Genomic DNA, 121,985 nt, shown 5'->3' with positions numbered 1-121,985 from the left:
TTTGCTAAATGTATTCTTGTTGGACACTAGGTGGTGCTATAATCAGTACATTTGCATTTTAGTTCAGTATCAAAATTCTATTGTTCCTCTGAATCCTTGAGCCCTACAATATATATATATATATATATATATATATGTATATATATGTTGGAATTCGCAATATTCCAACTTAAAGGGGTCATCGGAGGCCCATTTTTCACAAGTTGATATGATTCTTTAGGCTCTTAATGAAAAAACAAACTTTGGTTAAAATTTCTCAATGGTAGTGTAAAAAACACCTTCTTTACCCTGTCAAAATCAGCTTTGTTTTCAGCACGCTGATCTAATCCATGTTGCTTTAAATGCTAATGAGCTCTGCTGACCCCGCCCCTTTCTTCCGTGGAGTGACGAGCAGACCATAGATATGTGTAGATTCCCTATTCGACCGCTCCAGATACGTTGATGCATCAGCCATCTCGCATTCACCATAATGATCAATGAATATTCAAAGATATACACGCGTATAACTTGCTGTTGTAGATGCACACAGTCAGTGCGCTCAAAGATTTGCAGACCGTTCCAAAATGGCGGATGGCTTACGTATCGTGGCCTATAGAAACAGTCCATAATGAGGCATCTAGGTAGATATATCTATGGAGCATACTAAACTTCAGCCATGAAACTGGCTAACTAGCACATTATTAGGAAAGGCCATTTTCAAAGATTCATAAAAACCCTTATACTCACTTCTTCTGTAGATAAAGCTGGCTCACGAATGATTCGGGCGAACATAGATGCATTTATGTAGATCGAGGATCGGCGCATTCAGAGCCGATCCTCCCTATACGCAGAATACGCAAGCTGCGTAGGGCCCCCAAAACACTAGGGGGCCCCCTTGCTCTCAAAGATGTTTTAATTTTAGTTTCGTTTTTGAGTTTGACCAGCGGTTATGAAAACATGAATGATTTCCTCTACATTAAAATCAGTCAAATCATGAAACGTGAATGTTGTAGCTCTCAGCTCACTCAAGGTAAGATGGTCTTGTCAATCAACTATCGTGGGAGCAGTCTGTACAGAACTACGTAATTCTGACAGGAATCTCAGAACAGCCTGATTTGAGAAAGAGGATTTTAAAATAGGGATTTTTTTCAAAACCACTGGGTGGATTTGTATCATTATAGGATGGATGTGTACACACTCTTCCAATACACATTAATGTTCAAACTACTTGTAAAGTGAATTTTGCATCTGATGACCCCTTTAACAAAACTTGATACATGTAAACAACAGGATATTCTGAGATCAAACACCAAGTTATGTCAAATTTTAACCACAGGGGCCGCTACAACTGAAAACCTTTGCAACTCTGCAGCTGTATCAGCAATTAAGTTAAAAAATGTATATATATTTGTCTTCTTTGGGTCAAATGCTAACATTTTCTTTGACTACTGACAAACATGGCCTGACATTATAAAATATATATATATTGCTGACATTATAAAATATATATATATAATTTTAAAAAGCATGCATATACCTAACAATGTGATATGCAACTGGTTTACATACACATTTGAACTGGTTTCATATGGCATTCAAAGCAGGTGCGCTAACAAGGGCGCTAAAAACTGCACCCGCTAATATTAGCTGTTAGTGCATGTTTTGAGGTCAGGGAAGTGAGGTTTAGCTCTTACTAGCTAATCCCCATTACACATACTCCCATCCGGGTCACGGCACCAATTATATCTGGTCCTGCTTGCACCAAGTGGTATTTAAAGCAGTGTCAACTGACTTGGGAGACAGGCACAATAACAAAGACACTAAAGACCACAACCTGTATTGTCAAAGTCATTTTTCAGGTAATCCCTAAAGATTTTGAATTAAAGAATGGAGGACTTTGAGCACCAGAGTTCCCCGCTGCTATATCTGCCTATTGAAATGTATGTCGTATCTCTACACACTGCATTTAAGCCTCAAGATAACAAAAGCAAACACCCTTCTTTCTGCTGAAAATGCATGCTTCTGTGAACACGGTGAGCACAATTCTGAATTCTGTTTTCCTAAAATAATATTTTGCTCCCATGATAGCCAAGACACCACGGCTATGCGGCCATCTGGTGCCTCACAGCATGATGTCAACTGTGCTTTAACAAAGCAAATTTTCATGTGATAAATCATTCCATCTTACTTAACCTGCACATGACAGGCCGGCTCCCAAAACACATGCATAGGCACATATATAGATTGTAAAACCACTAGCGTTTGGTCTGACAGCTCTTGACATCATGAAATCTCCCAGAAAACGTCCCAGATATGGATAAGTTTGCTTTCAATAAGGCAGGGCAGACCACATCGAATGCATTGCCTTTGAAGTGACCCCATGTATTTTTATCAGCAGCATGTTAAATTAGCAGTCCGATGAGAGAGAGGGTGGGACAGGCAGGATCAAGTTTATATCTCCAGCTTCCCTCCTAGGCTATGACGTCACTGTCCCCTCCATCAGCGAGGCTCCATCTGTCCCTTATATCTCCGCCAGCTCTCCAGTGACTCAATCAGAGTGGATGCTGAGAGGAGACCCCTGACAAACAACAGATGCACACTACCTGTTTACCCCACGTCAATGAGTCACATAGTGCCATTCACTCTGTAACGCATTTATATGTACCTTTTTAGAGCACTGATGTTTCCCGTTAAGTGTGTGTGCTGAAGGTAGAAAAATAATTTAACTTCCTCTAGAATTTCCAGCGTGACTAATGGACTGGAAACAATATCCACATTTGACTCATTGTGTGACTGGACAAACATGCAGTGTAATAAGATAGCATACGAGTGTCTTATATTTGTATAATGTATACTGTTCTTGTTTCACAGGAACTGTACTTTCACACAAAACAATAGTAAACAGGACACATTAGTGCTTCTCAACCAGAGGGCCTCAGCAAATTGATCTAAAACGAATTATGACCTTAAAGCAACTGCATGTGTATTTTTGCAACTTTGGAGCCCCATGCATTTCAAGTGTGTGGAATTCAGTCGTAAATATATCACTGTCGTAATTACAGTAAATGCATCACTGTTGTAATTACAGTAAATGTATCACTGTTGTAATTACAGTAAATGTATCACTGTTGTAAGGTTAGCAAAAGAAACTCAACGCTGAAGTACAGAGGGAAGCAAACAAGAGGCCTTTTTAATGGATGTCAGTTGAGGACAGCCCTGCTGAAATAAAAAAACAATAGAAACCATCACAGAATTTGTAATGGTGTTACTGGTTTTAACGGGAATTGCATTGGTTTTTAATGGTCCCTGTTGGTCTCTACTGGTAATTTGTAGCCTTTTCTTGGTGGCACACTACAGGAAACAATTTTTAATGGTTAAAAGTTGGTTTGTAATGTTTGTAATAGGTTTTGTAGCGGTAAACAATTAGAATTTTTTTTTCAGCAGGGAGGCTTCAGTAGGATGAATAAACTGCTTTAGTGGGAAAACAGTTCATCATTTAATCCGGGAAATCTTCAACATGTTTTCATTATTTTGCACGGATCTTTTTTTAGAGTTTACGCCGAACACATACTGTTTTATAAGAAAAGTCACAGACAATTTTATGAAGGTGACATCAGTTCACTGCACTTCTCATTTATCTATCTAGTATCCTCAAACAACGACTAACTGTCGCAAGTCTGACAGAAATTCAATGATGTCAAGGCTGTAAGATATAATTGTTTATCAAGGATCACATGATCCTATAGTTGGCTGTTAAGCTTTCTCCAATGGTAAAGTCATGAAGTTTGGCATCTCTCAATAATACATCTCTGGCTGTACATGTGCAGTTGTCATAAAAAGCAATAAGCCGTTTTTGAAGAATTTCATGCCCGTTCCCCAGACTTACAAACTCCCAGAACAGACGCTTGGAGGGAGACGGGGAAAAGAAACATAAGATATTCTCCATATTAGAAGTCAGAGTACCATCAAAATGATTTTGATTATGGATATTTCAAGGTAAATATCGAGGGGTGAGAACCAGAAGGGCATAAGTGACATTTTTGGTGAAATGATGACATATACATCAAATGAAAGCTCTTAATGAGTACAGTTTCAAGTACTGTCATCCATGAGTGTACAAATTTGTTTTATAAACAATTGAAATCAGTACACAAAGTCAGATCAAGCTATGGTAAAAAAATTGGTTTTGGCTCTCCTGTAAAGTTGGTGAAATGTCACTTACGCCCTTCTGGTTCTCACCCCTCGATATGTGACCCTGGACCACAAAACCAGTCATAAGGGTCAATTTTTCAAAATTGAGATTTATACATCATAAAAGCTGAATACATAATCTTTCCATTGATGTATGGTTTGTTAGGACAATATTTGGCTGAGATACAACTATTTGAAAATCTGGAATCTGAGGGTGCAAAACAATCTAAAATATATTCATGGAACATGATCTTTATTTAATATCCTAATGATTTTTGGCATAAAAGAAAAGTCAATAATTTTGACCCATACAATGTATTTTTGGCTATTGCTACAAATATACCCCAGCGACTTTAGACTGGTTTTGTGCTCCAGGGTCACACATATGAAAACTTATATACTGTTGCTTTAATTCAAATGCTAAAGAAAAGAAACACGTACAACATTACACTGAGATCTTTTTAAATGCATTTATTATCATTACAACTGAAGTATCAGAGATACACATCAGCTTAGCTAAAACGGCCTTTGAATATTGTCTTGGACAAAGGGGGGCCTTGAAGTCAAAAAAGTGACAGTAGTTCACACATGAAGAAACAGCCAGGTTTCTGGAGTAATTGCTGGACAGAGATCAGTGACACTGTGACATGTTATTTATGGGACCTATCTCACTACAACTCAGCTCAACACACAAGGAGTGCAACTTTCTAATCAAGTACAAAAATATACTTCTATATAAAGGTTACACAGAAAAGAATTGTAATGTGACATCGTTGTCTATAAAGACCAATATTTTATGTTAAACTGTCTTACAAAGTTAAAGTCTGAGACAATCACAGCTGCTCAAGTGAAGCTTTTATCAACGCACAGTACATTCAGACATGTAGACATTTTATACTACAATATTTTAAATAACACAGTAGTTTCATTCAAGTTCAGTAAATCCAACACGTCAAATTTGGTTCTTTGGCTGCCTCTATAGAAGAAGTTGTCTCAGGTGAACTGATGACAGTGAACAGACATCTCATCAAACCCACATTATGACACCCTTTTAGTAAATGATACCCACATCTTAGTGAATACGACTGTGCATACAAAACACAAATGTTCTCTATTTACCATTGCATTTACAAATATAAAATGATGGCGAAACCATTTGCAACATTAAAAGCAAGTGCAGATAAGGCATACTGAACCACACATTCACACAACACCTTTTAGGTCATTTGATTGATGTCTGCATCAAAGCAATGCGAAAGCAATCAATAGTGTACTACAGAAAATGATTAGTTCGTATGGAAGTGTTGTGACAATACACCTGGAAGATCACATCAATATATGTCAGCATATTAGAAATAATGTAGAGAACTTAAACCCAAACATGATGCATTAATATTTTAAGAATTAACTAGTTTAACACATGTTCTGCTATCCTAAACGAATCACTGTTAGGGTTCCTGAACATGAATAACCAGGACCAGAATGGCACACCAATGGAATATTTGTACAGTGGTTAGTTTGATGGCAAAAATTAGTATTGACGAGCTGTGGAAATACTTTCTTTTTTATTACCTGTTACCATTTTAAGGAAAATATTTGTAGAATGCAAGCATACCACAGTGTTTGCAGACAACAATGCAATGTGTATGCTACATTTGGATAATTATAGGCCTATATATACTCTTTTGATGATGATGTTTTATTGTATTTGGAAAACACATTATTATTTGATTATCTGTGTTGGAATCCAATACTGGAATACTGTCTAAATGCAAATAGAAACATCCATTTATATCAATGCCACCAAACATCACTACAGAAATTGCATTTCAGTGATTGTGTTACCGTGTGCTCACATTCTGAGTATAATGTACCACATGTACTTAATGTGTAATTATTTGGTAGAGCTGCTTGTAATTACTCAGACTTTTAGAAGTGAACTGAAGTGCAATGGTGTTTTTCTGTATTCGAGTATTTTGTTGGATTATTAACCAGCAGCAGATTGTAGTTATACACCATGAAACTATGCTTACTGTGGTTCATTGTACAGTACTGTAAGTATCTTGTATATCTGGCATACAAACAACAATCATCATTTATTATACATTCATCCTTCCATTTTCTGTATTTGCTTTATTCTATGTAGAGTTACAAGGGAGTGCTGGAACATACACCAGTGTCTCAACTCAATGACTTCGAAACACCCTTGACAAACACTAATTATTTGCCCAGTACAGTCATTGAATAGTATGTCTTAAACCATTATAGACAGTTTTTTGTTTTACACTAGATTTGTACTGTGATGTGAAGCAACTTGCAGGATTTTGTTGCCAGTCAGTACGGAGCCTCTAAGGGGACATGGTGATGGAAGAAAATATGAGATGGGAGCGAAAATTTCATTTTACGCGTTTGTGTTCTCTCACAAAATCATTGTGTTCCCCTGAGAAACGCTATGTTCTCTTGCAAAACATTTCCATTCTCTCGCAAAAAATATTACATTTCCACGAGAAACTTTTCATTCACTCACAAGAGCGCTGAAATGCAATTTTTATTTTCTCCAAAATCATCTTATTTCTATCACAAAAGTTTTACAAGCGAATGCAAAAGTCTTAAGAGTGAGCGAAAAATGTTTGCGAGAGAATGCTAAATTTTTCGTGAATATGCAAAACTTTTGCAAGCAAATGCAAAAGTTCTGGGGGGAACACGAAAGCTTTGCGAGAGAATGCAAAAACATTGAAATGCAGTTTTTCCTCCCACCTCATATAACGCAAAGTTTCCTGGGGGAATGTAAAAATCTTGTGAGTGAAGGCAAAACTTTTGCGAGCAAAATGCGAATAGCTTTGCAAGAGTACGCAAAAACATTTGCGAGCGAATGCAACGTTTTATCGGAGGAATGCAAAAACATTGAAATATAGTTTTTCTTTCCACCTCATAATATTGGGAGCATACAAAGTTTCTCGGGGGAAAGTAAAAGTCTTGCAAGAGAAAGTCAAACTTTGCAAGTGCATGCTAAATTTAGTGGGAATATGCTAAACATTTGCGAGCAAATGCAAAGTTTCTGGGGGGAAAGCTTTGCGAGAGAACGCCAAAACATTGAAATACAGTTTGTCCTCCCACTTCATTTAATGCAAAGTTTCTCAGGGGAACGTAAAAGTCTTGCAAGTGAATGCAAAATTTCTCAGGGCTATGCAAAACTTTTGTGAGCAAATGCAAAATTTTCTAGTGGAATGCAAAAGTTGCGCGAGCAAACGCAAAATATCTCGAGGAATTGTGAAAGTCTTGCCAGAGAACATAAAAACATTGAAATATAGTATTTCTTCCTAGCCCATATTATTTATGTCATAAAAGTTTTGAAAGCATACAAAGTTTCTCGGAGGAGCGCATAAAGTTTTGAAAGTGAACACAAAATTTTTCTGCGATATTTGAAACTTTTGCAAGCAAATACAACATTTCATGGGGGAACACAAAAGCTTTGTGAGAGAATGCAAAAACATTAAAATACAGTTTTTCCTCCAACCTCATATTATTTCCGATATGAAAGTTTTGCAATCAAACCAAGTTGAGCAACACAAAAGCACCGAAATTCTCCCTCCCAATCTAATTTTTTACCATAACCATATCCCTTACCGTAAGGAAGTTAATCTTGATGTTATATACAATTATTTTACTTACCAATTAATCATAGTAGCATGGACACAATGACATGAAGAGCTACCAAATCGGCCAAATAAAATAAATATTCACCCACTCCACTGCATTACAATATGTGGATTATATGCGCCATGTGCTTTACAGACAGGCCACCACCAACACTGTGCTTTAATCTGAAGACGCTATACATCGCTGGGTGTCCTGGGTCGCATGGTGAAACTGTAAGGCATGCACCAGCAACAAGCAATCCTCAAAGAATGGAGAATTTCAGGGTTCCTGAACGCATATATCATGGGGTTGATGATGGAGTGGCAGATGGCCGGAAGAGCCGTAGCGTAGGTGTAGATCACAGGTGATCGGGTGTCTGCCACCAGCGAGTACATGGCGAGAGGGATCCAACAGAACGCAAAAGTGCCCAGGATGGTGGTGAGAGTGGAGACCCCTTTCGTGGTGGAAGACGAGTGCGAGGCAGTCATGAACTGACGCTGAACAGCGATTTGCTGAGCGTGCCGGAAAGCGATCTTGCAGATCTGAAGGTACAGCTGCAGAATGAGAGCGAAGATCAGGAGGAAGGACACGGCGAGAGCCGCAGCGTTGTTCTTGTTCACCGGTCGACAGATGCTACAAGTGCTCTCGTCCTCCAAGCAGTTCCATCCCAGGACGGGAAGCGAACCAAGCACGATGCTGATGACCCACATCAGTATGAGTGTGATGTAAGTGAACACAGTGCCCCCGTTGTGGTACGTTAAAGCATTGTACAGCGACAGGTAACGGTCCACGGTTATCGCAAGGATGTTGAGCACAGACGCTGAGAAGGCTGTGATGAGGAGCCCTGCCGACAGTAGCGTGACAAATCCCGAATCGATTATGTAAGTTACGATGAAATTGAGGATCAGGCCCAGGCCGGCCAGGAGGTCAGCAAACGCTAGACTCCCGATGAGGACGAACATAGGCGCTCTTAAGGTGGGAGTGTAGACGATCAGAGCGATCACCACTGCGTTCTCGCAGGACATGAGTGTTCCCGTCACGCACAGCAGAACGTCCCACGGGTTAACGATCACCGGCACCGGCTCCAGCTCCCAGGACGGGGCAGATGACGTGTTTCTTCCTTCTAATACATCCCAGTTCAGAAGAGAAGTGTTTTGGAGCAGGTTACTCATCGCTACAGCAGGAGGGTGAATCACTGGAAATGAGACAAACAGGAGAGTCAGAGATAGATAGATAGATAGATAGATAGATAGATAGATAGATAGATAGATAGATAGATAGATAGATAGATAGATAGATAGATCACATTGCTCAGCTGGGGTTTAAAAGACACATAGTAATTGTATCGATTTAACCGCACTGTCATGTCAGATGTGAACAAAAGTTGCGCTTTAATTAAAATTGCGCTTAATAATGATACTAAATGTTATTGAACTGAATCAAATCAACATTGAACTGACTTGAATAATGACACTAAAGCTGAATATTGGCACTATTGTCCTCTATAGAGCTGTTTTATAGATTAAATTGATTTGGTTCCATAATTAATTAATTTTATAACATTAACACTCTTATTTATCTGTTTATTAATGTTAAAAAAATGTATATTGTATAAAGTGTTACACAAATAAATGTGACTTAAAAATCACCAAAAATATAGCAGGCTACGCAACAAAAGCAACCCGTATTTCAGCATCCATCACAGATCTGTTAACAGAGTTCATAGCATATTGAAAAGAAGAGTGAGCTATTTTTAGACAAATTCCATTTTTAGCCTCTGCATGGAAAATGAGGAGCTATACTTCATTCAGACATTTCTACCAATACTGAGGTGATAATCGAGACAATTAACTAAAGTGACAATCTCGTTTGCTATAAATCATTGTGAAATATTTCACATACAAAGAGCGGTACCAACCACAGAACGAGCTTGTTTCTCCATCCCTCTTCCATCAAGAGAAGATGAAGAATAGATGAGGCTCAGGAAAGCATCCCATGCCTTTTGGGATAAAAATGAAGACGTAGGTGAAAAGGAAAATATCGGCTTGCGTCTGTTGTTTTTCTTTTTATTTGTTTGCCTTTTTAATTATTATTTTTTTCTTTCTCTCTGTTCATTGGCATCAAGGTTTCGTACCTGGGCAGCGTTCAGCCTTGGCTTGTCATTCCGCTCAGAACGCGTTGGCAGTTCACAGACAGCGGCGCCTGCTTGTTCGCATCTGATTGGTCGCTGAGAGACTCGCGCAGCTGACGTCAAGAGCTCTGTCTGTGCTATGATTCAGAGAAATACAGCAGAGCCCTTGCTTTCACAATCACAACAACACACATCGAACGCGACGCGACGCGACGCGACCAGAACCTTCCACTGGAGAGAGTTCTGGCGTCAACACGTGAGAGGCTTGACTCGACGCGGCAACACTAGCATTATATATAGCTAAAAACAGAATTGTGCTTAATATGTGAGAGAAAGTAGAATTGAAATGGAATTAAATGTGGCTTTAAATGTGACCCTGGACCACAAAACTAGCCATTACGAAAAATAACCATGGTTTTACTACAAATAAAACCATTGCTACTACAGTTAAACGATGGCAACCACAAATTAACAATGGTTTTGCAGTAAAAATGTGGTTATACAAATGATACAACCTTTAAAACCTTGAATAAATAAGCTTTCCATTGATGCATTGTTTGTTAGGATAATTGTCTGAGATACAGCTATTTGAAAATCTGGAATCTGAGGGTGCAAAAAAATCAAAATATTGAGAAAATCTCCTTTAAAGTTGTTCAAATGAAGTTCTTAGCAATGCATATTACTAAACAAGTTTTGATATATTTACGGTAAGAAATTTAGAAAATATCTTCATGGAACATGATCTTTACTTAATATCCTAATGATTTTTGGCATAAAAGAAAAATCTATACTTTTGACCCATGCAATGTATTTTTGGCTATTGCTACAAATATAGGCTGCCCGTGCTACTTATGACTGATTTTGTCGTCCAGGGTCACATATAGGGTACATTTCATTTTTCAGTATGAAACATAAGATGATAGGAATAATCAATCTGCATCTGTAGCCTATTTCAATGGTTTAACTGTAATCACTAGAGGAATAAAGAGTTATATCTATTGGTTTTACACTGAAGAAGTTTGTATCTCAACCAAAACTCAGTGGACTAGTATCCGAAAGGACTAACTAGTCTTCTTGGCTAACTATCTTGTCACATGTGTCATATCAGTAAGATCAATCCCCCACTATCTTATTGCACCTTTTGACAACATTACCCAATTTACTCAAACAAACAAACCTCAAACAAATTCAGTAAAACAAACCTGTTTTAAAAGCAGACATCCATATTACAGATACAAAGTGTGCCCAAGTAAAACATGCAATGAAGAGCTTTTTCTCATCAGCATTTCCTCAAATATCCCCATATGGCCAAATATAGATTAAAATATATTTTAAAAATATATATTAAAATTGGCCAAAAAATAAAACTGACCAAAATGCTTCAAAATATATTTATATGAATATATTTTCTACCACTTTTTTTTGTCTATTTTTTATATATAATATATTTGGAAAATATAAATATATTTTTAAAAAGCATTTAAAAATGTCTCTCAGTCTAAGAAAATATATCCACATTTACAACAGCTTCACTGTTTAAAGCATATATTTAAATATATATTTTGTCTAGATCTGTTTTGTTTCAAGAACATTAATATTGAAAAAAGAATGATCTAGTAAGGAACTACTACTGAATCTTTCCATAGACATGGAACATTAGCAAACTTTAATTTTAATTTTTTTGTTAAATAATTAATTAGGCAAGACTCTGAAAGCTGCTCCGCATAAGACAGGCCATAAAGTAATATTTATTTATATTGAAATTATATTTAAAACAATAGATGTTTCATCAAAAGTGTGCAGGTGCTGGCCATGGTGCTGATTGTCATTGATGGAGTTGACACCAGATGGCAGCAAAGTCACATTCAACTATAACCAGGGCTGTCTTATGATGCAAATGTGATCCTGAGGCTCATTTTTATTTGTCAGTAACATTTAGGATGAATTCATCTTCAGTAATATTTTATATATTCCTAAACGTCATGAGCAGTCAATTACAATAGCAAAGCATTCCTGTAGCCCAAACAGTAGAAAATGGCACAATCAACAGACTTTTTCAAGAAGATATAACTTTGATTACCAGAGAAGGCATGAAAATGTAGGCCTTGAAGGCAAAGATGCTTTACACGGAACATTAGAAAAAAGTCCAAGGCACGTCTCCTGGTACAAAGGGTTAGAAAGCCTTTATTATCTTCAGTAATATTTTATATATTCCTGGCCGGCAGGGATTGTAGGTGGGGGGAGTGAATGTACAGCGCTCTCTCCACCCTCAATACCACGACTGAGGTGCCCTTGAGCAAGGCACCGAACCCCCAATTGCTCCCCGGGCGCCGCAGCATGGCTGCCCACTGCTCCGGGTGTGTGTTCACGGTGTGTGTGTGTGCATTTGTTCACTACTCACTGCTGTGTGTGTGTGTGTGGATTTGTTCACTACTCACTGCTGTGTGTGTGCACTTGGATGGGTTAAACGCAGAGCACCAATTTCGAGTATGGGTCACCATACTTGACAATATGTCACGACTTTATTTATTTATTTATTTTTTTTCGACTTTTTTATTTATTATTATTATGTCTGGTTACATTATAAGTCATTAAATTGTTTTAAATGAAAACTACACTCTGATACATTTCGGCCTGAAAAATTTGAGTCCAAAACAGCTGATAAACATAAAATCTGTCATAAAAATGTTGTAACTTCATAGTGTTACTTTCGATCCAAAATGTCCATAATAAATAAAATAATCGATAATAATGCTTTCTCCAGTGAAAAAAAATCATCTCATCTGAATAAGGAGAAAAATATGCAAGCACCATTTACAAGTGAAAACAGTCCTAGAACAAATATGTGGGTGGATTTTGATGTGAGAAGACAACTGTTTAAAGTTAAAATGTCTTTATGATAGATTTGATTCTTACAAACACGCAGCTTTTGTCTTCTCCAGATGTTAACTGATGGACTGGAGTGGTGTGGATTATTGTGATGTTTTTATCAGCTGTTATTCTGACGGCACCCATTCACTGCAGAGGATTCATTGCTGAGCAAGTGATGCAATGCTACATTTCTCCAAATCGGTTCCAAAGAAGAAATTAATCTACATTTTGGATGGCCTGAGGGTCCAAACATTTAAATTTTTGGGTGAAAATCTGACACCTGGCATCTCTCTGGCTCTTCCGTGAACGGCTATCTGTTCCAGTTTTATCACAAAACAAACAGATACCAAATGTGTCCCAGTTACTGATTCAGTAACTAATCTAGCAGTATTTTAATACATATGTGAGTACACTTAATATTAATCCAAATAGTTTTAAAACAGACTTGTTTTTGCACCTTGTCTCATTAAGTGTTTGAGCAAACTGAGAACAACTACAAACACATGCAACCAAAACCATCATCATTAGTCTTCAAGCGTCTTCAAGTCTTGGAGGCTGACATTTGACTTTGACTAGTAAGCAAACACTCCAATCATCAAAAACACTTCTAACACCCTAACTACCACAATAATAACACTGGTATCATGGCAAAAAAATAAAAAACAAAAACACCCAGTCAAGCATCAGACTACAGAAGCCCCACGAGACCAAGCCTTTTATTTTGTTTATCACTGTAGTTTTCTTGTGATCCTGACACTGTAGAAAAACATTAAACATTTAGATTTTTTTATTTTAGAATTTTAAAATTTTGTAATTAGCAAAGATCATCTGAAAATCAATCAGGTTTTATTCCTTTAGTGTAAGCTAAACAAACTAATTCTGAATAATGAAGCTGCTGTTCTTGGGTGTAGTCCTTATATTTTGTGGTTTCAGATCCTCCCCAGGTACTTTGTTGATTTTGGTCATTAGTTCACCCCATTTGATGCAATCTAGAAACTGAGCTTTGTGTTTCCTGTCACTGTGCGCTTGAGCAAATCTGCTTCCTCTATTTGAAGGGAGTGTCTCTTGTTTTGTTTGTGGCTTTGGTGACAGTTTTTAGAAGAATGATGTCAACTAAGGGACAGCACCCATGACTGAGGACATGCACTGAAACTGAACTAGCCCAGCCCAAATGAGAAAAAGTAATGCAAAAGTAACATAATGCATTACTTTCCATAAAAGTACTAAGTAACAAAATTAGTTTTTTAGGGAGTAACGCAATATTGTAATGCATTACTATCCATAAAAAGTAATTAACACAATTAATTACTTTTTTATGGAATAACGTAATATTGTAATGTATTACTTTCCATAAAAAGTAATTAAGTAGCACAGTTACTTTTTTAGGGAGTAACTCAATATTGTAATGCATTACTAATCATAAAGAATAATTAACACAATTTGTTACTTTTTATGGAATAACACAATATTGTAATGCATTACTTTCCATAAAAAGTAACTAAGTAACGCAATTAGTTACTTTTTATGGAATAACGCAATATTGTAATGCATTACTTTCCATAAAGTACTACGTAACACAATTTGTTACTTTTTTAGGGAGTAACGCAATATTGTAATGCATTACTATCCATAAAAAGCAGCTAAGTAACGAAATTACTTACTTTTTTATGGAATAACGCAATATTGTAATGCATTACTAATCATAAAAAGTAACTAAGTAACGCAATTAGTTACTTTTTTATGGAATAACGCAATATTGTAATGCATTACTTTCCATAAAAAGTAACTAAGTAATGCAATTAGTTACTTTTTTAGGGAGTAACGCAATATTGTAATGCATTACTATCCATAAAAAGCAGCTAAGTAAAGCAATTAGTTACTTTTTTATGGAATAACGCAATATTGTAATGCATTACTTTCCATAAAAAGTAACTAAGTAACGAAATTACTTACTTTTTTATGGAATAACGCAATATTGTAATGCATTACTAATCATAAAAAGTAACTAAGTAACGCAATTAGTTACTTTTTTATGGAATAACGCAATATTGTAATGCATTACTTTCCATAAAAAGTAACTAAGTAATGCAATTAGTTACTTTTTTAGGGAGTAACGCAATATTGTAATGCATTACTATCCATAAAAAGCAGCTAAGTAAAGCAATTAGTTACTTTTTTATGGAATAACGCAATATTGTAATGCATTACTTTCCATAAAAAGCAGCTAAGTAAAGCAATTAGTTACTTTTTTATGGAATAACGCAATATTGTAATGCATTACTTTCCATAAAAAGTAACTAAGTAACGCAATTAGTTACTTTTTATGGAATAACGCAATATTGTAATGCATTACTTTCCATAAAGTACTACGTAACACAATTTGTTACTTTTTTAGGGAGTAACGCAATATTGTAATGCATTACTATCCATAAAAAGCAGCTAAGTAACGAAATTACTTACTTTTTTATGGAATAACGCAATATTGTAATGCATTACTAATCATAAAAAGCAGCTAAGTAAAGCAATTAGTTACTTTTTTATGGAATAACGCAATATTGTAATGCATTACTTTCCATAAAAAGTAACTAAGTAACGAAATTACTTACTTTTTTATGGAATAACGCAATATTGTAATGCATTACTAATCATAAAAAGTAACTAAGTAACGCAATTAGTTACTTTTTTATGGAATAACGCAATATTGTAATGCATTACTTTCCATAAAAAGTAACTAAGTAATGCAATTAGTTACTTTTTTAGGGAGTAACGCAATATTGTAATGCATTACTATCCATAAAAAGCAGCTAAGTAAAGCAATTAGTTACTTTTTTATGGAATAACGCAATATTGTAATGCATTACTTTCCATAAAAAGTAACTAAGTAACGAAATTACTTACTTTTTTATGGAATAACGCAATATTGTAATGCATTACTAATCATAAAAAGTAACTAAGTAACGCAATTAGTTACTTTTTTATGGAATAACGCAATATTGTAATGCATTACTAATCATAAAAAGTAACTAAGTAATGCAATTAGTTACTTTTTTAGGGAGTAACGCAATATTGTAATGCATTACTATCCATAAAAAGCAGCTAAGTAAAGCAATTAGTTACTTTTTTATGGAATAACGCAATATTGTAATGCATTACTAATCATAAAAAGCAGCTAAGTAAAGCAATTAGTTACTTTTTTATGGAATAACGCAATATTGTAATGCATTACTTTCCATAAAAAGTAACTAAGTAACGAAATTACTTACTTTTTTATGGAATAACGCAATATTGTAATGCATTACTAATCATAAAAAGTAACTAAGTAACGCAATTAGTTACTTTTTTATGGAATAACGCAATATTGTAATGCATTACTTTCCATAAAAAGTAACTAAGTAATGCAATTAGTTACTTTTTTAGGGAGTAACGCAATATTGTAATGCATTACTATCCATAAAAAGCAGCTAAGTAAAGCAATTAGTTACTTTTTTATGGAATAACGCAATATTGTAATGCATTACTTTCCATAAAAAGCAGCTAAGTAAAGCAATTAGTTACTTTTTTATGGAATAACACAATATTGTAATGCATTACTTTCCATAAAAAGTAACTAAGTAACGAAATTACTTACTTTTTATGGAATAACGCAATATTGTAATGCATTACTTTCCATAAAAAGTAACTAAGTAACACAATTACTTACTTTTTATGGAATAACGCAATATTGTAATGCATTACTTTCCATAAAAAGCAGCTAAGTAAAGCAATTAGTTACTTTTTTATGGAATAACACAATATTGTAATGCATTACTTTCCATAAAAAGTAACTAAGTAACGAAATTACTTACTTTTTATGGAATAACACAATATTGTAATGCATTACTTTCCATAAAAAGTAACTAAGTAACGAAATTACTTACTTTTTAGTGAGTAACGCAATATTTTAATGCATTACTTTTAAAAGTAACCTTCCCCAACACTTCCCTTTGCTATGCTTTACTGGCCGAAGACTTCAAACTGCAGCCTGTGCTGAGCATCTAATGAGGTGGTTGAACAATCAATGTTTGCGCCTTTCACAACGGACTTCACTAGGATGAACTGCTGAGGCTTCCAGCCAGACACCTAGAGAGACGCCTACATCTCAGCTTTATGATGGACTTCTCCATCAGGCACAAACTGACCATCTCAGTCTTAGGATGGGCTGCACAGAAAATAAACAGTTATTGGCCACAACATTGAAACTAAAGACACTGCATTTACGTGTACCTCACCAGTCAACAATTAAGAACTAACCTTGTAGTTCAATCAGCTGTATGTGAATTCTTTTCTTGGATCTCCTTGCATGATTGTATAAATCTAATTGGACGAGGCATCTATGATTATACATCACCCCGTTTGACCCTCCGTACTAATTGTAAAACATCCTCAAGCACTCCTGGACTAAGCACGCTCATGCTGTTAAGTGCAAGGCTACACTGAGTATTACCACATGAAGTTTTACGATCAAACGGGCTTGTTATGCAACTGAGTTGTGTAATACGGAATGATTATATATTTCACACCTCTTCAAACATGTACTCACACCACCTCTGTTGTTGAAATGTGGAAAATGCAGAACAATGGTAAATGCCTGTTTTTGCAGTGTTCCTGAAAATGGGTGGATCTGACTTCAAATCTCACTCGCTCAGTTGTGATAACGACACCTGCAGTGATATGCATGAGATGCATCACTGTGTCTGCAATCGTTTTGAGTTGTTTTCATACCATACTGCAATGCTGCACAAAGTGAGGACAATCTGTTTTACCAAAACAATTGGTGCATTGGTCCTATTCATTTGCTTAGACTAAATGTTACATAACATTATTCCTAATATCAACTATGAGATCACTGTGTCTACGTTAATGCACCCCATATGATAATCAGAGTAATTGCTAATCCATACAAGTGTAGTATGATCGATAATATAATATAGGTTACAGTGGACTTTATTGAAATTTCATTTCATCATGGATTCTGACTTATGGCTGGGTATGTAGCTGTTTTTGACAAGCAGCACAGTGAATTTTCCAGTGTCTCTGAGGATTTGGTGTTTATATAATGTCTCTCTCTCTCTCTCTCTCTCTCTCTCCTCACTCAGCATTCAACGAACTTGAACTCGGAGAGGAAGCAAGCAGCCCACATCCTATCGTCATGGTAACAGCATGTGAATGCGTTGAGCCAGAGCAGAGAGCTAGAGAGAGACAGCGATAGAGTGGGAACAGCATCACACGGCACGTCTCGGTCTCCAGAGCGATTGAAAGGTAAGACGAAGGGGATGATTTTGAGGATAATTGGGTTTGGCCATCCTCAGAGATCTGGGAAATGTGCTTTACTGCATTTACAGGTTTGCTGATTCCATGCCTTTGTCTGTGACGTTTGTCCTCTGCAGCAATATTGTGTATTTTGGCAAAGTGACCTCTGACTTTGGTCATGCAACTTCGTAGTTTCTTAAACGGGTTCATGTAGCCTTGTATTTTGCATAGTTATTTCAACCTGTCATGGGTGTCATGCACATCAGTATGGTTATAAAACATACATATTTCTGGCCGTAAGCAGCAACGTCACAATGCACACGCAGGAGCATGTGAGGAGCAAGATGTGTGCCTTTTTCCAGTGTTTTGCTGATCTGAATTCCTGAAGATTCCTTTGGTAACAGCGCTCGTGACAACTTTCATGTCGACCACTGGTCAGTGATACCACTGATTATAAACACAGAGCGACAGGTTGTCGAGGTTTGAGCAATAGGTAAGCAGATGTAAACATTTGGTATCATTTTCAGAGCGAGCATCAGGTTGATGGCGTCCTTCTCAGCAAGAAGCTTGGGACACTCTACAGGTCTCGTTTAATTGCAAAACCATGTAGGGTGGAATAGCTTCAATTTTAGATTCGGTCTTTGTATTTTCTATTCCTTCTTTTCTATTTGTTCTCTTAGACATACTGCATCTGCAACATTTTAAAGATGTCCTTGCATTTTTAAATATAGTTAGTAATGGCCTAACTCTGTTTTAAGCGAATACAATGGATGCATTCACATAGATGATGGTGCGTTTTGCTGGCTGAGACACTTTTTAAATAGATAAATGGACTTCAGTTTGAATAATCTTGTTATTTTCTTTTGAAAGGTATGAGAAGAGAGCGAATATTCTGTGCGATCATTCTGGTTTTGCTATTTTTCAAAGAGATGTAATTTGACATCATCACTTAATTAATATTATATTAATAATGCGTATATTGCATATATAAGGCCCCTTAGGCTGCACGAGATTGAGGGGGAGATATATAACAAATGGAATTGACAAAATCACAACTTCAAACGCCCATTTTTATTTCCAAGACTGGCAAAGCATAGATTTTCTTTTCTTTTATTTACAACAGAAAAAATAATCGTCAAGGCCAGCCTGGGTAACACTTAAGTATAGGGACCAATTCTCACTATGAACTAGTTGCTTATTAGCATGCCTATTATTAACACATTGGTTGTTTATTAGCATTTATAAAGCACATATTCTGCATGACCATATTCTATATCCCTAATCCTACCTCATACCTAAACTTAACAACTACTTACTAACTATTAATAAGCAGCAAATTAGGAGTTTATTAAGGCAAAAGTCATAGTTAATGGTTTGTTAATAGCGAGAATTGAACCTTAAAATAAAGTGTGACCCCGGCCTGTTTTGACCTTGTAACCCTGATCTGAGCATTAATTGTCCCTTCTCTTCAATAAAATAACATGGTGGCTCCCTACAGTACGGAAAAGTTAGCTATTGTCCGTCGCCAATCGCGATAAAAGCATGTGGAAATACAGTTGAGATTTCTCTTAAGTCTGCTTTCTGTCTTTACATGGATTAACAGGTAACTGTTGCCATGGCAAACACCCACTCATGTACCAAACAAAGACCAAGATGGGCAGATTTTCTCTTCCACACTTTTTAGTCCACTGTGTTTAAAGCATTTGGACAGTCACCCATGAGTGGAAAAGAGATTCAGTATTTACCTTTATTTTATAGCATCATAGCCCTGCAATGAATTATTCTTTCTGTCGCCGCAGGTTGTGTATTTTCAAGCTTGAAGAGCTAATGGAATATCTCTGCAACTGATTCATGGGAAAGTGCTGAACTAAAATTGAAGATGGAAAACACAACCTTGGTTTGTTCTGCCCAAGGCTGGTGCGGCCCGAACGTTTCCACCTTCTCATCCGAGTGGGATGATAGCATGAACTCCTTCCTGATGGCACCTGACGTGATCAAACCCCCTCCACAGTTCCAGGATCCAGAGGAGCTGAGCCAGGCATCACCCACTAACTCCGCTGTCGTGATAAGACGAGACAAAGATTGCGTGAAGAAAGAGCGTAGGAGTCGACCAGCAAGTAACATAGAGCTCCACAGACGCTCCTTGTCACTTTCCACAACTGTCAACACCAACCCTAGTGTGGTCCGACGCCGGTGCGAAAGCTATGCACTTTCATATCCCAGCAGCAGCTCAGAGGACAGCGGCAGCGACAGCACCTCTGCCAGGAGGGGAGATCGACTCCCAGATGCCGTGCCGCGATCTAGATCCCGGAGCATTGTCCTCAAGAAGGCCAAAAGGAAACCGGCTCCACCTGTGCGAACAGTGTCGCTGCAAAGGCTCGCGGCGGAGAAGTATTCAGAGCACAAATTACAGGGGCTTCCTCTGAAAAAAGATGCCCAAAACATCATGATACTGCCAGATCTCATTCCAACCTCAAAGCAAGAAGTTGGTAAGAGCAAGAAACCAACAGCTGAAGCACCTACCACGGCACTGAAGGCCCCTGTCTCTAGTCACCGAGCACTAAATGAGCTTCGATCCAGCGAACCATGCAAGTCGGGCTTGGGCCCGTCCGTGGCAACTCCAATAAACCAAGGTACCCCTGGTAATTATGAAATAAACACATCCCCGTCTTCTTCCCACTCCTCACCCTCCCAGCCTTCCATCTCCTCTCCTTCCAAACGCTTCGGATCGAACTCTCCATCGAGTGGCTATGCAAGCCAATGCGAAACACCCACTCAATCAGTCCTGTCCTCAGGACCTTCTCAGCTGGGCGGCAGAATGCGCCATAAGGCTTCCAGTGTTATTCCTGGCCAAAGGGCGAGAAATCGCAACGCAAGGCTATCTCTTCAGCTCCCTGAACTTCCCCAGCACACTCCTGATCCAGAGCCTTCCGTAGTTCAGCCAAAAGTAAACCGCCGCTACTCGGACAGCACCGAAGCCACCAGACCCAAGCAAAGGATGAGTAACAGTTTGTTGATTATGCCCGTGGTTACTCAGGAGGATCTGAACAACGTGCATTTACGCTCGGTAAGCAGCTCCGATCTTGAGAATGCGCAGGAGACTACAGCGGACATTATCGAGGAGGAGGTCTCTTTAAGCCCTACAAACCACCAAAAAGCCAAACCTCCAGTGGCTCCCAAGCCCCAGAGAAATAAGTGGCCACCCAATGCCATGGTTCAGCCACGTGTTGGAACGGCTTCTGATCCAGAACCGGCGACAGTCAAACCCAGTGAGAGACTGGAAGATATTTACGCAATGATTAACAAAGTAAAACCCACAGTGACTGTACCATCTCAAAGTACTGAACAAGCACATCATCTGAAGCAGCAGAAGGACTGCTACTTTTTGGAAGGACATTCTCCACAGCCAATGAGAGAGTCCCATCAGCCACAAAATCCAAATGCGCTCCCCTTCAGCACAACCACCTGCTCTAACCAATATGAACTTCATAAGAAGCGAAGAGCCCCACCACCGCCTCTGACGAAGACACCAGCTGTGGACAATTCATTTTATTATAACTCAGCTGATCAGAAAAGCCCAGACGATTCCTTGTCTCCAAGTAAACTCAAGTCTCCGAAGTCTCCAAACTCTGCAAGTCAGTATCATGTTACCCTATATGGTGTCATTCCGTCTTACCCTATGGTCATTGAGCAACAGCACTCAAATGCACCAGGTAAGAGAACTGTAAAGGACTGAATTTTATTTTTCAGTTTGTGAAACTGCTATATACCAATGCATCATTTGCAGTTCTTAATGTCAACAGATCAGCCAACTTACGATGTAGAGAAGAGGGACCGAATGCCCGACCTGGGACCTCTACAACTGGTAGGAGAGGAAGACGATGTGTTTCTTTACAAGTCCAAATCCCAAACAACGGAGGACCTGTTCACCATAATTCACAGGTTACTTAGCACTGCTACAAAATGCACCCTTAAAAATAAAGGTGCTTAAAAGCTTCTTCACAGCGATGCCATAGAAGAACCATTCAGTCAAATCTCTATAATCTGAAGAACCTTCTTTCGCCACAAAGAACCTTTTGTGAAACAGAAAGGTTCTTAAAGTTCTTTATGGAACCATTTAGACAAAAAAGGTTCTTCTATGGCATCGTGAAGCACTTTTATTTTTAAGAGTGTACTGTTGTTTCCAGTACAGCTCTTGTCTTTTTTTGAAGTTGGCTTATAAATTCTGTACTCATATCGTTTTGTCTTTTTGCAGGTCTAAAAGAAAGCTCCTGGGTCGTAAAGACTCCTTCGAAAACAAGCAGGGTGACCCGGGCACTCAGATGCTCGGCAGCGGAGCGTCCAAAATCACTTCTCAAAATGATAACTTCATGGCTTTTCTGAGAAGGACAAGAAGTGCCAAGGCTGGTTGCAGTGAACGAATCTCAGCCACAGAGCTCCTCAGAAGCTCCAAGCCCACGGCTACCATCGCAGAAAACATGACCCACTGCAAAAATAGCTATGCACAGTCACATGGTCCATAAAGCACCTTTTTCTCCAGTCGTGTTTTATATATAAATTAGTTTGTGACAAAAGTGCCATGTTAAAGTTTCTGAAATAATATATTAAAAGTATCAAGAAACCAGCTTGTATATTTGCTTTTGTTTTGAATAAGATCTAAAGTAGAAGTTAAAATGTATATCTTCCTGAAACACGTATGTTATTGTGAATGATAACAGAATGGTTCACAATTGTAAATTCAAATATAGCTTTATGTGTTAATGTACATATAAATGTTTTAAGAGTTGAGACGCTATCCTGAGAAAATATTACAGTTCTCGTCACTATGTTACTGAATATTAAAACGTAAATAATTTGTTGTGTTTGGACTTCCTGCCTTCTATAAGGAAGACTAATGTATATCAATGACTGTTTTAAAGATGTTCTGTAGATTTGCACATGTTCAGTATATTAAATTACTTTTCAGAAGTAACATTCTACGGTATTTTCACCCTTTGCATGCATTTCAATTTTCATGTTTACAGAAATGCATAGTATTTAGTATTGCATATAGTTTAAGCTGATCTCAAAATGTATCTCGTCATATCAAAGTACCATTAAATATCGGATGTGTGAGCAAGAGCTGCCAGACATAACAAGGAATAATTCCTTATGAATTAATATACTGTAATGGCATCACACACCTATTGCAGCCTGACTGAAGGGTTTATTACACGTGTCAGCCTGTGAGAGACAAAGACTCTCATTTGTGAAAAAAACCTGAACTTCCTCTTGTAGCCGAGTTTTTATTATTATTATCATGAATAGGATAGTGCATGAAAATTGGCTTTTGCTGCATTATGGGGAGGGAATGCATTTTAAACATTTCTCCTATAACACTCACATTTGACATGGTAACTTTACTATAATATATACAGTAGCATGCATGCATTTAATATTGCATTAGGATGCCGAAAAGGTTCTTCTCAAGCAATCAATTCAGTTTTAATTCATAATGATGTTGAGCTTGTGTCTTGGTGCTTCTGTTAAACAACCCAAGCTGAACAAAATAAGATGTTTGCATAAAGATGTCACAAAATGCTGTGCTCTTAACCTCAGTGTAAATAACTATACAGCTGAATGTACAACTATGTGAGACTATACACATATATAGGCCTATGATTTAAGTGTTGAAGTGCTAAATACATTTGAATATATAATAGCTAAATATTTCAATAAAATGCTAAAATTCTTCAAGGTCTTTTATCAACAGATTAATATTTTGTCAAATTTGGATGGCCAAAATCACTATCAATGCATGTAATCTGGATTACGTAATCAGATTCCAAATATTAAGTACTTGTGATTATATTATGTTACATTTTAAAATGCTCATAATCAGATTACAGTCACTTTTTCATGGATTACATGATTACTTATTATTCACTGGCAGTAAATGGCAGTAAATTATTTTATTGATTCTCCTTAATTCTTCTTTTTTTCTCTTTTAATATTTCCTTTCTAATAATCTTATTGTGTCATACCATTTAGCTTGAACTATATTCACAATTGTCATGTAAATAAATATGCAAACCATGTTGCTGAATTTAAGGGGAAAAGCACACCTCAAGCAGTTAAACCATGTATGAAACAAATAATTACGCAGGTTACTAAACACTGGTGATTTATAGCTGTGAAAAATGTGACCCTGGACCACAAAACCAGTCATAAGGGTCAATTTTTCGAAATTGAGATTTATACATCATCTGGAAGCTGAATAAAAAATATTTCCATTGATGTATGGTTTGTTATGATCGGACAATATTTGTCTAAGATGCAACTATTTGAAAATCTGGAATCTGAGGCTGCAAAAAAATCTAAATTTTGAGAAAATCACCTTTAAAGTTGTTCAAATGAAGTTCTTAGCAATGCATATTACTAATCAAAAATGAAGTTTTAATATATTTACAGCAGGAAATGTACAAAATATCTTCATGGAACATGATCTTTATTTAATATCCTAATGATTTTTGGCATAAAATAAAAATCAATAATTTTGACCCATACAGTGTATTGTTGGCTATTGCTGCAAATATACCCCAGCGACTTCAGACTGCTTTTGTGCTCCAGGGTCACATATAATGACCTTCAGTAACTGTTGATTCTGGAAGTCTGGACAAAAATATTTCTAACCTGGAAGACTTTGGACATGTAATGTTTACTAATGTTTATTCATATACAGTAATGTACTGTAATATAATGTTTAATGCATTTTATGGCATTGATATAAAAAATGGAATATATTTTCATTCTCTTTGTTTTTCATATCAATATGGTACATTTAAAACAAGTTAGATTAAAAAAAAAGTAATCTAAAAGGACAGATTACATTAGCTAAAATGAGTAATAGATTACGTTACTAATTACAGTATCAGTAATCTGTAATCAGTAATGGACTGCAGTTTGTAAGTAATCTACTCACCTCTAATCACTATTATTATACACTATTATTTATTGTAGTTAATATTTTAATAGTGGAATAAAAAGAAAAAAATATTTCTAAACTGTCCTGAAAAGTCCTGAACTTCAAAGTAAAAAGGGTTTTAGAGTCTATATTCAGTAAAGATCTGCTAATAGTAATAGTGTTAGAGGGCACATTGTGTTTCAGGATGAAAGAATATGAAGTTTTGTTGGTCACTGTAGTTGGTTATTTTCTTTTCTGCAATAAAAAGTCAATGTAAAAATCCTGTTGGGTTTTTGTCAAGGGAACCAGGGAGATACTAACTAATAAACTGGCCTAAAAAAAGCCTCTTCCCTGTTAGCATGCGGTAATTGCGTAATTTCCGCCACAACTTCATAACTAGTCTAAAGAAAGCCGACTTCTTTTGACCACGTTCATGTGCATACTAGAAATCGCACAGCTTTGTTCGGTAATTTAGCGATAATGATAAACGTTCAACCCGACAAACTGCCAAAAATTGCCATGATACACAATACTTTTTTAACTGATTCACATAGACAAGTACAGTATGCTGCAAAAAACAAAGCAAAACAAACACCCAGAGCACCTGAGCAACTGCTTTTTATAATTTCTTTAATAAAATATACCAAAAATATTGCACATCATGTTTGTGTCTCTTTCTTGCAAACTGTTATGAAAATACCAATATTAAAAAAGTGACACTAATGTCAATAGTCAAATCACCACCACCTTCTCACACAGGTGTCTCCTCTTTTTGGCATTATCTACACGTCCATCATATTTATGGCAAACGCTCTGCAGAATGTTTGAGACTCTGCAGCCCGGCTCGCCACACTGGAAATATGATATTCCCCGGATTCGGTCAGAGGATCCGCACTAATGATTCTGGAGCTACCTTGATAGATGTTATTGTTCTGGATACAGACAGTCACTCCAGGGATCTGTATCCTACTTATACTGTGGATTTACAGACTAACATGGTCTGATAATGAGGCAGGCCGATCCATTTTCCAGGGGGAACTCAACCTAAAGCTGATTTTCATCAGGTAGAGCTCTCTCTCTCTCTCTCTATATATATATATATACATATGTCTATCTGTCTATCTCTCTGTCTATGTCCTGAGTCATGTTTCTGTCTTCTGCGCTCTTTTGTTTTTGTTTTTCTCAGGGTGGATTCTCTGTTATTGCTTTATGTTTCCATATCAGCCGTCCTAGCAACAGTTCTCATGACCTGTTTTGGTGCATATGAATTTCTCAAATTATGTCATTGCATGAAGCGCACAAGCTATAATTCCCATATTACAACACGTGAATCAACCAGCATTTTAAAAAATATCAGCTTGATGTTATTGACGGTGCTTTCAGTAGTGTTTGTTTATGTTGCACTTTCTGATATGGCAATAATCTTAGACTTATACTGACACCTAGCGGTAAGAATGCAGCATGATAAAATTAACTCATGCTTCAGTACCTAGTTATAGAATATGTGCCTGTCTTCCAACAATTAAAATTAAATGAAATATCCTGACAGACATTGCTGCAAAGAGCAGCCAGATAAACAACCCGTCTTTGATGAAATATTTGAACAGGTGGACATTCATTTTATTACTCTTTTGCCCGGTTTCACAGACAAGGCTTAAGCTTAGTCCTAGACTAAAATGCATGTTTGAGGTGTCTTAACTGAAAGCAGCTTGCACTGGCATACAAGTCAATGTAGCAGGCCAAGAATCAGGCCATTACCTTTTTCTTCTAAGGCACATTTAAAAAATAAAAAACAAACTTAAGTTTAAATAATGTATTTAGTCCTGGCTTAATCTAAACCCTGTCTGTGAAACCAGGCCTTTTTTCAGTCATGTGTTTTAATTGGCAGTAGATATTTTTATAGTATATACTGCCATGTACTAAATATTACATGGAATAGCACTAATAACAATACAGCCATATGTTATTTATGTGTAGGCCTACATATGATTAATTTCTAGTCTAGTTCTAAATCTTTCAGTATTAACATTTTCTTTTATATATTTCAGATATTTATATATTTAAATCTAAATTCTTTAAAAAAATTCATTATTTTAAAAGGCACCTCTTATGCAAAATTCACTTGAACATGTTGATTCAACATAAATGTGTTGGCAACCACCCTATAATGATAAAAATCCACCCGCTCCTTTTGTTAATCTCCATAAATTATAAGAAGTGTCTCAGAACAAGCCAATCACAGAATCCATAAAATATGACGTCACATTTTACAAGCCCCACCCAAAACTAATGATGGACACTCCCTTATTAGCAGAGACCCCGCCCTGAATGAGCTGCACACTATCCACCAAGTTCATCTTCACGCTAGAGCATTTAAAAGCAGCACTCAAGTAAGAAATATCTTCTTATTGAAGCTATATACATTATTCAGCCCAGAGCAGTGAGTGATTTCCTGCTTTTATTTTATTTTTCATATGTTAATATGGGTCATATTAACATCATAGACAGCAGTATAGGTACTGTATATTACGCTGATGTCACTTAATACACAAATCTAATACAAACATGCTATTTCTTTCCTGGCTGTTTAACTTCACACACATAAACGACTGTGTTTCTGTAACTTATGCATGTTTTTAACATAAACTTGTTTGTGAAAGAGAACTTTTAGTTTAGTACTCACATGCCGTGTGAGATCCGCTTTCTGTGTGTGCGCTCAGAAAACTGTAGGCTATATCAGACGTTTACATGATATGGCTTTAAAACGCATGATTTTAGCGTGACAGACATAGTAATCAAAACTAAACAGATGTTTTTTAGCAGAGTATCTGAGATAAGAGCTGTAATGGCACAACAAAGGAGGTGGGGAGCAGAAGCTCATTTGCATTTAAAGAGACATGCACAAAAACAGCCTGTTTCTTCTTCCACTCAAAATAGGCTCTTTTTATATATATATATATATATATATATATATATATAATAAATGATCTGTGGGGTATTTTGAGCTGAAACTTCACAGACACATTTTGGAGACGTATATTACATCTTGTAAAAAGCGGCATAATAGGTGCCCTTTAATATATGTAATTATAGGACTACATAACTAATTCATTGCAGATCCAATAAAACCTAAATCTAAATTATAAATATACATTACCATTGAAACATTTGAAGTCAGTAAGATTTTTAATGTTTTTGAAAGAAGTATCTTATGCTCACCAAGGATGCATTTATTTGATCAAAAATACAGTAGAAACAGTGACATATTATGTTTTCTATGGTTATGTTAAAATGTCATGTATTCCTGTGATGCACAGCTGTATTTTCAGCATGATTACTATAGTCTTCAGTGTCACATGATCTTCAGAAATCATTCTAATATACTAATTTACTGCTCAACAAACATTTCTGATTATTATCAATGTTGAAAACCGTTTTTGTGGAAACCATGGAAATGGTTGTTTCAGGATTTTTTCATGTATTTATTTGAAATAGAAATCATTTGAAATTTATAGAAATTTAGCTGTCACTTTGAAACAATTGAATGCATCCTTGCTGAATAAAAGTACTCTTTTTTTATTTTATTTTACTGGCCCCAAAAGTGTGAATGGTATTGTAGAGTTGAATATTTTGCTAACATGCAAATTGCAAAGCCCGTTTGTGGTGGCAAAAACATTGATGCATGAAGTGGAACCAGTGAGTTGAACCTACCTGAAAATACATTTATAATGTTAACACATTCTCAAATTTTATCCAGCAGATACAGATAGCTCTTACACAACCTTATAGCTTCATAAACAATTAAACCCAAACCATTGATACTGAACTACAACCACAACCAGGGAACTGGAAAATATTGCATATTCATTGTTTGGAGACATCGCCAGCACAGCGTCCAGAATGCAGTCCACAGGATTGCGAAAGTCTGATTGCAGCCACTTTGCTAACTTTTAAGTTGCTAAATTAGACCGCTTCATTCAGAATCACACCTTCTCTCTAAAAACACACTCTTCTACGACACGGCTGACGTCAACAAACCTGAAAAAATAAAAGCACAGAGCATTTTCTTATTGGCTAGTTTTCCAGTTGATTTCACAAGAAACCCCACAAAGTGAAATCTGTTGGGAGGTCATGACATTTTATGTGCTTTTCCAAAGGAATTACACACAAATAACAGCATGGAGGACTCACTGAGAAAAACAAGCATTTCATTCTGTGCCATTCTTAACAATACTGATGCTGTGTGATATGACATATATATATATACATACATAACATATTTAACAATTATCTACAACTGCAAATGTGTTTGATTTACTGACCCCAAACTTTTGAACGGTGTGTAGAAGATTTGTTTTTTGATTAAATGCTGTTCTTTTGAACTTTTTATTCATTCAAGAGTACTGAAAAAATATATTAAGATAAAGCACTAAAAATATTAAATATTTCATTTATTTATGCTGGTTATGCCCTCTTAATTTGCAGTGTAATATAGCCTGTCTGTATGTGCAATTCCACAAAACTGGTCAACTTTAAAAACAAATATATGTAAGAAATAGGAAAGGAAAAGCAACATTTAAAAGTAAAAAAAAAAGAATTAGGGAGAATCAAATCAAATAATTTTTGTGGATAATTTACTGACATTTTCTGAATATTAGGTAATCAGTAAAAAAGCAACTGTAGTCTGAGTATTTAAGTAATATAATCTTGATTATGTAATCAGATTCCAAAACTTAAAAACTTGCAATATAATTATATGTAAAATAGCTAGATCTAAATTTGGAGGATCACTTGTATTATTATTAGATTTAGTGTATGCTCGATGTAGATGTTGCTTTTTTCAGTCATAAGGGGACATTTTTAGAAAATTAGATTTATACATCATCTGAAAGCTGAATAAATAAGCTTTCATTGATGTATGGTTTGTTAGGCAGTATATTAGACTGAGATGCAACTATTTGAAAATCTGGAATCTGAGGGTGCAAAAAAATCTAAATATTGAGAAAATCACCTTTAAAGTTGTTCAAATGAAGTCCTTAGCAATGCATATTACTAATGAAAAATTATGTTTTGATATATTTACGGTAGGAAATTTACAAAATATCTTCATGGAACATGATCTTTAATATCCTAATGATTTTTGGCATAAAAGAAAAATCAATAATTTTGACCCATACAGTGTATTTTTGGCTATTGCTATAAATATACCCCAGCGACTTCAGACTGGTTTTGTGCTCCAGGGACACATATTTAAAAGCCTGATGTTTGTACAAATATTCAAATATTATATCCTGATAAAATATGCAAACTCAAGGACTTCATATATCCTTTTAGTACTGCATTAAACTGATAGCTGAATTGTTGATTGTTTGTTGAATACTGTTCATGTTATTTGGAAGTTATATCAATAAACATGATTTGAGATCATGCACTTCAGGTAAAGTGGGTCATCTGATTTATGAAACATGATCCTGTATCTTAATTAGAAATTATAAAAACACATTCATTTATTTGTTTGTTTATTTGTTTTTGTTTATGTTTATTAACACATATATCAAACAAACATATTCAGGAACATAATTAACAAACAGAGCTAAGGCTATATGAGAAAAATTCACAAGTTAACTCAATACATTTGTACAATTCAAAACAACTGATAGAACATGTTGTGTTGATATTAAATTTGAAAATGAACTCAAAATATTTAGAATGTGACACAAGCAACAACAACAGGCTAAGAGTCGGAGGAACTTTTCAAATGTAATATTGTAATCACTTTAAATGGACTTTAACTGTGATCATATTTGAAGCTTTATACTCTGATCTATATTTTGCTCCTCTCATCCTTTTTTCATTTCAGATTCACTTCATGTACTCTTTCCTTTCTTCCATCTCTGACTTGGATCTCCGGACTGCACACATTTCTATTTTCTAAATGTCACTTATAAAATAATCAGAAAATGTCAGTTTATGTAATGAATGTGAGAATTAGTGAGGATTCAAGGTGCACCTGCACAACATTATGCTGTGATAGCATAAAACCATGTTTTATATTAATGTTTTTGTTCAACACGAACCGTTTCTGTGCTTCTCTGCTACTTTGTTGTAATGGCTTTGCTATTATTCTAAAATGATCAGAATTGTAATAATATAAATTATAAAGAATGAGTAGGAGTGTCCAAAGTTTTGACTGATAGATAAAAGATATAACACTATATGAAGAGTTAATTTGCAAAAACAGATAACTCTTTTTTTAATGTTTATTATTATTATTATTATTATTGTGCGCATTCCAATTAATCTCAATCAAACTGCAGTTAAAACAAAACTGCAGTTGAATATAAAAACACGATAACATAATAAAAAATATATATTTTTGAACATTTTAAAAAACGGAGTTATCTGTTTTTCCAAATAAACTCTTCATATATTTTTGTAAAATCCTTATTCTCGTCACAAAGATATTATTCTGGCACCAGAGTCTACACAGAGGCAGACGCGGTTGCTGGATTGACGGCTCTGATTGGTTTAGAGGACTGTCCATCACAAGCTTTTTTCGCGAGCGGACCAATCAGAGGCGTCTGCTGACCCCGTTCACCCCGCGCAGTGCGCTGACGTGCTCGTCACGTGATGTTTTCGCTGGGCTGTAGTGATGTGTAGCCACCATGAGTGAAGCGGGCAAATAAAGATTTATAATGGCAGCGAGCGATGATGGAGGCTCTGCGAAGATGCACCGTTTCGTCGCGCTGAATAATCACCAGGGGGATACGTCGGAAAGCAGCACGGATCACTCGAACGCGTAATTGTATCTGAGCTACGAACCCGCAGCCGACAAAATGGGCCGTGCATCAGTGTAAAGCGGAGGTAAAGTGACCTTTCATCGCATTGTCCCATGGAAGATCGGCCGCGTTTACCGAATCACGGCGTCATGTTGACACTGGAGGCACAACCGCGGCGCGCTGTCACAAAAACGCCCGCGACTAACGGCCACATCTCTTGTGCTGCCGGGGAGCCTCCATCCTCCTCCTCCTCCACCTCAATCAATAACGGCGGCTCCCGTTTGCCCATGCACTTAACGGCCTCCTCTCATTCTCAGCCACAGAGGAGGTACCATCCGCCTTACCACTTTAAAGTGCATCATCTGTTCCCGGATGAGAACCCTCAGGATGCTGTATTGAGGAAGAACTTGCCACCGCTCCAGTATAAAGTGCACGACTCTGCCTTCTGCCGCGTGCTGAGCGCCGACACCACTGCTGCTGCCCTGGCCGCCGCCGCCGTCTGCTCTGGCGGTGTGGACAGGGACATATGGAAATGTGGCTATCTCAGAAAACAGAAGCACGGCCACAAGAGGTTCTTCGTACTGCGGGGCCCCAGCAACCTCGGGCCCAGTCGGTTGGAGTATTACGACAGCGAGAAGAAATTTCGAAACGCCCTCAAAGCTGCTGCCTCCGGTGTTGCTTGCCCTGCCAAGAGGGTGATTTATCTGTCCCAGTGTTTCACGGTGAACAAGAGGGCTGATGCTAAGAACAAATACCTCATTGCCCTTTACACTAAAGATGAGTATTTCGCCGTGGTGGCGGAGAGCGAGCAGGAGCAAGAAGAGTGGTACTTGGCCCTCACCGAACTTATGACGGAGGGGAAAAAGGGGCAGCTAGACAACGACGAACTCGACGACGGCTACGGGACAATTTCACCGGGGACTATTTTCAAGGAGGTGTGGCAGGTCAACGTCAAACCTAAAGGCTTGGGTCAGACCAGGAATCTAATGGGCGTGTACCGTCTGTGCCTTTCCGCCAAGACCATTCACCTGGTGAAGCTGAACTCGGAGACGCCTGCCGTCAACCTGCCACTAATGAGCATTCGCCGCTGCGGCCACTCTGAGAGCTTCTTCTTCGTCGAGGTGGGCCGCTCTTCTTCCATTGGCCCTGGCGAAATCTGGGTGCAAGTCGAGGACTCGGTGGTGGCGCAGAACATGCACGAGACCATCCTCGACACCATGAAGGCTCTCAAGGCCTTTCCTGACTTCAGGCCGCGGAGCAAAAGCCAGTCCTCCGGCACGATCCCCATGTCGTTCATCACTACTCGTCGACATTTCGTCAACCTTCCCCCGAGCCAAACCGGGCTGCAGCGCTCCTCCAGGACAGATTCGGTGACGGGCACGCCGCCTACAGGGAAAAACAGAGGGCGAGGCCAACGCTACCGGACCTCCAGCGAGGGCGAAGGCACTCAGGACCGCCCCCTCAGCTCTGGAACAGGCAGCCTGGTGCATCTAAACACCCCCGTTCTCAGCGTGGGCCGAGAGGAGAGCGGCAGCTGCTGCGCCCACGCCTCACCCGGTTCGAGCCACCACACCCGGTCAGCTTCCCTCCCTGTGTCTCAATTCCTATCTGCCACTAGCCCCATTAGCGTGTCCAGCAGCAGCGGGCACGGCTCAGCCTCCGACACGCACACTCGCCCCTCAAGCTCCTCCATTTGTGGCTCCCCTAGTGACGGAGGCTTCAACTCATCCGACGAGTTCTGCCCCAGCCCGTGTGACTTCAGGTACTTTCACGCAAGTTGCACCACGCCCGAATCCCATGGCAGCACTCCGCCCGTTCGGGAGGACTATCGGCTGACTGAGTACATGACCATGGATTGGCACAGAGATGGGGCGAGGACTTTCGAGGAGGAGAGCAGTTACATGGAGAGGACTTTCCTCAAGCTTGCACATTCGTCCAAGCCGAAGCTTGGCGGCGGTGGTTTGAGTATCACGCAGCAGAAAGCTACGCAAACCTCATCCTCTTTAGACGAGTCAAGCCCGGTGGAGTCAAAACGACACCAGGTTTGCTCATGCCTGCTGAAGTCAGCCTATAAATCTTACTCTGAATTACATCACCCAAACAAGGCTCCCTTGCTCAGCTATGAGTGTCAAAAGAAACTGCCAAAAGACGACAGCTACATGCCCATGATCTACAGCATTGCTCCTTCTCCAAATGCAGATTACATCCCTATGCAACCCCGAGCAAACCACCCCGCCACCCTGGACATTCACCCCTGTTCCTCACAGCAAGCGGACCGATACGGCTACATGATGATGCTCCCGGGCGACAGCCCCTCCAGTAGGGAGCAAGCAGATTATGACGACTACATGGACATGTCCCAACTTACCGTGGCCGAAGGCTTTTCACAGGCCTCGCCCGAAGGTCCAAAGACCTCATACTTCTCGCTCCCACGCTCCTACAAAGCCCCGTCACGAGAAAAGCGCAAAAAAATGGAATACATTCCCATGTCCCCGGCCGAGCCCCCAAGCCCACCTAGTCCCGGAGAGTACATTCACATGGACTTTGGGTCCCGATCCTCTCACGCCGCTGCTTCTCCACCCTCCGTAAATTCGCCCTCCACTCCGCCGCCTTCTCAGCCCTGTTATCGGCACTGTTGCTCCTCACCGGACCATGACTACTTGGGCATGAACATGGACAGCCTCCTAAAGGATCTCCCTCCTCGGCACTCGCTCGTAGCGCCGTGGAACCCGCCCAACTACGCCCGTCCCTTAGGGTGCACTTATGGGCAGGTGTCGACTAAGTTAGATCCTGAAAAGACGCACGACGAGTGCGGAGATGGTCCGTTGAGACCAATGCAGCACCTTTGCATCTCTGAGCGTCTGCCGTTCGGTCATACGGAGCCCAAGGTCATCAGGGCGGACTCGCAGGGAAGGAGACGACACAGTTCAGAGACGTTCATCCCCTCGCCTGCTTCTTTTGCTAGCGGTTGCGGAATCAGGCCCTCAGCCAATCAGAATCTCCCCGAAGCTAGCAGATGGCAAAACTCCAGCTTCTTCGATAGCATGTGGTCACACTCGGGCGCCTCCCCCGACTCGGCAGCCCTAGCGACGAGCTCCGCTAGCGGAGGGATGCCTCAGAACACCTCATCCAGCTACCTCAACTACATCGCTCTAGACCTGAGAGAAGTGCCCAGGGTCACACGCGACACTCCCCCTCCACACCCAGCTCACAGTAACCTCCAAGAGAGCGATGCTTACGCTGGTATAGACTTCTCCGTTTCGGGAGGACATGCCACTGCCTCAAAAGGTTGGTTGCATCTCTGTCTCCCCTTATGCTACAAATGAAGTGACGGCTAGTAGTCTTCAAAAAGCTGCATGCTGCTTCAACATTCATTTCTCTGTTTGTCCTGTACAAAGGCAAACAGCTGAGACAGTTATTGAACAGAGTGCATTATGTGATGTAAAGTAACCTAAAACAGTCTATTTGTTAAGATGCGGTTGTGAATTGCATCAGTTTTTTCTTTTAATCAAATAAGTCTTTTCTACAGTCCTGAGGAGAGACGATGGAGCAGAATTGTTCTGTCAACTTTACACTGGCATGTTGTTGTTATAGTGAGAAGAGAAACTATGAAAAATGTTACTGTTGCTTTCAAAGAAGTTATTTTTTTCTTACTGATTGAACATGATTTGAAATTTGTTTTTGCACTTTGAATAGCACTGGGAAAAGAGCACTTCATGTGCACAGAGTGACTGCAAACACAGAGTTGTGATGTGCAAATATGATATTAAAGGAATCCACTTGCATGCTGCCTAAAAAAACTTGCTTTCACAGTTTTAACAGTCAAGTAAAACCTTTCACTAAGATGACTTAAAATGCTGTTGTTTATTTCTTTGAATGCTGATTTCTGGTCTATTACAGATGCATTCTTGCTTCCGATGTCCTGCAAAAGTTTTTTTCTTGCTCAGCTATATAGATTTCAAAAATAACTTTGCGGGTAACGTTGCACTCACATTGTCATACAAGAAAGCTTAAGTCATTTTTCTTACAGTATTTATAAAAGCTATAAAGAGACTTGCACTAACAAAATTTAAAAATTCTTTTCAGAAAAGTCATTTTACTTCTCAAGTAAATATATCTTGATTTTTTTTTTTTTTTTTTTTTTTTTTTTTTTTTTTAGAATGTTTAGATATCTGTTATGGAAAACAAGTCAAAAACACTAAGAAAATAATTTTTTGCAGTGAATATAAGTAAAGGTTATTTTTTCTCTCAAGCTCATCATTAAGAGATGATAGATCATAAGAGATGAGAAGTATATATTTGCTGGAATCAAATAACCTATAAAAACAGAAAACTGAAGGTTTTTGCATTTAAGAATGTAGGAACACTAAAACAAAATGATCCTGCATTTTTTTGTGAAGTAAAAAACCATATTACTATTTTCATGAAGAGTACTCATTTTTGGAGGAAAAAAAAAATCATTATCCTGATTTCTATGATCTGCTGCTATCATCTGCTGTAACAAAACCCATAATGGGTTAAAATATATCCACCATAAAGTGTTTATCAGTCTGTTCTTTTAGAAGCATTTAATACTACTATAGTAAACTCCAAAAAAGAAATACTGATGTGTGGTTTCAATATATAAATGGGCTCTACTTCATAAAGATAATGAAGCTGACTGATGTCCAAAGTGACTTTTATTGTACATTTGAGCATGCATTGGCTGGAAACCAAACCCACGACCTCTACTGTCCGAGCTCCAGGAATGCAAACATCGAACACATTAAAGCATTTGATAACGTGTGCTCTGTCTCCTCACCCTTGCAGATTGAGTGAGTCAAACGCTGGTGCCCGAAGGGGAATCAGGACACGGAGAATCCACTGAACTCTGGAACGCCGAAGAGCAAGCCTCCTCCTCCTCAGACCTCCAACAACAAAGACTGAGAAACTGCACAACCTCTAATGCTCTGTATTTCCCACATAACTGCCTCAACAACCGGTTTCATTTGTCTGTCTTTGTCCGAATGATAATATTTGGGGTTTTTTTCCTTTATTGTCTTCGGCCTTGTTTACTAGAGCGAGTTCGTTAAATTAGAACTGTGAGCTTCAGATATCTAGCACTTCTATTTTTGTGTGTGCGATATGAAACGCATCATAGCTCTTAGGTTACAGGTTTATGTTTCTCGGATGTAAATAGGAGAAGCTTGTATATCGAGTATCATTTTGTATCATCTCGCCGTACCCGTTTTTATTTGTATAAAGTAATTGAGTATTTTTTCAGGGGTTAACAGTGAGCACGCTGTTCGAACTTGTCCCACAGGCCACTTCTGTGAAGACCGCGTTGTTTTGGGGTTTTTTTTCGTTGTGTACAGTCGTTAAATCATCTCGCTCTGTGTTTTGGGTGCATGAAAACGTCCCCCCACGAGAGAGCGTCTGAGAAATGAGGCAACATCGGGCGAATTCAAAAGCACGACACGCTTCGAAACGAGTACGAAAGCACTTTTTAGCCTTTGAGACAGTGTTTCCGAGATGCTACCTCCCGTTCACGCCGTTGGGAAAACGTTCACGAAATCCTTTCAGCCTCGCCTGTATTAGTGCGATATCAAGTATCGCCGACTCTGAGATGCAAAACGCCACTATTTCCACAACCGCGGCTTTTCTGTCCTCGTTTGAAATAGCCTTGTTTACATAAATTGGGAGTGTTTTTGAGCCTCGATGTAGCCACCGGACACAAAACGACGATGTTTACTAATTCTTGTGGTTACGTATTTGCATTTCACTACTAGTCTTACGAACTGCCACAGTACTGAAGGATAACGTCGTGCTACTTTGCATTCCCCACGTGGTACATCCTGTTTTTGTTAATTTATTGATCGTCTGTGTTTATTTATTGAATCCAGTGTAGTGGCGTTCACCGTTTGCCGGCGGGCGCATTCGTACGAATATAGTACTGCTTGCTGAGAGGGGGAGTTCAATGTATATACAACTTCACAACCTGTTTTCCCCTCATCTCTCTGGAGCCAAGAGTTACTAGGCTCTGTTTTGTTTTCTTTTTTTCGCTTGTACCTGGAAGCTTTATATGAAGAGATTTTGGGTTGAGGTTGTGGTTGAAAGCTGTGTAGTAAGATGTGTAAGCGTTACAGTAGTAGTCCAGATTATGTTGGGACAAAACCATACATCGGTGACTTTTTCCCCATCTTTCTTTGACTAGCTTTTGTCATGCTATTGTGTCATGATATTGCTTTGCTTTAATGTAAAATGTGAAATGAAAAAAACAGTAGTATACCGTTTCTTGGGGATTTTTCTACACAACTACCGTGACAGCCTGGAAAAATAATCAAACTTGTTTTGTTTTTTTTATACTAGGGGCTCTACTGAGGTTATATTTTGGGGATACTGATATTGTTTGGAATTGTGTTGTTTGCCTTTTACAGTGACTGAAAGGAAGAGCTGGGAAGAAAAAAAAGAGATGGGCAAAGTCTATGTCAACAATTTGCTGTTCATTTGGTCAGTACTCACTTATGCTGAAAGCTTGTGATTGGGTTGAAAAATGTTGATAATAATGACTGAAGCAGACCATTATCAGCGCCGTCTTCCTTTTGTAAATATTGTAATTTTTGATATCCCTTCTCTCGTCAACACGCTACACAGCACCTCACTTGGTTTCAAGGTTGAGGGTGTTTGAGATTTTCTTTTTTTTTTTCTTTTTATTTGGTCACTTATACATTTTTATATATTTTTTTTTCGTGTATATTTATTAGATTGGGTTTGCTTGTAATAGAGCTATTGCAATAAAAAAGTGCCAAGGTATCCCTGACTGAGTCATGTGCTTTTGATTTCTCATGTCTAGTATGATGCAACATTGCTGTGGACATGTTAAGACCCCAGTTTTTCCTCTTGTCCTGTATCTTAGTTGATAGCCGCTGCACTCTGCTGGCCAGAAAGAGAATATTTACAGCTAAGCAACAGTTAGGAAATATATCAATATATAATCCATTAGTAAATCGAGTTTCATTTCCTAAATTATTATAAAAAAATTTTTTAAAGCTAATTAACTAAACTTACAGTAAGTTTTCAGTAAGTTTTTTTAATGTTTCTTATTCTCAGCAAAGCTTTATTCAATCAAAAGTACAGTAGTAATGTTGTGAAATATTATTGCAATTTAAAATAACTGTTTCTATGTGAATATATTTTAAAATATAATTTATTCCTTTGATCAAAGCTGTATTTTCAGCATCATTACTCCAGTCTTCAGAGTCACATGATCTTCAGAAATCATTCTAATATGCTGTTTTGTTGCTCAAGAAACTATTTGAAAGCCAAATATTTTTGTGGTTTCATTTTTTCAGGATCATTATTTTCAAGATACATTTTTACATTATAAATGTTTTTTATTGTCAATTTAAGGCATCCATGCTGAATAAAACATTTAAAAATCAAAACCTTACTCAAAAAGGTATGAACGGTAGTGTATATGTATATATATATATATATTTCTTTAATTACTTCCCTAGTGAAAAATAAATATACTAAAATGTATTTCAAATGCATTTATTTCATGCTAAGTATACTACAAATACATTTACATATTTATGTACTTATAAAAAATACCTTGTATAGTATACTAGACTGGTATACTTACCAGTTTGCTAAATTGGAACAACTCATTTTGTACTTGATGCACTTTAGTTGTGCGGAAGTAGTGCTGAAGTCCAACTAAAGATACACTAAAGTACATTTGATTGTGCTAAAGTGGAACTATTGCAGGTGTATACTTTAAATATCTTGCATTTAAAGACTGATGTTATTCAAAGATCATATGTGACCCTGGACCACAAAACCAGTCATAGGGGTCAAATAAATAATCTTTCCATTGATGTATGGTTTGTTAGGGCAATATTTAGCCGAGATGCAACTATTTGAAAATCTGGAATCTGAGGGTGCAAAAAAATCTAAATATTGAGAAAATCGCCTTTAAAGTTGTTCAAATTAAGTTCTTAGCAATGCATATTACTAATCAAAAATGAAGTTTTGATATATTTATGGTAGGAAATTTACAAAATATCTTCATGGAACATGATCTTTACTTAATATCCTGATGATTTTTGGCATAAAAGAAAAAGGAGTAATTTTGACCCATACAATGTATTTTTGGTTATTGCTATAAATATACCCCAGCGACTTATGACTGCTTTTGTGCTCCAGGGACACATACTGTATAATCCTCACCAATAGTGATTCTTAATATTAAGAAACATGCATTGTGCACAAGCAGTACTTCAAATAAAGTTGAATTATAATTTTTATATCAGCAAGTCTCAAGTGATATGTCAGTAAATATGTTAATAGATTTGAACTATACTTAGTATGAAATAAATGCATTTTAAATATATTCCTTTTTTACTAGGGTTAGTCATTTTTTTAGTAATTTATGCAATAAATATTTTCTTTGAATAAGTTACATATTAATATTATATAACATTATTTTAGACAAATTAAAAAAAAGAGTCCTGTTCAGATTTGTCATCTTTTATAAACACACAGTGTGGACATGAAAGGGACAATATTCACCAATAAATGATAGGATCTCATTATTTTGTAGCTTTACAGTTTATTTCTTTTAAAAAAGTAATAGGACCGATCGAAAATGCGCTAAACATTTTTAAATATCTTCATTTGAAGCCATATTTACAGATGTGCAGGGGTGTGTGAAATAATTAACCCACTGTAGTAAGGAAAGGAAACATCACCAGTCAGAATCATAAATATGTCATCAAGAGAGGCACTTGTTTAACCAATAAGGTTGTCATTTGTTTCCTTGAATAACACTGAATTAAAGATGTCTGCATATGATCCATCTCCTGCAGTCAGGAGGTAGAGTGTGTTGAGGTTGTAAAGAAATCATCCTCATCAAAGCCTTCACCTCACCATGATACAGTACGGAAACGTTCATGCAAACAGTTCTCGGTTTGTTTCCATAGTTAAAAACACAAGTCTCAAGTTGCTACAGGGTCCATTGCTTCTTATTTTCCTCACTGATAGGCTTTTGTGCTCTGCTGTTGTTTTTTTTGCGTACGGTAAGCATGAGCTCGGTGTTGATCGGAGGCACTTGTGCAGTGTGGAGCAGAAGAAGGCTACTGACATCTCTTTATCCGTGGACTGATCACACGTTTAGGATCTCAAACTCCTCTTCTGACTCAAAAAGCTTGTCTGGGGACTCGATGAACTCTAGAAGAGTGAGCACAGACGGTAAGAATGATGAAACAAAACCAGTTCACCATGGTTATGCTGCATAGTCTTCTTTCAATCACTTTCTATGAAGCCTGAATATGTTATGTATTCTTTATGCATTATAATGCACATATGATGCCTTTGAAAAACCCTTATAATAAGTCATATCATCTCATGAATAATTTTAACAGTTATAATACATTACAGTGCTGTCTATTTGTGACCTTTAAGAATATGATGATGCATAACACACAATAAACAGCATATTATATCCACACAAGTTATAATGGATTATATTTGTTGTGTTTATAATTAGTGCTGCTCCACGATTAATCGCATCCAAAATAAAAGTTTTTGTTTACATAATATATGTGTGTGTACTGTGTATATTTATTATGTATATATATATATATATAATAAAATATGTAATGTTTATATATACATTAAATATATTTATATATAATATAAATTATATGAATATAAATATATGCATGTTAAAACATGTAAATATTTTCAATATATATATATATACTGTATGTATGTGTCTTTATATATACATAATAAATATACACAGTACACACACATATACACATATACACATACATATATAATGAAAAATGCTCAGATCAAGCACTGTTTTCAAGCCCAAACAGTCCAAAACAGCTCTAAACAAATATTTGGATGGATTTTGATGTGAAAGACAACAGGAGATGGACTTTTTCACTGAAGAAAGTGTTATTATGGATTATAAAAAATGCCTTGATGGATTTGTTTCTTATAAACACAGCTTTTGGCTTCTCCAGATGTTAACTGATGGACTGGAGTGGTGTGGATTATTGTGATGTTTTTATCAGCTGTTTGGACTCTCATTCTGACGGCACCCATTCACTGCAGAGCATCCATTGCTGAGACACTGATGCAATGCTACATTTCTCCAAATCTAAGGAAGAAACAAAGTCATCTACATCTTGGGCAGCCTGAGAGTGAGGACCTTTTTTTTGGGGTGAACTATTCCTTTAAAGTAAAATGATATGACACTTGAAGATATGAGACTTGTATACATTATAACTATGGGAACTATAATCCATTGTAACTTGGATATAATGTGTACATTTCTTCACTTAATAAGGTATTATGCATGCATTAAGAATATCCTGATATTAATGCATTACAAATACAGGCTTCATAGAACATTTTAGCACACAATGCTACTGTGCTTATCCCTCAGTACCTGCTCCTGTGGTCTGCACCTCTGGTTTGGTGGGAGGAACGAACGGAGGCCAATGAGATGGGTGTTTCTCTACCAGCTCGAACATCCGCAAATTTCTTTTCTTGAGGAGCTCCTTAAAATCAGAGGGAAATAATGAAAGCAAGTCAAAGCTGTAAAGAAAGCAAGCTGGCAAATCATGTTCTTGATCTAACCTGCTGAACCAGATCACACCAGCTGTCAAAGTCCTCCTCGCTCTTGCAGAAAAAACCCTAGGGACAAACATTCACATTTACTGATCCATGAAATGAAACCCTGAATGCCTTCTAACATCTGTAGCTGAAGACGTTTGGCTCATTCTCGCATTTGTTCGTCGAGAAGTGAAATGGTCTCAAGTGATATGAAAAAACAGAAAGCTGAGCTTCATTTTCAATGGATGAACATTTTGTATTTAATCATTTGTCATTCTGGAATATGAACACGGGAATGTCTTCAGACAAAGCGTCAGTTAGGGGCCGTTCACACAGAGTACGTCTTTGTGTCTAAAAACGTGAGACGCAGCGCTCAGGAATGGTTTTTAAACACGCGCAGCACAGAATGCTTTCTCCGCCTTGTTGCCGTCAAATAAAACAGTTGCCCCGCCTCTGAGCTCTTCTGATTGGTCCACTGATGAGCAGCGCTGTGTGTAAAAGTTGAAATTCTTTTAACTTGATACAGCGTTTTAAAAACAAGGCACTCATGTGCGAGACGCTGCAAATATGTGAGACCGTCATACACATCTGTCTAGCGCATTAACATAGAAAAACTACGGAAAAGTAGTGCACTGGAATGGAAAAATGCATTCTGTGTGAACGCCCCTTAGAGTTAAAATAATTATTTTCAAAATACAACAAACCATAGAGCTGTCAAATTGGCTGAAAACGTAAATTTGAATTTTGTACTAAAATATCGAATTATATTCTAATTTAAAAAGGCATAATTTCAGTTCGGGGGGGGAAACGCTTTTGGCTTCTCTCGAGGGCCTCAAGAGGGCGCATCGAGCAAAATATTACTAATGCATGTTTCTCCAAAGCAATAAAATAACACGACTATCTTTGAAAAAAGTGCATAATGTTTCAAATAATATTTAGAAACCATATATAATTAATTACGTTGCTTAAACAATTAGAAGCATCATGTAAGTGTATAGTTTATTACCGAAAGCCAATCACAAAGAGTAGCCTACTGTTTTCATTTAGAAACATGAGATGCAGTGGGATGGAAAAAAACACCATAAAGTCTCGAGACATGTTTCTTAAAAGTTGAACTTTCTCTTTTTCCACTATATTTTGAATGAGCAGCACCGCATCCAGTGGGTTCAACTAAAAAAAAAAGCATTAAAATGTAACGACACCTACATCATCATCACATCGTGTGTGCCACATATGACACGCATTTAAAATTATTTGCATTCGAATGTGGATTTTTATTTTAAATAATTCGACGAATATTCAAAATTAGATTCTTTTTTTTTTTTTGACAGCCCTAACAGGTCACAAACACATTTATAACTAATAATGATTCAATACTAAAATCTTAAGCAAAAGTGCTTGCATATTTAAATCCAGATGGTGACTTTATTAATTATTTTTTGTCCATTTCTTATAAAATCACACATTTTTCACTAATTAATCATGATTAATTGCATTAAAATATTTGTATTGTAATAATTTCACATTGAATCTCCAAATGAACGTAGAAACAGCATAAAGATGGTATAATTTAAAAATGTGTATATTAAAAAAAGGCCAGTATCATTGACACCAATCCTGCTACTAGGCTGCATTTACACATCTTTTGACCATATCCGAGTTTTTTGGCCTGTTTACATTCACTTTAGACACGACTGGCATCCGATATCTGTGTAATTCGCACCCAGAATGATTGTCAGTGATCGCTTTACTATGCACATAGTTGACCCTGAATAATTTTTTTAAAATATAACATTTAGTTTAAGTGAATCTTCACATAAACTACATGCATAATCTATAAATTGAAAATAAATTAATTTTATTCAAGCTACAAAAGTTAATCAGTGTTGAGCAGTGAGTGATTTCAATCAATGACAGACTGCAGCAGGTTTCACTTTAAAAGCAGCGCTGTCTCTTTAAAACCTGACACACATGATGCGGATCTGTCACATTTGATTTTCTCCGAACTCTTTACAGTCATTTAAAATTGTGTTTAGGTAGGATGGTAGTAGGATGCTCGGGTGAGCGCTGGCCCACTCTCGGCGGTCGCTTGGCGGGGCCTGGCCCTACTGGCCTTGCTGGGCCCCGGTTGGGGGGTGGGGGGCCCTTGGATCTCCGGGCCCAGGGCTCGGTCTGCCCTGGTATGGTCGGCTGCCGGCGGAGCCTGCGGGCTTGCCGCCACGGCACCCTGGGGTGTCTACACTGTGGCTGTCGGATGTCCCACCTTCGGGCTCTCCTCTGCCCTTTTCTGGGTGGGGGCCGCAGTTGTCCCTGCGGTGGTTCCCCTGGGGGTCCCGTGCCCTGGGGGCCCTCCGGATGTTTGGGGCCTGGGTCTCTTCCATGCCTGCTTCATGCCTTGCGGGATGGGGCTGTTGTTCCCCACACACACACTATTAAACATTTACATGGAGGAACCTTATGAACACAAGCGCGCTCACACACACAGGTGTACACTCAAGCATTCACATTGGTGTAAAAACGGGTGCTCACAGACACACATTGTTCTGATCTGCTGTTGCTTCAAAACTTATTTTGTAATATTAGTTATGCGTGTTGCTCAATAACATTTAACATTTAGAATTTATTGTGATTCATACAGATGTTGGTTGTTGCTGCAGTTTCTCTGATGTTGTGTCTTCTGTTGTTTTCTCTTTTTGTCAGCAGGTATCGAAGCAAATTGTCTGTTTTTTTTTTCTTGTTTTTTCCTCTCTCTCTCTCCCCCTTCTCTGTTGACTTTATCCACAATTTTTTTTTTTATTTTTTTATTTTTTTTTTTTTTATTATTATTATTATTTTTATTATTATCATTATAATTATAATTATTATTATTTTTTTTATTATTATTATTATTATTATAATTTTTTTTTTTTTTTATTTATTTTTTTTCTCTCTCTTGTTTCCTCTGTCCCCTGGTCTTGTCGGTCATAGTATGGTTAAATAAAAGGGTATATAAAATTTAATTAATTAATAAAAAATAAATAATATAAAAAAAAAAAAAAAAAAAGGCTGTGAATGATGATAGCATAACTACACATACGTACTGTCATGTGTTATCTGTGTTACTGACAGGCCAAAAAAAAAAAAAAAAAATAAAAAAAAAAAAAAAAAAAAAAAAAAAAAATAAAATTGTGTTTACGAGATCACTGGCCAAAAACGGGCTTTTAGATAACTTTGTGTGTTTTTGTGCATTGAAGCGCTACTGTCGCGCTGCCATCTTTCTGTGCGCATGCACATGTCGGTTCACAGAGAGCTGCGTCTCAGACGAATTCACTTCTCTTTTGGCAGTGACGCGGTTTGAGCTCTCACCAGCGCGACAGACGGGTCCAGGCTAGTGATTTTCATGCGGTGTGGGGTCCTCTGACAGTGATAGCTCTGGTCGTCCACAGCACTGCCTGATTCAGTGTCCACGGCCTGCTGCGTAGTGTGAGGGTCCAGATAGATCAACTCATCATCTGAAAAAGAAAAAATGAGAATGCCTCAAAAACACATTTTCCAGGATAAAGCATTGCGCCGATTCCTTCGATCGAGTCATTTTCAATGGGAAACACGTTGGATCATGCGTATGTATTAAGTATGTCCTTTTATTACCCAAACTCTGTAAGCGCCAACAAATTAGACTGAGAAAACTCACCGATAAATCCAATAAAATAATAGGCGAGGTTGGGCTTTCCTCCCAAAACACCACACGACTGAGGCATCTTAAAACACTCCTAGGAAAAGAAGAAGAAATGTGCGTGTCTCTATGATACATGAAAAACTTACTAAGAAAGATTATATAATCAGAGCTGCGTAGATATCTTACAAATTGTACTCTGTTACTGATTCCAGATTACATGACAAAAATAGTAGTTAGTAACGTAATCTATTACATTGCACATTTTAGGTAATATACTCAGACCACTTTTTATATAAACAGATCATTTGTTTACTTTTCATAATAATATAATCGGATAACTGTTTAGTACATTGATTTAAACAGGATAATCTTGTACCATACTGATATAAAAATACAAAGAAAAATATTTTCCATTCGTTGTTATTAACAGTGCATTAAATATTACATCAAGGTTTTCCAAACTGGGGTTTGTGAGTTTAATGAAAAGCTAATACTAAATTCAATCATAAAACGCAAAATTAAAATCATTTTAAAATAAAACACTAAAAGATGTCATTTTATTTGTTTACCTGCATGTGACCATTAATAAATGTCAGAGAACCGTGAACATGCAAATGTGATAATTCTTAAAATATTTATTTTAAAATCTTAAGGATACTCAAGTAAATATATTAGGTGACAAAACAGTTTTAGGGAGAATCAATATTGCTATTGAGTGAATAATATGTATTGAGTGAGTAATATTTAATAAGAATACTTAATTTTTCTAATCCAGATTACATGTAATCAGTTACTACCCAGCTCTGAATACAATAAACTCTTCAGACAAAGAAAAGTGTGGTACTTTGAAGGCCTGAATGTAGACGGGGTTGATGCTGTTAATGCCCATTCGAAGAGGAATGACCAGCAGCAGGGGCCTCCAGTCCAGGGGCCTTTGGGACTGAAGGTTAAGTGTCTTTCCCTGAGCCTCTGAACAGCTCTGGCCTGACGCTGGCACTTCTCCTCGGCCACAGGGACCAGCCCTGGACCTGCTTTCCCGGCCTGGCTGCTTACACTGTTTCTCTGATCCAGAAGAAAGAGGTGAGAACATCAAGAAGGTTGGAAGAGAGAAATAAGAAGATTATTCATCCTATTTAAACTTCCTTTGGCTCTAATGAAGTCAGGGCAGAGGAGAACTTGGGGAACTTTCTCCTGAGGTTCTCTCTCCATTTCTGGATTCCTTCCTACTGTTGCATTTGGCTTGCTTAGTTGGGGTTTAAAAGACACTTAATGTTCAGTAATATTACTGGTTTAGTTGCACTGACACTATCGGACGTGAACAAAAGCTGGACTGAATTGTGCTGAATGTGACACTATTTGAACTCTTTTCATAATTGATACATTTTGCAACCGTTATTGAACTGAAGTGAATCTATCGTAGAGCTGCTTTATACAGTTTAATTCACTCTTATACAAATTAAGGCTTAAAAGGGTCTTAAATCAGAGCAGAATGTCTCACATTCATAGTCATGGCATTAAACGTTGCATGCACTTAAAACAAATATCTGTCAGTGCAAAATGAAAACTTGTTTTCCCTTTGAATTAAGTTTATATTTCCGAGACAATTTGTTTTTGCTTGAATCATTAAAAAAAAATGATAAATTTCTCAGAAAACAAGACTATATCTTATGTCATTCTGCTTCTCAAGTAAATGTATCTTGATTTAAGGATCTTTAGACATTTGCACTGAAAACAAGACAAAAACAAGGAAGCAAATAAATGTTTTGCAGTGTGATCAGAGGTTCGGTAAAAGTTACTTCAATATTCTAGTAATTTAAGGTAGAGCTATTCAAGCCATAAGCTTTTTTCTTTTTTAAATCTGTCGGAAGGTATATTTTCAAACTTTGAAGCGTTGTTAATGCAAGACATTTACATTTAGAGACCATTTTGACGTATTGTGTTCCACTCATTTTATTTCTTTAAGATTACTTGATCTTAAAAATGTCTTACATGTACCATCATAAAAGCTGCAGAAACTATTTATAGCTCAACTGAAGTTGTTTCACATCTGATGAATATCAACAGTTATTTTCCTGTTTATTACTGTGAAGCTGCTTTGAAAGAATCAGTGTTTTATAAAGCGCTATATAAATAAATGTGACGAGACATGACTAATCAGAAAAAGACACTCACTGATGTCTTCGATAACAACGGTGTTGTCCATTGACACATACACAGCCAGTGTATTCCAGTCATCAAACAGGGCAAGTTTCCTGCAAGCAGACGGCCATTTGCTGTTAGTTCACTCAAAATGTTGTTCAAACCACGAGATTTAAATGGTGCTTTCATTTACAGCAGTGTGGCATTCTTTAAAACACCTTGTAAAGCGCACATATTATATATAATTATACTATTTCATGATGCAGTACTTCATTACTACTTCACCCAAAAATGAAAGTTTGCTTAAAACAATGTCTTCACCCTCAAGTCATCCTAGATGTATATGAGTTTTCTTTCTTCATGGGAACAGTTTTGGTGAAATGCAGCATTGCATCACTTGCTCACCAATGGATCCTCTGCAAGAAATGGGTGCCGTCAAAATCCAACAGTTTGAAGTTAAAAACATCTTAATGACACAGTTTTTGGCTTCACAAGATGTTAACTGATGGACTGGAGTGGTGTGGATTATTGATGTTTTTATCAGCTGTTTGGACTCTCATTCTGACGGCACCCATTCACTGCAGAGCATCCATTGCTGAGACACTGATGCAATGCTACATTTCTCCAAATCTGATGAAGAAACAAACTCATCTACATCTTGGAATGGTGAGCAGATTTTCAGCAAATTTCTAAAAGCCAATGTGCCAACAACAAAATATTATTTTCAAGATACCAGTCTTTGGAAAAGAAAAATGACACTTGCTTGAGTACTTGAGCCACTGTGTTCGGTCCATACCATTCTCCAACAGACTTGCCCTCTCCAACGCCCATCTGAGCTACACAAACAGGACACACAATACTCATGACTTCAGTACCACTGCAATGAACAGTACTCACACACAGAGACTTTCAGATAGACAAAGCAATGATGCTCTGAACTAATGGTTTTAAACAAAACGTACAATGTGTCATTGAGAGGGCCGGGCCAATAATAATGGTCTTGAATGGCATGGCTGTAGGCAGCAACACCATCACACACACATGTTTTATGCCTTACCCATCTGGTGGATAGAGTAGCAGCTATCCTTCTTGTCTAAAAAGCAGTGCAAGATGCGATGATACTCTTTGGGCTGAAGTTTCTCTGGATCCCATCTCCAATCTAGAACATACAGTGAAGCAGAGGACTTCAGAGGTGCAGTATCGACACTCACACAGGTTGCCAGATTGAGGACGTGAAACAGGAACCAGCACAATAAACAATGGAAGGCAACGAACACTGTAAGTTAATGAGTTGACTTATTCATGTTTTAATAAGCCTCTGGTCATAGAGCTTTTTAGAAGGATGCCGAGGCTCTTTAGGCCGGGTAGAATCTGTGATCTCTGAGCGTCAGTTCATTTGTTGGATTCTGTGGCTGCAATACACTGTTTTCCGCCAACTGGCAACCCATGGTGTTGAAATCCTATTGGGTAAATTGGCAGTGGGCGGAGTCACACAGACCAAAACAAAACCAGAGATTCCGACACGGAACGCACAGTTCAAAGCAGAATAACGGCTGTAGCATTGTTTTTCAGAGAAACACGTATGTGAACTTAGCATTAGGGCTGCACGATTCTTGCTAAAATGTGAATCACGATTTTTCTCCATGGGAATTGAGATCACGATTCTCATTTTTTCAACCAAGATGTATTGCACTCAAGTACAACCCCCCCAAAAAAACCCCACAGGACATTCAGTATAATAAAGTGCTGGAGTAACACTCTTTTCTTTATTTTAGACCCCTTAAAGAGAATATTTTAAAGCTTTAAGTTGTTGAACATAAGAGAACTTAGGAATGCGGAAGTAAAGCGTGTCATGGAGCAGCCAATAGCTCCAAACAGCCAATAGTTTCAGCATTGAAGCCCATTCATTTAAGTGCTTCTCAAACACAGTCGCCAGAAATTTGTGGAAATTACAGCATTTTTTGCCATTTTAACGCATTAGTTTATCTCTCGGAAATCTGACCAGAAGTTGTATTTTATGAAACGCGTTATAGTTAATGTTTATTTTTAGATAATAGGCAGTATATGCTATATTTGCACTTAGATAACGTGAGAAACACCTTAATAGCGATCATAACCAGATGCTAGTTGATGCTAGTTGTTTTACATCTTTCTGTAATCTTTCTCTCCCTGAAGGAAGTTGAATTAACCCCATTTATTTCAGTATCTTTGGAGCATTTTCACTGGTAAGTTGATGAAATAACTGCTTTTTAAAATATTGCAGGGAAATACACGGAAGTGGAATGCAGGGAAATACACGGAAGTGGAATGCAGGGAAATACACGGAAGTGGAATGCAGGGAAATACACGGAAGTGGAATGCAGGGAAATACACGGAAGTGGAATGCAGGGAAATACACGGAAGTGAATTGACGTCATTTAGAAACGAGATCGCATTTATGTATGAATCCATATCGTGATTTTTTTTTTCCGATTAATCGTGCAGCCCTACTTAGCATGTTTCCTAAATATCTGCAAACATTTTATAGTGTTTTTAATGCTTAAAGGTGCTGTATGTAGGATTGACACCTAGCGGTCAAACTAAGTATTGCAGTACAAATTCAAAATATTGGAGAGGGTTTTTTTCACCTGGCCCCTCCTCCTCAGACTTGACGCACATGCAGGTTGCCAGATTAACGACACCAACAGGAAAGAGCACGCATGATAATGAATGACATGAAATACGCTGTGTTTTCCACCAACTGGCAACCCCGGGGTAAACTGGCAGTGGGCGGGTTTCACAAACCAAAACAGAGACCGACATTCCGGCCCGGAACGCACATTTTCAAAGGAGAATTACTGACTGTAGCATTGTTTTTAGATAAACAAGTATGTTACTTAGCATGTTTCTTAAATATCTGCAAACATATGCTATTTTTATGCTTGTAAAATATGTTTTTTTGTATTTTTGTAGGTCATCTCAACGATGTACAGGACAAACTCTAAAATAGTTAGGAATATACTAAAGCATGTTCAGTTTTTTTATTTATTAGACAATATGTTGATTCAAAAAATTGATAGGAATATTCTTTCACTGGCCTCTAGATTTCACTCTACTCCTTGGTTTGGATTTCATTTCTATATCAACGATCACACTGGTATATTTTGCCAAATGTAGAAGGTCACCCTTCATACAGAAATACTGTGAATACAGTGTAGTATAGTGGGAGTAGTACAGTCGCAGCTATTCCACACACCCGTTAATGGTAAGGAGCTTCCACGTTTGCTTACCTCGACCAAGGTGCCTGCAGACCAAAGCCTGCGCGAGGATCATCTGTCCACAGCGGAGCATGCAGCCCCATCCCGCGTCTGATGAAGGGCCTGTTCCTCCTGCAAACCACAGACAAACACCCTTCTCAGCACACTAAGCATCCTCCAATCAGGACTGAAGTCAGCTCCATTTAGCTAGTTTACTTGCCACTTACCTATGGGAGAAAACTTTTTCCTGTATGTGAACCACAGTCGTGACCGCACATCCGCGAGCAGCTCTGATTTCTCTGGAAAATGATCGTTGATAATAATCAGAAATGTTTCTTGAGCAGCAAATCATCATATTAGAATGATTTCATGCGACTGGATTAATGATGCTGAAAATTCAGCTTTGATCACAGAAATAAATTATATTTTAAAATATATTGACATAGAACATGATTGTTTTAAATTGTAAAAATATTTCTGTATTTTTATCAAATAAAATGAGAAGAAACTTCTTTGAAAAACATTAAAACTCTTATTATTCCCAACTTTTGACTGCCAGTGCACCAGAGTAATGTAACAGTAAATGATGCAACTAATCCGAACCCTGTGGTTAATATACACTGTAACAAGGACAAGTGAAACCCAGATTTAATATCTTAATTAGTGGTTAAGGCGTTAATGGCTGATGCCAATACAGAGAGCAGGGTGGCTCATATGCAAAATACAATTTAATAAGAGTGAGTGTGATTGATAGTTAATTAATTCTGAAAGCAATTAGGCCTCTCTTACTTGTTTTAAGATCATAACATGCTCCTAAGATCCATACTGGCTCGTCTACATCTGGCAGGTCTTCGAGGAACTCAGAGAATACGTTGATTTGATTCTCATACTTGGCTAGAACTGGAATAATTGGTGACATGTTAGTGTTGTGACACAATCACAGTAAATTCCTGATAAACACATAGCACTTCTGACATCAACATGCCTCACAGAAACACTGGGATGGTCCCAGACGCTAATGTACCATGTACTTGCATGTAATAAAATGACATAATCAGATACCATGTATTTACTGGGTACTCTAAGGAACTTGAATACCATGGTACATAACATGGTAAAAGTCCACAAACATGGTTTTACCATGTTAATGCCAATGCCAACATACAGAGAAATAACTCTGGTGATCTGAACCACAACAACAACGACTCGAGGACCAGAGGAACTCTATTTGTCAGTATTTGCAAGCGAGAGATGCACAGGCCACTGAAGAACAATGAGACAACTTGAAACTCAGTTACGAAATTTCCTCTGCGGGAATCCCAAGCAGACTCTTGTCGACGCTTTTCTAACTTAAAACGTCGCCTGATCGTTGTCAGCCGAACGAATCGATAAATCGCTGATCTTGTTCTTATTTTTAACCACAAATTCCCTACCTGCCTCCATCCTCGGCCGTCATCAGATACAAATACATCGCGGTGCATTGTGGGTAACGCAGTCCATGTCTGAGTCGTTCTAATAGTCAACAGCGCCAGAAAAACTACACTGACCAGATTTCGAGGCTAATACGCGGAAGTCAAATATTTGTGATCATAACATGCTCTGGGGCTTGTAGTCTATTGAGCCTCCATCTTTTTACGTCATTTAATTTCTATTTTCCCACAACAGAGGTTGGGAAAGCTGCGGATTTGATAAGATACATTCAAGATATCACTCCGAGGTATTGATTTACCTTCTATAAAGGAAGTTATTGGTCACAGTCGTGTGTTTTGTTTGTTTGCTTTGTTGAATAACATACTAGCTTGACTAAGCTAGTCCGCTAGCTTCATGAGGTTTAGTTGTCATGATATTTTCAGCATAATTAATAACCTTTATTTAATAAATGTTTACAGTTTTTGAAGCTTTAACCTATTATATGTTTGGCGCATGAAGCATCCATTATAAATGCATTTGAGGTGTACTTTAAGTGCTGTTTTTAGCCTTTTTAAGCAACTGTTTGCAGTGTGGTGTGAGAAATTAATTTGTAAAATTGCCAAAAAAACTCTATTCATATGACTGCATATAGTGCATAATGATTATAAAGCAATTAGAAAAGTAACTTCAATGTAGTTATATATTAAATATAGCATTGTGATGTGAAATATGTTCCAAATGTGATTTTTATTTCCAAATCTCAGATATCAGGTGCAAAATGTCCTACGTCTTCATCAGTGACTCCCTGCAGACCACCGTGCCACTGCTGCAGGCCTGCATCGACGGGGATCTCGCTCACACTAAACGGCTCCTGGAGTCCGGAGTCGACCCAAACACCAGGGACTGCCGGGGACGGACCGGATTGCATCTGGCTGCCGCTCGGGGAAACGTGGAGATCTGCTCTTTGCTGCATAAGTTTGGTGCTGATCTGTTGGCCACTGACTCACAGGGCAACACGGCACTGCACATGTGTGGACATGTAGACACCATCCACTTCCTGGTGTCCAACGGCCTCAAGATTGACATCTGGTCAGTGTTTTTTGATCTTGATGGTACAGTGACGATATATAATGGTACTGAATTACCATAGTGCTATACTGGCATTCACATGCTATTCCACGGTACCTTACCAGGCAAACATTTCATGACACTTACATATATTTTATTTAGAAAAATCAAAACTATGAAATAACAGATGGAAGTAAAGGGGTTTTCCAACTTTTTTCGAAGGCACAGAACCCCAAATATAATGATAACACAATAATATAAGGTAGATAAATATTTCAAAAACATACAGTACACTACAGATTTTTTTTTTTAAAGAAATTAATACTTCAACACATTCAATTGGTGAAAAGGGACCATATGACATTTATAATTTTACAAAAGATTTCCTATAAATGCTGTTCTTTTGAACACAACTGTTTTCAACATTAATAATAATCAGCATATTAGAATGAAGGATCATGTGACACTGAAGCCTGGAGTAGTGAGAAATAAATTACATTTTACAATATATTCATATAGAAAACAGTTCATTTGAATTGTAATAATATTTCACAATATTTACTATATGTTTGATCAAATGCAGTCTTGGTGAACAAGAGTTTTTTAACATTTAAAAAAAAATTGAACAGCAGTGTAAATGTGAAAAATATTATTTGGAAAGTACTTTCTGTTGAGTTGATGTCAGGATTTCTGGCCAGTCTTTAAGCATAATGTCACATTCTGAAAATTATTAACTTTTATTTATGGTATTTTATTATACTAGGGCTGCACGTCAGTAAAGCCGGTTCTGTGATTAGTAGTAAATCTCCGTCACCTGTTTTCAAATGGAGAGCCATTTAATGCACAGAGCCGTAGTTCACCGACAAGATACGCAATTCACGCTCAGAATCACAGATTAATCACCTGAGATATTGAACGTGATAAAGCACTTGATGGAGATTTACTACTAATCACAGAAACGGCTTTGCTGACGAGATGCGTGTGACAATCGCATGCGATATATCGTGCAGCCCTGTATTATACTATTTATTTATTTCCCACTTCACTCTCTTTTTTTCTGCTGATCCCTTAGCACCTCCTTGGGGTCTCCTGAGGACCCCGGACCCCAGTTTGAAAACTCCTGACCAACATTACAGGGCCAGTTCCCTGAAATGTGTCTTGCTCGATGAGGATTCATGACTTAATCTTTAGTTGCCACAAAAAGCCTGACCGCTTCATGTCCATGCTTTTTAATCTGAACAGTAATCACAATGGAGCCACTCCGCTGGTGCTGGCCAAGAGACGCGGTGTGAATAAGGACGCGCTCCATCTGCTGGAGGGCCTGGAGGAACAGGAAGTGAAGGGCTTCAACCGCAGCTCCCATTCCAGTCTGGAGAAGATGCACATGGCTGAGAATGAAAGGTGAGATGATTGCCATTACCTGTTTTTTATATAATCCCAACTTTCGAACTGATGAATCGTTCTTCATTTATCGGCTGCTGTATCTCCTGCAGTGCCATGGAGAGCCACTCTCTTCTCAACCCACACCTGCATCACAGCGATGGCATGTTGTCCAGCTTCCGCACTACATGGCAGGAGTTTGTGGAAGATCTTGGCTTCTGGCGAGTGCTCTTGCTGCTCCTCGTCATTGCTCTGCTCTCGCTCTGCATTGCGTATTACGTCAGCGGAGTCTTACCTTTCGCGTCTAATCAGCTGGAACTTGTGCACTAATATGAAAATATGAAAGCTCATTAAAAACAGTTTTTAAATCTTGCATTAGCTGATGATTGTTTCTATAGTAACCACGCTTTGAATTGTAATCATACATTATGTGACTGAATTCTAAAATATTTTTGTGTATATTAATGTAAATAGACATTTAATTTTATTGCCCATTCTGCACCCATTCATGCTATAATTTCTGTGCCAGTCCACATCACCACCTTTTTTTATTTCATGTAAGTTATTGGATTTCCACATTAAAGTTTTGTGATTGCAAAAAGTGTTTATTATGGAGTTTAACCCTTGCACTTTAACAATGGTGTATGTGAAATGGGTTCAGGTTCATTTCTACAGTTTGGTGGATTTTATGTCCCCATGAAACAATACTGCAGATTTTATGTAAATATTAACCAAATTTATGCCACATGGTTTTCCATACATTAACAAAAAATAATAATAATAGTAATAAAGCACTTAACAGATATTTTCCCATGTCACCAATTATGTTTCTGAACTACACTATGAAATAAAGGTTACATTTTTTTAATTAGCAATTGTGAGTATATCTACTTATTCTCTTTGATGCAAAATACAGTTTGTGATACATATCTTTATCAAATGTGTGTATATGCACATATTTTACAAAAATATGTATTATGTATCTAAATAACATTTAGACATATAAACAAAAAAAAATTGTATCCAGTATAAATTAACAGACATATAAAAATGTTGATCTTCTGCTAGCATGTTGTTCTTTTCTAGCGATAAATAATGTGCTTTATTGTAAAGATTTCATAAGAGATTAGACAGACCCCATAGAGTTTAAATGTGAAATGAAAAGTTTTTGGTCAGGATAGGTTATACTACCCTGAACAGTGTGTTTTCTGATAGACGAGCATGTTCTCCCTCTGATAATATTAAAAGAAATTGAAGTTTTAATATTTTCTTCAACAAAACTGTATTAATTGCTCTTCATTTGTAATGCATACACATATAATTTAGTCAGTTAAATTGCATAAATTCAGTTTATGAATGCAACATTTTATTTCACTACAGTGACCTTGAAATAATAATTAATCCCCGAAACATGTTTGTTTTTATATAATCAGCTGTAATGTAATCAGCGTCTTCCGGCGGGTGTGTGACGTCACCGTGTTTGGTCGCGCGATCGCTGTCTGAAGAGAGAGAGAGTTCGCCTTCTTTCCCTTCTCTCTTCATCTAACTATGGTCTGAAGAAGAAACCATGAATCTCCGAGGCGTTTTTCAAGATTTCAACCCTAGGTAAGACTTGTGTGTGTTACGTGAACGATCAAAGCCAGCGGTTTGTTTTTAATTCGCTACCGTTCACTTTGTTAGCCTAGCTGCTAATGTTCTCCGTGCAGGCCTTTGGATTCGTCTTAGCATGGTTTCGCAGAGAAGCTAACAGTTTTAAAACTAAAACCAACATGTGTTTAGCACTTAAAGATGATAAAGATTAAAGATTCTTATTCGCGGACGTTCAAATCCTTACGAAAATGGTTTTACTACAAATTAAACCATGCTAACCACAAATTAACCACGGTTTTGCTACACTAGCCATATTTTAATCATGGAAACTATGGTTATACAAATGACATAAATCGCCAAAAAACCATGGTTACTGCACTTTTACTACAATAAACCCATGGGTAATTTCCGTAGTGCTGTCAAGCGATTAATAGTATCCAAAATAAAGGTTTTTTTTTGTGTACATAATATATATGTATGTACTGTGTATATTTATTACCTATATATACACATACATGTACATATTTAAGAAAAAATGTTGTTTATATATATATTATATTTTTGTATAAAATAAAATATGAGAATATAAATACATGTAAACATATTCAAAATATATACTGTTTGTGTGCATACATAATAAATATAAACACATACATATGTGACCCTGGACCACAAAACCAGTCTTTTAAGTGTCAATTTTTCAAAATTGAGATTTATACATCATCTGAACGCTGAATAAATGATCTTTCCATTGATGTGTGGTTTGTTAGGATCGGACAATATTTGTCTGAGATACAACTATTAGAAAATCTGGAATCTGAGGGTGCAAAAAAATCTAAATATTGAGAAAATCACCTTTAAAGTTGTTCAAATGAAGCTCTTAGCAATGCATATTACTAAACAAAAATGAAGTTTTTATATATTTACAGTAGGAAATTTACTAAATATCTTCATGGAACATGATCTTTACTTAATATCCTAATGATTTTTGGCATAAAAGGAAAATCAATAATTTTGACCCATATAATGTATTTTTGACTATTGCTACAAATATACCCCAGCGACTTCAGACTGGTTTTCTGCTCCAGGGTCACACATATTATGTAAACAAACTTTTAATCTTTTGACAGCACAAAATTTTCGTAAGGGAAGCTTAGGGCCCTATGAAATCCATTTTATTTTTTCCTAAATTCAGTTTTTCCGTTTTTTTTTTTGTTTTGTTTTTTAATGTTCAAATTAAATGTTATTAATCAAAAAGCATGCCTAATTAATTAAAATCATGAAACTTATGCAATTTAACATTAATTGATTAAAAGTGTAACAAAAATGAAGTTTAGGGCCGTATGAAATGTTTTTTTTCCCTCACCTTATGTTTTATTGTTACCAAATTCTGTGTTTTAGCATGTTTAATTATTTGAATGCATACAAACTGTTTTTATTTATTTTTACAGTAGCCTTATGAAATTGTTTTTTTCCCCTCAGAAAGTCTGTGTTGTGTATTTAAATTTGACTGGATATCAGATGAAGGCATATAACATTGATTTAATTTAAATGTTTAATTAATGAAAATTAAACATTTACATTTTTGGCAAATAAAGGGGATTTACTATTAAAATTAAAATATTTTGTGATTATTTCTTTAAGAAAAAAAAGTTTTATAATTTTTTTCAAACAGTAGTAGTAGTATTACGTACATTCTACTAAATAATAGCGATATAGCCTATTTCTGGCACAATGTCTTTAATAATTTAAACCAAACTTTTATTTTGACGGGTTGCCATGAATACCTTAAAAGTTCTGTGTGTATATGATATGACGCTAGTTTTACTTTTAATCATAGGGCCCTAGAAGCTACTTCAGATACTTTTGTTTTCTGTCTCAGTGAGGCCCGTCTAGAACTTGCATATTGCTCTTTTGTTGATTTTGATTGCTTCCATTGTCCTCATTTGTAACTAAGTTGCTTTGGATAAAAGCGTCTGCTAAATGACTAAATGTAAGTCAGGTAAGTTTGAAAGATGTGTCCAGCTTGTGCTCTGACCGCATGTGTGTTGTTGTCCTGCAGTAAGTTCCTGATCTACACCTGTCTGCTGCTCTTCTCCGTGCTGCTGTCACTGAGGCTGGATGGCATCATCCAGTGGAGCTACTGGGCGGTGTTTGCGCCCATCTGGCTCTGGAAACTCATGGTCATCATTGGGGCTTCCGTGGGCACCGGGGTTTGGGCGCACAACCCACAGTACAGGTCAGACACAACTTCTCCCTGCTTATGAGTAGGGTTGGGAATCGAAAATCAATTCCAATTCCAGAATTGGACACTTAAGGTCAGGAATTGGATACTTGTTGTAAAATTAACATTTTAATTCCACCTATGTAGCTCTTAATCAAGTCCAGTTTTTATGTAGCCGGCTGATTTTTGTTCATGGTATTCAGCAGCAATTAAATGTTTAGCAAAAAGAGACACAGAATAAATATGTTTGATATCTAAATATTTGTCTTCATTTTTTTTAACCACATTAGAAAAGAAACTGGGGATCGATAAGCAAAATCGGAATTGATCAAATTGAAACGATACCCAACCCTACTTATGATCACTATTGTGTAGCTTGTAGGATTGAGTCTGCAATGAAGTCACTTATTACTACTGTATCATATCTGATGCATGAATTGCAGGGGCCTTTAAATGATCAAAACTGTGCTGAAAAACCTGTCGTACACAATTCACTGCATACCTTCTGGCGTGTGCTTGATTGTTGCTTTTTTGGCAAGCAAAAGACCTTTGGTATGACTTTAGATTAGGGAACACTTTTCACTATTAACTAGTTGCTTATTAGCTGCATATTACCAGCATATTGGCGCTTTATTACATATAAAGCACATATTAATGCTTTATTCTGCATGACCATATTCTAGATCTCTTATCCCGACCCAATACCCATAACTACTTCAACACCTACCTTGCTTATGGTCAATATTTGAGTATATTGAGGGGAAACTCTTAGTTAACAGTGAGCATGTGTTCCCTAATCTAATCTGATCTAATCTAATCTGTTGCCAGTGTCATTCTAAATGTGGCATACATTCCTTTTTGCTGTGAAATCTTTCCTGATTTAAATCATTTGCTCCTTTAATAGCTTATATAGTGTTATATATTGATATTTCAAGATGAACACTTACTGGACTGAAGCAGTTTAGGCTTACTTGATTATCAATACATAAATTTCTAGAAAAACTCGCGTTCATGTTCCAGTCTCAAATCATCAGGGGTTTGAGGAACGTTAATTTGTGCATCTCTCAGTCATCATCATTGTATTGCATTGCATTATATGATTTGATAATCAAATTAAGCATTTAACTATCATCTTGCGTATTATTGGAGATACAGTGACAGCTGATATTTCTATGATTTTATGTAAGTAAAGATCTCATTGATTTACATTACAAGCTACGAGAATTTCATCCTACTTTTTGGTCATATACATATCAGCATCTGCACCAACATTGCATAGAATATGGAGGAAAAACAGCTCAGATTTAAACTGAGTCTGAATATATCGTACTGTATGACCTATAAAAGCCTGATGTATTAAATATGACACAAAATACATATGCAGCTTTTTTAAATTTTGTCTAAAAGTTATATTATTTAACATTGTGTGTACACCGTCACGGTATCAAAATAATGATTTGTAATGATTTGGTTAATGTTATTTAGGCTTCTGTTGTAGGTAAAGTCTTGCCAGCACACTAGTGAACATTGTGAGAATGCCATATCATGTTGCCTTTATGACTTAAAGGGACATGTCACCCAAAAATGAAAATTCTGTCATCATTAACTCACTCACATGTTGTTTCAAACCTGTATGAGTTTCCAAACAGTTGAAGGTAGCCGTTGACTTCCATAGTATTTTTTTTTTCCATAGTATGGAAGTCAATGGGGACCAGCAACTCTTTGGTTACAGCATTCTTCAAAATATCTTCTTTTGTGTTCAGCAGAAGTTAGAGACTCATACAGGTTTTTAATAACATGAGGTGAGTAAATGATGACAGTGTGAATTTGGTCATGTCATGCAGTAAGTTGTCGTCTTTAGGGCTGAGGGTGAGACCTGCGTGGAGTTTAAGGCCATGCTGATCGCTGTGGGAATCCACCTCCTCCTGCTCACCTTCGAGGTGCTGGTGTGTGACCGTGTGCAGCGGGGTACACACTTCTGGCTTTTGGTCTTCATGCCACTCTTCTTCGTCTCGCCCGTCTCAGTGGCGGCGTGCGTGTGGGGATTCAGGCACGATCGGTCGCTTGAGGTAGCTGCCATGATTTACAATCACAGAGGAAGATTTGTCTGTAACAAACTACCATGACCATTTTCAGTACGGTTGAAGTCGAACAAATATGTTGAGGTCCTATTTCATGCAAAAAAAAAAACAGAAATTATATTTTATGCATAGAAAACAAAGACTGATTTTTGTTTAGTTGCATGACAATTTAGTTACTCCCATTTGTCACAGTTGTTTTACAATTGTATTTTTAATCTTTGGTTTATGGGTCAAAAACAAAACAATTTTGCGCTTTAAATTTACAAAAGTGATTTTATATGCACAGAAAGCGTATTAAAGCATCTACTTTTAATGTTTCAAATAACATTTGTGAAAATAAAATGTCAAAATATGGGTGAAAATAATGTTTAATAATAATTTCCTTTTTTTAGGTATTATATTGTTTAGGTAAAAATTAAACGACATACTTATTCTGACCTCTGCTTATTAAAATATGTAAAAGAAAAAGTGATCACACTAAACTTTATTATATTTTAAATGATTAATAACTTGGCTAATCTAATCTTAGTAAAATCTAGTGGGTTGAAGGACAGTGGCAAAGATTGGTAAAGATATAAAATTACAATTAATTAGTATTTTAGGGGCTGCACTGTGATGCTTAAATACAGTCGTTTAATGACATCTAATGGTGCTTGTATTAAATAAACCTGACAAGATTTTTTGGTATTGGTATTTTCATCTTTGACATTTTATAGAATAGAAAAATAAATGAATAAATAACTTTTTTCATTATAATTTTATACTATAGTAAAGAAAAAAGATATAAAATATTGTCACAACTTAAAAAAAAAAAGGTAACATTTTATTTTAGGGTCTCTTAGCTAGTTGCTTATTAGCATGCATATTACTGGAATATTAGCCATTTATTAGTAGTAATTAAGCACATATTAATAACTTATTCTACATGACCTTATTCTACATCCCAATACCTAAACTTAACAACTACCTTACTAACTATTAATAAGCAGCAAATTAGGAGTTTATTGAGGGAAAAGTCATAGTTAATAGTGAATAAATGTTCCCTATTCTAAAGTGTTACCCAAAAAAAAATCTTACTCTTAAAACAAGTTTTATTTCCTTTATAAACAATGTTTTCTTATTTATTTTTTATTTTATTGATGTATGACCCACAGTTCTTGTGAGATTTACCCACGATACCAAGTATATCTCCCTAAGCATGTCGATCTTTGTGTTTACAGAAATGAATCATGCCTGATTGTACACTCTTTGTGTTGTTTCATCAGCTGGAGATCCTGTGCTCTGTAAATATTCTTCAGTTCATCTTCATCGCTTTGAGGCTGGATAAGATCATCAGTTGGCCGTGGTTGGTAAGGGGGGCAGCAACACTCATTTACTGCTGCCATATCATCAGTCACCTGCAGTTGGACCTCCAGCTTTGTAATCTGAGCTCTGTGTCTTGTTATGAGAGTAAGTGCCTTGTCTTTTCCAGGTGGTGTGCGTGCCGCTGTGGATTCTCATGTCCTTCCTGTGTCTGGTGGTGCTCTATTACATTGTCTGGTCTGTGCTCTTCCTGCGGTCCATGGATGTCATTGCTGAGCAGCGGCGCACACACATCACCATGGCAATCAGCTGGATGACCATAGTGGTGCCTCTGCTTACCTTTGAGGTTTGATTCCAACATCATTCAGTTTTTACTTGATTGTGTTTATGCAATAAGTAAGCTGAAGACACTCAGCATGTCTTGGGTAGAGATCAGCCCATAATGATTTTTTAAACCAGTCTAGAAATGGATTATCTTCATCTTTGTCCTTTACTCAATATACAGAACCAGTATTTAATAACTGTTTTATTCATGCTTTTTATGCACATTAGTAACTAAATCATTTTATATATATATATATATATATATATAAATCAGAGGTGTTCAGCTGGGATCAGGACTTTCTGTAGACCAGTCAAGTTCTTCCACACTGACTCAATCAATCATGTCTTTCTGAACCGTGTCTTATACACAGAGGCACTGTCATGTTACAATAGATAAGGGTCCTGTCCAAACTGCTGCTATAAAATGAAAGCACACAATTCCCTAGAATATCATTATGTGCTTTAACATTAAGATTTGTACTCCTAGAAATTACTAAAGTAGTCAAACCTGTTCATTAGAAGGGGGTGACCCAATCATTTTGGCAATATAGTATATATATATATATACACTGCCCTCCAAAAGTTTGGAAACGCCCTAGAAAAGTGTGGTTTTGGACAATATTGTCATGAATCCCTTTTAATTTGTGATAATTTTGCACTGATAAGGGACAACACAAACTACAGAAACATATTTTATTACATAAACAGTTTATACATAGAAAAAACTTAAATTTTCGATTCATCAAAATATCCACCATTAGTCCCATAGTACAGTAGCTCGTTTGGGGTTGAGGTCGGGTGATTGGGGAGGCCGTTCCATGACAGACATGATGCCAGCTGACTGTTTCCTCTCCAAATAAGATTTGCACAGCTTGGAGTGTGCTTGGGGTCATTGTCTTGTTGGAAGGTTTAGGAAGGTTGGGGTGTTTCCAAACTTTTGGAGGGGTGTGTGTGTGTGTGTGTGTGTGTGTGTGTGTGTGTGTGTGGGGTGTGTGTGTGTGTGTATATTCAGTAAAAATGGTAATATTGTGAAAAATTATTACTATTTAAAATAACTGTTTTCTGTTTGAATATATTTTAAAATGTAATTTATTCCTGTGATCAAACTGAATTTTCAGCATCATTACTCACATGATCCTTCAGAAATCATTCTAATATGCTGATTTGCTGCTCAAGAAACATTTATTATTATTATTATTCATGTTGAAAACAGTTGTGCTACTTAATATTTTTGTGGAAACCTTAATACAATGAAAAGGATTCTTTGACGAATAGAAAATTAATTAGACCAGCGTTTATTTAATCTAAAAAGCTTTACTGCTTTTTAATGCATACTTGATGAATGTATAGATTTCTTTCAAAAAAATCTTACCAAGCCAGTTGTAGATCACAGAACTTGCATAACTGTAAAGGTCCATGTTAAACTAAAAGATTTTATACAAGTTTAAACAACCGTATGGAGCCTAATAAAAATCATACATTCTAAAAAAAAACTTAAATATATCTCCACAATTACAGAGTCTGTATGATCAAAGCTATTATGGCAAATGTGTCATTTAATCTTGATTACGTGACAGCTGCTATTAACTTCTCACACACTGCTGTTTTCTAGAGTTATTGCCATAAGCAAAGCAATGTCTAAAATAACATGTGACAATCCGTCTTGTGTGCAGCAGTAGCTCTACATCTCTAAATGTATTTCCATTATTTGAATATGGCTCCAGACACGCCCGACACAGAGATTGAGAAGTCAACAGTTTGGCTTCCCTGTGAAGTGAAAAAATAACACGTGGGCAGTTGACAAGACAACAAGACCTCTATGATCTACATACTGCAGGTTTATGATGCTTTTTGGGATGTCTGGTTTGAAATGAATAGGGTGATGTATACTGATGTATACTTCAGGTTATAAATCAAGCACTCGCACTGTAGCATGTCTGAACAACCATCTTTATTAAGCTATCCTGTCATTTATCAACTAAAAACTCATATGGATCCTGTTTAATTTTTGCTGGCAGTAATTTCAGCTGTCATCTGGAGCGCTGTAGAGTTTTGACCGCAGTCTGTCATATTTTTCAGGACATATTTTTAAACTTTCAGCATCTGTGTTGTGAATAAGAGAACTTTATTTTGAAAAAAATATAATTTGCCTTTTTCTGAATGGGAAAAATACTTCTGGAGCTATGAAGTAGTTCAAGGTCAGTTGACCATATTTCTGTTCCACATCTCTATCAAAATATTTTAGTTGAATATACTCACATGCACCAAGATAAGCTATGTGCAATGTATCAGTTGACCGGATATTAAAGGAATAGTTCACCCAATGGTTTACTCAATAGTAGTGTTTTGTTTAATTGATTAATATGATTTAATTTATGCAGCTGATTTGTGAGCTTTATCGATCCAGGGTTGATTTTCATCAGTGTTTGTGTTTTCAGATTCTTCTCGTTCACAAGCTGGATGGTCATTATAACTCCAACTACGTCCCGGTGTTTGTTCCCCTCTGGGTTTCTTTGGTGACTCTAATGGTGACAACGTTTGGCCAGAAAGGAGGCAATCACTGTACGTGTGTTACCTACACTGCCATTCAAAAGTTTGGGATCTGTAAGATTTCTAATGTTTTTTTAAACTAGTTTCTTATGCATAACAAGGCTTTGATCAAAAATACTGAAAAACACTAAAATTGTGAAATTATTACAATTTAAAATGTTTTTCCATTTTAATATACTTTCAAATGTAATTTATTTCTGTGATCAAAGCTGTATTTTCTGCATCATTACTCCAGTCTTCAGTGTCACATGATCCTTCAGAAATCATAATAATATACTGATTTATTATCAATGTTGAAACAGTTGTGCTGCTTAATGTTTTGGAACGTGTGATAATTTGTTTCCAGATTCTTTTATGAATAAAAAGTTAAAAAGAACAGCATTTATTTAAAATAGAAATCTTTTATAACAATATACACTACGATTTAAAGGTTTAGGGTCAGTAAAAATTAATTTTAATCAGCAAGGATGGTTTAAATTGATATAAAGTGATCAAAGTAAAGACTTATATTTTTAGAAAATATTTATATTTTTTTTAAAAATGCTGTTTTTTTTTTTCTTTTTATTCATCAAAAAATCCTGAAAAAAGTATCACAGGTTCCAAAAAAAATATTAATGAATATAAATTGTATAAAGTATATTATTTTAAAATTGCAACAATATTTCACAATGTTACCGTTTACAGTATTTTTGATCAAGCAGAAGAGACTTATTAAAAAAAACATCTTACTGATCCCAAACTTTTGAACATCAGTATATCTGTCTTCTTGCTACTCATTCTTTTATAATGGCTTGACAAGAATGATTCAGAAGTGTTTGCAAATAATTTTTAAATAAAATAATAATTAATCAAAACTGGATATGCTTCCAGTATAGCATCATACCGTTTAGCTTTCTAAGAACTACATAGTGGTGTGTACCAAAGTAGGCATTACTAATACAATTTTTCTTATTTGTAACGAGTGATTTAAACAAACCCCAAACCTTAAGTGATAAATGTTGCCGTTTAGCTCATACCACATGATTTGTTTCCCTCACTCGCATTTTCTTCTGAACATTTCTGTATCACAAATGATTAGCGCAAGCCATTTGTTCCATATTTATATTTAGATGTTTGTTTTAAAATGAAAATGATAATGTACTGTATGCTCCCCTAATTTTCTTTCAGTGTTGACTTGAGCTCTTCCTCTCTCATTTCCCTCTGTATCAGGGTGGTTTGGCATTCGCAAAGACTTCTGCCAGTTTCTTCTCGAACTCTTCCCCTTCCTGAGGGAGTATGGCAACATATCCTATGACCTGCACCACGAGGACTCCGATGTGTCCGAGGAATTGCCCATCCACGAGGTGCCTAAAATCCCTCCCATATTTCGTAAGAAGACGGGTGTGGTGATCACCCAGAGTCCTGGCAAATACTTTGTGCCGCCGCCCAAACTGTGCATCGACATGCCAGACTAATATTCAAAACTCTGTCCTCGTTCGGCTGTTCATGAACAGTATCGCACTATGCAGTGGGCTCCGCTTCAGGACGTACCATTTAAAAAGAAAATACACAGATGCTTCTCCTGAGACTCTTAAGGAAAGACTTTTGTGTTTGAGCTGAGCTCAAATACTGCCTCCCAAGCGTTTTGTAAACCATAGCCTTGTGTCTGTAAAATCTGTAGATGGGACCTGTTGCCTTCTGGAGTGGATCTTTGAACCTTCCGGACTCTCCGAGAGACTGTCTAATCTGTAAATAAGCAAAGTGTTTTGTTTTTTACCAGTTGTGTGCTTTCTCCGTATTTTAAATCCATGTATGGTGTAGGCATTCAGTTACTCATCCGTCGCTCTTAGCTATCCAGCTTTCTTAACATTCGTTCTGAATCGGCGAGGTTTTTCTCTGTGGGAATATACGACGACGGTTTCTCATTTCTACAGTGATTGCAGCCTTTCCGGTGGAAGAAACGTGTTATTTACGTCAATCTGAAGTGAATTTCTTCATTTCTTCATCTGTGACTGAAGCTAGCCAATGAAAAGAAGATTGATGTTTTCAGTGCAGAACTCTCCAGACTTTCACAATTTCACTCGAGTGTGATACATAATATAACCACTACCTGTATGTGCCCTGTAACTTCAGTCCACTGAGTTTGCCTCTTACAGTAACAGTTTTCCTTTAATCCCCTTTTAATTGCTATTTGTGTTGACCAGTTGCCGTATGTTGCTTATCCTACACCTAAAAACTTGTATTTTTATTTTGGAGACTGTCATGCAAGACAATATGAAATATTGTCCTGTTGTTTAATGGCTAGCAGACATGTACTTAATTCACTTTCTCAGCTGGTCTGAGTGAATAGCCGTAGAAATATCTTTTTTTTTTATTTTATTTTTTATGTGGATGTGGACCAATATTACGTATATTATCCTTTGCAAAGGCAAGACATACCGTAGCTCTCGACAGTGCCTCACATTAAAATGTTATCAAGCAGAAGCTGTGTGAATCTTTTCATGTTTCAAATTCCTTTCTTCTTGGAATTATCTATTATTTTATATTTATCACATATAATGACGGGTGCTTACTGAGGCTCACGCTTTATTCAAGTATTCAGTATATTAATAACCTGCAACTCTTTCTGCTGTCAGTCGTGTGCTATTCATTTTTTCTGTCGTTGGTTATTCAATTATTCAACTAAATTGTCAAAATAAAATTTTAAATGGAATAGTTGATTTTTTTTTTTTTTTTACATTAATGACACTTTAAAAATATCTAAATCGTAACAGAGCTGGGTAAGTTACTTTAAAATTGCAGTCTGTTACTGATTCCAAATTACACAAAAGTTGTAGTTATTAACGTAATCCATTACAATAGACATTTTAGGTAATGTAATCAGACTAGTAAATTTGGATTACTTGTTTATCACATTGATTTAAATCGGATAATCTTGTACCCTCTTGATATAAAAATACAAATTTCATTCTTTGTTATTAACAAACATGAAGTGCATTAAACATTATGTCAAGGTTCAATCAAAATAAAGCACTAAAAACTGTTCAGATGACAAAAAAAAGGGAATCCCTGCATTAACTGCAAATAAGAAATAAAGTGAATGTTTTAATGTTTTGAAAGACAAAAGTTTCCCAAAGACAGTAATACATGGTTAACCTACTGATTGAAATAAAAATTAATGTGTTTATCAGTAGTTGATGCAGTGTTTAAATGTTGAGGAAACACTTCTTAAAAGTGAGATGATTTCTGTAAATCCAGCGGTCAAAACATAAGTAAAATAGGCCAAACTGCTCATATATATTTATTATCCAGAAGCCACAAATGTGCAAAACGTTTCCGGGCTTAACACTTCATCAGTGCTACAAGAGTCAAGTCTGAAAACGATTTGCACCTTGGCACTTTATTTTGCACCTGGCTCTTAATGCATGGCTTTTCCTTCTGGAGCATCAGTGAGTGTTTGAATCTTCTGTAATAGTTGCATATGAGTCCCTCAGCTGTCCTCAGCGTGAAAAGATGGATCTCAAAAGGGAAAGGGTTCAAATACACAAAAATGCTGGAAAACCACAGAATTTGTGGGAGCTGAAGGATTTTTCTGAAGAACAGCAGACAGTTAACTGTTCAGGACAAACAAGGGACTCATGAACAACTATCACTAAACAAAAACAGCTTTGGATCATTCAGGTAACAGCACAGTAAGAATCAAGCGTATGTACATTTTTGAACGTGGGTCATTTTTATAAATTCAACTATTATTTTCTCGTCGACTAGGGTGAAGTCAGCTAAAGTGGGCCACGCTTTGATAAATGACTTATAATACCATCAAATAAGCTATACATGAGATCTAATGACGTTCTTGCAAAAAAGCATGGGTCTCTTAAATTTATATTTTTTAAATGTGAAAAAGTATAAATGTTTTAAAATGATGAGAGTTAGAGTATCAGCAGGTGCTTTCTTGAGCCACGGCACAGCAACATTCAGGTAAAATGGGCCAATATAAAAAGAGAACAACAGGTAATTTCAAATAAACCATTTTATTTTTAACAGTAAATTGACATTAATGTCTTTAGTGTGCCATAGCAACACCATTTCATTAAATAGGAAGTTGAATGAATATTTAATTAAACAATGCAATATAAAATGAACTGATCATGTCGTATAGATTTGTGTGCATGTATGTGTGTATGCTTGTATTTTGTTTTTAAAGACTTAAGATTTAGTATGGATACATATCTAGGCCTATAAACCTATTTTCACCCTCAATTTCTTTTAAAAGTGTGTGTGTGTGTGTATGCAGCCCATTTTAGCTGAAAGTTGTGGCCCATTTTAGCTTAACCAACCATTACCTTTTTCACAAAAATCTAAGTTTATTTTATAAAAGTTTTTTTTTTTTGAAAGAGCATGTCAAAACATTGTTCATAAACCTTTGCTTTGTTGGTAAGCTTACTTATAATTGCTTTAGTAGCCTTATTAGTGATTAATGAAATTTTCTATGTCTTACAGTTTCTCTGACAAGCTTCATGTAACACTCTGCCCTGCCCTCCTTAAAAAACTCACACCAATAAAGATTATTGTTACATGTCAACAAGTGTTGAATAGAATATAATAGAATTTCTTTATTGTCATTGCACACAAGGTACAAGAAACTGCAGAGCTTCTGCATAAGGTGCATGGTACATAATACAAAATAAGCAACAATGCTAGATCAGTTATTGTGATTTTCTGTACAAAATTTAAAGAGACATGATGCTACAACCTTATTTGGCCCGTTTTACCTGATTTTAGCTATAAGATGTTGTGAAATATACAATAAACAACAGTATGCATGTTGTATGATTCCTCTTATTTTGGTAAATCAACAGGCTATATAAATGCATGGAGAAGTGTGTGGTGAAGCTTTTTAATATTTTTTATGCAACAAAAGAACAAGAAATACAAATACAAAGACAGAATAAGAACAAAAGACAATGACAAATCCAAAGCATACTGTTAGCTTATAAGAATACACTGATAAGAGTTTATATACGCATCAAAATCTTCAAAAAAAGGAAGGAGTTTTCTTTGAAACTTTACTTTTATGAATGTAAACTTTGTCTAGATTCAGTGAGAAGTGTCTAGATTCAGTGAGTAACCAAAAACGCCTTTTTGGGGGTTATAAGGAAGTTTAGACATCAATATTTTGAACAAAATGGTAAAAGTGAAGCCAGAGCCGTTTGCAGTGTGTGCTGCTGAACCTTTTTTTTTTAAACATTTTTTTAAATTATTTTTTATTTATTTTTTTCAATTATACAGAAGAACTTAACTTCAAGCATAACTCACACCCAAAAACAAAAAAGCAACACCAAAAATAAATAATAGCATGGGACGCCGCTGAAGCTCCTGGTGGTGGCAGCAGTATTCGTGACGCAGTGTCTGTGTGCTCCACCCAACGGCCGGAGCTGAAGCACAAAACAACTTCAGCGAGTCATGGCTTCAAAGAGGATCTCCTGAAGAACAAACTCGGCGCAAACTCTCGCCAAAAGCGTGTAACAAGCCACCGACGACCGTCTGGATCTCATACTAATAACAAAAAGTCCGCTTGACGAAGGAGTTATGGTTAGCGAGTGTCGACTTTAAAGCTAGCAGAGCGCAGCTAGCTCAAGAGTTTGGCGTCGCGACGAGTTTCACGAACAGAGTGTAAACATAGTAATATATGTAACTTAATACAAAGTATTGTGAGGAAAACAACTCTTTAAGTGTCTCTCCGAGAGTTTATTGTCTGTGTAGTTAGTCTGTGGACGGGTGGAGATGGCTCAGTCGCCGGTAGCTGTTCAAGTTCCTGGAATGCAGGTGAGTTTGAGTGGAAAGGTAAAGCCAGGCCATCATCATCATCATCATCATTATTATTATCATAATCATAGGCTAACCTGCTTTACTCATGAATCATCCATATTGCGTCTGTACATGCGCTTCTGTCAGTTCTTTAACAACTTTTTAATATTAACACTAGCAAAAGTACATTTTGTGATGATACTATAGGAAAGCTATGTGCCACAGTATATATTTAGATTGTTTAAAGCGCTATGGTACATGAATATAGTAATTATATCTACTACCACGTTAAATGTTATAGTACCATAGCTTTATCATCTGATACCTGCTCAATAGTAATTTACAGATACTCTTTTATTTATTTTTTATGGCATACTTGTATCTATTCAAGTTAAGTGTGTTTTGTTGGACGATGATAGTTGTTATAAACTGTCAAATGTGACCCTGTACCACAAAACCAGTCAGTTTTGACTGATTTCTACATCATTTGAAAAGCTTTCCATTGATGTGTGGTTTTGTTAGGATCGGATAATATTTAGCTGAGATACAACTATTTGAAAATCTGGGAGCAAAACAAATCCAAATATTGAGAATCACTTTTAAAGTTGTGCAAATTAAGTCCATATTACTAATCAAAATTTAAGTTTTGATATGGTTAAGGTACGAATTTTGCATGATCTTAATGATTTTTGGCATAAAAGAAAAATCGATAATTTTGACCCGTGCAATGTGTTGTTGGCTATTTCTACAAATATGCGACCCTGGACCACTAAACAAAACAGTCTAATTTTTGACTAAATGAATAAATAATCTTTCCATTGATGTATGGTTTGTTAGGATAATTGGCTGAAATACAACTATTTGTAAATCTGGAATCTGAGGGTGCAAAAAAATCTAAATATTGAGAAAATCACCTTTAAAGTTGTTCAAATGAAGCTCTTAGCCATGCATATTACTAATCAAAAATTAAGATTAGATATATTTATGGTAAGAATTTTACAAAATATCTTAATGGAACATGATCTTTACTTAATATCCTAATGATTTTTGTCATTAAAAAAAAATCAATAATTTTGACCCATATAATGTATTGTTGACTATTGCTATAAATATACCCCAGCGACTTAAGACTGCTTTTGTGCTCCAGGGTCACAAATTACAAAACTAGATTATGAAAAATGTCAATTTCTCCACGTTAAGTAATACAAAACAGACATTGATTTAGTTTTTAATATTAATATGCAGTTCACAGTTTACTGGACATTTGAATTTGAGCACATATGCCATTCTGATTCATAAAAATGTGAGTTGCTAAATAAAACACCACAGTTTCTACTGCTACATGGGAAATATTAAAATGATTGGTGACTCATGTTTAGCAGCATTATGTTTTTATATTAATTATAGCAGCATTATGTGCTATAATTATGTTTGTAATGAGGACATTAAGGAGCATATTAATTGATTCTAAGTGACTGAATTGATGGCAGAGTCACTAGGAGCTGATTTGTGGTCCGGATCAGTCTATATTTGGATATCTCTATGCTCCTGGTCTAATGATGGAGCAGATATTCATGTATAAGGTGGCATCTGCTCCCTAAAGGTGTGCTAGCGCTCACACTTGTTCCCATCTCTCTTTATAAAGCATAATGAGTCTGCTTTTGCTGCTCGTGATCTAGGACAGTGATTTAATCCTTGTGTTTTAAGCTGTTTTGTGTGACTTGCAGCACAGGAAGTGTGTATGTGGTTTCGTGTTGTGGCCGCTGTCTCAACTTCACACTCGGTAGACGCTTGGAATCAGAAGCTGTGTTTGGTTGGCGGCGCATTTGAACTTCAGCTCTGTTCCTTTTTTGATAGCAGACAGAGGTCAGAAAGGTCACTGATCCAGGACACCACAACTAAGCAATGGCTCCTTCCTGGAATAACACACACACACATATATGTTGACTTCTCTGCTATGACAACTGGGTGGTATTGTTAATCATTATGCACAGCAGATGGGTAACAGCGGTGGGTAACTTTGCTCATTAATGTTACACTTGTGACGCCTTTTTAATGTTTATTTTGTGAGTCTGCCCGGGGTTTAAAGCGCAGTCTTTCTAAATAAGCGATACAATTGTCCATTCATAGAAGTGATGTGTTATAGCTCCAGAAGCATGAAGGAGTGTCGGTCTTAGGCGTAGTGTCTGGGTGTGGCCTGCAAGGAAGTGTTTCGAGCGCTGGTTTCCCGTGGTTAACACACGAGTCAGGTACGGCGAAAGGGGAGAAGTCTGAAGGAACACGATGAAAGCTTGTTGTGTCATGTAGCTCGTACCCGTGTGCATATGGTACGTTTTCCCAAATGCATTTCCACAGCCCCTGAGGTGTACCTCTTTGTTTGCCAGTTCATGTGTTTGTATAGTGGAGGAAATGCATCCAGCTGATAAATCTTGTGGGGTACATACACACCCTCTTTGTGAGCTTGTTAACATACAGACAGCCTGGCCATTAACGTAGCGGTCTGTACACAGCGGTTAATCAGAAGGACGCAGACATTAGATCCGGTGAAGCAGCAGTGATGAGCCATATCCTGCTCCACCGGATCTAAAGCGCATCGGAGATGCCCAAAGACCAGTCTAATCGGATGTGAAATCTAACTATACAAGCCACGTTCGGTGTTTAAGTAAAATATCTTACCACAAAACCTGTCACTGCACTAGGGCTGGACGATATGGCCAAAATTTATATCACGATATATTTCTTAATTTCGGTCGATATGATATAATTCCGATATCGATATGAACTCTATTTTAAATAAGCCTCATAAAAACTGCCAAGAATCGATGTCTGTACCTACAAACTTAAGAAAAATAAATTTGCCAAGTCTACGAAACCTCCTTCTATAAAATGATTTATTTTTTTATATATATATATATATAAAAACGCACAAATAAATTGTTCACCTTTTATTTGTATTTAGCCTTCATACAAACAAGAAATGTGAAATCACTGTCAAATAAACATCTCAGACTCACCTTATTAATATTAATATCTTTAACTTCAAACTATAGGCTAACATACATTACCGGTCAAAAGTTTTTGAACAGTATGATTTTTAATGTTTTTTAAAGAATTCTCTTCTGCTCACTGTTTTTTTTTTTTTTATTTGATCCAAAATACAGCAAAAACAGTAAAATTTTGAAATAAATTTGCTATTTAAAATAACTGTTTTCTATTTTAAAATATTTTAAAATGTCATTTATTCCTATGATTTTAAAGCTGAATTTTTAGCATCATTACTCCAGTCACATGAGAAATCATTCTAATATTCTGATATACTGCTCAAAAAACATTTATTATAATGTTGAAAACTGCTAAATAGAATTTCTTCAGGTTTCTTTGGTGAATAAAAAGTTTAGAAAAACACCATTTATCTGAAATACAAATCTTTTGTAACATTATAAATGTCTTTATCAATCACTTTTGATCAATTTAAAACATCCTTGCGAAATAAAAGTATTAATTTATATCATTTCTTTCCAAAAAAATAAAAATAAATACATTATACTGACTGGAATAGTTTATAAATGTAACAAAAGCTTTTTATTTCAGATAAATGCTGATCTTTGGGTCTTTCTATTCAAAGAATCCTGAAAAATATGTACTCAACTGCTTTAAATATTGATCATCAGCAAATCAGTATATTAGAGTGATTTCTGAAGGATCATGTGACACTGAAGACTGGAGTAATGACGCTGAAAATACAGCTTTAATCACAGAAATAAATTACACTTTAAAATATATTCAAACAGAAAACAGTTATTTTAAATAGTAAAAATATTTCAAAATTGTACTGTTTTTGCTGTACTTTGGATCAAATAAATGCAGGCTTGGTGAACAGATGGGAATTCTTTAAAGAAAAAAAAAAACCTTAACCTTACTGTTCCAGTAAGGTTTGACTGGTATTGCAGGCTGATTGTTTTTGAATTTTATGTAAATTACACTAATACTAGTGAGATTTACAGAGTAGACTATGCAATAATTAATTATATTACATGTCCAAAAACGAAAAAAGCACTTTGGGCATCCATTCTCATGGTTTTCTCCATCAAATATTTATACCTTTTGTTGGACACCCAATTGTCTTATTGCTACAGAGCGTTTCTTCTTATCTCCACTAGTAAAGCATGATAGTAAGTGTATCCAATGACAGATTTTCACTCCTTGCTTTTACAAACAACACTATGCTACTAGAATATATACAAAGGCAGCAACCAGTGAACGTGAGGATTCACTCCGATGTTTAGTAAAACACCACAGGTCATGTCATTTCAACACCGTGAAATTTAAAATACTGTATCAGTGCATTCTATGGCACCTTTAAGGTTCTGAGTGCAATTTTTTGAGCCGTGTAAAATAGATTTATGAAAGGAAATGATGGTCAAATATTTTTGGAAAATGTATGCTGTTTGCATCAACACCAGCCAAAAAAAGACAAAAATGTCCCTAAGGATGCACAAGGGTTAAAACATTTTTATAGGAAACTTAAGAGAAACTATATATCATTATTCAATATAAATGCCTGGTTAATCCAGTAAATACGTTGATTCAAGAACAAGTTTAGCTTCACTAAATTTTCTTCAAAACCGACATCGGTGAAATTATTGCAGTTCAGTAAGTGAGCTAGATTGCCCAATCAAGGACTTGTCAGACTGATTAAACCGGTAAACACTGGTAATACCTTTTTCCAGGTTTCTCACAATGCATATTTACACTGCCTGAAATTTACTCCCTTTTCCATATATTGCAAATATGGATTTCACTGTATAAGAATATTTGATAAATGGATAGTCAGCAACTTCAGACACAGTTTGATGGTGGAATTTATCAAGTGTTGGGAAGGGAAGTGTTTGAAAACAGCCACCTGTCAATAGTTTTATGTATCAAATTTATGTTACATTCCAATGATGCCTTTGTAGAGCATTTGGAAGAGAATAACTCAAATACCAATGAGGGTCAAGCAAAGTGCACGTTTCTTACAGCACAAATCCTGTTCAACGAAGCCTGTGATTGCCATTGTATTTTGCTTCAACCATGAAACATTATGCATGTCTATATACTCATTTAACTTTGTGTGTGTGTAATTGACAGCAAGCAGGATAATACAGCTCTCTAGTGCATAAAGGTGCCCTTGAACATATGCACAAAAACAGCTCAGAATCGTAGAAGAGAGAATCATTATGCGTCAGAGAATCTATCCCTCCCCAACCGTAAATAACCATGTTTTGATTTCATGCAGACTTTTAATGTGGACTTTTAAAGCTAATAAACAGACTAAACGCAACAAAACTCAGTATTGCGTGCAGTGAAATAACTGTATCTGCAATAGGTAACTGATACCAGTTAAACAGCTGCATATATTGATTCGTAGAGCTCCCCTCCCAAAGGTGTCTTGGGAATATTATTGATTAACCCATGGTGGCATTGGCATTCTCTCTGTTATAAACACTTATGAACTACTTGTCTTTGATCTTCATTGCTCCCTGTTGAGCTTTTTGTAAAACTGAAGGAAAATAATCAAGCCACTGTATATGTTTTTGGTGCAGTGAAACACATGGTTTATCAATAAAGGGAGAGGTCTTTTAGTGTTGAATATGTGAGATTTTATGTTAATAGTCTTATTTTATAATATAAACTTGCATTCCAAATATATGATTACGCTAAATTTACCTGAGATGTATAGTTAACCAGTTGACTACCTAATCTAGTCAACTCAAACTCTGTAACTTTTGTATTCCAGAACAGCCGAACAGACCCGGAGGAGTTGTTCACTAAGCTGGAGCGTATCGGGAAGGGCTCGTTCGGGGAGGTGTTCAAAGGCATTGACCGCCGCTCTCAGAACGTGGTGGCCATCAAGACCATCGATCTTGAGGAGGCAGAAGATGAAATCGAAGACATCCAACAGGAGATCACTGTACTCAGCCAGTGTGATAGTCCTCATGTCACCAAATACTATGGCTCTTACTTAAAGGTACGGATTGACGATGACTTTTTCCACACATTAGCTGTGCTAGTAGTGTTGTCACAATAACAAAATGTCAGTAGTGGGTGCCAATGCCAGTGCCAGTAAAATTCCTTGGTTCTTGGTAAAGCAAAAACTATTGGAAATCTATCTGAGACCATTTTTTTTGTAAATGAATTTGAATAACCTTAAAATGTTTTAAGTAAAAATTGCTATTAAAAAGCAACAGATGAGACAAAAACTTGACATGATGATCACTATGTCAGTCTTTGCAGTTTTAGATTCAATCTAACATTTAAATGCAAATTTCATACAAATTGTGAATGGGTCGTATACATCTCCCTTCACAATTAATTCAGTTCAGCGCAAGTTTACGGAGTTCTGCACTCTTGCAAAAACTTAGATATAGATGGTTTTATTGTATCACGACAACTCGCCAAAATAAAAGTTCAGTTTAATTAAAAAACAATTTGACGGAATTATAATGTAATAATAATATAATTGAATAAACCATCATCATACTTGTTTTAATTTATATAGTAAGCCTCTATTATAGCAAGTTGATAATAGAAATGCAATGTTTTGTTGTAAATTGTGTTCATACACTTTAAAAGATTGCTCAAATGGTTGAAGTTTTATGAATTAATTTGATTACCACTAGGGATGGGCGATATCTTATCGTTTGCGATATACCGTTGAAAATTCTCCTCACGATAAAAATTTGTCTCCTCACGATAATAACGATAAGTCTAGTTGATGACGTAGTTTTGTGCGCGCCCGATTCACTGTTCACGTGCGGAGTGAAAACAAGCATGGCGGAAGGCGGACGTGAGGCTGACAGTGCGTTCACACCAGACGCGACTTGCGCGAATAAATCGCGCTATTCGCGCGTAGTTGGACGCGTGAACATTTTGGGTTTACTCGCTTCATTCGCGCGTGAAACTCACTGCACAACAGACGCGAATTCGCGTCATGGGCGGGGCTTCTGCCAGGCGCACATGTATGACTGCCACAGAGAGCATATGTATAGAATTTCGCTCTAAACGTTCAATTCGCGCTGCGTCATTCGCGCGAATTGCGCGGCAGGATGTCTATTCGCGTCTTTGCATTGACTTAACATGTAAATCACTCGCGCTTAACGCTTCATTCGCGTCTGGTGTGAACGCATCATGAGGAGGAGCTTGTTGTTACGCGAGGAGCTACCTCCACAATTTGCAACTGGTTTGGTTACAGAAAATCAGACGAGGAGCAAACTACCGTAATATGCAAAGTGTACAGAAAAATGGTGGTTACAAAGAGTGGAAACACGTCCAATTTGAATTTGACATAAAAGATGCCATACTTTTAATAAAGTTAGAAAAATGCCATTACAAAGGTAAAAACAAAATTCCCTGTAAATCACTTTAAGGAGTCAAATATCACCTCTAATGGGAAGATTCATTTTTGATCAGAATTGTTGATTATTGATTTGAAGGTGCTGCTAAATTTTTGACCGTGCTCCTAAATATTTTAAATTAGAAGCACAAGCGCTCCTAAAAAGAAAAGTAAGCGTAGAGCCCTGATAAATATTTCTCATGTATGTGACGAGCCCCAATTTTAAGTTTTCTTTTTTTAATTATTATTATTTTAAATTGTTTCATTATCAGGAAAAAATGCAAGTGATCCGCGCGAGCACCTCACTGTCATGCATGCGCATTCTTTTCCGCACAAACACTTGCATATGAATAATAGTCTAGACTCTAGAGCATAGCCTCATAAACTTGTTTTAATAAATCGCTTATGCATTAAATAAAGATACAAAACAGGTTGTTAAATATGCTGAAATATTGTTAAAATATTTATAAAATGTGAAACTGTAGCTAATCTTATTCGCAGTCTAGCGTTTTGCATCTGCATAACATAGTGAATTATTTTTAACATGCAATGTTACAAAATAAAACCAAACAAGATTTGTAATGAAGAAAAAAAAAAGTAGACAAATAAGAATGATGTAGCCCACATCTCTTGAGCGTCTCACACAGCATGCGCGTGAACACGCAAAATCTTGCTCTCTGCATGAATGCAACGCAGATGGCGACATAAGTTTGTTTGAAACACATAAAAAGTTTAGATAAGATAATAATATTAACAATGAACATTATATGACATTTAAAATAGTTTTGGCGATTTTTCCTTCAGTCCGCCTGTGCATTTCTGACCCAAACAGCAAAGCAGTCTAAATCTCCGCGATGTTCTCGTTAAATATGCCATTTCTGAGATATTACAATGAATTAATTTCTAAAATGTTATGATATGGAAAGCCTGAAACAGATCACAGCAGTATAGCCATACACTGGCTTTCAGTCATCAGCAACGTGGTAAACGTGTGCCAGTAGCCTATGCATATGATTTAATATGAAGCGTCCGTAACGCATTATTATGGTTGATAAGAGCAATTAATGGAGATGAGCTGTTGATCATAATTAGCATGGCAATTACAGAAAGTTTCAAGTTAATTGCATTAATAATACTATATGAAATAAACGTAATCTATTTATTTATATATATATATATATATATATCGTCATTTGTATCGTTATCGCAATAAATACCTGAAATTATCGTGATAAATTTTTTAGGCCATATCGCCCATCCCTAATTACCACTAGTTATGATTTTACATATAATTTGGGTGGGGGGGGGGCTTTTTAAAGGCCCCTCTTATTGTTAAAAGAATTAATAAATTATTACATTTTGTAAATGTTTTATGAAATTAACTGGTTAGACATACTTTTTAATTAAACCCGTGAAAACAGATTTGAAAATGGAATTTAGCACAGAAAAGCACTCGTACAAATGCACGTTCTTTATCATTGGATAGGAATTAATTCAAGGGTTAAATAGGTTTTCATTTTGCTTCAGAAAAAATTTATTAGTTTCTCAAAATTTGTAAAATACTATATTTGGAATTCAGTGATAGTACCATTCTATTAAAATAATTTTGACAGTAGGTAATAAAAACAAAGCATTAAATATTAATATAATTTTTCCTTTATATTTTTAATTAAAAAGGAAAAAAAATGAATAGTCTTGAGTATGTGTAGTACACCAAACATTCACACACATGCACACAGAACATGCGGACTTCATTTAAATAGCAGTCTTTTTGTGCTTTAATATTAACAGACACTAGTCCATATCACCATTAAAGGATAAGCTCTCAGCGCTTTGAAATTTGAAAATTTAAGGATTTCTCACGGTTCTGGTATTGTTCTAGATGAGCACCGGTTCTCTGTTCTCAGCCTCAGTTTTTTGAGGCATGAGTAGCACAATTTTATCGTAGCACCTAGGGCTGTGCGATTAATTGAAATCGTCATAAAATCACGATTTGAGCGTGCGTGATTTCCAAATTGCTTTATAGCATGATTCTTCCCGCGCCCCGACCTCCTGCAGTATGCTATCCCATTCAATCAGAATGCAGCGCGTCTAAATGAGAGAACAGAACAGACCAGGCATACAGATGTAACGCCAGGTTCACACACACTCCGAAATCAAAATAATGGATAAATGTTGTGTTTGTGGTAAACGGCTGCGAATCAGGAGCAGACTGCAAACGCGTCCTGTGTGAAAGCAAAATGAGTCCGTGCTGCTTCTTCACCGCATACACATAGTGTATACGCACTGCAGACGGAGTACATGTGAACCTGGCACAAGAAATCTTTTTCAACACCTGAGGCAGTGCCACAAAGAGCTGTATGACCAATGCATGGCAAAAAAAAAAATCTGCACACAGGATTTTTAATTTTTTGTGCCATATGTCTGTTCTGGAGACATTTTGTAGCTTTTTGATAAAGCTCTAATTGGTTTTCCTTTGGAAATGCATTTCAAATTCACACTGAATGCATTTATTTTTTTGTCCATATCGCACACAGCCCTAATAGCACCGTGTGTAATACTAGCACATGCGCAATACGCATGGTTGCCTTTGGATAAAAATAAATACAAAAGAGGGCTGAGGATATATTTTAATGGGGAGTTCGGAAGCTGTTTGTAAAGATTTGATGCCATTGGTGATTCATGGCCAAATCCTTTGTGCTATGTCACAATACCTGTATTTCTGGAAGGCTGCCAGACAGAATGTGCGCTTTTTGTCTGGCCGCTTTGTGTGTCTGTGTGCGTCGATGGTCAGTGTTTGTTTCCAACAAATGATGACAAGTCTGCATCACGGTTAAGTATAAAGTTAAAAAAGGAACAGGGGCCTTGTGTATAAACCGTGCAGATTACATACTAAAAGTGTGCATATGGACATAAAGTAGATTTTGCATACAGTTTTCAGATGTGCATTGAAACCTGCACAATATAATATAAGTTATGTAAGTTACAAATTGTGCATAGATGCAAAAGCCTTTTCCCCCATCCTGTTTCCTCCCCAAATTACCATTGGCTATATGGTGCTTGCAGTGCCTATGCATTACCTTATATGCATATAATTTCCATATGCATAGTCCCATCCATGTGATACTACCACTTTAACAGAACCAGACACTAGGAGAATATGAATTAACGAGCCCCCTAGTGTGTCATTATACTATGTTGCTAAAACATCTTCAGTATTGTAAAACGTGGCACATTTAAAAAATATATAATCACATTATGTGCGAGGAAAATTGTGTACACACATTTAAATGCACATTTTGTGGTGATCAGATTTTTAACTTGGCCATCGTTTTTTTTTTTACCTATGTAAAGTTGTTACAACACCAGCATTTTACATACCAGTGAATTTTCACATTTCCAATTTCAATACCACATATTAAAATATAAAAATATTAACTAATATAATGTTTAAAAATAGTTGAAAATAAGTAAATGGTCAGTAATAAAATAAGAACAGACAAACAAATGTTACTACCATAGCACAAACAAATACAACAGAACGATACAAATGAAATAAACAGTGTTTAAAGTTTTTAGGTAGGTCTAATGGTAGCATTCAGGACAGAAATACTTCAGAATTTAAATAGTCACCAAATGTAAAATAACAAGGCATTGTTTTCATCATATAACATCCACTTTCTTTATTAGAGATGAAAGTTTCATATCACAATTATAGTGACACATTTTTACAGTTGTAGTATTATTAAATACTGGTGGTGCTGTTAAAAATGAACTGTTAATATTTAAGATAGCACCATGTGACCATGAGAGGTAAAACCTACTTAGTGCAGGTTTAAATGAACACAACCTTAGTTAGGCAAAGCAGAGTGCATGTAAGAACAATAAACTGTTTTGGGATGGGCATTTTTATCCTTTAAAGGACTCGATTGGTCAGTAAAACAGGTAAAACGGAGGAGTATGTACATCATGGGGATAATGAGAAGATTTTAATTAAAACATACTGTTGATGACAATATAATGAGAAAAATAACACTGCTAGATTATTAATCATGCATCATCAGTGTTTTTGAAAAAGAAGCTATGATTGTCTCAGATGATCCAGTCTGTGACTTGTTTGTCAGGCATTGCTGTTTGAGCTGTGCAAGATGGTAAACTAAGGCACTATTGGGTTAATTAGCACTAATTAACCTGCATTCTCTATTAGATTAATCAGACAGATACATACACAACAGAAATATATTACGTTTTCTACACAAAATGCTGTGAATGCACAAGTGAACTTGAACTAAATGGTGTGTTAGTCAGAATGTGTAACTCCTGTTATGAATGCGCACTTTCCGTAAGATTTCGCTAAAACACAGGCAACTAAACACAAAGAATGTGTTGAATATGACAGCTTGGCGCACTGTACATCTTGCATATCAAGTTCTTCCAGACATTGCTTCATGTTTTTTTAAGCTATGATGAGTAACTCAATTAAAACACTAAATACTGTTTGCCTGTAATGTGTAAAAAAAAAAAATCACTGCTGGATTATTATTAATAATGTATCTGTGTTTTTGAAAAGAAACATTTAAATGGAATGTTATTGTTTCAGATAATCCAATCATAGTCTATAATGTTGGGCTTTCCCTGTAATTGAATTGCTTTTGTAGCAGATTAATTAACTCAACCAGACAGCATCCTATATATGAGATTAATCCAATACATACACAACAAAAACATAGGATTCTATGCAAATTATATTACAATAGTGTCCTCAATGTAATGTGACTTATGGGGAAGATTACATGTTGCGTTTAGCTGTATTTTGCACTTGAGCATATATACTGTGAGCTTTTAAAATCACTGTCAAACACCATTTTAATCATAATTAAAACATGAAACGATAATACTAACCATCTGGAATTTTACAGTGGAACTGTGATGAAAGTTTTCATAATTTACTCGCCTTAATATCATTCCAAAAAGATACAAAAGTTATCCGAAGGATGGTACAACAGAAGTTTTGTACATATTATGAAAGTCAGTTTGACCATTAATGCTCTAAAAAGTGCATAAAGGCTGAGTGAAAATCCTTATGACTCAAAACAGGTGTATTTTTAAGTTTTCTGAATGCACTTTCAAAGCAAATATTGTCAAATATCAACAATATACATGCGAGAACCAGTGAGGTTTGAGGATAGTTTGTTTCAGGCTTTGCTGTATTTAACTTATTTGGGTCACAATTGACTTTCATAATATGAACACAAACAACTGATGGATTCTTCAGATATTTTCTTTTCTTTCACACAAGTTTAGAATTATATGAAGGTGAAAGTTTTCATTCTGGGCTGAACCTTTAAATGTTCATCTTGAAATATTTTAAGGCTGTTGTTTTAATATGTTTGTATTTATAATATTTAAGTAAGGCTGCTGCTAATAATTATTCTGATAGGTTGATTATTTCTTAGTTTAATTAATTGAATAAAAAAAGCTGTTTTCTTTTGTATCTGTTGAAAAGAAAATACCATATCTTGGCCAGTGGTCTCACCCAAACTGAAGGCTGAATAAAAACAAAACAAAAGCTTAAATATAGCTTATGCTATACATTGTGCATGAGAAAGCTTTCAATTATAAACATACATAATAATTTCAACAGCTTTTGGTCTACAGTTTTAAAGCAGAAGGACAAGTTAATAAAGAAATTAAGAAAAACAAAAGCACAAACTCTGCATTAACTGGTAAGAGATTGATTGCCAGTGATCACTCCTCTGACACTTAGTTACTTATCTCATAAAAATGTGGTAGTTCACCTCGTCATGCTCGCCAGTGTTTCCTGTATCAACAACAAAAGTCAGACAAAAAGATACATTACGAAACTCACTTTTGAGTTGACTCACTCAGTGAATCTATTACACCGTTGACATTTTTCAGTGCTTTCCTACCTCTGGGTTCATTTCTAAATGTCTTGTTTTTCCTTTAGGGTAGTAAACTATGGATCATAATGGAATATCTGGGAGGAGGTTCGGCTCTGGACCTGGTAAGTCCTTTGACTTTGTCCGTGAGCGATCATGTGCCCTATACCCTCAACCTGTTGTGTGTGTGCAGCTGAGAGCCGGACCCTTTGACGAATGCCAGATAGCCACCATGCTGAAAGAGATTTTGAAAGGTTTGGACTACCTGCACTCTGAGAAGAAAATCCACAGGGACATAAAAGGTGTGTACGCAGAGCGATTGTCCCCATGTGAGGAATATTTGTGTCTGCTTGGATGAGTGGGTGTGACTTCTTTGTTTTTCCACTGCTGCTTGTTTTTCCACTGGTTTGAACTACTATGCAGGGTGAGGTAGACTCCGGCTGGTCGGTCTGCAAATAGCTGCACTGATTAGTGTTGTGTCTTCAGTAGTTTTGGGTTCTTAATATTATTATTTTTCTTGAAGAGGTTGAGCTCATTAAACTTGATTTTTAATGAGGAAAAACACACATTTGAGATTTTTAAAAGTGACAGTGCATTTCTTATTACAATAAAACAGCGTTTGCCAAACTAGTAGTAGACTACAGTCACATTCACGTAATTTCCAATAGAAGTTTACAGCATTTCACCATATTCTGCCAAAATAAAAGATTTGATAAAAATCTTAAAACCTTTAGCTGTGGGTTTGCACATTTGAAAATGAAGAATTTAACACAAAGCTGAATTTACAGCATCATTACATCAGTCTTCAGTGTCACATGATCCTTTAGAAATCATTCGTTTTACTAAACAGGGCAAATTAGCGCGATTTATTGTTTTTTTGTTTTTTTTCATCAGAATTTTTTCAAATCAAGAGTATGTCACTTCATGGTTTACTCCCAGATTTATTTGCAGCCAACAGCACAAACAGCCGTGTGAAAGAAAACAGACTGGCTGTATTACACTTTCATAAGTGTAAATATTCTCTATTAAGAATATCTTAATAGAGATTGCCAAACTCCAGCTTACATGTTTGCCAGTATTTTCAGCTCATCAGCGCTTTCTCTGTAATGTAAAGAGAGCTTGTGTGCATGGTTGTCATGTTGGGAAGATTAAGTAAACCAGTGGTCAGAAAATGTATCCGTTTATGAAAAAACTGGGGGACTTGACATCTGGCAACTGCAACCATGGACGTTTGTGGAGGCTTGTTACCAATGCAGGGTAACACAAGTGGCGAATGAAAATGAAGTATTTTCAGGATGAATAAAGAAAAATATCGCAGATGATTATGCTTAATAAATTGAGGGAAGCAGTAACCATGATCACAATATGATTAATCTTGTAGCCCTATTTCCATTAGCAGCAATTCTGTTGTTTGTGTCTGGACTGTAGTAATATGAGAAATTCAAATTGCAATATATAACAAAATAATCACAATATAATTTTATGCCTAAGACATGCAGCCCTATATATGTGACCCTGGACCACAAAACCAGTCAAAATTATCTATTTTTCTTTTATGCCAAAAATCATTAGGATATTAAGGAAGGATCATGTTCCATGAAGATATTTTGTCAATGTCTTACCATAAATGTATCAAAACGTCATTTTTGATTAGTAAAATGCATTGCTAAGAACTTCATTTGAACAACTTTAAAGGTGATTTTCTCAATATTTAGATTTTTTTGCACCCTCAGATTCCAGATTTTCAAATATTGTCCTATCCTAACAAACCATACATCAATGGAAATATTATTTATTCAGCTTTCAGATGATGGATGCATCTCAATTTTGAAAAAATTGCACTTAAGACTGGTTTTGTGGTCCAGGGTCACACATGTCAATAATTAGAGATTATTAACAATCACAATATGTTTACTAAAAAAGATGTGACCAACATCAGAGAGGCATGGCCATGTGAATGTATGAAAAAAGACTTGCAAAATGAATAATGATTGCAGTCAAAAGGAGCCCAAAAACAACATAACGTTGCAAAGATGTTGAAATGATCCCTTTGGCTACGTGACTCCCCACATGGTCTCTCCTGTTCCTACTACGAAAACATTTAATAATACATTGTGAAATGGAAAAATTCATCAGTTTTTGAGTAATAGTAAAATCTGCCATATCTGTTGGTCTCCATTGTCTCTTGTTTTTACACGGTTACAGCTGCCAACGTGTTGTTGTCTGAGTCTGGTGAGGTGAAGCTGGCAGACTTCGGTGTGGCGGGACAGCTGACAGACACGCAGATTAAAAGGGAGACGTTTGTAGGTACACCGTTCTGGATGGCCCCGGAGGTGATCCAGCAGTCTGCCTATGACTCGAAGGTACGTCCCTCTGAAGCCACTCGCACCTTAAACACTCGTTTCCAGAATCACACTGTTGTTTTCTATGTAGAGCAGGCTCATGATGAGATTGAAAGCTGGGTGCAAACCGTAATTATTAAGAAACAAGCATGAACACGCTGCAGTTATTGAAGGCTAAACTGTTACATGGAAACACACATATGTATCTCTGTATATAAACATACATTTCTATTAACATGCATCTGTTTAATTGTTTGTACTGCACATAATCTTAATGTACAAGAAAACACTTATGCACTTGGATTATTTTATATGCAGTGTTTCCATCATGTGCTCGCAGGATTACTGGACATATTTGTGCTCGAATTGATTCATTAATAACATACATTTTTTACATAATCATCGATTAATTAACATCCTTAGCTAAATACTTTCTTATTGCTCCACACTATCTGACTATTGGGACTGACATTACATCAACTGTAGTTTCAAAAATATTGATCCATTTGTTATTGCACAGGACTGTAATACTTCTAGCCTTTAGAGAAACTTGTTTTATTCCGTTGAACCGTTTAAAAAGGTCTCTTTTTTTTCTTTTTTGAATAACTAAAGCTGTCTCTTGTCATGAACAAATGCCACAGCAGCTGCCATTGCACTAAAAAGAAAAGAAAAAAACACAAACAAACCGGCATATTCACCTGAATTACAATCTCAGTGAAGTCGTGAATGCTCATATTTGCCAATAATTTACTCTTCAGTGATATGATATCGTGCTTTGTGGGATGAGCAAATGTTTAGTAGAGTAGAGCTGCACAGCATGTGATTGTGTGTGCTGCAGTTAATAGATCAGCCCTGAATTTACACAGGATCAGCCAATGAAGATTGGAGGCCAGTCTTAGTATATTCATTTAAATCATTGGCTTTCATGATGTATTATCACCATAAATCGTTAAATATCTATTTATATGCTTACACAGTAAGCAGGAGTTCATAATATTTGTTGTCACAAAAAAATTAACACTGACTGTTAAAACGCCATCAGAAGAAAGAATAAAGGGATAGTTGACTCAAAAATAAAAATTGGATAAAACGGGATTTTAGTTTTTGGTTGAACTATCACAAAACATTTCGGCTGAAACTGAAAATTGCTGTTTTGGTGGAAAATTTTGGTTGCTGAACTTTTGGTGCATCATAAACAAACAAAAAAAGAGCAAGACATTTCCTTAGTTTTGTTTATTCTCAAAATATTTATTCATGGCAAGCTCAATATTTGTTCAGCGTTGTGAAGTTGTTTGTTTTGCTCTCAGGCTGATATTTGGTCTCTTGGGATCACTGCCATTGAGCTGGCCAAGGGCGAGCCCCCGAACTCAGACATGCACCCCATGAGAGTGCTCTTCCACATCCCCAAGAACACACCACCCACCCTCAACGGAGACTTCTCCAAGACTTTCAAAGAGTTTGTGGACTCCTGTCTCAACAAAGACCCTACATTTGTAAGCAAAAGTTCAAGTGTTGTCACTAAAGTTTCAATATATGGGGACAGAAATGCCCCTGTATGAACTTATAGTTATGCTGCATCACACGAGTACTGTTTTTCTAGAATATTGTCAATATTGTGTTTTTGCTGTCGCCAATGAAAATGATTCCAAACAAAGCCACAACTGAATGTATAATTTCATTTTAAAAAAAGTTATGCAATTGTAATTATGTACATCTAAATACTGCTTTTGATGCAGATTCTGTGCTACTTCTGCAGTGCAAAAATGGGTTTTGTTGATACTGATTTAATTTGATTGGTAACAGCTTATAGCGTCTTACTATTCTGAATGAATTTGATTAAATGTAGGAATTGTCATAAAACATGATGCATACTTTGAATAGGGAAAGACAGAATGCTTTTAATTAGGTAAAATGGCCATGGAAATCAATTTAAGGGTGTATTAAGGTATAATATGTGCCACATGTCCTTCCTCAACTGACTTTCACATGTAAGAGTATTTAGTACTGTGCCGTTTTGAAAACTATTTTGATTATACGACTGGGGCACCGATATACTGTGCAGCGCTAACTTGTGCTGATGTGTTTTTATAGTGATAAAAGTAATGAAATATCATATTATCTACTTTTCTCAGAGGCCAACAGCAAAGGAACTCCTGAAGCACAAATATATCGTTAAATATGCCAAGAAGACATCCTACCTCACTGAGCTCATTGACCGGCTGAAGCGCTGGAAATCCGAGGGTCACAGCGATGGAGAATCGAGTTCCGACTCTGACTCGTAAGCATGCAGCGAGCACAAATGCATTCACGAAATCCCTAAATCAGGGGTTCTCAACTCTGGCCCTCGAGAGCCACTGTCCTACAGAGTTTAGCTCCAGCACTAATCAAACACACCTGCCCATAGCTTTCTAGTGATCCTCAAGACCTTGATGAACTTGTTCAGGTGTGTTTGATTGGGGTTGGAGCTAAACTCTCCAGGAAAGTGGACCTCGAAGGCAAGAGTTGAGAACCCCTGCCCTAAATACTCCCTAAAATATCAACGAATACCAGGTTTTAAAACAACAGTCCACAAGAGGGCGCAATGAATTAATCTAAGCCAAACAGCCTAACAGAGATGCAGTTTGTTTTCAATTCAAGTGCATCAAGTTATCAAATAAGAAAATTCAGCCTAGGTTCTCAAGATCTAGTTCTAGTCGTTTTAAACAACAAAAAAAGTCGTTTTTTGTATCCTTTAGCATTCAAATAATGCTCATGGTTTTTTTGTGCATTCACATAGCTAATATGTGTAATATAATGACGTGAAAAAATTTCCTTCTTTTGGTCAAAAGTGACTGAAGAGGCCCATAGGGTTAAGTCTTTCTCATATGTATTTTAAATTGATCAAACTACACATACACAGCGAGTTGAAAATCTCAGTGGATTCTTCATGTGTGCCCAACAGGGAGCCCAGCAGCAAGGACAGTGACTCGTCTCCTGAATGGTCCTTCACCACCGTTCGTAAGAAGAAGCCAGAAAAGAAGCAGTCCAATGGAATGGTAAGTTCTGGATGATGATGATTTGGATATTCAAAGTTGAAATGTAGCAACTGATTATTGAGAACATGTGTTTTTGATCTCTTCCCTTCAGGACGAAGAACTGCAGAAGAAGTCAAGCAGTTTAACCACCGTCATGGCTCCTGTTTTTTCAGAGGTAGGGCAGCTTGTCTTCTCATCTGTGACCCTGGAGCACAAAAGCAGTCATAAGTCGCTGGGGTATATTTGTAGCAATAGCCAACAATACATTGTATCGGTCAAAATTATCCATTTTTCTTTTATGCCAAAAATCATTTGGATATTAAGTAAAGATCATGTTCCTTGAAGATACTTTGTAAATTTCCTATTTTAAATAACAAAAACTTCATTTTTGATTAGTAATATGCATTGCTAAGAACTTAATTTGTACAACTTTAAAAGTGATTTTCTCAATATTTAGATTTTTTTTTGCACCCTCAGATTCCAGATTTTCAAATAGTTGTATCTCGGCCAAATATTGTTCGTGTAAATCTCAATTTAAAAAAATTGACCCTTATGACTGGTTTTGTGGTCCAGGGTCACATATGGTCCTGTTTAGGGAATAGAGCTGAACAGAAATTAAAATGCCATTCGGAATCATCATGTGACCTGAAATCAGTCTAGTTATGTAGTTGTGAAAACAAAAGTGGGATTGTTGACTGTATAACAGGACATGAGTTGGTTTGGTCTTTGTGTTGTAGCTAAAAGCTCAGCACAGTGACGATGACACAACGAGAGTGCTGGAGCAGCTGGAGAAGAGCCTGCATGTGGCTGAAGACATCTGCCCTGGTGTCACAGACCGGATGATCAGCCACATCCTGGAGAGGGTGCAGAGGTCAGACACACTACTCGCATGTTTCTGACAGCGGGCAACAGTTTACAGCCAAGAATTGGTGTACAATTTTGTAGCAGTAAACATTAGAAGTTGTAGTTGACTGATATATCACTGACCAATATTTGGTTTTTTTTTTTTTAATTGTTCTGCAAGACCCCCCCTTCATGTTAAGTATATTTTATTGTAGTGTTCTGCTTTTAATGCACGTAGATCTCTTAAAGGAATAGTTCACCAAAAAAATGAAGTATTGCTGCAAATGTACTTGCCCTCATGCCATCCAAGATGTAGATGAGTTTGTTTCTTCATCAGATTTGGAGAAATGTAGCATTGCATCACTTGCTCAGCAATGGATGCTCTGCAGTGAATGGGTGCCGTCAGAATGAGAGCTGATAAAAACATCAATAATCCACACCAGAAGAGAAAAGCTGCGTGTTTGTAAGAAACAAATCCATCAGTTTCAAGTTCAAACTTGAACCATTGCTTCCAGCTTAATACAAGCCAATGATCCATAATGATGCTTCTTCCAGTGAAAAAGTAATTTAGGTCTGAATCAGAAGAGAAATCTGTACAGATCAAGTACCATTTACAAGCGGAAACAGTCTAAAACAGCTCTAAACAAATATGTGGCTGGATTTTGATGTGAGAGACAACGGGAGATGGGCTTTTTCACCGGAGGAAGCGTTATCCAAACTGGACTCATACTTTGGCCAGAAGTTTAAACACCTTGATGATGGATTTGTTTCAGCTTTTGTCTTCTCAAGATGTTAACTAATGGACTGGAGTGTTGTGGATTATTGTGATGTTTTTATAAGCTGTTTGGACTCTCATTCTGACGGCACCCATTCACTGCAGAGCCCCGTTTCAGCTGTGCCCCGTTTCAGGTGTGTGCGCTCAAATCTGTCCAGTAGCATTGCCTGCATGACCCATGAGCAATGCTGATGATTTCAGCATCAGACATCGGAGCGGTTTATCAGTCATTCATGATCAGATGTTTCTCCTCATCTTTCCTCTGTAGGTTCTCTATGAGTTAGTGCTGCATTGGGAAACGCCACCCTTCTGCTGTCAGCCCGGATGACTGCACCTTAACACACTCACACATGTACAGAGACAGGAGGGACGCGGGGTCGCGCACACACTATCTTATCATAACCAAAAGGAGTCCTTTTTTTTGTCCCAAAGAATGGAAATATATATATAAATATAGTGTGTGTTCAACTGTATTTATACAATTTTGCCACATGCTTTTATATTAGTCTTCTGCTGGTGCCCAAGGATGTGTTAGTTATTTTATTCCACATTTTACTTTAAAAGACACAAAATATCCTTACAGGTCGAGTAGATCTGCTCTACAGCGCATTAGGTAAATCTTTTGGTTCGCATATATTTATGTATTTGATATCCCAATCCTTTTATTTTAAACTATGATCAATAATATATACGTTTGGGAGATTAACAGTTTCTTTTTGTTCGTCTTGGTTTGGGATTTCTTTATTTCTCTCGACACACTGTTAACTGTAGCATTACAGAACTGCTGTATGGGATTACATGCATATCATATCAAAATTAATAGAAATACCTCATTTAAGCAATCAAAAAAGAAAGACAGCTCCTGCTTAATGAAGATTGATCAAGTTGAAACCGCTTGGATAATGAGAGGAATTTTGCTGTGCAAAAGCTACCTCCACTTCTGGCCCATTACAGTAGGAAAGTTCAGTTTTATTCTTTTCACTTTTTGTAGACTTTTTTTCTTTTTTTTTTAAATTGGCAAGGTAATTCGTCTTAAATTTCTAAACCTTTTTATACACAGGACTGTAGCGAAATATTTTGCCCTTCATTTCTCAGTAACACCCTCTTTTTACAGTGTCTAATATTTTTATACAAGGGTAGAATTATACTGTATTTTTGAAGGAAATATGCACTCGCGCACACTTTGTACGAGGTGGGCCTGTTTTGTGTTTTAATTTCAGAGCTCTCTTGCTCCAAAGACATTCCACTTACTTCGAGTAGATCTCAAGGCAGTCTGCTTCTGTAAGCGATGGGGGAATTTCTACACAAACTGATGCATTTAAGCTGCCCGAAATGACAGCAACTGATTCGAGTCCACGCTATAGGTAGCAGTATAGAATTCAAGCTCAATGCAAATTTCTTTCATGTAATCACCTGTGATGAGGGATTTATTTTTTTTATTTTTTTTTTGCCACTTGTAAAGAAACACGAGGGTGCCATTGCTGGTGCGGTGGTCATATGTCATATTTGCTCCTGTTGGAGAGACTGTGCCAACGTTGCATCCCATTGTGCCTAAAGCTCACTTTTTTATGTATATGATGTTGTCTTCTCAAACAGCTTTAAAACAAAGTTTCACATGTTGCCAGACTGCTGGAAGATTTTAGAGCAATAAAGGCGTTTAGTGGATTTGTATATTTCTTTATAGAAATGTAGACGCAAAAGCTATAGGTTTTGTACATTTCTTCACCAGAGCTTTTGTAAATTTAAGACGCCAGACAGAAATCTTTCTAGGTTGTATCATATAGATGCTGTTCTCTTCATTTTTGGACTTTAACTGTTACAGATAAGTTTTTGTTTGGTGTGGCAAATAAAGATTTAAGTTATGACATGTCAGTGTGACTTTTTTGGGGTTTTTTCCTCCTTTTTTTGTTTGCGCTTGATAAAGGTCCAGACTTATTGCATGTTTCCGGAGCCGTTCATACAGAACTTTCTACTGTAAACAAACGTGTATGTGTAGATGTGTGTATATATATATGTATTTGTGTGTATATATATAGCTTTACTTTATTCAGACATAATTTTTTCTTTTTTAGTAAAATCAGTGAGTATCAAATATGATCATCAGGTTTTTAAGGAATGTTTATTTGCTCTTCTCTCAATCATTATATTGCATTGTTTTGATCATCCAACTAAGCATTAAATGTTTATGCAAGTATCTGCCATGATGTTATAAAGATCTCATTGACTGACATTACAAGCACCCAGAATTTCATCACTTTTAAATATAAATATCAGCATCTGCACCAAATTGCATATTTTTGCTCGGCCTCTGAATTAAACGGGTGTTTTTCCTCTCCACATATTCTCTGTATAATACCCTAATATATGAGCCATAAAAGCCTGACATATCAATATTTTATGTAATGGTTCAATAAACTGTTCCATTTTTAAAAATATTAGATTTTTCTAGTAGGGTTATAATATAAAGCAGTTGGCTATTGAACAGCTTTACAGTTCTGTTCCCCGTGTATCTTTAGCCCAAAACACACAGCATGGTTTTCTGCTGTCAAGAGGAAAGATTGGCATCGTGAAACAATCGTGGCTCCTAATCGGTGCTCTTATGTCGTACAGTGAGAGAAGTTCAAAGACGGCCGTTGTCACGGTCTTGCGACCGAAGATAGCCTGCGATCATTTTCTGACGGTGTCGGAAATTCAGCATGATCATCGCACAGTGGGTTTGCTGCTACGACCCACGTTCACTGACCAACCAATACAAATGCAACATGAAATCAACGCGACATGGCGCTAAAACATAAAACTGCTTACCTCTTTATCCCTTCCTTTCACCGCTTCCACTTTTTTTCAGCACATAAAAACTACAACTGCTAAAGTGGGATTTATCATGCTTACAACTAGCACACTGTTTGACAGAAACATGGCTAAAACCAGATGAATACATTACTTTAAATGAGTCCATCCCCCAAGATTACTGCTATAAAAATGAGCCACATCCAAAAGGTAAAGGAGGAGGTGTTGCTACAATTTGACAGCTTAAATAAATCTCTGAATTAAACCATAAATCAAGCAAAATGACAGGGAACCAAAAATATTAAATTAGTCATTAGGTGCCATGTTCAATGTACAATGACCCTATGTTGTTGAACTAATGTGGTTAGGATTTTTACACAAGGTAGGATTTTTAGAAAGACAACTTTTAAAGAGAAAATAAGAAAAATAAATTTCATTAAATTTTCTAAATAAATGTAATCTTTACATAATAAGCAAAATATTGTCTTTTAATAGACCTACTCAGCTGTCAATACTTAGTGAAGGAAAGACAGAACATTTATAGGATGAACAGGCCTTAAAGGAAGCCTTATGAAAATACAATTAAATATTAACAGAATACACTTTTCCATTCTATTCATGTTCACTCACACACTTAATGAAGACTGTTTTTATTATTATAATTTTTTTATATTTTACTGTAATTCCTACAGCACTAACCTTATTGTTAAAATAATAATAGAAAGACCACATACCCCTTATATTTTATATAATGGCCTTCTAATATTCGCGTCTAAAAGCTAATTACAATTACTTTACCCCTTAAAGACGCAATTTAGCATTTTCATAACTGAACTCATTAGTCTTTGTATATAATGTATATAATTCTAGGGTTAGAAAAAATAAGTCATCATGATGTAATGAATTATTATAATGAAGATAAAAGAACCCGTATGTACGACCCACTAACACAGTTCAGTACGTGTGTGACGAGGATGTGGGCGGGGTCAACCAATCGTGATGTCACGCATATGGGCGGGGCCAGCAGCGTGTGCTCAAATACGTGGGCGGAGTCGAGCGGGTTCAAAAACAGATGGTGAGTAGCTGTCGACTTTTCTTTCCTTATATTCTCCAAAGGTGATTCTAATTCGTCTTTCCGTGCTCCCGTGCATGTATATAACTTGTTTTGCACCTGTATTGAGCTTCTGTCGTTTTTAAGTGAAGCATTTTAAGATCTGTTTCGTTGTTGTTTTTTCAGTTTTTTGCACATTTATGCAGTGGACGCCAATGACAGAAGCCGTGTTTCTTTTTCCAAAAGGTAATTTTTATGCCCAAAAGTTTCCATGCCTTTGTTTACTAGTTGATGCATATCGACCCGCCCATATCGCTCGCGCGTGTTTAGTCTCACTAAATGATACTTTCTTTCTGCTTCCTGATAGACTTGTCGATAAATGTCGTGCATTTGTATATTTATGTGAATACCAACACGTTTTATTAATTTGTAGACCGTGATTGTAAAAACAGTGCTGCAGGCCTGATGTTGGGACCATTTTGCATTGCATGCACCCCAAAATCAAGATCTCAAACTAGAGGAAATGCACTAAAATCTTGGAAGTTCAAGGCTTGATCCATCACATCTTGATTGATGCACTGCAGAAAGACTGATTTTCCCTGCATGAAAGGTCACATAAAAGCATCTGCTAAAACACTAAACTGCTTTTCTTTGTCAGGCATTGCTTCCAGTGGAAAAGGCTAGTTCTCCAAACAGCCATGAAACCTCTTGGCGAGGAAGAGAATCAGCGGCTGGGCACACTTTTGCTCAACACCCTGGCAAGAGAAACACGTCTTTGGAGAGCACCAGTCCTTAAAAACGGTTGCATTCAGGTGAGAGCATGTCTCATTTGCAGGCTTCTGAACTACTTTAACCAGCAAGACCAGAAAAATCATGCTGTGTGGTCCAAGCTGGTCTTCTCAGGTGTCAGAAACAACTGTGAGCTCAGCATTTGCCATGTTTTGTGTGCTTTCAGGGTTCAGATATCAGCCCACTTCAGTACCATGAGGTGATCGTGTGGTTGCATGAGATGAGCAGCCTATTCCAGTTTTCCTCCGAGACGTTTGCTTTGGGAGTCTGTGTTCTTAACAGCCTGCTTGCAACAGTCAAAGTAAGTGAAACAATCACACATTTCCTATCACTAGAAAAGACAATGAGCACAGAATCTGAGTCCTCTTTCTTTGCAGACTCAGCTGAAATATCTCAAATGCATGGCCATCACCTCTCTGATCCTTGCTGCAAAAATCAACGAGGAAGATGAGGCAAGATGTGTTTTTCTTGTTGTAGCACAATAACAGAGACTCCCCACACAATATTTTAACCATTTATTGTTCTGGTGAACAGGTGATCGCTTCGGTTAAAGACTTGCTGGAGCAAAGCAGATGTAAATTCTCAACAGCTGAGATTCTTCGCATGGAGCGAGTCATATTAGACAAGCTGCACTGGGACCTTTACATCGCCACGCCAATGGACTTCATTCACATTGTGAGTCATCAGAAATCATACAACCCATTTTTTTTTTGAATGTGCCGTTGCAAACATTAGCAAAAACTGAGATTTGGTCCTTGACGTTGTGCGTGTGGAAATCTGCAGCCGCATGGAGATCTGCTTTATACGGCAATACGAGTTTGTTGTGGTGCATATTAGGCCAAGGCACTAATCTGGCTTGTACTTTAGCAGTAAAGCAGATAGATAACCCTGCAAAACACCTCCAATACAAATATACTGTCAGAAATAGGAACTACACTATATTGCCAAAAGTATTGGAACGCAGGGGGCTAATGAGCAGGTTTGAATACATGGTGGGGTTCAATTAAAATGTCCAAAAATATGACTGATGTTCTTTGTACAAGTTAGTGTGGCATACACGTGGTCAAGAGGTGTTTAGCCACGATCAGATTGATCAGACCAACAGTTAACAAATGGAGAGCAATTGCTGTTTTGGCACACCATGGACAGTCATAAAATAGCCATTAAAAATTTAAACCATGTGAAACGAGACCCTGTTAAACACCTCTTTGATTTAAAATCAACAACAAATCCTGATGCTTAAAAAAACTCAAGAAAATTAAATTAAAATATGGGAGAAACTCCTGAAACATGGGTCTGTTTTTCACCCCAAATCAAAATGATATATATTTTGGATAAAGAAAACAAAGCGTGTTTTAGGACCATTGTAATGTTTTGTATGGAAATTCAAATTTAATATAATTTACCAAAAAAGGCTGCACATTTAATGGCCGTTTTAGGAGCGAAAAAGCATTATAAGTGAACCTTTGGGGAAAATGATAAAATAATAAAAAAAAAAAATTTTTTTGTTTTTTTTGACAGGACTGGGTTCAGTGTGAAATGGGAAATTAGCACATTTTACATTACTTCTCATTACTGTAATGCAAAAAATAGTTTTGTATGTCTTCATTATCATAATTTGCAAAAAAGTACATTTACTGAATTAATTTTGTGCTGCTGAATAATAATAATGCCACAATGTGTAAAAAAAACCTTGATGGTCCTAAAAATGCTTTGTGTTCTTTATGCATATGTGTTATAGATTTTGTGATGTTTCTGTGAGATTTCCCCATATAGGTCATATTACAGATATCTAGATGTCTTTAACACGTAGAATAATTAAATATAATTGCTTGTGAAATGAAAAAATATCTAATAGCATAGAAAAATAATCTTCCTTAACTTCCCAAATAAATATCCACAATTTAGAATACCTTAAATATATTACCGTACAAGGTCCATGTGACTCGTCCGTCTCTTGGAGAAGTAAACGCTCACACATACAGCCAAGGATACAGAGGAAAGTCACACTTCCACAGTAAACATTTAACGAAACGTTCCACAAGGCAATGTGTATTACTACCCTGAACTCCTGAAACGATCACGTCAGTCCTGTTCATTTAACGTGGCTTATTTCTTTTTCCAAACCGATGAAGCTAGAAAACGTGTGTCACTCTGAAATCAGAATTGGCCCTATTTATCTTTTCATAAGTGCACGTTATTGTATTCATCAATGATGATCAGTGTAATACCATTTGAGGCTAATTAGTTGCCAATTTTGCAAACTCGTATTTCGCTCTGACTTGAATGGAAAATCAACCAGGGAATCAGTTCCCAAAAACTAAACAAAATCCTTTTGGTGGGTTGTGCATGGCTTTGATGTTGACAAAATGGCCTGCATTGAGGAAAAACTGAATGTGTCTGAATTGGGAATCAGAGCAAGAGACATGTTATTTTTAAAAACACGGAGACTATTGAACACAGCACGTTTTTTACAGCCCGCTCATGAGGGGCTTACACAGAAACCGTTTCTTGAGTACAGGTACAGACCCTTGCCTCTGTAAGTGATTAGGTTTTTTGGTGGCGCTATCGCCGTTGGTTAAGCGGTTTGTTGTTTTCCCTCAGTTCCACGGCCTGCTGATGTCTGGGCATCCTCCGCTGATGCTGGCCGGCTCTCAGAAGAGACCTTGCCTCCAGGCGTCGTTGTGGACCAGGCAGGTGCAGCACTGTATGGCCTGCCACCAGCTCTGGCAGTTCAAGGGCTCCATATTGGCTTTGGCCATCATCACTTTGGAGCTGGAGAGGCTGACGCCTGATTGGTTCTCTGTTTTTACCGACCTGCTGAGGAAAGCACAGGTAGTCAAGAACACATCGATAATCTTGCTTTTGGGAGATTGATATGCTTCTTGAAATATTTAGGGAAACTGCTAGTGATGCACCAAGAATTTTTTTATATATATATATATATGCTGTATAACTATTAATCTCATCCAAAATAAGTTTTAGTTTACATATGTGTGCTGTAAATATATTTATTATGTATATATAAAAACACACGCGTTTATATATTAAATATATTTATTTATAATATAAATTATATGAATAGAAATATAGACATGTAAATATTTTCAAAATATATACTCTGTATTTATATATACATATTCACAGAACACACACATTATGCAAACAAACTTTTTTTTTTTATGTGATTTAATCGTTTAACAGCACTATATAGCTATATAACAAAACTGAAAGTTTTAGTCGAAAACCAATAAACCTTTAGTAATCAATAGGGATTAATAATTAGTAATGATTCACTCAGCTCGCGATGCGAATATGACACGATTTTCTCATGATTATTATTTATTTATTTTTACAAAATGAGATTTAAGGTAAATTATAAATGAATGATTGTTTCTCAGACAAAATGCTGCACATTTCTTTGTGAAATTTTCATGCATTACATGCTAATCATTAAGCATACAAGTATCCATTTTCATGCTACTAGTACTTTTATTTTATAAAAAAATTTTAAGCTACTAGTATTTATTAGCCACTAGTGCTTATTCTTTAGATACTGATACATTTTTAAAAGATACTAGTATTTTTTTGGTCAATTAGATACTAGTACTTATTCAATAAATATCATTACACATTTATTAGATACTAGTACCTATTCCAAATGCTAGCAGTAAGATGGTCACACTGTTTTAAGGTCCAGTTCTCACTATTACCTAACTGAGACTTTTGCCTCAAACTCCTAATCTGCTGTTTATTAATAGTAAGGTAGTTAAGGGATCTAAAATATGATCATACAGAATAAGGCATTAATATGATTTAGGAGTACTAATAAACAAACAATATGCTATTAATATGCATGTTAGTTCATAAAGGGAATTGGTCCTTAAAATAAAGGTTTACCGTACTAGTTGCATACCAGATACTAGTATCTTTTAAGGATTTAATGTTTGTAATGTTGTAAATGCTTGTAATAAAACATCACTGTTCAGGTCAGTTTTTTTCAGACGTTTTGGACAATTTTTTTGGGGTTGCGGAAATTTTGGTGCATTACTATTAACGCCCCCCCAATATTTTATAATTGTCCAAACATGAACAATTTGCTCACCATAATCTTGTTATAAAACCCGTATGACTTTTTAATTTGCAGGAAACGGGTCTCTTTTTGAAAACTTATGTTGTGTATGTTTCTCACACACAGCTAATGCATGACACTTCAGCATCATATGGACCACTTTAATGTCACTTTATCAGTGACGGCATTTTAATCATTTAAATTTGAGTCAACTCCATAAAGTACTTTGTCCATGGCATCCATTGCAGGGCTGTGCCATTAGGTTTTTGGCATAATGTCACTCACGTGGATGTTTGTTTGTTCTAGATCGAGAGCACAGAGTTCATCTGCTGCAAGGAGATGGTGGATGAGTACCTCACGGGCCTCGAGCTCTCCTTACCCACCAACGCCGTCTACATTTTGGACGCCTCCAGCATGCTGGCGTTCAGAGGACATGACACACGGGAGGATGATGGAGATGGGAACAGAAAGACAGCCATCCGGGCCAGACGAGCACAGAAAGGGGACCAAGACATGGATGACTTCTATGACGGTTTCTGGTGCTTTTATGATGAGGATGTTTCGGTGAAAACGGCAAACCGTAGATTGCAGGATACGCAAGAAGAGATCTGGCCTTGTCCACCGTTACGTGTGGTTTTGTGAAAGTTGAAAGCGGTGAAATGATGGCCAAGGCACTTTTTGATTTCTTTTATGAAAACTTTCTGCAGCACTTTAACCATATTTGAGATTTTTTACACTTTTTTTTTTTGGTACTTTTTTATATATTTTTCTATTTTCATGAGTTATTCATACTGTAACTTAGTGCAATGCTTAAACGATTATGGTACTTTAACAGAAATCTTTTTGTTGGCCAATTAATTTCTTAATGGAGTTATGCTTTATAGTGTTATGCGTTTTGGAATTTATATCCAATGACATTTCATATCGTCAGAATAATGTTACGATCTTGATTTGTAGTATTAATGTGGCGGAAGTTACATTTCTTCTCAGATATTGCAGTGTTTTTTTTCTTTCCTGTTTTAACCAGAAACGCCTCGTCTCAACCCTTTAAGGCAGCTACAGATATCATATTCCTAATCTGAAATGAAACGAATAAAAATTTCCTTTTCTAAAAGGGACCGTTCATTTTATTGGGTAAAAACAGCAGATTCTTATGTTTCTGTGTCCTTCCCTTGGAATAAAAGCAGATTGACACACATTCATATTGTGTCAGGGTAAATGTGTTCAGATGGCCTTTACTGCTACAGTACAGCTTTTATGATAAACATAACCTGAATACCATACAGCCTCATATTAAAATACATAAAATAGAATTTGCATATCTGTTCTCATGAACTTTTAAAAACAGCACCAAAAATAGCTCTGCTTTATTTAGCCATACCCATGCAGGCTTATATAATAATAAAACCATACACATGTGCACTATTATATCACTGTGCTGTGCTAATGAGTTTGGCTCAGATCTTAAATACTACTGTACACTGGCAAGGGAAACGTACGGCAGAAAATCTATCCTGACTGTAAGACAAATGGACAGATGGTTAGTACCAAAACAAAATGTGTATTAAAACAGAAGAAAACAAAACACACTCGCGCTCCGGGAACAAACCAGTCCCAAAAATAAAATGGGGTTGACGAGGGGAGGGGCATTAAAAATGACCCCCACCCGCCTGAAAGAAAACAAAACAATGTAGCAACACATTCAGAACAAATTCAGTCCCCATAATGCATCTCTCGGTCTTCCCATCAGGGTCTTTGGTCCTTCAACACAATGTCACGAGGAACATGTCAAAAAACAAAAGCTGATGCTGCAACGTTAATAGAGGAAAGTCCATGGATAGCCTGCGGTGTGCTCATAAATTAACTGAAAGAAAACAAACACAAAACAAGAAAATAAAATTAAACTGAAGATGTAGAATGAAACATGCAAATAAAATAATATGAATGGAAGTGTATTAGAAACACAAATATACACGTGATGTATGGAACAGAAGGATGTATAATATAACTTCAGTAACTCGGACGCAGTTTTGTTTCCCATTACTTTATCACATTCATAAAGAAAATAACAAATTTAGCATATTTTTTATTATCTGAAACGTGCTGCAACGAATATTTCAAAGCTACCTACATAATGCAAACCACATCAAGCACTCTGAAAAACGCTCATAATTAGAATGAAGAGGTATATATGTAGGTCCCACTTTAGTTTAGGGACCAATTCTCACTCTTAACTATGACTTTTCCCTTAATACACTCCTAATTTGCTGCTTATTAATAGTTAGTAAGGTATGCAAGTAATATGCATGCTAATAAACAACTAGTTAATAATGAGGACTGGTGCTTAAAATAAAGTGTCACCCATAAGTTTATTAGTATCGCACATCCGTTTTGCTTTATATAAATTAGTTTAGGCTTGTTTATAATAAATGACATGTATCATGAATGCCACAATAACTTATGTTTGTTATATACTAGTTTATTTTGGTTCCTCTCACACAGAACAGAAATGAAAACTAGGATTAAAATGAAAACATTTTCTTTTATTTACCAGCACTTTAACTAGTTCTAAATGTCATAATAAAATGTGACTTTTATTTTTATTTCAACAATGGAGTTTTGACCTGGTGTGATTTTCTGGTAAATTAGTTTTGTGACTATATTAAAAGAGCAAATTTCATCCATGTCAGGTACAAACCACAAAATGGATGCTCTGTAAATGTTACGCACAGATACCTTCAATAACCACAAGATGGTGCTAGATGAGCTTCATTTGAGCTGCTTAACTCTAATAAACTTGAAAAAGTTGAAAATCAATGGTTCTTGGTAAAGCGCTGCTGAATCTGCAGTGGCGTGGCAAATGAAATGACATTTTACCCAGCAGTAAGTTTGCAGTCTGAAATGAACGTGATGAGAAAAGCCGAGTACCACAATAACAGACAACAGCTTTCTTTTTGGATCGTCTTCACTGGCAGCATTACTACACTACTATTCTACTCTTACTACTTCTGCAGTATGAAGGAAGTACTCTGTGTGAATATATGTCTGTGCACTGAAAGTAATATCAGCCGTGTCTTCTGACATCTTTCTTTTGAGTTTACTCAATCAGCTGGCCGAAAGTCATATTTTGGGATGCGTTTGTGGACACCAAATATGCCAAAAATTGGCTTGACTTATGTCCTGGATTTTAGCTACTTATGCATATACAGCGGTGGCCAAAATGATTAGAACACTAGCTGAAAATGGTTAAGTCAGTTATTTCTATCTTTAGCTGTAGTGTGTCAGAAGGAAATATCAGTTTACATTTCCAAACATTCATTTGCCATTAATTGTGATAACCCAGTGAGATCTGATCTGATCATCATCCAGTCTGGAATGACCTGAAGAAACCGAACAAACTGAGACTCAATCCAGAACGTTGCCAACGCCTCTTTAAGATACTTCAAGAAACCAAAGCTACAGTACTAATAAATGTTTGAGGCACTTGTGTAAAAATGCTGTAAAATGAGGATGCTGTCAAAAATAATGTCATGAATAGATTTTGTTTAGAACTTCTAGTAACTAAATGAAATCAACATTTGGTGTGAGCATCCTGTGTTTTTAAAGCAGCTTTGGTCCTCGTTGCACTTGAGCAGAGCTTCTCAGGAGCTTTGCAGGAGGTTTCTTGAAGCGTCTTGGAGACACAGTTCTTCTGGATTTAGTCTCAGTTTGTTCTGTTTCTTCATGTCATTCCAGACAGACTGATGATGATCAGATCAGATCTCTGTGTGGAGCACTAACATCTCACTGGATTATTACAGTTAATGGCTAAATGAATATTTGGAAATGTAAACTGATATTTCGTTCTGACACACTACAGCAAAAGAGAAATAACTGACTTAAAACCAATTTTAGTTGGTGAAAACACTAGTGTTCTAATCATTTTGGCCACCGCTGTAAGAAGAGTTCATGATTTGGATTTTGTTTCACTGCACATGAACAGCTGAATCACTGCGCGTGGAGAAAAAAAGATTGAAGGATAACTCACTTTTTCTTGTCTTTGTCCTTCTTAAGGGGCTGTGAGAGCAAGAGGGTCTCGGCGGCCACCTTCCTCCTGTTGAAGGCGTTCATCTCCTCCTCCAGCTCCCGTCTCTTCTCCTCCACCTTCCTCTTCTCCTCCTGGTGCATGCGCTTCAGCTGCTCGAACTTATCATGTAACTGAGGAGAGACACACAAAAGAGCATTATTGCTGAGAGTTATGCCAGACGTTTTGTTTGAACCTGCACTATTTCCACGCTGACTTGCATCTTGTCAACAGGACAATTACGTGGCATGTCATTGGTTTTATTTAAAGGTCCACCAAAGTGTCTTGAAACATGCAGCATGTTAGGATCGGACAATATTTAGCTGAGATGCAACTATTTGAAAATCTGGAATCTGAAAATCAAAAAATCTAAATATTGAGAAAATCACCTTTAAAGTTGTTCAAATGAAGTTCTTAGCAATGCATATTACTAATCAAAAATGAAGTTTTGATATATTTACGGTAGGAAATGTACAAAATATCTTCATGGAACATGATCTTTACTTAATATCCTAATGATTTTTGGCATAAAAGAAAAATCTATAATTTTGATCCATACAATGTATTGTTGGCTTTTGCTACAGATATACCCCAGCGACTTCAGACTGCTTTTGTGCTCCAGGGTCACATATATATACTGTCACTAATGCAGTCAGTCTAAACAATTTCTCTTCATAATCTCATCAATATCAATATAAAATATAGCATTCTGTGTAGAATTCAAATGGGTCCGATACATTTTGTGGTCTGCGCAGACTCATGCATATGACCCGCTCTGTGCTATCGGGTTTGTGTGACAACGCAAAACCAGACTTCCCCCCCCCCCCCCAATGGAAAGCACATTTACACTGTTTGAATCGTTCCCTATATAGTGCACTACGTGCCATTCAGCATAAAGACACACAAGTGACTGATTTCAGCTGCAGCTTCTGCATCTATTTATAGAGTAGGGGGCGGGACGCTTCAGATTCTAGAGAGCACCTGATTGGACAGAAACTCTGCTGAAGAGCAGAGTGATGTCATCAAAATCACTGATCCATATTGCTGAAGTGATAGACTGCAAGTTGTGAATCTTCTAAATGCAAATTGTGTCACTGTTTTGGAGCACACTAGCTTACAGACAACCTTAAGGCTAACATATTCATACTAAAAGCCAAAAATCTTCCATTTTGATTTCATGGGGACTTTAAGATGACTGGTTGGAGTCTGATGGTGGATGATTCTGATGAAGTAGAATAAGTCGTAAAGCATCAGGACTAACCTCTCTCTCCTTCTCCTTCAGCTCGCCCTCCGTCTCCTTCACTTTGCTCACAAACATCTGCCGCATCTCCTCTTCCTTCCTTTGCAGGTCTCCAAGAAACTCCTTCCTTTTGGCTTCATATGTCTCCTGTAGACTGTAGAGGGATCATACAGAAAAAAAAAAATATATATATATATATATTATATTATATAATAAAATATCAATAATATAAAATATGTATATTTAACTATTTCAGTGTCCAAACCAACACACAATTGACCCTTTGAAAAGACCCTCCCCCCTTAGTTACTGTTGCTATGTCCAACAAGCCATGCCACTCTCACACTACACATGTTCTCACGCAGTGAAAAATACACCGCGGAGCAAAGAGGAAACTGACAACACGTAGACAGACAAGACAGAGCAGGTTACTTCTGGTATGAAACAGTCTCAGCTTTCAAATGTTGTCATTTTTTTTTTTTTTTAATTCAAACAATAAAGTTTTGTTGCTCTTTACTGTCATGACAGACCGCTGTTTAAGAGGCACATGAACTGACTGTCTTCACATTTACTAGTTAAAGCACAAAATAAACACAAACATCAGAAGGTATCTTGTTTCAACCACGTAAAGATGTCAATTAGGGATGCACGACATTGGATTTTTGCTGATATGCCGATATTTTGTCAACTCATTTTGGCCGATACTGATATATTTCCTTTTGTTTGGAAAAAATACCAAGTCTTTCCTGTGCAGAAATTATAAGCAAAATATTTAAAATTTTGGTTAATTTTTAATAAGAACTTATGTTAGAATTACATAAAAAGGTTTAGCGCAAGCACATATTTAGCATATTTTGGGCTAGTTTAATTCTAGCCCAGCTTATCTGTAATATCACTTTAACAGTAGTGATATTACAGAAGGTTTTTTAACAGTACATTGAAGCTTTGAAAATAACTATAAATAAACTATATATCAATCACTGCATTTTTTCCCAGAAAGATGCAGTAACCCTAATATTTTATTTTAAGATTTAACATTTATAGATGGTCTAAAGCAAAAGATTGTAAAAATTCAGAAAATCATTTAGAGCTTATGATTTGTTTAAAAAATAAAACACATTACACATTAATGAATACATCAGTATATGTAAATTTAATTTATAAGTGTCATGTTTGTGATTTTTCATGTAAGCTATAGCTTCTGACATTTAAATCAAAACATACTAATTTTATGACATCAATTACTGCTTTATTTAATCAGAAACACAGTCTAAATGTTGCTTATTTAGGCTATTTTACTTTTAATTTAATTAGAAGTAGGCCAACAGCGCCCCCTAAATTAAAACGCCTTACGGAACGGGCATTAGGACCCGGGGGAGGCTGCCGCTGCATGAGCTATTACTGTTGACGATCACACACCGAACACATCATTCTGTACCTGCTTTCACAGATTAAATGCAGCGATCCAAAAGAGCGAATCATTCAGACAAAACTTTGCTTCAAGAATGAGCCACACTGCTGACGTGATCTAATCACTAGCACACCCTGAGCACATGCGAGTTAACGTATTCCTCTTATCGGCAAGACATATCGGCATAATTTTTCATATCGGGCCAATGCCGATATTTACATTTAAGGCCATTATCGGCCGATTCCGATATCAGTCCAAAAATATTGTGCATCCCTAATGTCTATACACACCAGTTTTCAAGTCCACCGAAGTGAATCTACTCTCCTGTCTGGTTTGTTTGTTATACAAAACAGCAGATTTGGCGTTATGATTGGTCAGATCACCTGTCAGTCAAACTCCCTGTGAAAGGTCAATTCTGTTCTGTTTAGTATAAGCATGAGCTGTATTTTTGTCATTTAAATGCTCAGGCTATGACAGTGATTCAAACATATCGTTCCTCTGTTCATAATTGTTGCAGCTGTGGCGTGGACTATTCTATTTACATTTTTTGTTTACATTTGTTGTTATCGTCTTTGGAGTGAATGGGCCTTCATAGTGGCAAAGTAACCCACCTGAAAGGCTGGCTGTCTGGGTCGGTGTCTTTGAAGCCCATCTCCTCTAGTTTACAGCGCCTGTAGAGTTCGTAGTGTCTGGCGTGAGTCTGTTCTCGCAGATCCTCCATGTTCACTCTGATCAACATCTCCCGCAGCTTTACGAAATCACAGTGACTCTCATTCTCCACTGCAACACACACGATCACCGTCAATACAGACTCTGTGCTCTAAACAACTCGAAAGACCCGATGAACAATAATATCAGAGAACTTCTTTATCGGTGTCATTGTTTTATTTAGTATTTCACTGTTAATTACCAAAAATGTGAATTTAGACAAAAAAATGTGTAAGTAGTATATTTCCCCATATGAGATTAAATATGCATATTAAATTTTGCCACATTTATCATTTATTTTCATTGTGTTCGGATTGATTTTTAAAACACTGGAATTACAGCAACAGCGCGCACACACACACACACACACAATCTTAATTTAATTACACTGATGAGTTAAATTAACTAATCAATACATTTAGAAAGTAAAAAATCCATTCAAGAAATTTATATTAAAGAATTTTATTCAGGAAGGTCACATTAAATTGATCAAAAGTGACAGTAAAATACATAGGTTTCCTTTGACATTTATATCCAAAGAATCCTGAAAAATAATGTAGCAACTGTTTTCAACACTAATAAAAATACAACTTAAAACATAAGCATATTAGAATGATTTCTGAAAGATAATGTGACCATTTTTTAATCCTTGTGTGTATGCAAGTCCACTGAATGCTGTTAGCTGTACTAAGTATAGCTCAAGTAATTTTGCAAGTATTGGCCGAGAACTGAAAAACTGTAAGAGATTTCATTTCCATTTAACTACATTTTAATTCATGCAGAAGAACACTAGGAATCAGAAAGTCAACTCTACATTGAGCATCTCTTTCAAGCAGCACGAGTCTCTACTTAAGCTGGAAGACAAATTAAACTGAAAAACATGACTAATGACGTGACCTTATCTGTGGCAGAGCTCCCTCTCTCTCACATCTGAGAAAATACAATTAGCTCCCATCTAGAGTGGCATTTATCGCCGCTTTGATTGATGGGATTGTTTTCACATGAAAGGCATTGTAAAAATACCCCTCAACCAGCATCCGCAGGGAGAAGCAGGGTTCAAATGAAAGTCCCAGCGTGGCTGACATACTCCAGCCCCTCGAGCATGATATTCTCCAGTGACAGAGTCATGCACATCCATTACTCAACTAAAAGAGCCAACACAAGAGACCAAACCGCAAGAATGCTATTGAGAGTGTGACGTTCCTGCTCCAGCTTACCTTGAACGACTCCCCATGGATACTGCCTGGCCCTCACCGTCTTATTCCCCACCTTCACCTCCTCCACACTGCCCACCACAGCAAAGGGAAGATGGGCCTAGAATAAAGACAACCAAAGGCTACATGGTAAAAACATGATAGTTATGTATTATCAAGTAGGTAAAAAGGTTCAATAATTAACCCTTCTAAGCTGTTATAGTGTCTGGGCTTATTTTTCCTCCTTCCATCTAAATGGCATGAGACTTTGTGAGTCCGTTACTTCATACTTCAGTAAAATAAAGTGTGGTGCTGCTTGTTAAAATTGCAATTTCATAATCCAAAAAACGGGAAAAGAACTACATCACGGGGTGGAAATGGAAAAATGACTAACACATGGTCCTCTGCAGCCATGTACCTGCATTATAGTCATAACTGTAATGCCATTTTCATTTTAAAAGTGTTTGTTATCCATCAGATGACAGAAATCATCATGTTATCTCATGAATGAAAATGAGAAGAGAATTTTACTGCATAGTTCTATACTTAAAAAAAAAAAAGTTACATGTGTAAAACATTACAAATTGTTTTTAAAACTATTTTTTTAATTATTTTATTGTCCGGGTCACTTTAGAATATAAGGCGCAGAACATTTCAGATGATTAAAAATAAAAATATTCTGGAAAATATGGTTGAAGAATGAGTTAAGGCTGGAATACATGACTTCATATGTGAAAATCACTTACATTAGCAATAAACAGTTTTTATTAAATTAAAAAACAAACACAAAAAGCAATGAAATACACAGTCACATGTGGAACTGAATTGTCTTTATGTGGTTTATGTCTATGATAAGACTCACGTTCATAGAGGAGTTGATTTCTGTCACTGCTTCGTCGTCTGTGGGAAACTGGTAGATCTGAACACCGTTGCTAACCAGCTCGCTCATGATTTTGATCTTGAACTTGTGTAGTTCGCTCTTGGAAATCGTGTCAGCTTTAGCGATAATAGGGATGATGTTCACCTAAAAAAACAGAAATAAAATACATTTCACATTATATGTTGTAGCTCCACATCTGGCAAGCTTGCAGTTATATTACAGATAAGCTGGGCTAGAATTAAACTAGCCCAAAATATGCAAAATGTGTGCTTGTGCTAAATATGACACCAGTAATAAATCAGGCTACATGCGTTTCACTTAGATTCATAAATGAACTAACAGGCCACAACTGTAACTTGAAAAAAAAAAAAAGGGCAACAACTTTCTTCCATGTGAGACTTCCTGATGATAATTCTGATGAAAAATGTCTCTGTCCTTTGTCCATGAAGTCACTGGTTGAGGGGCTGAGGTGGGTCAGAGCTGGCTTAATTTAGTCTGGCTTTCATGCAGCATTACCTCTTTACACAGAAATCTGTGCAGGCACAGAGCAGCCTTAACTCAGCTGTGTAAAGAGATGCCTTAAGTGACTTCAGTGTCTCACTCAACGTTTTGTGTATAAAATCAACACTAATTTGCAGTACAAATACTTTACAAATTACAAACCTACATGCTTTCTATAGTACACTTGATCATGTGACTAATGGCAGACAGAGAAATGAAGCATTTCCCAGACTTAATGTGTATGTGTGTTCATGGGGCCCTGAGGCCACATCATTACCAGCCATCTGTGCATCTCCAAAAAAACAGAAACCCCGAGCTCTACTCTCGTTCATGCCATTACTTCCTGATGAAATGAAAAATTGATTGGCTCCATTTCCACTGGACAGAGAGAAATCCCTGCCCACATTTCCACATATTTAAGGATTATCAATACACCCATGTACAACAAAACTGACATCCAATATATATACACACAAAAATGATAAAAAAAAAAATAAAAAAAAAGAGGATGGTGATTCGTGACTTCAGCAGCAAAAGAAATTTGAATATAACAGTCCTACACAATTTCTAAATATTAAAATATTGTATCCATGTTTAATAACAATAATTTAATGTTTTCCATTCACACTGTCGTTTTTTGTGACCCAGACAACTTGAATGTTATATTACTATAATACTGATGAGGATTATGCTTATTGCTAGCAAAAACTTGGCAATACAATTTTATAATTTTAACAATTGTATATCAAAATCTGGGTTCTGAATCATGATGCAATAACTTTGCAATTCTTTCTTTAATATACTGAACTTTTCAGTCACGCTTTATTTTAAGGTTCAATTCTCACTATTAACTGACTGTTAACGCATTTGGCCTCAAATTCCTAATTTTCTGCTTATTAATAGTTGATAAGGTAGTGGTTAAGTTTAGGTATGGGGTAGGGTTAAGGGATCTAAAATATGGTCACGGAGAATATAAGTCGTTAATATGTGCTTTATGATAGTAATATGCATGCTAATAAACTAGTTAAAACAACTAGCCTAGTTAATATAGTGCGAACACACACATACATACACATATATATATATATATATATATATCTCTGTCAAAAGGAAAACATAATTTGGAATTATTCATCAATGTTTTTTAAAATTCATGAGTGGTGGTGGGGGGGGCTTTGCATAAGAAAGTAATGCATTATTACTTGATCAAGAAAAGCCTTGCAGTCTAGCTGTACAGACAATCTGTAAGGATAATAATCAGTTATTTGATTATGTTGTAGTAGTATCTTGAAAATTTTATAATATTGTACAATATTCTGTTTTTTTTATATTTTACAAGATTCAACATTTTGATAACATGCAATATTTGGCTTTTAAAACTGTTGTATAATTTTACACATTTTGACCATGCGAGCACTGGCTGAACCATACACACTTAAAAGTGAATATTGTGCCAAAATAAATGTTCATTTTGTTTCAGCAATTCATGTACCTATAATTTGCCATCATAATAATATCATCATTTTATAATCAGCCAATTAGATACCGCAGTTTACTCACATGCTATCAGATGATGTCTGCAGTGAAGTCATAACAAATCTTCATAATAAGCCTTATTAAAACTAAAACTAACTTGTCAAGTAAGGGAGTGTCATGCAGCACATTGACTAGTAAACCACAGTGATGTGCACGTACCTTGCTGTCCAACTTCTTCATGGTGACTAAATCCAAGGACTTGAGCGAGTGTCCCGTAGGAGAGATGAAGTAGAGGCAGATGTGGATTCTGGTGTCGTGGTAATTGAATAAAGAACGCTTTATTTTCAGCTCTTCCTGCAGGTAGTTTTCAAACTGTGTGTCGATATAGTCCACAATGGGTTTATAGCTGAAGAAAACAGACACATTACAAGAAATCAGGGCTTGCAATATGCATTAACTTATTAGCATCAATATTTGAGAGAATTTTATATATTTATTATCGCCTCTACTGAAATCAAGACATTCAGTGTGAGAACGAGAGAGACGCAGCTGTGTAGAGACTTGACCGGACCATGTTTACACTGCCTGACCTTGTCCTTTGACTTCTTGGGCAGTTTTCCCTGCATGCATTGCTTGTAAGCTTTCAGAGCCTACACGGTCTCATTCTGGATGCATTTTTCCCAAAAGACGCAATGTCTGGAACAAACAGGCAGCAAGTCTCTCCGCCTGTCTGTCCAGCTTTACAGCCAACATTCAGAGGGTCAGAAGGCACATTCGAGCAGTCAATGTTTATTTTTTTCCTCTCACCAAACCGTCAGTGAAAGGAGGCACTTTTTCAAGAAATTCTTGGTCAAAAAGAGGGTCAAATGTATGTAATTATTTTTATAAGAGCAAGCCTGTAACATTTGGGACATGCCTAAATTTTTATGTTTTAAATAAGAAAAAATTAAGTTATTAAAAATAATAATAAAAAAGTTGAATGTATGTAAAACGATTTTCAAATTAAGTCTAAACTACGCTGCCACTCTTTGTTGCTTAGCGGTTATTGATAAACCTATATTTCCCTATACAATAAATAAATAAAACTTTATTTGTTCAACTTTCTTATAATTGTGGCAACAAGACTGAAAGGTGAATGTAGTCAACGATACTTTTCATGCCAGGTTAAAAAAGTTTATGCATCAATCTCTACCAGTTCTCTTAACAATAAGGGAAGCGACTCCTGTCCCCTTCTATATAAAAAGCTTCAATGAAACACTCTTATACAAATTTTCAGAATGACAGTGTGTGAGGGTCTCGTTTCAAAATGTATCAAACTTCTTTGTATTATAGCAAATGTTTATATTAAGAGGTCAAGTATGCAGGTCCATCTAACAGATGCATTTGTATGTACATCATTGGTTCCTCAGTGCAAAACAATGATGCTGGTCTAGCAAGCAAGCAGTTTTTGTACCTTTCGTCTTTGTTGATCTGGTCCCCAAAGCCCACCGTGTCGACGATAGTCAGTTTTAGGTGGACGTTGCTCTCTTGCAAGTCGTACGTTCTGGGCCGCAGGTAAACACCGTTTTGGTAATGGCTGGCCTCCTCATTTTCAAACATGGTGTTAAAAAGGGTGTTCATTAATGTCGACTTGCCAATACCCGTCTCACCTAACGTTAAGAGAATGACTGATTAGCATTTCCACTACAAGATCAGGCGTTGAGCTAGTGTAGAGTTTAATGGGCTGTTAATAGTTGCTTACCCACACAGAGGATGTTGAAGCAGAAACCCTGCGTCACCGATTTACTGACCAGCTGATCGGGCAGACTGTCAAAGCCAACATGACCGCCAAGGCTGAGGTTTCGCTTTTCTTCATTCTAGAAGGAATCAGAGATTTTGTCCTTGAGGTCGACATGGACTGAAATAAGGCATACATAAAGGGCAAGGCAACATGGGAGTACAATAAATCAGCAACAATTGGGCCATTTTAAGCTAGCACTGACTGATAACCATGCTTGCCTGGACAAAAAAATAATTATATACTTGTCAATAAATAATGCATATTTTGCCTTATATTATAATTCAGAAATGCCATGCAGCTATATTGCTAGAACAAAATAATTTTAGCTGACAACACATATACTAAAGTCTCTATTTTAGCCACCATACCCATTTTCTAGTTGTTTGTATTGACATCAGCCAAACTCACATTGGTTGGGTTTCATCACAAATGGGGGCTTAGGTTATATTTTATAGCACACTGCGTTATTATAGGTATTTGGCTGACTAAGCTAATATTTATATGCAGAATATGAGACTTTCTAACCTGGCTCAAGCAAGCAAAACTTGATTTCCAGGTTTTAAAACTACGGTTTTATTTGACGTAAAGCATGCAATTTTATTTACTGTCAATGACATTTTTGTTTTGGCCATGCAGTACATGTTTATAATATCAGCAAAATCAGTAATTATCATTACTAGCATAAAAATACTATAAATTTTGTTCACCGCCATATCTGAACATAAAACATGCTTCATGTCTCAACTTGACTCCAATATGCATCTATTTCATACATCATAACTGCTCGACAAAAGCAGTTTGAATTGACAACAGCCTTATTTCTGCTTTGGACAGACTTAAAAGTAAATAAAAGTAACAGTAGACGACAGTAATGAAAGTGTAAAAGTGCTGAAGTAGCATCAGATTGTTTCTTTTGTATTGAGAAACAGATTATCGAAAAGAAACAATTGCGGATCGGGACTTGGTTCTATGCATCGGTTGTTGATTGGATGGAAGCAGATCTGAATGCAATTGAAATCGGTAGGATTTAAGAAGACTAAATGATGGGAGAAGTCCAGCATACATCATCAGCAAGATGTCTGTCATTTCATTGAACAGATTTAGACATTTTAATTAAACATTAGGATCAAACAGTAATAAAAAAGTGAAACAAGCATCAAAGAATCTATGACAGGCATATAGAAAGTAGCTATGAAATTCCATGCATTTCACGCTGACTTTAAACCATGCACCATTCTACACAATTGGTCGTTCAAAGACGCTCTCTAATTAAAACCCGATAATTCAGCACCAAACAAATCTAAAAACCCACTAAAAGGCTTTCATCACACTAATGAGTGCCCTAAAACTGTGAAATCAATGCGCTCCTCCCTTGTCTGGCTTCGTCTTCTTCCCCAATGCAGGCGCATATTTGGTGAATGATGTCACTGAGAACTACTGAGGGAAGCAGAAGTTCTGCTGGCGTAACACACATCAAGCACAAAAGGAATTTTGACTGAAAAACCTGCACCGACCCCTGCCCTGTGTCATTTCAAAGCCGAGGCACTAAAGGGGAGCTCCAGCATTAGGACGTGAAGGAGAAATGGCTGAAAGCGTTTTTGGAAAACAGGCAGTCTGGAGGGAGGAGGGGAAAAATACAAAAAAAAAAAACTTGGGAAGGCTTGAACAATGCCCATATAGGGGTTGATAGCAAATGCCCCCGCCGTAAGGGAAACATTTCCCCTCGGGGGGCAGTAGATCAAGAGGAAATGGAGCAGCGTTTGGGCCACACAACAATATTTTCTCAACCCGCCCTCACAGTGACAGGCCTATGCATACTGACAGAACACTGAGAGCTGTGTGCAAATCAGGGAACATTCCATGCGTTACTCTGCGAAAGAATCGCCCCATGCAAAAACAATCACTCCAAACATCACTGACTTGCATTCTTCCTTAAAAGAGATATTTTGAATAACGTACTGGTTGCAATTTTCCATTTTTAAGCTTCAAAACAGTTCATAACATTACTAATGACCACAGCTTCATCTGTATCACACTACTAGATTTGGAAAATTATGAGGTTGAACACTTTCTCAAGACAAATTAGATATGAATTTCCAACATTTGGAGCAGCGGCTGATAAGATGATGATTTAAAACTATAACCCTGCAGGGAACAGTGACGCTGTCCAATGGCCAATCTATAGCCGAGTCTAGGACAACACAGATTGTTCAAGGCAGATGGGTGCTCAGAATGACAGTGGAGAAGAGCCAAATTGGGACGGCTCCACTCTCACCCCCTACATACACCTGAATGTGTGTGTGCCCGCTTCAGCAAACTGACACGTCAACCCTCATTGGAAATTTCGCTGGCATCCCATCTGATATGGAAGGAGGAGGGGCCGTCGTGGAGAAGAATGCAGATGGTCTAGATTTGGTCACAGTATGGTATCTGCCCTAAACAAAAAAGCAGACTGGGTTTTATCTGCCTTTTCTATAAGAGAAAAGCACAGCTGACTCTGTAGTTGCATGTAATCTGAAATCTGTGTAAAGGTTTGTATTTATATATTGTATTGCATAAATTACAGTACAAACACATGCACACCCTTAAGGCTGTTATGTTCTTGCCAAATAGGGTCTTATATCATTTGAATCATGTGATGTTGGTGTTTATTAATGTCAGTGGTATCCAAGCACGAACAGGATGTTGACTCATCGCAAAAAACGCATATAGCTTTACATAACAGTAACTACATGAGCCCTGCCCTGAAACTAGAGTATGATACAATAAATGAAATTAACGTTAAACAGGACCGTCTTGTTCCAATCCCACTGCGCTGACTGCAGTGTATTGGAGATTAAAAGGGATAGTTCACACAGAAATGTAAATTATGTCATTATTAACTAAGATCTTAGAGCTATGGTGCCTATGAAAGTCATCAGAATGTCACGAGGGCGTGTAAATGTTGACTATTTCAATTTTTGGGTGAACTCTCCCTTAAAGCTTTTTTTGTCCATTATGTAATTAGAATTAAAATTGACTCTCCGCGGCTCAATGCAGTTGATCAATATGGCGCCTAAAACCACACAAACCTCTAATCAAAAGGCATTGACTGTTAGAGCAAACTTACATTTCATTAACTCACATATTGTTAAAACAATGGTTGCATTCAAACATTCTAACAGAGACTTTTAAGACAACGCACCATGTTTCACTTCCACAGCACACAGGCCTACATGAACTAGATCTACCCTGCCCAACAGACTATAAACAGCTACGGTTACCCTTCTCTAACACAATCTAGCTGCCCTCAAATCCAAAGGACTTCCTCAAAATTAGGAGTGGAAGATAATTCCCTGAGCTTTCCCAGGCATCCGGTGATGGATCAGTACTCATCTGCGTTAATGTCACTCAAAACACAAAGTTTATAAATCAGTTTAACTTTCCTAGGCTTCAAAGGTAGCATCTACCAGCACTGTTTTACTGGTGAAGCCTGTTGGCCACGGAAGTCTTGTTTAAGGACATTAAGAAAGATCAAGGAAGTTAAGAAGCCTGCTGGTGACACCAGATTACCAGCATCCAAAACAAAGGTCTTTTCATCACTGTGGCTTATCAACAGCGTCCTGCTTCTCGTTTCATGTAGACAGACTGTAATCTTCTTAACCTTCACAAGATCAGCCAGATTCTCAGCTATTCCAAAGACCCCACAGTTTGACTGAGGGACCATCAGATATCAGCAGCCTCCCTTTATCTGTGATCTCAAACTGAAGGGCCACATGTGGGCCCCAAACTTTACAAACTGTGGTGAGAATGATGAAGAGGGCTGTTGTTCAGTTGATGCTTCATTTGGGATTTGGGTGCCGTTAAATACTAAAGATGTAAACAAAGTGGTAAATAAGTGAACACGTTGGCTTCAAAAGCAATGATGTGCTGAAGTCTTGCTGAAAATCTCCAATAATAAACCGAAATCTGTTATTGTAGGTTGAATCAGCCCGTAGCGTAAATAAAGAGATGATCACAAGTAATATTCAAGACGTTTCTCGTTCACACACAATGTAGAAATGCATTATATGTTTAAAATAAGCTCATTGAGACATATAGTACACATACACACAGTAAAGCAGTAAATAAACAGCGTTAGATTGTCCGTTGGGCTAAGCTACAGTAGCACTCGTGCTAGTCCCAATTCATTACAGAAAACCTGCAACGACTGTTTACATCTGAGCGAAAACGGGTCTCTGGAAGTAAGAACTGACTGAAAAGGTACTTACAGAAAATATGTCTACATCCGTGGCTGCCATGATGAGGAATGTATGCGTTTAGATAAGGCGAAAGGGAGCTGCCTGCCTGCCTTCGTCTCGCTCACCGTCCGCTGACTGACTGACTGATACACACACACACACACACACACACACACACACACACACACACACACACACACAGTGGTTAGGATGGAGAATTTACGAATCGTACTGTGGTGAAGGCCGTGTTTATGAATTTAAATGACGTAATGTGACTCTCTGCGCTGATTGGCTGAAACGCCGAACCAAAGAATCCTACCACGCCCAAAGCTAGTAGGTTTTCAACGGCTCTTAAATATTAATTAGGTGACGTCACTGGACAGTACAGGACGATTATGAAGCAGGTTGAGACGACCTAATTAATATTCATGAGATAATATTTCGCCATACTAGGATTCATAATTTCACAATAAGCATCAGATCATTGTGGCTTCTTCCTGGAAACTCCTACTGACTTCAGGAATGTCTTAAGACATGGCAAGGTAGAGCTTCTAAATAAAGAAATATGCAAGTAATTATCAAACCGTTTAATAACAAGCATTATGTTCGTTCAAACACACTCGCATGGGAGAGTAACGTTACAGGCAATTTACTAAATGCAGATTTTGATCATTTTAGAATTATGGATATGATTTTATTTTCAGTTAATTAACAGTTACTAGCTCAGCTGAACACCTTTATCCTTGACAAATGATAAATAAATAAAATAAACAAAATACTGTATTTAATAATCGTTTTTAAACTTTTGCACAGCTCCGCCCCAAACCCACGTCTTACTTCTTCTTCTTCTTTTTACGTGGCGCTGCATTCATTCCGGAAGACAGGTAAAGGGCGTGGCTACAGTCCAGGTGTCCTCGACAGACGTCGAGCTACAGTGCGATAATATTTCAGACGAAATAAGAAATGGCTTTGACTCAAGAGGCGATTTTAAACACACTATTAGAAGGCAAAGGAAAGGTGAAAAACTCGGAGCTGCTGAGCAAGTTCAAAGAGCTACTAAACTGCAGTGATCCAGCAGAGAAGAAGAAGAACCGAGATCTCTTCAAAACCTTTGTGAACAACATTGCTATTGTGAAAGAATTCCAGGACGCCAAGTATATAGTCCTGAAGAGAGTCTACAATCATTTACTAGAAGCCTCAAACAACGGAAACGCACCAAAAGAAGATTGCGGTCAAGATGGATCACATCCAGAAGAAGATGAGAAGGAAGAATCCACTCATTCCCAAAATACAGAAGGTAAGAAGTCTGAACAGAAAGCTCTGTCAAAGGCTTCAGACGGCAGCGCAGAACTCTCTCCAATAAACATTGCTTTGGAAAGATGCAAGAATGTGGACTTTAAACCTAAAAGGTCTTTAAATTTCACCGTCCCGCTGAAGCCTGACCCCGATGATGACAAGCATGCAGCAGCCAAGAAAGAAGCAAGCAAACCGTATGCTCTTCCTTTACGAATGCCCCAAATAGACTTGGGTCATCGTTACAAGAAGCCTTCCACTGAGAGCTTGGGACAAGAGCTTCAACCCTCGCCTCAGTGTAAGAGGAGAACAGAGAGTGCCTCGCCGCAGTTACGGAGACACTTCAAGACCCCTAAACAAGCGGATGAGCCCAAGGACTCGCACCATTGCCCGCTTGATCCCGTGGAGCACGAGTGGCTGGTGAAGTCTGCGGCCGGACAGTGGAATCAAGTGTACGGCTTGCTGTTAAAAGACGCCCAGCTTGCAGAGAAGAAGGACTTCATGTCAGGGTTCACGGCGCTGCACTGGGCCGTCAAGTGTGGAAACGCTGACATGGTGTGTAGGATTATTGAGGTGTCTAGAAAGAATGATCACGGGGTGGATGTCAATGGCAAGTCCAATGGTGGCTACACACCGCTTCACATCGCTGCCATCCACCATCAGCCCTCTCTGATTGACCTTCTAGTCTGTAAGTACAGCGCCAATAAGAACATAAGGGACAACTGCGGTAAGAAACCCTACCACTACCTGGGCATAGGGGTCTCCAGAGAGCTGAGGGAGCTTCTCGGAGATCCGAAAGCTGGTCATCAGGAGGAGCATCATCAGGTCAGGGATGACTATGATGCACGGAAATACTCTATAGGTCACCGCTTCCTAGCTCATCCGGTGGGGCTCAAGAAAAAGAACAAGGCGAGAAGCCAGTTCATCTCCGTCAATGACGACGGCAGAGAGAGGCATGAGCCAGTGTTGCATAAACTGAGGCTGGCATCTGATGTCTTTCCATAACTGAGACTAAATGTTTGTTTTGGAGACAATATTTGTGACCCTGGAGCACCAAAGCAGTCTTAAGTCGCTGGGGTATATTTGTAGCAATAGCCAACAATACACTGTATGTGTCAAAATTATTGATATTTCTTTTATGCCAAAAATCATTAGGATATTAAATAAAGATCATGTTCCATGAAGACATTTTGTAAATTTCCTACCATAAATATATCAAAACTTCATTTTTGATTAGTAATATGCATGGCTAAGAACTTCATTTGAACAACTTTAAAGGTGATTTTCTCAATATTTAGATTTTTTTGCACCCTCAGATTCCAGATTTTCAAATAGTTGCATCTCAGCCAAATATTGTCTGATCCTAACAAACCATACATCAATGGAAAGCGATTTCCAAACAATTGACCCTTATGATTGGTTTTGTGGTCCAGCGTCACATGAATCAGCCTTTATCTGAGATTCTAGAAGAATTTTGTACTTCCAAAGATTATTTTTAATGCGAACGACGATATACCCTGCCGTTCAAACCACAGAAATGAATATTATAATTCAGCAAGAACACTTTAAGTTGATCAAACGTGACAGTAAATGTAATATGTTACAAAAGATTTCTGTTTCATGTAAATGTTGTTCTTTTGGACTATCAAAGAGTCCTGAAAAAGAAAGGTATTGCAGTTTGCACAAAAATATGAAGCAGCACAATTGTTTTCAAGAGCGACGTTAATCAGAAATGTTTCTTAAGCAGTAAATCAGAATATTAGAATAATTTCTGAAGGATCATGTGACACTGAAGACTGGAGGAATGATGCTGAAAATTCAGCTTTGTGTCAGAAATAAATTATATTTTAACATATATTCACATAGAAAATGGTTATTTTAAGTTATAGTAATATTTCACATTAATACTGTTGGTATTATAAAATGCAGCCATGGGGAGCAGAAAAGACTTCAGAAACATAAAAAAATCTTACGAACCCCAAACTTTTGAACAGTTGTGTAATATATGTGTATTGTATTATAGTATAATGTAATGTTTTCAGATTTAAATGTAGCAATTACAGGTGATTGTAAATCATGAGGTGATTATGAGGGCTTCGGGTGTAGGGAGCGTAACTGATTGGGAGCGGCCTAATTGTTCTTTTCTGGCTGTTTAGGCATCACATGTTCACTTAGGTGTTGTGACAAGCTGGGCAAAATTTTAGAGAATATTTTTGTAATTAATGTAGATGTTAAAACAAATATCTGAACACATTCAGGTCATGTTTTATACTGATCAACATGTTTTTTAGTCATGCATAATCCTGTATTGCCATGATCAAGGAAAACCTGTAATTGTGGGATCTTATATTCTAATGCAATAATCATGCCATCCCTAGACAATAAATATACTTTCTTATTCAAAATTGTCTTCATATACAATTTATTTAGTTTGTGTATGAGATATTGTTTCTTGAGTAAGAACAGATTCAGACTCATGTGTGCTTGGTTTTAGAGGTCACCCTTGCATTGCTGATCTGAGATCAGTAGTGGTTAATAAAGAAAGCCACTATTTAGATTGAGGAAAGGAAACTGGTGCTGGGAGTTTAAGCCCTCATGGATGACAAGATAGAAAGTGAACAGTTTTGCTTACAGCCGCATCTCTTCTTGTTCCCACGATGCAGTGGATGAAAAAACTCTGGAGTCAGAGACCTTCTGCCCTTAAGACGGGTCACATGTTCCTCCCGGTGCTTTTATTAGAAGAGAAACTAAATGCCTCGAGTTGACCTGCATGACAGGCTTTACTCTCTTTTATTACATTTACATTTAGTCATTTGGCAGACACTTTTATCCAAAGTGACTTACAATTGGGGAATACAAAAAGCGATTCATCTTGAAGAGGCAATCAGACAGAGGAAGTGCTCGTAACACCAAGTCTCAGTCATTGTTCAAATATGTACAAGCTAGTAAGGGAGGAAGAGGAAGATAGAGGGAAAGAGTGAGTTTTTTTTTTTTTTTGAGTTTAGGATGAAGTCAAGTACTGCCGAAAGAGATGAGTTTTCAGTTGTTGCTTGAAGATTGCCAGGGATCCGGCGTTCCGGATAGGGGTGGGAA

General features: G+C 36.8%; 10 protein-coding genes across 14 annotated transcripts; 7 read left to right on the top strand and 3 right to left on the bottom strand.

Annotated features, from left to right (window-relative positions):
* Positions 1-8,003: 8,003 nt before the first annotated feature.
* Positions 8,004-8,981, bottom strand: LOC306862605 (G-protein coupled receptor 12-like; the record flags this gene model as incomplete). Its single annotated transcript, XM_079405497.1, has 1 exon — positions 8,004-8,981. The coding sequence occupies one exon, from the start codon at positions 8,979-8,981 to the stop codon at positions 8,004-8,006; it is 978 nt and encodes a 325-aa protein (XP_079261623.1).
* An 8,966-nt stretch (positions 8,982-17,947) lies between these two features.
* On the top strand, positions 17,948-24,638 carry LOC306862652 (NHS-like protein 2). Of its 2 annotated transcripts, none has more exons than XM_079405565.1 (4): positions 17,948-18,109; positions 19,900-21,813; positions 21,888-22,042; positions 22,356-23,070. In XM_079405565.1, the coding sequence occupies exons 2-4, from the start codon at positions 19,980-19,982 to the stop codon at positions 22,359-22,361; spliced, it is 1,995 nt and encodes a 664-aa protein (XP_079261691.1). In that variant the 5' UTR covers positions 17,948-18,109; positions 19,900-19,979; the 3' UTR covers positions 22,362-23,070. The 2 variants fall into 2 exon arrangements, with proteins under 2 accessions (XP_079261691.1, XP_079261690.1); XM_079405564.1 differs by having other exon boundaries at positions 17,989-18,109; positions 21,904-22,042; positions 22,356-24,638.
* A 7,023-nt stretch (positions 24,639-31,661) lies between these two features.
* Positions 31,662-38,614, top strand: LOC306862579 (insulin receptor substrate 2-B-like). Its single transcript, XM_079405466.1, has 2 exons — positions 31,662-35,110; positions 36,632-38,614. Exons 1-2 carry the CDS (start codon positions 31,936-31,938, stop codon positions 36,634-36,636), a joined length of 3,180 nt encoding a protein of 1,059 aa, XP_079261592.1. The 5' UTR covers positions 31,662-31,935; the 3' UTR covers positions 36,637-38,614.
* A 1,705-nt stretch (positions 38,615-40,319) lies between these two features.
* LOC306862089 (cysteine protease ATG4A-like) lies at positions 40,320-52,935 on the bottom strand. Of its 2 annotated transcripts, XM_079404719.1 has the most exons (13): positions 52,897-52,935; positions 52,253-52,363; positions 51,691-51,762; positions 51,497-51,595; positions 49,285-49,386; positions 48,991-49,063; positions 48,261-48,340; positions 46,933-47,150; positions 46,104-46,182; positions 45,779-45,924; positions 42,458-42,514; positions 42,267-42,378; positions 40,320-41,032 (listed from the first exon to the last, which is right to left on the bottom strand). In XM_079404719.1, exons 1-13 carry the CDS (start codon positions 52,904-52,906, stop codon positions 40,968-40,970), a joined length of 1,224 nt encoding a protein of 407 aa, XP_079260845.1. In that variant the 5' UTR covers positions 52,907-52,935; the 3' UTR covers positions 40,320-40,967. The 2 variants fall into 2 exon arrangements, with proteins under 2 accessions (XP_079260845.1, XP_079260844.1); XM_079404718.1 differs by having other exon boundaries at positions 52,253-52,898.
* Positions 52,936-53,071: 136 nt separating this feature from the next.
* Positions 53,072-56,194, top strand: LOC306862403 (ankyrin repeat domain-containing protein 46-like). The gene is made up of 4 exons (XM_079405198.1): positions 53,072-53,180; positions 53,638-53,962; positions 55,184-55,342; positions 55,435-56,194. The coding sequence occupies exons 2-4, from the start codon at positions 53,652-53,654 to the stop codon at positions 55,649-55,651; spliced, it is 687 nt and encodes a 228-aa protein (XP_079261324.1). The 5' UTR covers positions 53,072-53,180; positions 53,638-53,651; the 3' UTR covers positions 55,652-56,194.
* A 576-nt stretch (positions 56,195-56,770) lies between these two features.
* On the top strand, positions 56,771-68,453 carry LOC306862664 (transmembrane protein 185-like). The gene is made up of 7 exons (XM_079405588.1): positions 56,771-56,926; positions 58,974-59,150; positions 60,997-61,204; positions 62,482-62,565; positions 62,688-62,864; positions 65,281-65,404; positions 66,602-68,453. Exons 1-7 carry the CDS (start codon positions 56,889-56,891, stop codon positions 66,844-66,846), a joined length of 1,053 nt encoding a protein of 350 aa, XP_079261714.1. The 5' UTR covers positions 56,771-56,888; the 3' UTR covers positions 66,847-68,453.
* A 2,302-nt stretch (positions 68,454-70,755) lies between these two features.
* Positions 70,756-93,657, top strand: LOC306862751 (serine/threonine-protein kinase 26-like). 2 transcript variants are annotated; one of them, XM_079405723.1, is made up of 11 exons: positions 70,756-71,197; positions 76,959-77,189; positions 84,523-84,579; positions 84,648-84,756; positions 86,660-86,817; positions 88,104-88,289; positions 88,929-89,074; positions 89,738-89,831; positions 89,923-89,985; positions 90,548-90,681; positions 91,697-93,657. In XM_079405723.1, exons 1-11 carry the CDS (start codon positions 71,156-71,158, stop codon positions 91,710-91,712), a joined length of 1,236 nt encoding a protein of 411 aa, XP_079261849.1. In that variant the 5' UTR covers positions 70,756-71,155; the 3' UTR covers positions 91,713-93,657. The 2 variants fall into 2 exon arrangements, with proteins under 2 accessions (XP_079261849.1, XP_079261848.1); XM_079405722.1 differs by lacking the exon at positions 91,697-93,657 and having other exon boundaries at positions 90,548-90,833.
* A 1,532-nt stretch (positions 93,658-95,189) lies between these two features.
* LOC306862252 (cyclin-I-like) lies at positions 95,190-97,942 on the top strand (the record flags this gene model as incomplete). Its single annotated transcript, XM_079405003.1, has 6 exons — positions 95,190-95,290; positions 95,453-95,512; positions 95,925-96,078; positions 96,222-96,356; positions 96,433-96,507; positions 96,590-97,942. The coding sequence occupies 6 exons, from the start codon at positions 95,190-95,192 to the stop codon at positions 96,767-96,769; spliced, it is 705 nt and encodes a 234-aa protein (XP_079261129.1). The 3' UTR covers positions 96,770-97,942.
* LOC306862524 (septin-8-A) lies at positions 96,565-117,925 on the bottom strand. Of its 2 annotated transcripts, none has more exons than XM_079405359.1 (10): positions 117,630-117,820; positions 113,341-113,455; positions 113,053-113,248; positions 111,819-112,005; positions 109,605-109,766; positions 108,767-108,863; positions 107,453-107,621; positions 105,452-105,584; positions 104,155-104,324; positions 96,565-98,872 (listed from the first exon to the last, which is right to left on the bottom strand). In XM_079405359.1, exons 1-10 carry the CDS (start codon positions 117,657-117,659, stop codon positions 98,710-98,712), a joined length of 1,422 nt encoding a protein of 473 aa, XP_079261485.1. In that variant the 5' UTR covers positions 117,660-117,820; the 3' UTR covers positions 96,565-98,709. The 2 variants fall into 2 exon arrangements, with proteins under 2 accessions (XP_079261485.1, XP_079261486.1); XM_079405360.1 differs by lacking the exon at positions 96,565-98,872 and adding an exon at positions 100,818-101,991 and having other exon boundaries at positions 117,630-117,925.
* Positions 117,926-118,498: 573 nt separating this feature from the next.
* On the top strand, positions 118,499-121,287 carry LOC306861975 (ankyrin repeat domain-containing protein SOWAHA-like). The gene has a single exon (XM_079404530.1). It carries the CDS (start codon positions 118,563-118,565, stop codon positions 119,895-119,897), a length of 1,335 nt encoding a protein of 444 aa, XP_079260656.1. The 5' UTR covers positions 118,499-118,562; the 3' UTR covers positions 119,898-121,287.
* Positions 121,288-121,985: the final 698 nt, after the last annotated feature.

The sequence above is a fragment of the Barbus barbus genome, assembly GCF_936440315.1.
Source record: "Barbus barbus genome assembly, chromosome: 43".
NCBI classification, from domain to species: Eukaryota; Metazoa; Chordata; class Actinopteri; order Cypriniformes; family Cyprinidae; genus Barbus; species Barbus barbus.
This window is presented reverse-complemented; position numbering and strand designations above follow the sequence as displayed.

Coding starts and splice junctions, on each gene's coding strand:
- LOC306861975 (XM_079404530.1), top strand. CDS start 118,563: ATGGCTTTGACTCAAGAGGCGATTTTAAACACACTATTAGAAGGCAAA.
- LOC306862089 (XM_079404718.1), bottom strand. CDS start 52,382: ATGTCACCAATTATTCCAGTTCTAGCCAAGTATGAGAATCAAATCAAC. Junction 49,387..51,496: donor CTGCAGGCACCTTGGTCGAG/GTAAGCAAACGT, acceptor TGTATGTTCTAG/ATTGGAGATGGGATCCAGAG. Junction 46,183..46,932: donor TCTACATTCAGGCCTTCAAA/GTACCACACTTT, acceptor TTCTTTTCCTAG/GAGTGTTTTAAGATGCCTCA.
- LOC306862579 (XM_079405466.1), top strand. CDS start 31,936: ATGGAAGATCGGCCGCGTTTACCGAATCACGGCGTCATGTTGACACTG.
- LOC306862751 (XM_079405722.1), top strand. CDS start 71,156: ATGGCTCAGTCGCCGGTAGCTGTTCAAGTTCCTGGAATGCAG. Junction 84,580..84,647: donor GAGGTTCGGCTCTGGACCTG/GTAAGTCCTTTG, acceptor GTGTGTGTGCAG/CTGAGAGCCGGACCCTTTGA. Junction 89,986..90,547: donor TGGCTCCTGTTTTTTCAGAG/GTAGGGCAGCTT, acceptor TTTGTGTTGTAG/CTAAAAGCTCAGCACAGTGA.
- LOC306862664 (XM_079405588.1), top strand. CDS start 56,889: ATGAATCTCCGAGGCGTTTTTCAAGATTTCAACCCTAG. Junction 59,151..60,996: donor GCGCACAACCCACAGTACAG/GTCAGACACAAC, acceptor TGTCGTCTTTAG/GGCTGAGGGTGAGACCTGCG. Junction 62,865..65,280: donor TGCCTCTGCTTACCTTTGAG/GTTTGATTCCAA, acceptor TTGTGTTTTCAG/ATTCTTCTCGTTCACAAGCT.
- LOC306862652 (XM_079405564.1), top strand. CDS start 19,980: ATGGAAAACACAACCTTGGTTTGTTCTGCCCAAGGCTGGTGCGGCCCG. Junction 21,814..21,903: donor ACAGCACTCAAATGCACCAG/GTAAGAGAACTG, acceptor TAATGTCAACAG/ATCAGCCAACTTACGATGTA. Junction 22,043..22,355: donor CTGTTCACCATAATTCACAG/GTTACTTAGCAC, acceptor GTCTTTTTGCAG/GTCTAAAAGAAAGCTCCTGG.
- LOC306862524 (XM_079405359.1), bottom strand. CDS start 117,659: ATGGCAGCCACGGATGTAGACATATTTTCT. Junction 113,456..117,629: donor CGGATGTAGACATATTTTCT/GTAAGTACCTTT, acceptor GATTCCTTCTAG/AATGAAGAAAAGCGAAACCT. Junction 109,767..111,818: donor TGAAGAAGTTGGACAGCAAG/GTACGTGCACAT, acceptor CTGTTTTTTTAG/GTGAACATCATCCCTATTAT.
- LOC306862403 (XM_079405198.1), top strand. CDS start 53,652: ATGTCCTACGTCTTCATCAGTGACTCCCTGCAGACCACCGTGCCACTG. Junction 53,963..55,183: donor GGCCTCAAGATTGACATCTG/GTCAGTGTTTTT, acceptor TAATCTGAACAG/TAATCACAATGGAGCCACTC. Junction 55,343..55,434: donor CACATGGCTGAGAATGAAAG/GTGAGATGATTG, acceptor TATCTCCTGCAG/TGCCATGGAGAGCCACTCTC.